Source organism: Suncus etruscus, chromosome X (genome assembly GCF_024139225.1).
Source record: "Suncus etruscus isolate mSunEtr1 chromosome X, mSunEtr1.pri.cur, whole genome shotgun sequence".
In the NCBI taxonomy this organism is placed as follows: domain Eukaryota; kingdom Metazoa; phylum Chordata; class Mammalia; order Eulipotyphla; family Soricidae; genus Suncus; species Suncus etruscus.
Genome location: NC_064868.1, coordinates 94,611,944 through 94,713,805, shown reverse-complemented (window position 1 = coordinate 94,713,805; position 101,862 = coordinate 94,611,944). Strand labels below are relative to the sequence as shown.

The 101,862-nt window shown below is 52.8% G+C and overlaps 5 protein-coding genes and 1 non-coding gene across 8 annotated transcripts; 2 read left to right on the top strand and 4 right to left on the bottom strand.

Moving 5' to 3' along the window:
• Positions 1–1,405: 1,405 nt before the first annotated feature.
• On the top strand, positions 1,406–11,671 carry DNASE1L1 (deoxyribonuclease 1 like 1). Its single transcript, XM_049767059.1, has 8 exons — positions 1,406–1,447; positions 9,618–9,826; positions 9,954–10,042; positions 10,131–10,217; positions 10,841–10,941; positions 11,020–11,132; positions 11,205–11,453; positions 11,533–11,671. The coding sequence occupies exons 2-8, from the start codon at positions 9,692–9,694 to the stop codon at positions 11,659–11,661; spliced, it is 903 nt and encodes a 300-aa protein (XP_049623016.1). The 5' UTR covers positions 1,406–1,447; positions 9,618–9,691; the 3' UTR covers positions 11,662–11,671.
• Positions 11,672–12,724: 1,053 nt separating this feature from the next.
• On the bottom strand, positions 12,725–14,731 carry RPL10 (ribosomal protein L10). Of its 2 annotated transcripts, XM_049767068.1 has the most exons (6): positions 14,656–14,731; positions 13,981–14,039; positions 13,795–13,902; positions 13,524–13,662; positions 12,999–13,161; positions 12,725–12,912 (listed from the first exon to the last, which is right to left on the bottom strand). In XM_049767068.1, the coding sequence occupies exons 1-6, from the start codon at positions 14,676–14,678 to the stop codon at positions 12,760–12,762; spliced, it is 645 nt and encodes a 214-aa protein (XP_049623025.1). In that variant the 5' UTR covers positions 14,679–14,731; the 3' UTR covers positions 12,725–12,759. The 2 variants fall into 2 exon arrangements, with proteins under 2 accessions (XP_049623025.1, XP_049623026.1); XM_049767069.1 differs by lacking the exon at positions 12,725–12,912 and having other exon boundaries at positions 13,042–13,150.
• LOC125999646 (small nucleolar RNA SNORA70) lies at positions 13,205–13,346 on the bottom strand. Its single transcript, XR_007492150.1, has one exon. It is a non-coding gene; the product is annotated as a small nucleolar RNA SNORA70 (small nucleolar RNA).
• Positions 14,732–33,991: 19,260 nt separating the features above from the next.
• Positions 33,992–52,601, bottom strand: FLNA (filamin A). 2 transcript variants are annotated; one of them, XM_049767043.1, is made up of 47 exons: positions 52,139–52,601; positions 49,420–49,668; positions 49,240–49,337; positions 49,012–49,159; positions 48,616–48,734; positions 48,458–48,535; positions 48,214–48,376; positions 47,934–48,134; positions 47,509–47,646; positions 47,294–47,417; positions 47,057–47,193; positions 46,773–46,966; positions 46,570–46,683; positions 46,359–46,502; positions 45,248–45,371; positions 45,008–45,168; positions 44,834–44,924; positions 44,582–44,751; positions 44,374–44,491; positions 44,026–44,288; positions 43,228–43,825; positions 42,972–43,145; positions 42,739–42,901; positions 42,502–42,662; positions 42,240–42,410; positions 41,971–42,094; positions 41,735–41,891; positions 41,387–41,576; positions 41,219–41,242; positions 39,153–39,400; positions 38,966–39,061; positions 38,725–38,827; positions 38,499–38,639; positions 38,293–38,421; positions 38,015–38,188; positions 37,769–37,930; positions 37,487–37,690; positions 37,260–37,412; positions 37,043–37,165; positions 36,694–36,960; positions 36,452–36,589; positions 36,210–36,325; positions 35,612–35,744; positions 35,070–35,246; positions 34,778–34,996; positions 34,503–34,703; positions 33,992–34,430 (listed from the first exon to the last, which is right to left on the bottom strand). In XM_049767043.1, the coding sequence occupies exons 1-47, from the start codon at positions 52,503–52,505 to the stop codon at positions 34,243–34,245; spliced, it is 7,935 nt and encodes a 2,644-aa protein (XP_049623000.1). In that variant the 5' UTR covers positions 52,506–52,601; the 3' UTR covers positions 33,992–34,242. The 2 variants fall into 2 exon arrangements, with proteins under 2 accessions (XP_049623000.1, XP_049623002.1); XM_049767045.1 differs by lacking the exon at positions 41,219–41,242.
• A 7,005-nt stretch (positions 52,602–59,606) lies between these two features.
• EMD (emerin) lies at positions 59,607–61,545 on the top strand. Its single transcript, XM_049767063.1, has 6 exons — positions 59,607–59,888; positions 59,961–60,068; positions 60,231–60,296; positions 60,414–60,547; positions 60,790–60,833; positions 60,914–61,545. The coding sequence occupies exons 1-6, from the start codon at positions 59,807–59,809 to the stop codon at positions 61,227–61,229; spliced, it is 750 nt and encodes a 249-aa protein (XP_049623020.1). The 5' UTR covers positions 59,607–59,806; the 3' UTR covers positions 61,230–61,545.
• A 15,560-nt stretch (positions 61,546–77,105) lies between these two features.
• Positions 77,106–96,459, bottom strand: TKTL1 (transketolase like 1). The gene is given in 15 exon segments (XM_049766973.1): positions 77,106–77,426; positions 78,001–78,030; positions 78,033–78,110; positions 78,208–78,304; positions 79,402–79,485; positions 79,634–79,764; positions 80,475–80,631; positions 83,709–83,873; positions 86,353–86,360; positions 86,453–86,635; positions 87,611–87,738; positions 87,816–88,007; positions 88,801–88,898; positions 91,070–91,187; positions 96,311–96,459. Coding segments are annotated over 15 exon segments (1,794 nt in total). The 3' UTR covers positions 77,106–77,250.
• Positions 96,460–101,862: the final 5,403 nt, after the last annotated feature.

Below are 101,862 nucleotides of genomic sequence, written 5' to 3'. Positions count from 1 at the left end.
GCGTGCTGTGGGAATGTGATGTAACCTGAAACCCAGCACCGTTTCCTGTCTCAGTGCTGCCACCTGCTGTTCAATGCCCCACACATGTTCCGCAGGAAACGAAGACCCTGGACCAGCGCGCGTTTGTGTTTGTTTGGGCCACACCCAGTGGTTACCCAGGCTTACTCCTGGCTCTGAGGCTTGGGGAACCAAATGGATCGAACCTGGGTCTGCCATGTGCCACGAAACAACTGCCTCACACGGTGCTATGCTCCAGCCCCCATGTATCTATCTGCACTTTCAAAGCTGACTTTCATTCACTTGGCAAAGACCTCTTTCCTGAGCCTGGATGGAGCTCAGTGTCTAAATAGCCTCAGTCTTTGTATGTTCGAGGTACTGGGCTTGATCCTCAGCACCGAAGGAAAATAACATACTTATTTTGATGTTTAAGCCACACCCAGGGGCACTTAGAGGTTACTCCTGGCTCTGTACTCAGAAATCACTCCTGGTGCTCTGGGAGACTGACCATGTGGGATGCTAGGGATCGAATCTGCGTTCGCATGTACAAAGCAAACGCCTTTCCCACTGTGCTAACGCTCTGGCCCCCAAAATTAAACATAATTTTCTTCTACCTTCTACACATGTCGTCCCCCCAAGTCCAAATAAAGGTGCTGCCAACCGATAGTGTGGGGTAGGAAAACTTGACAGCTATGCAGGGATCCCCTGCTCAGTACCCCTAAGTGTCTCAACAGCAACTCCCCAGGACGCTAAGTCCCCTTCTCTTAGAGCCTATTCCTTTTGTTTTTTGTTTGTTTTGGTCCACACCGGGAGGTGCTCTGGGGTTACTCCTGGCTCTGTGCTCAGAAAACGCTGCTGGCAGACTCGGGGGACCAAATGGGATGCAGGGAATCAAACCTGGGTCCGTCCCGGGTCAGCTGCGTGCAAGGCAAACGCCCTACCGCTGTGCTATAACTCCGGCCCAGAGAGCCCATTCCTTGGAACACTCGATGGCGATGGCCCTAGCTTAGGGTCCCCTGGGCGCTGCCCTTGCGCTTGCCCCAGGCAAGGGGGGCGGAGTGAGAGGGGAGCTGCATTCGCAGCTTGGGGCGCCAGCTCCCCCGTAGCACCCACAACCACTCATTTAAGGCTTTGCCGCCAGCCAGTCGGTGACTCACAGCCTGGCCTCCCTGGAAGCCTCGGGTTGGGGGGGGGGTAGTCGGGAGGGGGTGGCAGGAGGGCGGAGTCGGGGATAATGGTGGGCGGGCAGGGCAGGGCAGCCCCTTTCCAAACGGGGCGTCCAGTCTAGGTCCCCAGGAGGGAAGGCTGCGTTGCCAGCTTGGGCGGGACTGCAGTCGGGAGACAGCCTCTTCCTCTTTCCTCCGCTCAGCTCCGGTCCGATTCTTGGGAGTGCTTCGATCCGCTTAAAGCCCAGGTCAGCTCGGAGACCAGCTTGGATTGGTCTGCTCAGGTATGGGTGCCTTGGGGACAGAGGGGGAAAGCTGAAGAGGGGCAGGGAACTTCCGACCAACCGGGCTTTGGGGAACCCATGCTAGATCCTGGGGTGAGGAAGGTAACATTCACTGGCTAGTTTTTCTAACACTTAGCCCAGTTGCTGGGATCAAGGGCTGGTCCTGGAGCCTCAAGTTCTGCCCTTGACTGCCCAGAGCTGCCCCCCAAACATCTAAGAATAGACTTGAGGCTGGAGTGAGTGACAGGGCAGCTGGAAAGGAGTGACCGCTGGGATGGAGATTGCTGGAGAAAGACAGGCAGGAAGTCACAGCAAAGCAGAAACTGGCCCAAGAAGGAAGGTGACAGAGCCAGCAGCAGCAGAAGTGGAAGGGACAAGAAGTGGGGTATGGAACTGAGCCCCAGAGTCGAGTCGGACAAGAAGGTACCCCGAGATATACCCCGAGGTGGCTGTGGAGGCATGGGAAAGATCCAAGAGCGACTCCGAAGTTGGAGATACCATCTCTTAGGTGCCGAGACACACAGCAGACAAGTACTCCTGAGGGTTAATGACAGTGAAAAACGGTGATCACCACCAGGGCTGAACCCCTTATTTACCACACACAGCAATGTTGGGATTCAGCATCTTTCCTTATCTGAGGGGCCCCACCCAGGCATGTAAACGTATGCAGTAGCCCTTTTAGAGTACCCCTTGCCCCTTCTGGGGAACAGGATGACAGGTCCTCAAGCTCTTATCAACACAACTTCTAGTGCAGGACACATTAAAGAGGAGCCGGAAGAGGGGTTGACAGCCTACCCGTTTACATTGTAGCCAGGAGGAGGGTACACCCTTGGGGCTCCAGACTGTGAGTAGCTAAGACAGTGTGTCATGAAAGGTCCGGAAGTCCTAATTTAGTTACCCGGCGCAGAGAAATGAAGAGGCTGATGAGTTCCAGCAGATACTTTGAAAAGTGCTTTAATACTGACCAGTCAAATGGCCAGGGTCAAAGTTCCCCCAGAATAGAAAGGGGACCAAAGACCTCGTGGGTCCCTCGTCACCCCCTTATATAGGATGGGAAGTGGGAGGGGAAGAAGAGTCCTTGAGGGCTGGACTTCCGCTAAGATAACACCAATGATTCGTGAGGTAGGGGTAGAGGTGGGGCCGAGGCAGTGACACTTCCTTAAGGGTGGGGCCAAAGCAGTGACAACTTCCCTAAAGGGCGGGGCACCCGCCAAGGTTGGTGGGGGGGGGGCTGATTTCCCTTTTCAATCCCCACTTCTTGTACTGGAGGCTTCTAATCCTAGAAGCCAATGTGATTTGGGGCCTTTACTTTCTGATATTACTGGTCATAATTATTTGCATGAGCTAACCCTGCATGGGCCAATGGCTACCAGAAGTAAAAAGGCTTAGGAGGGGCCCCAGTAGGAGTATTAGATAGGGGAGAATTCCATTCCATAAAGACCATAAGGGACCATTTAATAGCTTTGTATCTTGGCCAGCTACTCTTGATGGTGCTTGATTCTGTTTTACACATTTGAAATTAACTTTTGTGAGAGTTTGTTATTTCTGTTTAGCCCTGCTAGTTCTGCTTTTCCAGTTACCAATTTTCCTGCAACTTCTGAGCCCTACCAGTAGAGTGCTCAGACCTAGGAGTGCCTAAGAAATGTATGCTAGGCAGAGGGATGGGCTCTGTTCCTGGGATGATGTTAATGTTGGGGAGCACTAATGCTGGGATGCATAAGCCAAATTTTTACCACATATTTATACCCGTTTCGGAGGTAAATACCCTGGGCTAGAGGGAGCAGGCAGGACTTTTGAGCACTGAGTACCTTCTACCTGACCCAGGTTTACAGATTTGGTGCTGTTATGAATAGCAAACAGAAGATTTAAAGCTAAACGGGATTACCTTTTGACATAAGTACAGCTAGAAGAAGCAAAGGTTAGATTACCTAGTGAGACAGGGACAGCCAGAGGCCAATTTCCCCCACCCCCAAAAGGGAGTTAAAGGCTGAGGTTTTGCTTTACACACCCATTCCGGCTCCCCCAAACACACACATGGGAAGTAGAGGACCGGAGGTAAGCAGTTCGAGCCCTTCCTTAGCAAGTGCCAGGAAGAGCATTTTCAGAGTTAGTGAGTGCATTAGGGCTGAAGTGTGCCCGCCGGACCCGTATCTTGAGAGGATCCTCAGTGTGCTTCACTTTTCAGGTTTTAGATGGAAGGCGTGAACCCAGGAAGCATGCAGTTCACCTTGACAGCAGTTCTTTTCACATAGGCTGTGAATTCCACAACGAAAATAAGGAGGTTTCTGCTTTTTTTTTCATTTCTGCAACTTAAACAGCTGTTGGGGTAGAGAGCCCTAAACTTCAGTTGCCTTTCCTGCACCTAGAAGTTATTAGAGGGAACGTGGTCGGAGATCAATCTTCTGTAGCTACTTCAGGCTGACAGGGGACTGCAGTTTCAATCTCTAGATAGGGTGAAATCTCATATTTTCCTAAAGGAGCAGTTAACTGGTTCACTTTTGCAGTTTTAACACCTGAAAAGGATTAGATTAATTATACAGGGGAATATTACTTAACCCACTCAGGCCTTGGAGCAGTAAATAGCACAACTTGAATGGCACAGCTGTTCTTATTGTCTGTAATGATAGCACAAATTAATCAACAGAAAACAAAGCATTATAGCATTATGAATAAACACAGTTTTGAGTTACTTCAGTTAGACTAACATTTGCATTTACAATTTATGATCTGGTTTAATACAACTAGTAAGAGCATTTTTACATAAGTTACTTCAAAGAAGTGGGTTTTAAATTAGGCCCACTAGAATTTTAATTAGCTACCAAAAATGGTTTTTCTCTCCACCTTTACCTTGTACCTTACCCGGTATTTGAATAACTTGGCTTTTTCCTTTGCACATATACAGCACTGTTGGAGAAATCTCCATTTGGGGCACCCCCATTACTTACAGAGCTTTTTGAGGATAGGTTGTAGACACAGCAAGCAGGGTTGGTTGTCACGTTACAGTCACTTAGGTTTGGCTGATGAGATGGTCGGTTCAGCATGAGGATTTTCTGGTTGGGCATCTCACCCTCTGCAGGAATTTTAGAGGTGACTTGTCTGTTCCACTCCTCTCCAGGTTTGGAAGAGACTGACCTCGAATTCTCTTCTCCTGAGATAGAGGGGGAGAGCAGGGCCCACAGGCTGTGATGATCTTCTAGGAAAATCTTCAATTTCCTTACTCAGGCCATTTATTTCAGTCTCTCGCCGGTGCCTGCTTGTCACACCGCCTTAACTCCAATTATTCCTCTGAAAGAGGGCTTTGGGGTTCCCTTACTAATTTTTTTGATTTTCTGTTTGCATGAGGACTACTCCTCATGCAGAGAGAAAAGCCATTTGCTTGTATTCTGTGCAAAGCAACATGATGCCATGACATAAATGGTACTAAAAGGTTCTGGGAGAAGAGAAAAAGCAAATATTACTTAAATTACTTAGATAATTTTAGAATTTTTTTCTGCAATGAAACATTTTATACATTTTTAAATAAAACCATGACCAATTTTATAAAACCTCCTGTGATACAAATATTAATGTTCTTGGTAACATATAATGAAAAATTGCAAAATAATATTTTAATTATGCTTAATTCTAAATATAGAAATTCACTTAGTTTTCTAAACAGAAAACACCAGGAATTTACGTTACACAAATTAATGTTGAAAACCAGAAAGAATGAATGCTTACTACTTTTGGTAGAACATGCTTAAAAACATTTACATTTTTTTTAACCTAGAGACATATTAATAATTATTTAGATTGATTATACACATTTTTTATTACACATTTTTAATTTTTTTACACCACTTTCCTTTTTGCATGCAAGGCAAACGCCCTACCATTCGGCTCCTTCTCTTTTTCCTCCCTTTTTTTTTTTTAAGCTTCGCCACTCATTCTTTTGCAGTGGTTCCGCTGCTAAAAATTTTCACGTGCACCGAAAAACAAACAAAAATAACAACAGTAATTTGCAACATTTTCTTATTAATTTTTTTAAGAAACCTTTAAGTTAGAAATTTAAATGCTTAAAAAAATTTTTTTTCTGACTTCCAAACCATTTGCTAGATTTTTCTTTGATATGCAAATGACCTACATTCCCCAGCCAGGTGAGGCTGGGAGGACAATAGTTTGCCCTGGGGCGTGGTGAATTTCTTCACCACGTGGTGAGTTTAAAAAGCATTTTTTTTTTTCGGCTAGAAAAAAAACGGCCAGTTGCTCTTTTTGGCCTGAACGCATGGCAGGATAGTTGGGGAATTGCAAAGTTCAGAAATTCTCCAGGAAAATTTATTCCCGATGGCCATTTGAGAAATCTGGGATTTGCAATTTCCAACACCCCCCGCCAAGTCCCTAGCGTGGACCTTGCACGCGCCCGCTTCCTGGTTGGGGGGGGGAACGGGTTTCGGGCGCCCTGTTGTCGCGCCGCGGGCGGCGGGGATCGCGCGTTCTGCTGCTGGGACGACTGACGGGCGAGGGAGACGCGGGCTCACCGGCGGTCGGCCCCTTTCCCCAGGGGTCGGCCCGCGAGAGGGGGCGCGTCCCGTGGTTAGACCAAAGAAAAAAACATAGAACACACAGACAAAAACAAACAAACAGACAAACAGTGGCGCCACACGGAAAACAACCCAAACGAATGTGTTCAAGTAATCTTTTCCCAAAGTTCTAGTGTCAGAGTAAGTGGGGTGGATTGAATTTGTCTCATCAAACTTGTAGAATTGCCAGGAAGGCGGACAGGCAAAGGAGGCAGTCAGAGGGGAGTCAAATGAACATCCAGAGACACAACTGTAAAATTCACAGATTCCTAGACAGACGGCTATGCTAATAACAACCAAGTTTTTGAGCTCCACAAATCACAGGCAGACAACCTCCTAGCAGCAGCGGGAACGTCTTCCCGCCGCTCTTACTGAACCCCTGGGGTACCACCAGGGTCGTGACCTAAGCAGCCAAAGTTCGTCAACCTCTTGCCCACCTGGTATACGCATCAGATGGGGAACCACACACACCTGGAAACGCATCAGGTGGAAGATTCCTTAGTCACCCGGGGGGACTCTGACCCCCCTCCGGGGGGACTCTAACCCCCCTATGAAACAAAGTCTGCTTCTACTCGGTTTCCACATCGAGCAAAGAGCTCATAACATTAGCCAAACCACCACAAAGTCAGCTTCCCGCTGGTCACAGACACGAAGCAAAACGCGCGCTCTCACACACACACATACACATCAGAACTCACCAGACACCTGTTCATAACTCCATGCCGGGAATGAGGACTCCTGGCTGGCTCGCCAAAATGAAAGGTCCGGAAGTCCTAATTTAGTTACCCGGCGCAGAGAAATGAAGAGGCTGATGAGTTCCAGCAGATACTTTGAAAAGTGCTTTAATACTGACCAGTCAAATGGCCAGGGTCAAAGTTCCCCCAGAATAGAAAGGGGACCAAAGACCTCGTGGGTCCCTCGTCACCCCCTTATATAGGATGGGAAGTGGGAGGGGAAGAAGAGTCCTTGAGGGCTGGACTTCCGCTACGATAACACCAATGATTCGTGAGGTAGGGGTAGAGGTGGGGCCGAGGCAGTGACACTTCCTTAAGGGTGGGGCCAAAGTAGTGACAACTTCCCTAAAGGGCGGGGCACCCGCCAAGGTTGGTGGGGGGGGGCTGATTTCCCTTTTCAATGGAACTGAGCCCCAGAGTCGAGTCGGACAAGAAGGTACCCCGAGATATACCCCGAGGTGGCTGTGGAGGCATGGGAAAGATCCAAGAGCGACTCCGAAGTTGGAGATACCATCTCTTAGGTGCCGAGACACACAGCAGACAAGTACTCCTGAGGGTTAATGACAGTGAAAACCGGTGATCACCACCAGGGCTGAACCCCTTATTTACCACACACAGCAATGTTGGGATTCAGCATCTTTCCTTATCTGAGGGGCCCCACCCAGGCATGTAAACGTATGCAGTAGCCCTTTTAGAGTACCCCTTGCCCCTTCTGGGGAACAGGATGACAGGTCCTCAAGCTCTTATCAACACAACTTCTAGTGCAGGACACATTAAAGAGGAGCCGGAAGAGGGGTTGACAGCCTACCCGTTTACATTGTAGCCAGGAGGAGGGTACACCCTTGGGGCTCCAGACTGTGAGTAGCTAAGACAGTGTGTCACATGAGCCCGGAGAGATAGCACAGCGGCGTTTGCCTTGCAAGCAGCCGATCCAGGACCAAAGGTGGTTGGTTCAAATCCCGGTGCCCCGTATGGTCCCCTGTGCCTGCCAGGAGCTATTTCTGAGCAGAGAGCCAGGAGTAACCCCTGAGCACCGCTGGGTGTGGCCCAAAAACAAACAAACAAAAAAAAGACAGTGTGTCACATGCACCCACACACTACAGGTGGCCTCACCTTCTAGATGGGGAGGGAAATCTGCCCAGTGGCACCAGGATGAGGGTCTGACACTGGGAGACCACCTGGCTCTTTGCGGAGCTCCCTGGATCTGTTCAAGGTAGAGGCAGCTGGGAGGTGCTGGAGAGTGTGGCAGGAACACGGTAGTCAAGGTTTCCAGGTAGAAATCCATGGGAGACCATGCCAGGTTCTGGGCATGACTGGTGGCCACAACACTGCTGAGTGCCCAGAACTTGATGCCATAAATGGTGCTGCTGACCTGCATGTCATCTGCATACAACCATGATTAGAAGCTATAAGGGGCAGAGAGTACTAGAGCAGGAAGGGCACTGTCCTTGCATGGAGCCAAACTGGGGTTGATCCCTGGAATTCCATATAGTTCCCTGAGCCCCCCAGGAGTGATTCCTGATTGCAGAGCCAGGAGAAAAGAAAAGGAAGGAAGGAAGGAAGGAAGGAAGGAAGGAAGGAAGGAAGGAAGGAAGGAAGGAAGGAAGGAAGGAATAGCACAGTGGGTAGGGCATTTAACTTGCATGTAGCTGATTGCAGAGCCAGGAGAAAAGAAAAGGAAGGAAGGAAGGAAGGAAGGAAAGAAGGAAGGAAGGAAGGAAGGAAGGAAGGAAGGAAGGAAGGAAGGAATAGCACAGTGGGTAGGGCATTTAACTTGCATGTAGCTGACCCAGGTTTGATTCCCAAAAGGAAGGAAGGAAGGAAGGAAGGAAGGAAGGAAGGAAGGAAGGAAGGAAGGAAGGAAGAAGGAAGGAAGGAAGGAATAGCACAGTGGGTAGGGCATTTAACTTGCATGTAGCTGACCCAGGTTTGATTCCCAAAAGGAAGGAAGGAAGGAAGGAAGGAAGGAAGGAAGGAAGGAAGGAAGGAAGGAAGGAAGGAAGGAAGGAAGGAAGGAATAGCACAGTGGGTAGGGCATTTAACTTGCATGTAGCTGACCCAGGTTTGATTCCCAGCATCCGACATGCCAGGAATGATTTGAGTGCAGAGCCAGGAGTAAACCCTTGAAAGCCACCAGGTATGACCCCCGAAAAACAAAAATAAATAAATAAATAAAATAGGGATTAAAGAGATAGCACAGCGGTAGGGTGTTTGCCTTGCATGCAGATGACCCAGGATGGACCTGACTTTGATTCCCTGCATCCTATATGGTCCCGCAAGCCTGTCAAGAGTGATTTCTTTTTTTGTTTGTTTTTTGGGTCACATCCAGCAGCACTCAGGTGTTACTCCTGGCTCTACGCTCAGAAATCACCCCCAGCAGACTCAGGGATGCCAGGATTAGAACCACTGTCCTGCATGCAAGGCTAATGCTTTACCGCTGTGCCATCTCTCCACCTCCCCCCTTTTTTGGATGTCAGGAGTGATTTCTGAGCACAGAATCAGAAGTAACTCCTGAGTGTCACTGGGTTGGGGCCAAAAACCAAAATAAATAAATAAAAATAAAAAGGGAAGAAAGAAGAAAGAAAAAACAAAAGTCTATGACGGCCAGAGTGATATAGTACAGGGGAAGCCTTGCAAGTTGCTGAACCTGGTTTAGTCCTCAGTGCCACTCATAGCCCCATGAGACATGGCCAGGAGAGATCTCTGAGCATAAAGCTAGGAGAAGTCCCCAACCACCCAAAGTTGTAATCCAACTCCATCCCCCAGAGTATGAGGTCCAGGTTGGGGTTGTGGCTCCATGGTAGGGAACCTGCCTTGTGTATATGAGGTCCTGAGCACAAAACTTAGCACCATGCGATGCTTTCTCTGTTTTTCCAGAACTAAGGCCAGTGAGGACCACCTCCTGGGCCGACCTGGATTCCTCCCACGTGACACGACACTGCAGTCCAGTGATGCGCTCCCCTGTTGCTCTCTTCCTCCTCCTTCTCCTCGTGGCCTCAGGGACTGAAGCCTTTCGGATCTGTGCCTTCAATACCCAGCGGCTGACCCTCACCAAGGTGGCCAAAGTGCTGGACACCCTTGTTCCGGTAGGTGGGCACTTTGCCACCCTCAGGACCATGGCTGAGTCCTGGCCCATGGAAAAGGGGGGGGGCAATGGCCACCGTGCCCTCTGCTCTGGGTGTACCATGCCACTGAGCAGGCCTTGTCGTGCAGATTGTGGCTCGCTGTGACATCATGGTGCTGCAGGAAGTAGTGGACTCTTCGGGCAGTGCCATCAGCCTCCTGCTTCGAGAACTCAATCGGTGAGGAAAATCTGGGGGACCTGCCTCGTGGAGGAGTGCCCTGGCCTCAGGCCCCTGACCACAGTGTCACTCTTTGCCGTCCTGGCAGCTATGGTGACTCGGGGCCCTATGAAGCCGTGAGCAGCCCTCTGCTGGGGCGCAGCTCGTACATGGAGAAGTACGTGTATATCTACCGGTAAGCATGGCCAGGACAGCTTCCTTTCCCCGGGCCTACTGACCGGGCTTCCCAGGACTGCCTTTGGTGAGAGTGGAGAGGGCCAGGGAGTCAGGAAAGGAAGCATTTTCCTGCCAATGACAAGAGGCACAGAATATCACTCACTGCAACACCAGTGAGGTGCCTGGTGGCCCCAGCTGAGCACACTAGCTCCTCCACCTGCTAGTGCAGCAATGGTGGCATGCATGAGCCTAAGTGAAACCTGGGTGTGGACTGCCTGCATGCCTGCATGCCTACAGCACTTGGTGGCTTCCCAGGAACCTTCTGTAAAGGGCAACTCTCTGGGGCTGAGAAAAGCAGCTGTCTATCTTTGGGGCAGGGAAGGGAGATGGCAAAGTCCTGAGGTTGATGCGGGGCTGGAGACGTCCTTAGCAATACCCATACTCTGCCCACTCTGCTCTGCCACAGGTAGCTTGGGGCATTGTTGCTTGAGCAGCTAAAGCTTGGATGGAGGGTGGTAGCCAGGAGCCACTGGTTACTGGAGGGGGTTGCTGGCGACAGTCCCTTCCCTGACTCTCAGCTCTGAGGGTCCTTGCCAACACAATTCAGTAACATAGAGGCCTGCTCCCCACCTGCTGCCCCAGGAAACTCAAGACTAAGATCCTGAATCATTATGTGTACAATGACAAAGATGACCTCTTCGCCCGAGAGCCCTTTGTGGCCCAGTTCACACTACCCAGCAAGGGTAGGACAGCTGAGGGTTGGGAGGTAGGTGGGAGGCAGTGGAGTGGAGCAGGTGGGAGCACAAGGCCTGCTCTTGTAGTGCTCCCCAGCCTGGTGCTTGTGCCACTACACACCACTCCCAAGGCGGTGGAGAAGGAGCTGAACGCACTGTATGACGTTTTCCTGGATGTCACTCAGCACTGGCAGACTGAGGTAGGGCTGGAGAATGGTGTGGAGTGGGTGGGGTTGCAGGGGCAGCAGAGCTGAGACACCCCACTCCCTCAGGAAGTCATTCTCCTTGGGGACTTCAACGCTGACTGCGCTTCGCTGAGCAGAAAGCGCCTGAATGAGCTGGTGCTGCGGACTGAGGCGGGTTTCCAGTGGGCTATCGGTGATGATGAAGACACCACAGTGCGGGCCAGCACGCATTGTGCCTATGACCGCATTGTGGTGCATGGCCAGCACTGTCAGAGCCTGCTGCGGGCTGCCAAGGCCTTCTCGTTCCCCAGCAGCTTTGGGCTCACGGAGGCAGAGGTAAACAGGTTGCCCAGGGTGGCTTTGGGAGGGTATTTAAGCTGCCCACAGATTTGGCATCCACTCCTTCACTCCCCAGGCCCTGAACATCAGTGACCACTACCCAGTGGAGGTGGAGCTGAGTGGGACAGCCACCAAGCCACAGTCCCTGGGCCTGGCAATGCTGCTGCTGCCACTCGTTTCCTTGCGGCTGAACCCAGTGGCCTAATGCTGCCCACACATGCCAGAATGACAGGACTTTTGGGACTGCCTGATAGCATATGTAAGGGAAGGGCCCTGATGCTTGCCCCAGGGTTATGGGGGGATATGGGAAGCAGGTGCAGGGAATGGATTTTAGGTAATGGCAGGGCTAGGAAATGGGGAAACACAGGATTCTACCGGAGCGTCAAGTTTAACTGGGAACAGCCTACTCACTAGTGTAGGCTGGAAAAGAAGCAAATTCTTGGGAGTGGGGATGGGGAGGACGCCGCTTTCAGGAAGCCCTGACTCAGTCCCCAGATAAGGAAAGGTGGGTGCAACTAAGGGGAGACATTCTAAAAAAGGAATATTCTGCATGTCCAGGTACTTGTCCTGCTTTAAGCTACTTCCAGCCCCAAGCATCATCCCCTTAGTACAGAGCTAGGTGTGGCTCCAACACCCTCACCTTGCAAAAAAGAAACACTGGGCTGGAAATTATTACCTGTATGGCTGAAGGATCCAGAGGAATTAGCAGGAAGTGGTCAAAAGTGAGCAACATGCCTTTTTTTCCCATTAACAGCCCAGGCCATACCATTATGCCAGCTTGTTCTTAGCCAGCCCAGGTGTCTGTGGGTCCCAGCAAGGGCAAGGACTAATTACCATGGTTCAAGGAGCAGAGATCACCTGGACAAGTTACCTTGTAACCTGTACTCACTAGTGTCACCCTTCGGTGCTCTATGAAACACTTTTGGGCTACGCAAGCCAATAGCTTCAAGTTCTAACAATAAAACCAATTGTAAACATCAGCTTTGATTGTAAATGAGGTGGGGAGTCAGGTGGGTTTGAAGGCATGAGTGATGCCCTTTCCTTGGGGGACTGGTTCCACAGGACAGACATCCTTATTGTTTCCATTGGTTTCCCAAGGGCTATGGTACTTTGCAATGTTGGGAGTATGACCTTTAACATCTCATTGCCTTCTAATTCACCCTCTTCCTGGGTATTTCCCATCCCATCCCAATGGCCGTTTATAGCCCACAGATGCAGACAAGAGATGGTTAAAGTAGCCAAGATTTATTGTGGTGGGTAGGATGGGATGGTGAGCAGAGATCAGGAGCCCACACCGAGGCACTCAGGAGTGCAGTGCACGCCATTTGTCCAGAGGCCCACGATTTGGGATGTACTTGACCCCACAGCCATCTGGGATGAGGCGCTTCTCAGCCACCATGTCCTCAAACTCATCTGCATTAAACTTGGTAAACCCCCACTTCTTGGAGATATGGATCTGTGGGAGGAAAATAATCCTTTAGAATTCAGAAGCTGGAGAGCTTGGGCCAGAAAAAGCAGGTCAGAGGCAAAAGTGCCACTTACCTTCTGGCGACCAGGAAACTTGAACTTGGCCCGACGCAGAGCCTCAATCACATGTTCCTTGTTCTGCAGTTTGGTGCGGATGGACATGATGACTTGTCCTATGTGGACTCTGGCTACAGTGCCCTGGGGCTTTCCAAAGGCTCCCCGCATACCTGTTTGGAGCCTGAAATTGGGGCCAATGAGAACCCATAGGAACTTTCAATAAAGACTGTCTCCAAGGTCCCTTATTACAGCCCATACAGGCCACAGGCTGCGTACACTACCAAGGAGGCTGCTTGCTTGCTGTCGGCAACCATTGCACACCGGGTCCCACAGGGCAGAGAGCACGGTCGGCTTAATTGGCTGCACCAGAGAACCCACATTCCAAATATAGTCCTTGGGGACCAAAGGACTGCCAGTACCCCACCTAGCCTCAAGGCCTAAGGGGAACATGTCCACAGCAGGCCAGTGGCTACAGCTTTCAGCCCCCAATGAACCCAGACACCTCAAGTTCCTGAAAACCAGGTGAACAGTACCCAAGCTCACCTGTCAGCCCCAGCACACGACAGCATTTTGTTGATACGGATGACATGGAAGGGATGGAGTCGCACTCGGATATGAAACCCGTCCTTGCCACAGCTTTTCACCATGTACTTGTTGGCACAGATCCTGGCAGCCTCCAGAGCTGGAGAGGGGATGGTGGCAGCAAGACAACCATGGCTGAGTTGGGTTTGGGTGCCCATAACCAAGACTGGTTATTCTGGGTGGCACCATCCCAGAAGGGGACCATGACTAATCACCAACTGAGCAGACTCACCTTCCGAAGAGAGCTGTTCATACTCATCAGACACCATGTGGCCACAGAGTGGGAATTCGTCCACTTTGGCCTTCTTCCGTCCCAGGTCAAAGATGCGGATTTTAGCATCTGAAAAAAATGCAAGTATGGTTAAGTGAGAGGCCACAGGGTTGCCAACTGGGTGGGAGGCATTCCTTCACAACTTACCTGGGACACCGCGACAGAAACGAGACTTCGGGTATGGCTTATTCTTACAGTACCGGTAACTGTGAGAAAAAAAATATAACAACCTGGAGGCTTGGAAATGAGGGGAAAGGTGGCTGGAGAGAAAAACAAGAGGACCCTCAAACTGTACAAAAGTGTCTTACGGCTTTCCCACCCCAACAAGACATAAGCACTCAGTTCCAAGACCACCACCAGCACCGCACCAGGCCGGCTATGTACAAGTGCCCCAGCTCAGGCCACCCAGCTCTAGTTCTACACTACTGGGCACGTGGTAGCAAACTAATCCCAGCACGTGAGCAACCAGTTGCCCGATCTGGGTCTGTCGCCCCCTGCCGGGCTGAGGCCGCTCCCGACCGTCCTTGGCGTCTGCGGTGGCTAGAATGCACTGCTCGCTGCCTGGAAACCCAGTCGGGCCGCACACAAAGCGCACAGCTCTTCCTGTGGCGGTTCGACCCTTCCCCCAACGAAAGGGATCGTTCTAGGCTGAAATTTTGACGAGCGCTCACAGCAAACGAGTAATCGAGGGCTAGTAGGAGCTAGCGGGGCTGCCTCCTAAGCAGGGAAATAGCGCTAAAACCCCCACCCTACGACTACTTTCCGCGGCCTAACACGAACTCCATTTACCAAACTAAGAAATTCCGTGAACTTGGAACTCACCATCGGGCGGGTCGGCGGCCCATGGCGACACCAGGATGGATCTTCAGTGGCTGCAATGAAGTGGACAGAATCGGATAAGAAGGCAAAGGCCACTTTTAAATAAGGGGACCGACCACATAAAAAGAGACCACGAGTAACAGAGAAGCAACACTACTCACCGCGCCGACGGGAAAGAGGCGATCTGACGCCCGCGCATGCCTTTTATAGACGGCCTATCTTCACGCTGAAGAACCATAGAGACTACCTAAAGGCAAGAGGACGCTCTATGAGATTTCCTGACCATAGATGCAATCCTGCTCAACGCCTACGTGTAGGCGTGGTTCAGCACATGCGCAGAGTAGGAATGAAGCTGGGCACCCGCCCCGAGTTGGCTTATTGACGAATGGGGCTCCGCCACATCAACGTGAAGGCCATGCCTCCGGCTGGCCATCTTGGGTGTGGAGCTTGCCCTCCTATGGTTTTGTAATAGCTAAGGACGTGTTTCTAAACTTGAAAGAAATTGTCATTGAATAAGGCATCCGATGCCCTGGGGCATTGAGGGGCCCGGTAGCTCGCCAGTCCTTCGCGCGGCTTCGTAGCCGAGCTGGCACGAGCAAAGTGGCAGCCCTACTCGCGTTCCTTTGTCGGTGTAGCGGTCCCCGAATCCCAGGTCCTAACCAAAGCGTTCTTACCACGATTAACTGTGAACCCCAAGGTCCGGGAAGGGCCTTTGCCAGCTCGGGAAGATCTGACGCGGCCACCGGAGAAAGTCCTCCGAGAAACCTCCCCAAGAACCCGGGACCGGGGAGTCAGCCCATTCTGACCCGGCAGGGGGCCCCCGAGAAGCGGGATGGCAGGGCGGGAGGAACGAGACGAAGCCCGCCCTGAAAGCCGACCTGCAGCCCTCCAGCCACATCCCACTCAGGGCTTTTCCCAGCGCCTTTGCTAGCCTTCCCGGGAGCTTCCACCCTATGTGTACACACACCCCTTGGCCCTTTGCCGTTCCGTCTGGTTTCAGCACCTCGTGAGTGTCTTAGATGGCTCAAAAGAAAGTGGATTTCCCGTTTCCCCCTCCCGGCAGAGTCCAGAGAAGGAGACTGAAGGAGTCAGAGTTGAGGAACAACAGCGTTCTATTCCAGCTTCCACAGGAGATAACGCCCCCAGGAGGCGAGGTCTGTTCCCACCCAGACACCCCGCCCCTTTCTGTCCTGAGCTCTGGAAACTGGGTCACTGGGACTTGCCACCGGACCAACTCCTCAGGTTTTGGCTCCCAGAGGTGGAGAGGACGTGTGGGATTCTCTTCAGCCAGCAGCAGCCACTTCAGTTCCTCTGCCCACAGCCACACATTCTGATCGCTGGCATCCCTGCTGCCCCCATTCCTTACAGCTACCTCTTCTCTCACCGTAGAAACCGCGAGTTCTGCTCAGTGAGGCCAAACAGGGCTCCTCAACACAGTTGCTGCAGACCAGGCCTAATAGCCTGTTTTGTTTGGGGCCACACCTGGTGTTGCTCAGCGCGGACTCCAGGCTCTGCCCTCAGGAATCACTCCTGGTAGGGCTCAAAGGAACATGGTGGGGGGGATAGCTGCCTGTGTGGTTGGCTGCATGTAAAGCAAGTTTCCTGTTGCTGTAGCCCTGTGTGCTATGCCCTATTCCTCTGCCCCCCACCTTCCTCAATCTTTTAGTGAAGAGGAGGGTTGGGCCACACATAGGATATCAGGTCCGAATATAGTCCACAAGCCTCACTCCTTACTCTTTGTCTTCCAGTACCTACCTCCTCCAAGGTTTAAAACTAACTGTACCAGGGCCCGGAGAGAGCAAAGTCGCGTTTGCCTTGCAAGCAGCCGATCCAGGACCAAAGGTGGTTGGTTCGAATCCCAGTGTCCCATATGGTCCCCCGTGCCTGCCAGGAGCTATTTCTGAGCAGACAGCCAGGAGTAACCCCTGAGCACCGCCGGGTGTGGCCCAAAAACCAAAAAAAAAAAAAACTAACTGTACTAGTGAGTCCACTCAGCAAACTGCAGTCTGGCCCTCAATTACACAATAAGTGGAACTTCCAGTGAATATACCCCTGAAACAGAATTCTGCTGTGTGCTGGCTTTCCCTATCACTCATCATGACTCTGTAGCCTGACAACTAGCAACAAATGTCTGATTTGTCAGGAAGAGAGGAGACTCAAGGGGCTACAGATATTCATGTGTGAGCCACTTACCACAGCATTCCCGATCAGGTCCACCACTTCCAAGTCAATTCAAAGATCCACTTCCCCAGTCACTGCCAGGAGAACCCTACCCCCACCTTGCAGCTTAGCCAGGTGCCCTCACACCATCCACCCTCCCTCCAGTCCTGCCAGCCTGTCACTCAATGTGCAATTCCAGTTTCCTCAACTCTTGGGTCCAGTGGCCTATGGGAATGACAGCTCCACTGTGGGGGCTACCACCCGCTGCTGATGAGGACCCCTTGACAAGGAGGAGGGTTGCCCTCATCCAAACCTGGAAGTGGCCCTCCATGGCCTAGAGTCCCATCTGCAGGCAGCAGAGAAGTGCAGTGAGAAGTGAGAAGGCAGCAGAGAAGTGCAGTGCCGGTATCAGGAGAAACCCCAGCCTCGGGTCGAGAGGAGGGTGAGCTGGACTCAGCCTGGGTGCCCAAATTCTTTATTATTATTATTATTATTATTATATTTATTATATTATATTTTATATTTTTGGTTTTTGGGACACCAAACGGTGCTCAGGAGTTACTCCTGCCTCTACACTCAGAAATCACTCCTGTATCAGGGGACCATATGGGATACTGGGGATCGAACCTGTGACAGTCCTGGGTCAGCCCTGTGCAAGGCAAATGCCCTACCACTTTGTTACCACTCCAGCCCTATTATTATTTTAGTGTTGGGGCCGCACCCAATGGTGCTCAGATGTTACTCCTGGCTCTGCTCTCAGAAATAACTCCTGGTGACCGGTGAGGTGGCGCTAGAGGTAAGGTGTCTGTCTTGCAAGTGCTAGCCAAGGAAGAACTGCGGTTCGATCCCCCCGCATCTCATATGGTCCCCCCCAAGCCAGGGGCAATTTCTGAGTGCTTAGCCAGGAGTAACCCCTGAGCATCAAACGGGTGTGGCGCAAAAAAAAAAAAAGAAATAACTCCTGGCAGACTCAGGGAATCCTGTGGGATGCCGAGGACTGAACTCGGGTCAGCAGTGTGCAAGGCAAATGTCCTCCTCACTGTGCTATCACTCAGGTCGCTTGGTCCCTGGATTCTTCTTTGTATCCATATCTGCTCTAAGCATGCATCCACAGCTGGGGGGGGGGTACTGGGGCACAACCGGCTCACCCACATGTAAATCCCATACTCAGCACTTTACCCCCACCATGTGCCCCCTGAGGTTCCTATGGGAGTGACTGTTTCCCACTTTTTTTTGGTTTTTGGCCCACAACTGGCGGCACTCAGGGGTTACTCCTGGCTCTGTGCTCAGAAATCAGTCCTGGCAGGCATGGGGGACCATTTTGGATGCCGGGATTCAAACCAACGTCAGTCCTGGGTCGGTTGCTTGCAAGGCAAATGCCCTACCACTGTGCTATCTTTCTAGACCCGTTTCCCACTTCTTTTTTAGTTAGTTTGTTTTGGGGTCACACCCGGCAGCGCTCAGGGGTTACTCCTGGCTCTATGCTCAGAAATCTCTCCTGACAGGCTCAGGGGACGATATGGTATGTCGGGATTCAAACCACCGACCTTCTGCATGCAAGGTAAACACCTTACCTCCATGCTATCTCTCAGGACCCCCCCCCCCCGTTTCCCACTTCTTTTTTTTTTTTGTTTTTGGGCCACACCCAGCATTGCTCAGGGGTTACTCCTGGCTGTCTGCTCAGAAATAGCTCCTGGCAGGCACGGGGAACCATATGGGACACCGGGATTCGAACCAACCACCTTTGGTCCTGGATCGGCTGCTTGCAAGGCAAACACCACTGTGCTATCTCTCCGGGCCCCCGTTTCCCACTTCTAAAGGGCTGCCTCAGATTCACCAGGGCTCACAAATCCTGTCAGACCTCCAGGACCTTTGCTTTCACTATTCCTTGTGTTGGGCCCTGGAGACAAATGAACATGGAAGAGGGAGACAGCAGAGGAACTTTTATTAGCCAGAGGATCAGCCTTTGCAAAGATCCACAGATCTGAGTTCCGAACTCACAAGGTTCAGAGAAACACTCAGACTGCACAAATGGGGAGATACGAGAGGGTAAGGGGCTCTCCTTACATGTGGCCAGCCATGGTTCTTTCCTGACATGCATATGAAACCAAGTACTACCAACGATGGCTCATGAACACATTTGCAAATGCCTTCCAGCCCCCTGAAACACTAGAACATCATAGTACAGCAGGTAGGGTGCTTGCCTTGCACGTGATCAGCCTGGGTCCAATCCCTGGTATCCCATATGATCTCCTAAGTCTGCCAGGAGTGATTCCTGAGAGCAAAGCCAGGATAAATCCCTGAGCCCTGCCTGATGTGGCTTTGAAGCAAAACAAGGTACAGTAGGAATCAAAAACACCATATGTTTCTTCTCCATCCCCTTCTCCTTTCGATTCTTCTTCTACTCCTCTTTCTCCTTCCCTTCCCCCTCCTTCTCCCCCTCTTCTTTCTACTTCCATTTCCTTTCCTTCTCCCCCTCCTTTCCCTCAATCTTCCTTTTCTCTTCCCATTTTTCTCTTTTCCTTCTTCTTTTTCCCCCTCTTCCTCCTTTTCCCTTCCCCTTCATATCATTTTCTTTTTTTTTTTTTGCCCACACCCGGCAGTGCTCAGGGGTTACTCCTGGCTGTCTGCTCAGAAATAGCTCCTGGCAGGCACGGGGGACCATATGGGACACTGGGATTCGAACCAACTACCTTAGGTCCTGGATCAGCTGCTTGCAAGGCAAACACCGCTGTGCTATCTCTCCGGGCCCTTCATATCATTTTCTTCTGCTTCTTGCCCTCCTCTTCTCTTTCACATCCACCTCCCCCTTATTTTATTTCTAGTTTTGGGGCCTCAGCCCTTACTCGTGTATGGGCACTCCACAACAGGTAGTAATCAGGGGAGCATGTGTGATGCCAAGGATTGAATCACGGTTGGCTATGTACTGGTACTATTGAAATGCCCACTCTTGGGGCTGAAGTGATATCATAGCAGTAGGGTGTTTGCTTTGAATGCAGCCAACCTGGGACCTACCTGGGTTCAATCTCTGCATCCCATATTGTCCCCCAAGCCTGCCAGGAGCAATTTCTGAATGCAGAGCCAGGAGTAACCACTGAGTGCCACTCGGTATGCCCCCAACACCCCTCAACAAAACCAAACAACAAACAACGAAATGCCAAATCTCCTATTCCTCTTCTCATTCTTCCTTTTCTTCTCCTTCATATACTCCTCCCTCCTCCTTCTTCCCCTTCTTCAGGTCACAACCTGTCTACACCTGGGCTGTTTATGACTTTGTGCTGGAGGTAACTCAAGGCCTGGCTCAAGATTTTTTTTTGGTTTTTGGGCCACACCCAGCAGTGCTCAGGGGTTACTCCTAGCTATCTGCTGAGAAATAGCTCCTGGCAGGCATGGGGACCATATGGGACACCGGGATTTGAACCAACCACCTTAGGTCCTGGATCGGCTGCTTGCAAGGCAAACAATGCTGTGCTATCTCTCCGGCCCTGGCTCAAGATTTTTTAATTAATAAAACTACATGTCAGGGCCGGAGGGATAGCATGGAGGTAAAGTATTTGCCTTACATGCAGAAGGACGGTGGTTCGAATCCCGGCATTCAATATGGTCCCCCGTGCCTGCCAGGGGCGATTTCTAAGCGTAGAGCCAGGAATAACCCCTGAGCGCTGCTAGATGTGACCCAAAAACCAAAAGAAAAGATGTTTCTCCTACAAGACAGGGCCAAATTTGAAGTAGTTCTTTGGAGGGGAAACTGGAAACTTTTGAATTCCTTGATGGAAACTGCTTTATGTTTGAGGTTATTCACCTAGAGGAGGGATAATGTTCCAGTCATTTATGAGGGAATGTGGTGGGTATTTGATGCAATTCTCTTAGACGGGAACTGACCCATGTTTGATGTGATTCTCCTCAGGAAACATCAGACAGCCACACAGATCCATGTTCAAGACAGTTTACCTAGAGAGAGTATGGTCCATGTTGAAGAAAATTCTCTGGCATGGACAGTTAATTAGCTTAGAAGTAATTGTGATAGTGAGGAATAATCCTAAAGTGATCCATGTTCAAGGAAATTCTCCTAGAAGGGACGAACTCATGTTGGAATCAATTTCCCAGATGGAAACTTGCCCGTATTCAAGGCATTGATTCCTGAACATATGGAATACATGAGTCAATTCTCCTAGAAGGAAACTGGCCTGGGTTTGAGTTAATTCTCCTTAAGAGGGCTGGAGAGATGGCATGGGGGTAAGGCCTTTGCCTTGCATGCAGAACGAATGTGGTTCAAATCCCGGCATCCCATATGGTTCCCCGAGCCTGCCGGGGGTGATTTCTGAGCATAGAGCCAGGAGTAACCCCTGAGTACTGCCGGGTGTTACCCCAAAACAAACAAAAAAATAATTAAAGCAGGTGGGCTTTTACATAACAAAAGAGGAGATTTAGGAAAAAGTAAATTAGGGAACACCTTTGTTTAGGGCTGTTAATATCCCCTTACACTAGGGCAATGGAGGCTCCTTGCGTATATAATAACAAATGTATTTGAGTATAATAATATGCAGCACACTGTTACCTGAACTCATATGACTTGATTTCTCAACTGAGCAAAATAGTAAGGAGAGAATTGTTGTAGGTTGCATACAGATTTGCAGCATCAGCATCAACTCATCACACAAAAATAAATAAGGCACGGGGCCGGAGAGATAGCATGGAGGTAAGGCGTTTGCCTTGCATGCAGAAGGTCGGTGGTTCGAATCTCGGTATCCCATATGGTCCCCCTGAGCATTACCAAGAATGATTCCTGAGTGTAGAACCTGGAGTAACTTCAGAGCACTGCTGAACAACCAAAAAGGTACAGTCTGGCCTAAAAAATGTACCACTTGTATAGCATGCCCCCCCCAAAAACAAAGTGTACAAACACAAGGTGCTTGTTCTGCTGTAGAACATGTGTCACCCCAAAAAATAACCCTGCACCCCTTCATCATAATCCGCTACTCATGCTGCCAGCCCTGCACCCTCTGTCTAGCATGCTTGGGACTTTCTTGTGAATTGGAAGCATATGTGCCACCTGGATGCCTGACTACCTGGTGCCTCCGAGGATCCACACACTGGAGCGGGCTGGCTCCAGGGTGTTTTCCTGATCTGGCAGGCCTCCATGGTGCACACCACAAAGTTCATTTTCACCACTGAGGGGGTGGATACAGTTTAAGGACTTCATACCCCCTTGTGTGTGTGTGAGTGTGTGTTAAGCACACAGAGTCCTGGAAGGAGGATGACTGCGTGAGGCACTTTAGCCCTGTGGACTGGAAACCGAGTCCTGGTCAGGTTCTGGTGCCATATCTGCCACATGGAGTGCCAAGTACAAGTCTCCTTCCAAGGCTTAGTTAAGGCCCCGAGAAACTGCCCAGTGGTGCCCTCACAGATGCAATGAGCTGAGAGGGAGGCCAGGCAGCCTGTGGAGATGGAGTGGGGCTCTTACTCTGGTCCCACTGCCCTGGTTATTGACTCCTATCCAAGGAGGCAGGCACCTGGGTTCCTTCTCTCCTGCCTCGACCTCTGCCCTCCCCCCTCAACCCCCCCCCCGGCACCCGAACGGCCAATCGCCGCCCTCTCCTGCCCTGCCCGGCACGCTCCGACCCACCATTGGCCACAGTCCCACGCCGGTCCTCAAGCCCGACCCGCCCTACTGGCCCTCTACCCGCCCTCCGCATCTCCATGGCAACATGCTCGCGCTGGGTCGCGAAACGTCATTAGGTTTTGTCCTGTCATTCACTAGTTTCAGCCAATCAGCATCACCTGAGCTCTAGCGGGATCCGACCCCAAAGTCTGGCACCATACACTCTGAACCCCTCAGGCTGTGAGGTACAGGGAAGGCATGAAACCCTGGAATGGGCTGAGACTATAGAGGATGGAGGTAGGGCTGGCTGAGAAAAAGGGTATCAGTGGGTTGGGTTGTGGGGTGGTAACGCGGGGTGGCGGAGACCAAGGGCAGAAGGATCGGGTGTGTGGGGTGCAGCCCAGGTAGCCCCGAGTGTGCAGAGGAGGAAGGCGACACTTCTGACCATAATCCAAGGAGGGGCTGCTGTTGGCGGCTCAGCATTCAGCACCTTCCTCAGAAATGAGAAGGGACCACTCATAGCACTGCAGGCCAGGAGGGGTTCTCAAAGGCAGGCTAGAGGGATGACCACCGTTTGCCATGCATGCGGACATCCTGGTTTCAATTCTAGCCACATCCCATAAAGTCCCCCGAGCCCACCAGGAATGACCTGAATACAGAGTCAGGAGTAACCCCTGAACACTGATGGGTATGGCCCCAAAACAAAACAAACAAAAAACCTGGGCAGGAGAGATAGCACAGCGGTAGGGTGTTTGCCTTGCATGCAGAAGGACGGTGGTTCGAATCCCGGCATCCCATATGGTCCTCCGAGCCTGCCGGGGGCGGGGGGGGGGCTATTCTAAGCCTAGAGCCAGGAGTAGCCCCTGAGCCCTACCGGGTGTGACCCAAAAACCAAACAAACCTTAGAACACCACATGAATGAAAACACCAAATGTCTCTTTTTTTTTTCTTTTTGGGCCACACCCGGTGACGCTCAAGGTTACTCCTGGATATGCGCTCAGAAATCGCTCCTGGTCTGGGGGTCCATATGGGATGCCGGGGGATCAAGCTGTGATCCATCGTAGGTTAGCACGTGCAAGGCAAAAGCCCTACTGCTTGCGCCACCGCTCCGGCCCCTTCTTTTCCTCTTTCTACTTCTCCTTTCCCTTCTCCTTGTCATTCTCCCCCTCTTCTTCCCCTCCTCCTCTTTCTCATTCTTCTCCTCCTCCTGTTCCTCCTGCTCTTTCTTTACCTTCTATTTCTCCTCCTTTCTCTTAGTCCTCATTCTCCATTTCCTCTTCCTTCTCTTTCCCCTTCTCCTCCTATTCTTCCCTCTTCTCTTCCTCCTTCTGCTTCTCCTCCTCTTTCTACTCTGCCTCCACATCCTCCTCCTTTGCTTTCTCCTCCTCCTCATTCTCCTCCTCCTTTCCTTTTTCTTTCTCCTCCTCCTATACTTCCCCCTCTTCCTCCTCTCCTCCTGCTTCTCCTCTTCCTCTTTCTCCTTTTCTGCACCTCCTCCCCTTCCACATCCTTCACTTCCTTTTTCTCCTTCCCCTTCTCTACTTCCTTCTCCTTCTCTTTCTACTCCTGCTATCCTCCTCCCTTTCTTTCTTCCCCTCCTCCTCTTTCTGCTTCTGCTCCTCTTCCTCCTCCTATTCTACTTCACATCCTCCTCTTCCTCTCCTCTTCCTCCTTTTCCTCTTTCTTGTTCTCCTCTTTTACTACTTCCCCTTCTCCAACTCCTTTGCCTTTTCCTTCCCTATGTCCTCCTCCTGTTTTTATTTATTTATAAATACATTATTTACTTGAATCACCATGAGGTACACAATTACAAAGTCATTTGTTCATGATTGACTTTCAGTAATAATGTCCAAAACCCTCCACCAATCAGTGCACATTTCCAGCCACCAAAGTCCCCAGTTTCCCTCTCGCCCTCCAAACTGCCCTCTCCCCTACTTGCTCTGGGGCATACATTTTCTTCTCTCTCTTCTTTTTTTCCCTTTAAGTCACTGTGATTTGCAATATTGCTATAGAAGGGATATTTTACCTATCACTTTATCCCCTTTCAGCACCCAGTTCTTGTCCAGAATGATAATTTCCAACTCTCATTGTCATAGTGGTCCCTTCTCTACCCTATCTGCACTCTCCTGCTCTTTGTGAGAAGCTTCCTACCATGGACTGGTCCTCCTGGCCCTTTTCTCTGTTGTCTCTAAATATTATTACTTATCATACTGTCTTTATTTTAGATCCCACAAATGAGTGCAATCATTCTATGTCTATTCCTCTCCCTCTGACTCATTTCGCTCAGCATAATACTCTCCATATCCACCCATGAATAAGCAAATTTCATAACTTCATTATCCTAACAACTACATAGTATTCCTTTGTGTAGATGTACCACAGTTTCTTTAGCCACTCACTTGTTCTCATGCACTTGGATTGTTTCCAGGTTCTGGCTATTGTAAATAATGCTGCAATGAACATAAGAGTCAGAGGGCTTATATCTCTGGTGTTTTGGGGTTTCTAAGATATATATTTCTATGAGGTGTTTCTGGGTCATATGGAAGTTCAACTTCTATTTTTTTGAGGAATATCCATATTGTTTTCCAAAAAGGCTGGACCAGTCTGCATTCCCACCAGCAGTGAGAGTCCCTTTCTCCCTGCATCCACGCCAGCACTGGTTGTTCTTACTCTTTGTGATGTGTGCCCGTCTGTGTGGTCAGAGGTGATATCTCCTTATTTTGATTGTCACCTCCCTGATGATTAACGATATGGAACTTTTTTGGTTTGCGGGGGGGGGGGTTATACACATTAGTGCCAGGGGTTACTCTTGTCTCTGTGCTCAGGAGTCACTTCTGGTGGGCTTGAGGGATCATATGGGATGCCAGGAATAGAACCCAGATTGACCGCATTCAAGGCAAATATCCTCCCCACTGTGCTATCACTCTGATCCCTGGTGCGAAGCATTTTTACGTGTCTTTTGTCCATCTGTATTTCTTCTTTGAGGAAGTTTCTGCTCTCCCTCTATTTTGTGATGGGGCTAGATGTTTTCTTTTTATTAAGCTCTAACAGTCCCTCATTTATCTTAGATATTAACCCCTTATTAGATCTCCTTTTTCTTCTCCTCCTCCTTCTGCTCTACCCCACATCCTTCTCCTCTTCCTCCTCCCCCTCCTCCTCTGGCTCCTCCTCTGTTCCCTCCTTCTCTTCTTCCTCTTCCTCCTTCTCCTTTTACTCCTTCCCCTTCTGCAGTTCTTCCTCCTTCTTTACCTTTATCCTCTTTCTTCTTCTACTCTTCTTCCTCCTCTTTCTCTTTCTCTTCCTTTTTCTCCTTCATCCCCCTTTCCTCCTCCTTCCCATTTTCTTCCTCTTCCTCCTCCTCCACCACCTTTCCTTTTCTCCTCCTCCTTTTCTCATATTCCTCATTCCCTTTTGTCTCCTTTCTCCTCCTTCACCCTCATCTCCTCTTTCTCCTTCCCTTCTCTTTCTACTTCTCCCTCTATCCCACTCCCCTCTTCTTTGGATTACACCTTGTTATAGGGTTGTTCTTGATGCTGTGTTGAGGGTCCCCCTACTGTATGCTCTGGGCCTCCAAGCCTCTTGCATGCAAAGCCCTAAAGGCAAATGAGTTCTCTCACAACTCCCCTGCCAGTCAGCACCCTCAGGACATCTGGCCTATCTCCAGGACAACCTGGTACTCTCTCCATGAGGAGGCTAGGCTGGCCATTCCATGGCACCCTGAAATGGGGCTTGGGCTGGGGAGCCCCAGTATGAGGTACACAGCCTGCTCTGGCCACATCTAGTCAGCTGCTACTCAATGTTCTTTGAGGTGAGCCCCTTCTTTTTGTTTTTTTTTTTTGTTGTTGTTTGTTTTTGTTTGATTGTTTGTTTGTTTGGGGCCACACCCAGCAGTTCTCATGGTTTACTTCCATCTCTGTGCTCAGAAATCACTCCTGGAAGGCTCAGGGGACCATATGGGATGCTGGGGATCAAACCCAGGTCCATCCCTGGTCTGCCACGTGCAAGACAAACACTCTACTGCTGTGGTATCTCACCAGTCCCCAGATCTTTTCCCTTTTTTCAGACCTTTTCTTGTTTGGGTAGCAGGGGTCACTTGGTCACATCCCCTGAGTGGCAGTGAGGATGGGTTATGAGCACCAGTGGAAAGGTCTGGCTCCACCTTTCACTGATAAGTATCAAGTCTGGGGTCCACAGGACACCCCAGGCCTGGAAGAGCTGGGCTCTGCAGGTTCCAGGAGGCTTGGGTCTCAAAACTTGGACTGAGGAAGTGGCTCAGCTACTCAGAGGGACCAGCAGAAGCAGGAACAGGCCCACAGGCAGGTACCTCTGCTGCCTCCTGCCCCAGAGGGAATGCTCTCATTCCAGGTCATTCTATGAGAGGAATGTTCATTCACCTTTTGGGGAGCGCAAACAGCTGTGGTCAAGGCTTACTCCTGGCTCTATGCTTAGGGATCACTTCTGGCAGGCTCGGGAGACTATGTGGTTCAGGAATCTAACCAGGCTTGGTGGCATACAAATGGCCTACTCCATTCACTTCCATACTCATTCCTCAGAGGGAGACAGATGTGCACTTGAGCTCATTCTCCCAGGTGGACTCATCCAGTTCGAGGTTATTCTCCTATGGGAGAATAGAAGATTGAACCACATTCAAGATAATTCTCGGTGGGGCCAGAGAGATAGTATAGCGTTAGGGCATTTACCTTGCACGCAGCCGATCCAGGATGGATGGTGGTTCGAATCCCAGCATCCTATATGGTCCCCAGTGCCTACCAGGGGCGATTTCTGAGCGCAGAGCGAGGAGTAACCCCTGAGCGCTGCTGGGTGTGACACAAAAACCAAATAATAATCAAATAATAATAATAATAATAAATAATTCTCAAAGCCGGAGAGATAGTACAGCGGTACGGCTTTTGCTTGCATGTGGCTGACCCAGGACAGACCCAGGTTCGGTCTCTGGACTCCCATATGGTCCCCCGAGCCTGCCAGGAGCGATTTATGAACGCAGAGCCAGGAGGAACCCCTGAATTCCACCAGGTGTGGCAAAAAAGATAATTCGGGGCCGGAGAGATAGCATGGAGGTAAGGCGTTTGCCTTTCATGCAGGAGGTCATCGGTTCGAATCCCGGCGCCCCATATGGTCCCCTGTGCCTGCCAGGAGCAATTTCTGAGCCTGGACCCAGGAATAACCCCTGAGCACTGCCAGGTGTGACCCAAAAACCAAAAAAAAAAAAAAAAAAAAAAGATAATTCTTCTAAAGGAAGGCTGATCCTAGAAAAAGAGCCTTGTTTGAGGTAATGGGGCTGGTCCCTCTTTGCGATAGGGACACTGTCCCAAATTCAATGTGATGCCACTAGAGGGAAACTGTGTCGCATTCAAGGAGGCTGGGCCACATTCAAGATGTTTCAAGATGTTTCTCCTAGGGGCCCGAGAGATAGCATGGAGGTAAGGCGTTTGCCTTGCATGCAGAAGGTCGGTGGTTCCAATCCCGGCATCCCATATGGTCCCCCGTGCCTGCCAGGGGCGATTTCTGAGCACAGAGCCAGGAGGGACCCCTGAGCGCTGCCGGGTGTGACCCAAAAACAAAAACAAAATTCTCCTTAAGAGAGTCAGCTTCACATTGACACTAATGTTCTTGAGGCCTAGTGATCCCCATTTGATGGACACACCTCCAGGAAGACTGTTCCTTATGACGGTGTTCTTGAAAGGAGCACCGCTCTATGCTAGTGGTAGTTCTCGAGAGAGATTGATGCATGGCAAGGTCAAAGCTTTGACTGTACTGAAGCCAGTGGGGGCCCTTGGGTGACTTATGTGACATGGGGAGGAGAGAGATGGCTGCCTGGAGGAGAGAATCTGCCATTTTCTCTCTCCCTACCTATGCCACAGTGGGAATTGCTGAGAAATCTAAGACTGATAAAGTCTGCCGTGAATGAACCTTTTCACAGCACAGATCTCACATCCCAACAGTCCCGCTGGGCCGCTGTCAAGCCACCCTTGTTCTGGCCAGCATGGGAGTCAATCTCCACCATACCATTTCTCAGGGAACTGTGGACTCAGCTGGAGTGAGGAGTTGCTCTTTGCAGGAAAAGAAAATCAGTCCTAGATCTTACATAGGCCTTTCAAGTCCATTGTCTTTCTCTCAGAAATAAATTCAGGAGATGAGTGGTGAGTAAAAACGGTTTTATTTAAAAAAAATAAACGGAGGGTTTTATTTAGAAATTCTGCAGAAGGTGGGCTGGACCCATAGCACAGCAGTAAGGCATTTGCTTTGCACTCGGCTGACCTGGGACGGACCCGAGTTCAATTCCCAGTATCCCATATAGTCCCCCGAGCCTGCCAGAAGCTATTTCTGAGCTCAGAGCCAGGAGTAACTCCTGGGACCACCAAGTGTGGCCCAAAAACCAAAACAAACAAAAAAGAAATTCTGGGGAAGGGGAGGTTAAGATAAGATAGAGTGTAACTGGCTCAGGACAGAGTGTAGGCTTCTCCAAAGGCGGACAGAGTACACAGCCCAGAGATCAAGTATAAAAGTCCACACCTCAACAGGGGAAGATGTGGGCCACATGTGCATATGGGGTGCATATACATGGGCCAGCAACATGCCTACATATTCTTGCTTTGTTCCAAGTGGGATTTTATAGGGATTCTCCCAACTGGCCCCATGTGGGCCTTTCTCTCTAGTCCATTGCTAGGGTGGTTATGGGGGGTGGGGGTGGGAGAGAAGAGTTGGGGTAATTGATGTCTTCTTTGACATTTCATTCCTAGCATTCATTTGTGCTGCGCTTCTCTCCAGTGTATGTGGGGGTTGTCTCTGCTTTCTCTGGGCTACAGAGGCTTCAGGTAAATATCTTCTCAGTGACAAATTCCTCCAAGTCTCATCTCTTAGTTTTATTACAATCAAGAACTTTTATTACGGTGTGGGGAGCCCTTCCCTACCTGCCTGCTTCCTCAGTACCAGAAAAAGGGATGGAGAGAAAATTCAGAAGGTAAGGCCCTTTCTTTGCACAAGGCTAATGCACTTCGATCTCTGGCATCCCATATTGTTCCCCCTTGAACCATCAGGAGAAATTCCTGAGCCAGGTTACTGCTGAACATCGCTGGATGTGCCCCCCCCCAAATGTGCTAACCGCCATCATGGGGACTTTTGATATATTCTGAGGCCATAAATTCTCTCAAACAGCAGGTACCTAAGAAACTAGGGGTTTGGCTCAGAAATGGAGCTCATGCCTGGCATTATGGGGCTCTGGATTACTTCCTCCATATTACATACACACACAAATAAACTCACGTGCAAGCAGATTAAATGAGATAACTTTACCATACTGGCATGAGGAATGTAGTGTAACATATACTGTGAGCTTCCAAAAAGCAAAGCAAATAGATTTCATTAATGTTTGCACCTTTGGCGAGGGTGTTTGCTTTTCTTACAAGTGGCCGACCTGGGGTGAATGCATGACACCCCATATTGTCCCCTTAGCCCAACCAGGAGTGATTCCTGAGCACGGAGCCAGAAGTAAACTGTAAGAAACACCGGGTGTATCTAAATAAATAAATAAATAAATGAATATACATTGTTATTAATTCCTTAGGAAAGACAAACGTTCACAAGCTATCATAGTCTTGTTTAAGATTCATACATGATTTTCCTACTACTTCTTCTAAAACTAGGCACCATGCTGAAGAAAGGGGCATTACCACCTATGGGCTATTTAGAAGTTTTGATTTTGATTTTGATTTTGGGGCCACGCCAGAAGTGCTCGGGACTTACTTCAGTCTGTGTTCAGGAATCACTCTTGGCAGGGCTTGGAGTACCGTCTAGAATGACAAGGATAAAATCCACAGGACAGGTGCCACACTTGCTGTACTATCTCTCCAGTCCACTATTTTCACTTTTCTTTATGGGGGCTTGGCCTAAAGCGGAATGCTCAGGGAGAGAACTACAGTAGAACACAGGTAAAGCAAGTGCTTAACTCTTTGCTATCTCTGCAGCCGCTTGAATATTTGTTGGCTATTTCCTTTCATTTTTAAGGGGGCAAGTGTTGAGTAGGGGCACACTAGGTTGTGCTCTGGGCTTATTTTGGAACTGCACTCCGGATCTCTCCTGGAAGTGTCTGAGGACCATCATATATAATGCCGCAAGCAAGGGAAGAGACTTAACTCCAGTACTATCACACCAGACTAGCAGTTCCTTTTTTTTTAGGCTAGTGAAGTGAAGCAGTGGGAGTGGAGAAGGAACAAAGAAATCTGTAACTGGCTGTGATCAATTAACTGTAAACACCAGCTTTTGAGCTAAATGTCCAACAGGGCGTGCGCCATGGGCACCAGCGAGGCCGGGGAGGACCGGAGACGGGCACCGGGCCGCAGCACCAGCAGGCCGGGCAGCACCGGGCCTCTCCCAGCCCTCCCGCCGCACCGCCCACCGCCCAGACTCCGGGGAGCCGGGCCGGGGCCGCCAGGGTCGCACGCCACGGATGGCGCTGATTGGGCCGAGGACGCGTCCGTCGAGGCGGCAAGGCGGAGACATGCGACTCAGCGTCCCGCTTGGCCTAGCCGCCTTTCGGGAGCACGCACGCAAGCAGCTGGCGGTGATTGGGCAGAGGACGTGTCGGTCAGGGCAGAAAGGCGGTCTCCGGGTCCCTCGCGCCCATTGGCTTAGCCGCTTCTGACCCCGCGTCACGCCCGCTCATTGGCTGAGTCGCCTTTCCAGGCGGGCGGAGCCTCCGGCGTGCAGCCTGAGTGAACAGAGAGGGCCATCTGCTGGTGTCGGGCGCGGTCCTTGCGCCTCAGTCCCACCGTCGCGTGGCTCGGGGCTCGCGCCTGTCTCGGCCTAAGTCTGGCTGCCCCGCGGTCCATGACCCTTCCCGGAGAGCCCGAGCGAGCCTCGCTCTCCCGTCGGAGAGCAGCGCCTCTGTGGGCACCGCGGCCGGGACTCCCCAGACCAGCAAAAGGGCGCCCCCTCGCTGACCCGCCTTCCCTAACGCGCGCCCTGTTCTGCGGCCCGCACAGGGCCCCCAGCCCCCGGCCCCGGAGCTTACCCTCGACCCCTCACCCGTGCCTCCCGTTCGCCCCACCGGGCCCTCGGCTCCTCATGCTCTTTTCCTTACACGCCACATCGGGCCTTCAGCCCCGGACTTTTCGCCCCACTCGTGCCTGCCCCACACTTTCCTCAGCCCCTCGCCCTCGCCTCCCCATTCGCCCCACGGGCCTATGGCCCCTCACCCTCGCCTCCCTTGAGCCCCATGGTTCCCTCGTGCCCTCATCCTCCCGTCCCTCTGTGCCCCACGGGCCCCGGGCCCCTCAGCTCCTCAGTCGCACCTCCCTGTGGGCCCCACCATGCCCTCAGCCGGCCTTCAGCCCCTCACCCTCGCCTCTGCATGCACCCCACCTTTCCCTCGGCCCCTCATCCTCGGCTCCCCATGCGCCCCACCTTTCGCCCATCGCACTCACCCTCGCCTCCCCGTGCCATCAGCCCCCCTGAAACTCGCCTTGCTGTGTGCCCCAGGGACCCTCGGCCCCCTCATCCTGGGCTCCTCATGGGACGGGATGAGCTGCCTTGAGTTAGTTGCTCAGAAGTCTGCTCAGCATCAGGCATCACCTTCACCTTCTGGACTCCCGATCAGGGGAGCAGAGGACAGTGGAGGGAGCAATCCAGCCTTTTGAGACCCAGGCCAGTGGCGCTGTGGTCTTGCAGATGGAGACACACTGGCCTGCAGTGTGGGCCGAGGCAGCTTCCCTGCACCCCGAGTCTGTGGGCGCTGCGCCCCTGCCCTGGACTCCCACATTCCCAGCCATGAGCAGTGCCCCCATCGTCGCCGCCACAAGGAAGCTTCGGGGATGAGTTGGGCGTCTGTCTCCCTAGAGCAGAAGCAGGAGAGGGGCGCCCGTTTCCTAGGCTTCCCTCATCAGGCCTAGACTGTTCTGGGGAACCCTCTGGCCAGGAGGTTGCTTCGTCCAGGGGCCCCCTTGGTAGCGGGCCTGCTGCAGCCTGGGGACCCTCGGCCTCTGGCTCTCGGTGGCTGAGGGCCCGCCTTCCCCCTGGCACCTGCGACCCAGCACCGGCTGGGCTGTGGTGCCGGCTGAGCTGGACCACACCATGGAGGGCAGGGTGGGAGCTCTCCTGGGGCTCACAGACACCTTCTCCTGCCCCCAACCCCTGCCCGGTCTTCCTGAACCCCCTCCTGCTCACCTGGAGCCTCTGACCCGGCCTCGTGTCCATTGCCCCGTCCTGACCTGTGCCCATGTTTTGGACACCTGTTGGAGAGCGTGGGACACTCGTCTTTCCTGTGCGCTGTGGGCCAGGGCAGGGACGGGGGTTGGTGGCGGGGGGTGGGGGCCGGCGTGGGAATGCTGTAGCTTAGCTGGCTCCTGTGGGACCTGGGCACAGGCAGCTCTGCAGGGGTGCTTCCCTGGACAGGGCTTGGCTCCATCTGTCCCTTCACTGAGCAGTCTAGAAGCTTCCAGATGTGGCCCCCTCTTTCAGGCTGAAATGGCAGAACCCACTGGCTGTACCTAGTTGGACTGGGATGCTAGTTTCATCGGGGGGCGTCTGACCTCTGGGGCAGTCCTGGGTGGCTACCATGCCCTTCCTGCTTGCTTGCCCAGTCTCAGCAATGCAGACTCAGAGGGCCATGCTGGATGCAGCCAGGCTGGTCACACACCTCAGCCGCTAATGTGCTCTCTGTGGGTCACTATTGCTTGGTGCTCAGTATGTTCTGGGCTCAGTATTTTCTCCCATAGGGACACCTCTGTCAGAGCTGTTGCTTGTCAGACTCAGAAACCAGACCAAATGGTCTGGGAGACCCATTACTGTAAAGGTCCCCACAACCCAAGGGAGCACCTGTGGCATGGGCTGGCATGCAGACATTGGATATGTGTAGAGGGATTTGATGTGGGGGCCTTGAGCTCCAGTTTTATTTTGCTCTTTGGGTGACAGCGGTTTATACTGGGAGTGATGCCAAGCCTGGTGGTCTGAGAGCTATGTTGTACCATTGCTGAATCCACAGCTCCTGCACGAACCACCTTGCTTTACCCAGTTGTGCTGCTCAGCCCTCGGGCAGTGTGAGGAGGGGACAGAGGGCCAGTGTGGAAAGGCCATGCTCAGAGCTTCATGGCAGCTCTATTTTTATTTTGGGCCACATCTGGCTGTGCTCAGGGGTTACTCCTGGCTCTACATTCGCTCCTGGCACGCTGTGGGGGACCACATAGAATGCTGGGGATTCTGAACCCAGTTCAGCGCTTTGCAAGACAAACACTCTCCAAGTTGTGCTATTGCTCCAGTCCCATTGGTGGCAGCTCTCCTAGGCTTAAGGACAATGTTGACCCTCTGCAGATTTGGGCAGGACTGTGCACTGGCTCTCCCTCCTAGCACCTCACGCTACAGCACAGCCTGTGGCATGGTTTCTGTATCATGGGCACCCAAGTCCCATGTCCCCTTGGTCATTCATACCCATGGTTTGGCCCCAATTTCATGTCTGGGAGGCAGGAACAGCTGATGGCCTCCTGGGCCAAGGGATGGTGGTGGGTGTGCCAAGGTCCCTGGTTCAGCCGCTTTGTCATATACTTGTAAAAAAATCTATAAAGCTCTCAGGACAATGGAAGCAGAACTTTATTCCTTTTGGCTAGGGAATGGGTGGGGGGATAGGGCCCCCCCAGCTTTCACCCCTACAACCAAAGAAGACATCTGCTCGCCTCTCTCCTTTGCCCTATGGAGGCAGGTGAGCGCAGCACGGGGCAGGGGCGGCTGCAGTGATGGGTCGGTCAGCTGGCCGGGACTCCAGGGCAGAGGATGAGGGGGTTGCGAGGGGGCGCGGGGGCGCTGCTCATTCCAGGGGCTCAGGGCACCAGCACACGGTAAGGACTTCCGGGGATGTGCTGGTCACCCCACTTGACCACTAGTGTGTACTCGCCCTTGTCCTTGAGCAGGTAGGACACACTGTAGAGCCGGCTGCCCATGTGCTTCACCAGTATCTCCTCGCAGGGCGTTCGAGGGCCGTGTACCCCCACCAGCAGCATGTTGTTCCCTGGGGGACAAAGAGCTTCAATTGCTGCTCTGGTTCCCACCCAGCCTCACTCTGCTCCACTCCTTTACCCACCTGCTTTGCTGCAATCCACTGTGAAGCTGCTTTTCTGTCCCACATACGCCTTGCTCAGCCCCAGGCCCTTGGCCAGCACCTTGCTAGCATCGGCTCCACCTGCTGGGAGCCCATGCTGCGGGATGCTGGCTAATTTATTCAGGGAGTCCACAAACACAGATGAGGTTTCATGCAGGCTGTGGTTGCTGACGAGGCGGGGGCCTGCAGGGCAAGCGAGAAGCTGAGTAGAGCACAGATGGTATGGCAGGCACATCGGGCACAGGACCAAGACTCACCTGTGACCTTGGCCTTGAAGGGGCTGCCCCCAATGTGGTAGGGGCCACCGTACTTGATGGAGATGAGGTAGCTGCCTGGGGCCATGGGGGTGTAGGTAACACGGTAGCCCTCGGGGCACTCTTGGCAATCCATCTTCACTTTGGAGGGCCCGTCAATGGTTACTGACAGGGCACCGGCACCAGCATTACTTGTGTTCACGATAAACTCACAGGGGTTCCCTAAGACACAAGAAGGTGGACTGAGCAGCAGTCCTTGCAGAGCCTTGTCACCTTGTCATAGCTAAGTACTAACCTGTGATGCCACCTTCCAGGCCTGCTCCATAGGCTGAAACCAGGCCTGGGTCCCCTCCATGTCCAGGCTCCCCAACTCGGATCTTGAAGGGGCTTCCAGGGATGTGGGTGCCATTGAACTTGACATCAATCAGGTAGACACCATTCTCCCGTGGGATAAAGCGCACAGCATATTTATCTAAGGGGCAGAGGGAACCCTGTAAGTCAGGGTCTTGCCTCATTTGGGACTTGAGTGGCAGTACTTGCCCACCCCATCTACATGGCCTGTTCTGCCTCCACTGAGCCCCACCGCCCACAGCAGACCAGCACCTAAGTGGTCTGTAGCCCCAGTGGATGCTATCAGGGACTGAGATGCCAGATCCTGCCTGTCTGTCTCCTTCAAGAGCAGGGAGACTCAGCACCTGGGGCTGCCAGCTCCCCTACCCAGAGCAATATTGATTCTCAGAACCAGAGTCCCCAGTGGGAAGGGGTTCCCTGGCAGCAGCATAAATCCCTTTTGTAGCCTCAGCTGTTGCCTGCCAGCTGGCCAGCCCTGCCTCTCACCTTGGTCAATCTCTGTGACATAGCACTCCTCCAGGGCTCCTGAGGGGCTGTGCACCTTGGCATCGATCACCCCCTTGGCCCCATTCAGGCTGACTGCAAAAGAGGCTGGCTGGTTGACCTTTAGCCCTGACTCCTGGAAGCACAGCAAATGTGGTTAGACGAAGGCTATGTGGGGTGTGGGACAGGAGCAGGGCCCCACAAGCCAGAGGCCTGCAGGGTGGCACTTACCCATTTGGCGTCCAACTTGGTTTAAAGAGGGAGAGCCATGGATCTGAGGCACAGGGAAGCTCTAGGCCCTGCCCCACACCCCCGCAACAGGAAGGGAGGGCAGCACCCAGCCCTGGCAGGCTGTCCCTCTTTAAACCTCAGGCCAGTGCTCAAGGGGCACAGGCTTCTGTTCAAAGCCTTTAGACCTGAGACACGAGAAAAACTCAACGCGGTGGGCAGGGCTGCTTCCTGCCAAGCCCCTGCGTGGGCTGTACCCGGCCCGAGCAGAGGCCATGGCCTGAGCAGAGTTGCATAGAGCATACTCGGGACATGGTGGCTCTGGTCGTGCCGGGTCCAGAAGCCCTGTGGGTGGTTTCTCTCAGTGCCTCACCTGAAGACTAGAAACAGTAAGGCGGCGGGCGTCGCCAGACGGAGAGGCCACAGGCACCACGAATGGGCTGTCAGGAATATGCTCCTCATTGAACTTGATGGAGACCTCATAGTCACCTGCACAGAGCACAAAGCCATGTGGAAAGGCCTGACTGATCAGTATCCAAGACTGCCTTCCACCCCTGGCTGCAGTGGCCCTGAGATGTCCACATTGAAACCCTGTAGGTAACAGAGTCTCTATACCTGGCTCCTGGACCACATAGGCCACACCGCAAGAGCCATCCTTGCGATCTTCAAAGGAAATCTCGGCCTTGCTGGGCCCCTCGACTGCGATGGCCAGGCCGCCAGCCCCAGCTTCACGGGTCCAGATGCTGAATTCAGCTGTGAGACGAGGAGTGAACATAAGAGATGAGGGTAATGTCCTGAGCGCCTCAGTGCCCCCACTGATTAAGTATGTCCTGCTGGGGGAAGGGAAACCAGCCTACCTGGCACTCCAGCTTCAGCTCTCTCTAGGCCAGGACCCCCAGCACGGACCTTATGGGCGCCCCCTTCTCCCAGGGGCCCCACGGTGAACTGGAAGGGGCTCCCAGGCACGTGCTGGCCCTTGTACTTGACGCTGACTGTGTGCATGCCCATCTCAGCAGGCACGAAGCGGATACAGTAGGTATGGTTCTCCCCTTCCACAATCTCTGCCTCGTGGGTTTTGCCTGATGGGCTTGTCACCTGGGCCATCATGTCCTGGATGCTAATTTCTGTAGGGAGAGAGTGTGGTAAGCAGGAGACCCAGAACTCAGCTTTTGCTTGGGCCACTCAGGCACTCCCCCATGGTCCTACCCGGGATCTTTAGGCTGAGGTCACAATGACTGCCAACATTGGCCACAGAAGGAGCTCTGCGCCTGCGTGTGATACTCTCCTTCACACGTCCCTCACCAGTCACCTTCACAGAGAATGGGCTGCCTGTGGAAAGGAAGCATAGGCCCAGCCACTAGTGACCCTCTGCAGGTGGGCCCAGGCTGTAGCCACAAGGGGCTAAGCCAGGTGTCCCACTCACCGGGCACATGCTGGTCAGCAAACTTGATATTAATGATGTAGTTTCCAGGCTCTGTGGGGCAGTAGGTGACCCTGCATGTACCATCCTCCAGGTCCTCTGTGTTGATGTCCACCTTGCTAGGGCCCTCAATGGATAGACTTAATCCACCATAGCCTGCAAAGGGAGAGCTCTGAGCTGGGGTACCATGGATGTAGGTCTCTGTTGAATGGGCCAGCCCCCCTGCCTACCTGCATCACGGGTGTCAATGATAAACTCAGCGGGCTCAAAGGTATGGCCTTCATGCAAGCCCTGGCCCGATACCCGCACACGACTGGCATCCCCAATCTCGGACTGGTTGATCACCACGGGGATGGGGCTACTTGCCACATGCTGGCCATTCTTCTTCACATGTACCAGGTGTTCCCCAGTCTCTTTGGGCACGAAGGAGATTCCTGGGCACAAGGGCAGGGTCAGCTAATGAAGGGACTCCCACCCCTTTCCTCCCCAAATACCTTATCCCCACCTCTTACCTACGTGGCCATTGCGCAGCCGCTTTAGCAGGCACGGCTCCTCCCGACCTGATGGTGGTACCACAGTGGCCGTGAGCAGGCTGAGGTCTGTCTCAGAGATGTTGATGGGGATGTCCGCTGCAGAACCCACCTTCAGGTGGGACATGCGCATTGAGTCGTCCCCTGTGCAGGTGGGAGCAGTGCTGAGTGAGTGTTGAGGCAGCCCCCACCTGCTCCCAGGCCTGTGGTGCCCGGCGCCTGGCCCACCTGTGACCCGGGCTGTGAAGGGGCTTCCCGGGATGTGCTGCTCATTGTACTTGACCAGGATGCTATAATCTCCAGGCAGTACCGGTAGGTAGGAGACACTGCATGTGCCATCCTGGTTGTCAGTGCAACTAATCTCTGCTTTCGATGGGCCTTCAATAGCCAGAGACAATCCCCCTAGAGAGAATAGTAGGTCAGAGGGAGCAGCAGCCCCAGAGGTAAGCAAGGACCTGAGGCAAGGGGAGTTCCTGGAGTCAAGCACCTAGCTGAAAGCCACTCACCTTCTCCTGCATCTTTGGTGTTGACAGTGAAGATGGCAGGCTTGTTCACAACCCCATGTGTGAGTCCAGGCCCATAGGCTGTGACGTGACCACAGTTGACATAATCCACATAAAACTGCAGGGGGCTTCCTGCAGTTGGAAGAGAAGTGGTGACAGGGTGCCCTGGTGTGCCCTTAGGGTCTCCCCACCCCAGAGATGTGGTTCACCTGGAATGTGCATGTTGTCGTATCGGATATCCATCTCGTGCAGGCCGGCCTCACTGGGAGCATAGCGCACAGTCACGGTGCCATCCTTGTTGTCAGTGATGGCAGGTTGTGCCACCTTGCCTGAGGGCATCCGCACCTCCCCTATAGGGCAACAACCATGCAGGGTTAAGGGCAGCCTGGTAACAGCCCTGGCCCCTGTGCCCTGTTCCTACCAGTCATTACTCACCAGTGATCTCACCCTTCTTTATGGTAAAGGGGATAACAAGGTCGAAGGGTCGCAGGCTGGTCACATCTAGTCCATTGACTCCTACAAGGGGCCTTTCTGGGGCCTGTAGGGGACACAAGGCCCTAATGAGGGGCGCAGAAACTGGGTACTCTAAACATGTGGCAGAACAAGGCCTCACAGCATCCTTGTAGGCCCACTCTCAAGGTCCCCTGGGGGCTAGCCAAGGGGAGCCAGGCCATACCCAGGTCTGCTGGCCACCCTGAGCGTAGGTATATGGTGAAGCCAGCTGCTGAGGCCGCAGTGCAGGCTGTGTTGTGGGCTGGTCTCCAGCCAGAGCCTGTGGAACAAGGAACAAGAACAGAAAATTCCTGAGGAGGCCCCAAGGAATTGGCCCCACCTACAGCCCTTGGTCCCTAACTGCTCCTCACCGTCACTTGGAAGGGGCTGTTGGGCACATGCTCGCCCCCAAAGCGCACACAGATGACATATTTGCCTGGCTGGGGTGCTGTGTAGAAGATGTCAAACGTGCCATCGTCGTTCTCCACCACATCCACATCCACCTCTGAGCCATCAGGTGTGCAGACAGTGCAAGTCACCTTGCCTTTGCCCGCTGCCTTGGCATCCACAGTGATCACTGTCTCTTCCCCAATCTGTATGGTGGGGCCAATGCCAGCACCTGGGGGCAGGACAGGTCCCCAAAAGGGGTGCAATGTGTGAGCTGGGGGTCATACCATGCCAGGCTTTTTGTTGCCGCCACTTGGCAGCTGGCATTCCCAAGCTGGGCCAGTGAGTCATTTCTCAGAAGGCAGGAAAGGTTCCCCTGAGCCCCCCGAACCCAGGAATTAAGTCTGGGGCCCCTACTGGATGGCACCTGGTGTCTGAAAGAATGAAGGGCAAGAGTGGGTCTGTGTGCCACTGCCGCCTCCCTGCTTGCCCAGCACCAGTGCTCAGGCTGTGCCCAGAGCTCCTTGTTCCCTGTGGCCTGGCCCCAGTGCTGAGTGCAGGCGTGCTGAGGTGAGCTCCTGCTGCAGCGTGGGGCTTGTGACACTTGCCTCCCACCCCCAGGCCTGAAGAGCAAACTGGAGTTTCCTGACAACTGAGAACACTCGCTTGCCAGCCAGCGGCTGGCTGTGAGGGGTCAGTGCGGTCTGGTGCAGGCAGGGAGTAGGGAATGGAGAGGCAGAGGGTTAGCATGGAGCAGCTCAGCACAACAGGCAGGGCAGTGCCCAGGGAGGGCAGTGGGGGCCCAAGCACAGCAGTGAGTTGCAAGGGCCCATAGCAGAGCAACCTCTAGGGCCCCAGAGTGCTGGAGGAAAGGGGAGGGACAGTGACGTTATGGCCTGCACTCAGCCACAGAGGCTCAGGCAGGGGCTGTGAGGCTAGCAGCCAGTGCTTCTTGCAGTCCAGGCCCCATCAGGGAAGCAGCTAGGAGCTCCAAATCCACTTAAGCATGAGCTCCAGTAGCACCCATCCAACCCTAGCTCGAGCTCAGACAGTGGCCAGGGGATCTGTGCTGATTGCTACCTGGCCTGCACACCTCACCTAAGTCCCCCAGGTTGGTCCCATTAATTGGCTAGGGGCTCAGGACTCCAGTTTGGTAAACCCCAACTCTAAGCCAGCAACCCTACACTACTCCATCACTGAAGCCCACACATAAAAAAATTGGCTTGTTCCAGGCTGTCTGCTAGCTGGCCCCAAAGCTGAATGCTTGGCCTTCTATTTTGCTCTCGTGGACAGACACTCCCTGAGCTAAGGTCTGTCCTGGCCCTGGTCCCCAAGGCCTGTCATCTCAGCCCTCCCAAGTTCTTAAGCCTCAGGCCCCACCCCCCTCAGTAGCTGTCATCTGGCTGGGTCTGGCTCCCCCCACACCAGATCAGGGGGGCCCTGTGAATAACGTCACTGCCGGGGGAAGGGGATGGGAAGGAGGCGAGGAGGGTGGCCCATAACCAAGGGCACTTTGGGGCTCTGAGACCACGCCAGGTCCTGCCATGCTGGCCACCCAAGCAGCCAGCCCACCCACTCATGCAGTCTATGCCTCCCCCATCGGGCTGGGATGCAGCAGCCCCAGGGAGATGGGGATGGGGGGTTCTGTGGATCTAGCCAGGGCTGGGTACTCCCACTAGTCAGGGGAGACCCCTTGTCCACTTGGCTCACACAGGAGCCCTTGCAACAGAAGAAGCAAGAAGAAAGGGCTGGCTGCCTGGCCTCAGATCCCCAGATCCCAAAGGCCCCATTGAGGTGTGTCTCAGGACACACCCCACCCCAAAGCTCTCAGCTGCAACCCCACTTCTCAGGAAACACTGAGGCCCAGAGGAGTGGGGCTAGAGCACACATGCTCAGCTCGAGGCCTCCCTAGGCCTGACCATTCAGCCTCCCCTAGGTCCCTGTCCCGAGCTGCAGCTGGAGCGGCCTGGGAGGCAGCACCAAGGCGGGGGAGGGGTAGCTACCCCCTGCGCAGGAGGGGCATTGGGAGTGGCCCCAGCAAGCAGCTTACCTAGCCCGTGACCTCCGATTGACACTGAGGTGAGAGGGCAGAGAGCAAGGAGAAAGGTCAGGTGAGTACCTCGGGGGGCGGCCCCCACTCCCACTCGCCACACCAAGCTGTGAGCCCTAGCACACAGGCATGCCTCAGCCCACCACGGTGCCACCACCAGCCACTTACCTGTCACTGTGCACTTGCTGGCATCCCCGGTGGGCACAGCACGTACGCGGTACGGGGAGAAGGGGATCTCGTCACCACCATACTTGACCAGGATGGTGTAGCGGCCTGTCACATCAGGCACGTAGGCCACAGTATAGGTGCCATCGTGGTTGTCCTGGATGTGGGTCTTCTTGGGCTTGCCTTCTGGGTCCTGCAGCCATATCCAGGAGGTGATCAGCCACTGCCCTGCTGATGGGCACCGTGGAGACCACATCCGGTACTGCTCATCCTCTGCTTCTCCCTAACCCTGAACTCAGCCCCATCTTGAATTCAGGATAAGGAAAAGCAGAGGCCTGGACTGGCTCTCACCGTGATCTGAACAGCAAGCAGGCCCTCCCCAGCATCCTTGGCATCGATGGTAAACTCCACAGGCAGACTGGCAGGCACACCGCTGGTATTCAATCCAGGGCCACTGGCCTTCACTTTGCTGGCATCGTGAGTAGGCAGCACTTTGACCTTGAAGGGGCTAACAGGCTGGGCTGTGAGTGGCCTCCAGACACTCCAGACACTATTCTTGCCCCACCCCAGGCAGGGCCCCCCCTTACCTTCTGGGCACCTCCTCGTCCCCGTACAGCACTGAGATACTGTAAGGCCCTTCCCGGCTAGGCACATACTTGACAGTTTGGGTGCCATCAGCGTTGTCCACCACATCCACTGGCTCCACCAGACCTGGCCCCGACCCAGAGCCAGAGCCTCAGTTAGTCCCCAGGCCCCTCCCTCTGTGCTCCCCACCTCCAGATACTCCCTCGCAGCCTTTGCTTTGATGGCCCCCAACCTGGCCTCTCCATGTGCACATCCCACAACTCTCACTCACCTTTGGGCCCCTGCACTTTGACCTGGAGTGGGGCCACACCAGCTTTGCTCGTGTCCACCTGGAAAGACTGAGGGAGGTTGGCACGAACCACACCTGGGCTCAGGCCAGGCCCGGAGCACTTAACTTTGGTGGCATCCGTCATGTCATGCACAGGGACCTTGAAAGGACTGCCTGGGGAAAGGGCAGAAGGGCAGCAGTTGGGTGCAAGTGCCTGGAGATGAGCAGGGGCCGCAGGTATGACTTGTCCAGCGGGCACCCTCACCTGGCACTTGGTGGCCACCATAGGTGATGTTCAGGCTGTACGTGCCGGCCTCATAAGGGATGTACTCAACCAAGCAGCTGCCATCCTTGTTATCCATGCATGACATCTTGGCCTCGGATGGGCCCTCCACCGCCAGGCCCAGGCCTCCAGTGCCGGCGCCCCTGGTCCAAGCAGACAGCCAGTGACTTGGGTTCCCAGGACTCATGCTGCACTGCCAGCCCCTGGGAGCCCACTCACCTGGTCTCCACAGTGAACTTGTTGGGCTTGTTGGTGGTGCCACTCTGGATGCCCGGCCCATGTACCCGCACGCGGGAGGGGTCACAGCCCTCAGTGACAGGTACGTGGAAGGGGCTGCTGGGCACAGGACTGCCATCATAGGTGACATCCACAGAGTGAAGACCTGGGGAAGGGCAGCAATGGTGAGGGGTGCCCATGGCCTGGACCCCAAAACCCACAGTGACAGCACGTACCCTCTTCATACGGCGTATACTCTACTTTGTATGTGCCATCCCCATGGTCCTGCACGAAGGTCTCGGTCAGGCTGCCCGAGGGGTTGGCCACACGGGCCTTGACATGGGGGCCTCCAGTCTGCGTGAGGGCCCGGGCATCTACACTGAACTCTGTGGTGGCCTCTCGAAAGACACCTGCAGGGCAGCATGGGAGGAAGCATGGGGCTCCAGAGCACTCAGATGCCCACAGCCCCCATCTCACAGAGGGGCCTCTCACCTTGGCTCTCTATCCCAGGACCATAGCACTGGACACCTGACGTATCCACAGCAGGCTCCACTTGCAGCTTGCTGGGGAAGTTGGGCACAGGCTGGCCGCCGTACTTGATGGTGACTGTGTAGGCGCCAGGGCAGAGCGGGATGTAGGTGATGGTGTGTGTGCCGTCGCCGTGGTCCTGAATGTGCACCTCGGCGGGCAGCCCCGCTTCTGAGCAGATCTCAATGGTCAACTCGGCACTGCCGGCGCTGGAGCAGTCCACGTGGAACTGGCCTGCTTCGCCAGCGGTGGCCCGCTCCAGCCCTGGGCCCGAGCACTTGACCTTGGAGGCATCAAAGCAGGGAAGCACGTGGGCCTTGAATGGGGAGCCAGGGATGTGGGTGTCAGCAAAAAGAAGGTTGATGCTGTACTCCCCCGGCTCGGTGGGTACATAGGACACAGAGCATGTCCCGTCCCCGTTGTCCACGCACTCGAGCTGGGCCTCGCAGGGGCCCTCCACCGTCACGCCCAGGCCACCTGTGCCGGCCCCCTTGGTGTCGATGGTGAAGCGGGCTGGGGAGCCTGCACTGCCCCCCTGCAGCCCTGGCCCATAGGCCTTCACCTGAGGGAGGAGGGGCACATCAGGCCAGGCCCCGCCCTACCTCCTGCCCTAACTGACCTTCCAGCTACCTCCTCTCATGCGGGCTCCCCTCCCCACCGCACAGGGGCAGGCACAAGGTGGCCTGGGCTGGGCCATGAATGAAGACAAAAATGAGAAAGAGCATAGCAAATCTGAAGTGGGGGCCCCTGAACCCAGGTTACCTTGTTTGGCTTGGTGGGGGCCACAGCTTCCACTGGGAAAGGGCTGCCAGGCACTGGCACGCCATCGTAGGTCACCTCCACCTCGTATGGCCCCTCCTCTCGGGGCACAAAGCGGACCACGCTGTTGTCGGCGCCCAAGCCGGGCTCCACCTTACAGGGGACAGCAGCGCCGGAGGGGCCCACGACCTTGGAGGCCACTTTGCCTTGGCCCCCTGCACCCTTCGACTTGACTGTGAATTCCTGGTCTTTGCCCACATCCACTTCTGTGAAGACAATGGAAGAACCATGACAAGCCAAAGTAACAGGTAGTCCTGGTTGCCCCCAACCTGGCCATGGGCCCCTACTTACTCTCTCCCAGGCCGGACACCTTGATCTTGCTGAGGTCCAAGCTTGGGGACACCCCCACTGAGAAGGGGCTCTTGGGGATAGGGTCTCCTCCATAGGTGATGCTGACACCCACTGGGCCCTGGAGAATTCCAAGGGTATGGGTAGTCAGAGTGATGCCCTATAGGGAGACCAAGGGCTGGGGGGCAGCCTGAGGGCTCCAGGGACTCACCTGCTGCACAGGTGTGTACTTGACTGTGTAGGTGTTGTCATGGTTGTCAATGACATCCACATCCTTCACTGAATCCCCCTTACTCAGCCCTGAAAACTGGACATCCAGCTTGCCTTTGCCAGCACTCTTGGCATTAACCGTGAAGTGAGTGGGCTTGCCCAGCTCAACCCCTGTGGAGACAGGATGGTGTCAGGGTCCCTGGTGCCAAGCTCCACAAAGGCCTTCTGACCTGTCCAAAGGTCCCATACTCACCGGTGCGATTGAGGCCAGGACCCTCGGCTTTCACCTTGCTGGCATCATGTGATGGCTCCACCTTGACCCGGATGGGACTAGTGGGTGTGGCCTGCAGGAAGAGGGGCACAGGGCTCAGAGGAAAGCTGGCTGAATCCTGAGTGGGGGATCAGGGTTGCAGGTGGCAGCACCCACCTGGTCAGCAAAGAGGACCATGATGGTGTAGCTGCCTGCCCCACGTGGTGTGTACTTGACGGTGAAGGTGTCGTTATCATTGCGGATGATGTCGAAGTCAATGTCAGCCTCAGCAGGGCCCACAACACCAGGGGCACATTTGATGCCAATGCTGACATCACCTGTACAGGACAGGGAGCAGAGGTTGGGGGTCTAGTGGGGTACTCCCATCTGGCCCATGCACCCCAAAATGCGCCTTACCCTGGCCAGCCTCTGTGCAGTCGACAGTGAAGTAGGTCGGCTCATGTGCCTTAAGCCCTGTCTTAGCCACTCCTGGACCATACACCTTGACTTTATTGGGGTGGCTACCAGCTCCCACATTCACCTGCAGGGCAGAGAATAAATGCAGGTGTGATCCAGCTGGGAGGTGGGAGGAGTGGGGAATCTTAGGGTGCATCTGTTAACTTTTCAACTGTTATTTGCTTTGGGGGTCATACCCAGAAGCTTTACTTAGCTTACTCCTGGCTGTGTTCAAGAATCAACCCCAGAGAAACTTGGGGACGCTATGGACTATCAGGGATGGAATTCAGGTTGGTCATATGCAAGTCAAAAGATTCTTCCTTGCTGGCGTGATAGCACAGTGGTAAGGCGCCTTGCACACAGCCAACACAGAAGGGACCACAGTTTGAATCCTGACATCCCATATGGTCCCCTGAGCCTTCCAGGAGTGACTTCTGAATACAGAGCCAGGAGTAACCCCTGTGTGCTGCCGGGTGTGACCCCCCAAAAAAGGGTGTCTTTCTTGCTGGATTACTACCCTGGCCCCAATTTGTTTCAGTTTCAGAGCCAACTCTCAGCAGTACTTGGGGACCACATGGGACTGGGAGTGGGTCCTTTTCAGATAAGGAACCAAAAAGTGGCTGCCCTGCTGCCACCACCCATGGTCAAGGATTTCTTTCTTGAACTCCAAAGGTCAGCCCCTCAAAGGCTCATAGCCCAACTTTATTTATCCATCTGTATTTTTTGTTTTGGGAACCACACCCAGCTGTGCTGAAGACTATGATGAGCTCAGGGATCACTCCTGGTGGGGCTGGGGGCAGTATGTGGTACCCGAGATTGGAACCTGTATCCTGCCTGCTATGCTATCAGTCCAGGCCCTGGCACCCCAGTTTAGAGCAGAACTGTTCATCATGGCCTGGGCACAGACCACTCTGCTATTACTAGTCCAGTGGCAGGCAAGGAACATATCTGACTCCAAAGCCAAAGTGTGGCTGAAGGTGGAGAGTGGGCAGAGTGAGAGCTGTGCTTGTAGGGTGCAGGTGGAAGAGCTCTGCACACTGCCTGGCTTTGATGCCATCTCAGGGACACTTACCCGGAAGGGGCTGTTGGGGATGCTCACGCCCCCCCAAGACACCATGGCCGTGTGCTTCACTGGTTTCCTGGGCACATAGGAGCAGCTATATGTGCCGTTGCCATTGTCCTTGATAGACGTCTCCACGGGGCAGCCCTCATTGTCCTAGAAAGCAGCTGAGGTCAGTGTCAACTCATCCCAGCCCTCACCCTTCACCCCCCATGATACTCACCTGCACTTGAACCCGCAGAGGTGCCTTCCCACCAAGCTTGGCATCTACTGTGAATTCGGCCGGCCTGTTGACCGCCACGCCTGTCTTCTCCAGCCCAGGCCCTCTGGCCTTCACCTGTAGGGGGGGCCTTCACACCTCAAGGCCTGAGCAAGACACCCTGCTAGGCCCAGCCCCTGCTCATCCGGCCCAGTTGCACACCGTACCCTGTCTGGGTGGAAGTCGGGGGGTGCATCACGGATGTCAGCCATGAACGGGCTGAGGCGGATGTCCTCGCTATTACACAGCACGTGCACTGCATACTCGCCTGGCTCCTGAGGCCAGTAGCGTACGTCACAAGAGCCGTCACCTTTGTCATCACACTCTATCTTGGCTTGTGATGGGCCCTCCACGGAGAAGCCTGATGACAACCACCAGCTCAGTCAGCCATCCAGGATGGGGAGGAGGCCCCCTCCCTTGGCCAGGCACCCCTATATGAACACCCACTCACCCAGTGTGCCCACATCATCCCCAATGGCCTCCACCACGAAGTCCGCTGACTTGCCCACCACGCCGCCTTCCAGCCCCGGGCCCCAGGCGCGCACCTTCTGATTACCACACTCAGTGCCCACCTTCACCTCGAAGGGGCTGCGATAGGAACAAGGAGAGGCAATGTTGAGGGGACTACTCTGAGGGGAACCCAGGTGGGCACCCCACATAGGTCAGGCTGCTTGAGCTGGGGCCTTACCTACGTCCAATGTTCTGGCCACCCCACATGATGGTGACAATGTAGGTGCCAGGGGACGTGGGGTAGTACTCGAAGCCATACACACCATCTCCCAGGTCTTTCTGCTTCACGCGCTCCTCACCCTCTGCAGAGAAGGGAGAAGGGAGTGTCCCACAGGTGGACCCAGCAGCACCACACAGGCTGCCCACCCCCTGGGCCAGCCCCAGTTTACTCACTGGGTCCCTTGACAGTGACCTTCAGCTCCCCGCTGCCAGCGCCCTTGGTATACACCTTGAAGTCAGCTGTCTCCTTTACCCGCACACCCTTGGGCTGCAGGCCCCGGCCCACGGCTCGGCAGGCACTTGGGTTACAGGCTGCGGGCAGAACATGGCTGAGTATGGATGCCCATGCCAGGTCCCCCTGCCCACCATCCCCCAGGGTACAGCCCTGAGAACCAAGGAACACACAGGAAGGGAGAGCCCCCCAACCCAACAGAAGGCAGATTAGAGTACCGTAGGCCTGTGGGCAGAGCAGACAGCAGCAGGGCTCCAGACAGCCAGAGTGAGTCCTCCAGAGGTGAAAGCACGGGGAGAGGCGAGAGGAGAGGGGAGAGAGCACCCCGACAGTGGAAGCAGGGACCCGGGCTGCAGCGCCCGTCTACCTTGGCCCACGGTGACTGTGTAGGGGCTGCGCGGGATGGGCACGCCAGCAAAGGTGACGTACACCGTGTGTGTGCCCTCCATGCTCGGTTGGTAGCTGCAGCGGTATGTGCTGTCGCCACGGGCTTCCAGCTGAGGCTCAACCGTGCCCTTATTGCCGGTGGGGTCCTGGATCACCACCTCCACCTCACCGGTGCCAGCTCCTGCCACGAGATGTCCTACCCTGAGCTCCCAGAGCCTCTGCAGCTGGATAGGACCCTGGTGCTCCCCCGACCCACTCACCTGCAGTGAAGATCTCAAAGTAGGTGGTCTTGTTGGCAATGTTGCCACTGGGCTCCAGGCCAGGGCCCTGTGCAGTCACTTTGCTGGCATCACCCTGAGACTTGTCCACATAGACCTCAAAGGGGCTCTTGGCAATGTGCTGGCCTGCGAAGAGCACGGTGACCTGCACCCCAGAAGGAGGGACACTTGGTGACAAGGGTCAGGCCCTGGGCCAGTTCCCATCTCCCTTGGGTTGATATCTCACCTTGTGAGTCCCTGTCACCTCGGGAACATACCAGACGGAGAAGGTCCGGTTCTTGTCATTGTTGGCTGTCACCTTGGCCTATAGGGGGTGGTGGGAGCCATAAGCCATAAGCCATAAGCCTGGGTGGCAGCACCCAGGCCCGCTACTGAGTTACCTACCTCCTCTTGGTGTCCAGCTGGGTCCTCCACATACACCAGCACCTCCCCCTGGCCAGCACTTCTGGTCTCCACTGTGAACTCTGCCCGCTTTTTCACCATATTGCCAGTGGGCTCGATGCCTGTGGGGTGCCAGGACCTGTCAGCACTGCACCCCTACTCCTAGGTACCAGTCAGGCCTCCTGAGCTGGGTGTGGTGGCAGCAGGACAGGTCCAGGCCTGTCCCCCAGAATGTTCTGTTGGCTTCTGCTGAGGCTCAGCACAAACTTGGACCCCAGTTATAATGACTTGGTTGTGTCTGGACCAGCAGAACTTATCAATGAGCACCTCTGAAGGCAACTCGCCAGACCTTCCAGCATGGAGGGGACTCGCATGCAGAGGGTGGCTGGTCTCCCTCACCTGGCCCGTAGGCACGAGCTTTCTTCGGGTTCAGTTTGGGGCGCAGGGGAGCTCCTGGCTTGAGCTTGGCCTTGGGGAACTGGGACAGGTACGTCATGACCGAGTGCTCATCCACGTTGGGGTCGACAATCTCCTCAGGGGTGATGACCTAGGCCCATGAAGGACACTGCTCAGCTGGTGCCCTGGGAAGCATCCCCTCCTCGGGCTGGGAGGCTGGCAGTGACCTACCTGTGGGATACCTAGCCAGTCGTCAGCTTGCTGCATGGCTTCACGGGCATTATTCACAGGCTTGCTGGCATCCCAGGAGTCCCAGTCAGGACACAGACCTGCAGACAGGGAAGCTGTGAACCAGGGCTCCTGGGACCCTCAGCAAGCCATCCCCTCCCTCTCTGTCCCCACAACCCTCACCAGGGGCACAGCTATCAACCAGGGCGCCTAGAGCCCTGCCGCTCTGCCAGTCCCGGCTGAAGTTGGTGATGGGCAGCTGTGGCAGTTTGTTCTGTATCCAGCCCAGCAACCTCTGCTTTGGGGTCTGCTTCTTGGCCTCTTCATCCTCCTCCTCATCCCACATGGGCATGGAGATGGAGTAGTGCAGGATCAGAGTCCAGATGAGGCCTAGGATCAGCTTCAGGTTCCCATCCACGATAGCCTTGCTGTCTGTGAGGGAACAGGGTCAGCAGTGGGTGGGCTGGGAGATTCAGAGACAGATTACAACTATCGGGATTAAAAGTGACTCATACACAATGAGTGGTCAGTGCTTAGGTGGGGGACCCAGAAAACAGTGAGGCAGAGTCAGGCTACAGAAGGAGTCGGACCTCCCCAACCTTCCCAATGATGATGTGACTCGGCCAGTAGGCGGGATGAAGCCTATCAGGGTCTCAGGGAAGCCAGGCAGGGCAGGGCTGGAAAGGGGCTGGGTGCATGCGGAAGAGGAAGGCCCGCAGTATGCCACTTAAGCAAAAACACTGGATACCCATATGGGGGTACAAGGCAGGGGAAGTGGAGGCGTTGGGCAAGGCCCCTTTGGGTGGAGACTGTGGGCCCCACCCACCCCCACTTCCTCAGTGTCCCCCAACTCCCTGGAGCACCAAGTTGGTGCATCAAGTTGGCAGAGGTGGGTAGGGTGGGTCATTCAAAGGAAGAGGGCAGGGGGGATAGCCTTGACTCAGGCCTTGGGGACTGCCTGCCTGGAATAAGATAATGAAAGGCCAGTCACCCACTCAGTTCAGAGGTTGAGGTTGGGTTCCTGAGCCTTGGCAGCCCCAGAACCAGCCATCCAACACCAACTGGGCTCACCGCAGGGGAAGTGGTTAGGGCAGGCCCTGGCGCCCCTCTGTGGGCCACACCCAGGGTGCCCTATGGGGCTGGGCTGCAACTGCCATCTAGGGGGCCCATGTCTCATTCTCTCACTGATCTGGAGTACTGAGTCAGTTGGGGGGCTCCAAAGACCCCCCACCCGTCAACTGCTGAGTCCTGCCCCATGGCCTGGAACTGTGCCCAGCCTGGAGTACCCAGTGTGGAAAGGGGCTTCATGCTGGGGCAAGTGGAAGTTTGGAAGACCCAGGGCAGGGGATGGGCTGGAGTGTCCCACTCCAGAGTTCTGGGTCCAGGATGGTAGCCCTGGAGAGGGAAGAACAGCAGGGAGAGGGAAGGACCCAGGGGTTGAGACACAGCCCGGTGGGGTGGCCCCGCCCCAGCCCACCCCCTTTCCCCAGTCCACGGCCAGCCCCTTCCCTCCCCTAATCACTGCTGCTTTCCAACATTTTTTTGCCTTATATGGCAAAGCTCTGGGAAGTAGGCCTGGTTGAGCTAGCTCACAAGAGGAGGAGGAGGGAGGAGACCCTCCCCCAGATAGCTGGGGTGTGGCTCACCTCCCCACATCCGGTTGCCCCCCCAGACTTAGATGACTCAGCTAGGCTAGACAGAGGCTTGGAGTGGGGGTGGGTCATAGCCTGGACCAGGCACCAGAAGACTTCCAGAGCAGCTGCCCAGTGGGCGCGTGGTGCAAGGCTTGATCCCTGGCTTGGTCTGCTTGATGTGGACCATGCCAGGGCTCAAGGTCCCAGAGCCCAGCCATTCGCTTTGGAGGCAAAGGAGCATCTACTCTTTTGTCCCAATGCTGACTGTGCCCTTAGTGGTCCCCATCTGGAGGAGAACCTGAGATACTGCTGCCGCCAATCAGTGCCAGCCTCACCAGCATGGTGACATGGACACTTGGATGGTATAGTGCCCGGTACATGCTGGAGAGACTCCACCCTGCTGGAGCCCCAGAGCAGCAGGTCCACGTGTGGGAGGGAGGTGGTGGCCAAGTTCATTCCAACCAGTGTTTCACAGCCTACTGCTGGCGGGGGCTGTCTATGACTCCGAAAAGGGGTATATCAACTGGGGAATTTCTGAACTGGGGTAGGAGTCATCTTCCGTGCCAGAAAAATAAAATAGCACCCTTGGGGCTGGAGTGATAGTCAGGGGGGGGCGCGAGCATTTTCCTTGAACGAAGCCAACCAGAGTCTGAGCTCCAGCACCAAATATGGTCCCAGGAACCCAGCAGGAGTGAGCCCTGAGTGCAGAAACCCTGAGCAGAGCCGGGTGTGACCAAAAAAATAAAGAAAAAGAGTAGGAAAGAAAAGAAAGAAAGAAGCAAAAGGATAAACGAAAGAAAGAAAAGAAAGCTAAAGGATAAACGGAAAGCCATGGACAATGGGTCCTGCCCGCCTAGCCTGGAGACAGGCAAGCCAAGTGTTCTGAGGGTCTGGAGCGCTCTTAAAACTGCGGCAGGGGGCGGGGATCCGGGCCTCCCTCTCTGCAGGGCCTGGGCGTCGGGCGCCGAGCCAGAGCCTGGATAGTGTCCGTCCCCTCCCCCCAGACCCTCTCCCACCGCAGCGCAGGGGCAGGGGGCGCGGCCGGCGGAGGATGTGAGCTCAGACTGGGCGCGGGCCAGCCGGGCGCGGCGGGCGGGGGCGCATAGCGGTCCACACGCTCGACCCGCTGACACGCGCCTTTGTTCTCGAGGCCACTGCGGGATCGGGCCGCCTAGGGAGTTGAGTTTGGGGACCGACTAGTAGATTTGGGCCGAGGCAGTACCCCCACCGTGGTCCTCCCAGCCCCTCGGGGTGGCCCCTGCCCTTACCAATGGATACGAGCTTGATGCTCTCCCGGTCCAGGAACTCAAGCGCCACCGACACGTTTTCCAGCTGCATCTGGCGGAAGGTGGGCCTCTGGTTGTGTTTGCGGTGCATCTTCTTTTGGCTGAGCACCTCGAGCAGTGCGATGAGCCGCAGCCCATCGCTGAGGTCTGTCTGCAGGTTGGCGATGCGCTTGCTCACGCACTTGAGGTGCTCGTTGCACCAGCGCGTGAAGGTGTTCTGCTGGATCTTCTTCCACGGCGCGTCCTCCGCCAGGTCCTTCTCGGTAGCCGGCATCTCGGCGTCTCGCGTCTCGGTGCTCGGAGCCGCGCCCGCCGCGCTCTGGCCCGCCCGGGAGTGGGAGCTACTCATTTTGAGGCGCGAGGAACCGAGGGGCGGTGCTGGAGCCGAGGCGAGGGGACGGCCTTTTTAATTAAAGTCGCAGGCACCTAGGCACGCGAGGGATGAAGCAGACAGCGGCGGTTGAGCTGCAGGGAGAGCGCGAGCCCTTTAAATGCGGGAAGGGGGCGGGGCCAAGGGCGGGGCTCTGGTGGGGTGGAGACGCAGGGTGGAGCTTCTCGGCCCCTCCCCGCCCCTCCCGTTGGAATGCCCCCTGGGGCCACCCCCCAGCCTACTCTTGGACTCGACCCCCGCTCTCCCTGCAGATTGTCGTGGGGCCCTGAATGGGGGGCTGTGATTCGCCCAGTCATCGCGTCGCGCTGCAGCCCGGCAAGACGCACTGCAGCGAAGAAAGACCGAGGCGCGCCTGGTGCTGAACCGCTGGGCGCCTTCCTCCCGCGTGCTCGCCTTACAAGGGACTTTCCTTGCCTAGGGCCTTGCAAGGGATGTCGAAGCTCATGAGCCCCGCCTCAAAGCGTTCCACCCCGTGCCTGACGCCCCCGCAACTCCCCTGCCCTGGCAGCCAGGGCCTGGGCCCCACTCGCCCTCCTGAATAGCAGCGGCAAGAGGCCCGACCCAACCAAGAACCCAGGCCTGGCACTGCCAGGCTCAGCGCTCTGTGTGAGGGAAGCACCTCCCAAGGACCACCCCTAGACTTTCCACACCCCAGGCCCCTTGCCCTGGCCCTGCTGGGCTCCAGAGCCTGCCTCCTGCCTTTCCTCCTTCTCACCCCATCCAGAGGAAATGGGGGCACTGGGCCAGGAGGTTAGTCGCTCTCCAGGAGCAAGCTGCCTTGCAAGGGGCTGAGCATGCCAATGGGCACTGGCAGAGGGCTCTGAGGGTGGCCCAGACAGAGGGAGGGAGCCCAGTGGCCTCAATGCCCCCAGCAGGCCGTCCAGCTGGGACACTGGGCAGCAGAAGGCTCCTTTCGAAACTGCCAGGAGCCCCGTTATGACCCAGGAGGCGGGGTCGTGCACAAGTAGGATAAGGACTTCCAGAGAAGGGTACCCCAGGACAGTCTCCTGTGGCAGGATCCGTCACTATTGAACTTATCTCTGGGCAGTGGAAGCTGGCGTTGGAAATGAACCGATGGGTACATAACTGGGGGCACAAGGAAAGCAAAGCAGGGAAACCAAGGTGGGCACACTGTCCCCGCTGCAGCCCCTACATGGACACCCCTGTCTCATCCAGCTGCTCCCTTCATTCCAACTTCCCCCAGAAGATCACTTTCTGTGCCTTTCTCTGTCCCTCCTGCTCAGTTCCTTGGCAGGGCAACAGGCCACTTGGAGTGGAGCAAGTTAAGGCCAGCGCCAGGGAGCTCATAAGTGGGCACACACACATGCCCAAATATGGCTGCTTCTCGCATGGCCCCAATTTCGGCATTACCCAGATCTGCAGCCCAGTGGGCATCTCCTGTCATGTAGTGCGCTCACCAACGGTCGTGGCAGGGCTCAGCCTCCTGCACAGGCCCCAGTGGCGACCACTTCTACACCCCTGCACGAAACTGTGTTTCCGCGTGTGAGAGTCAGAGTAGGGTAGCAGGGAGCTCTCTAGACAAGCATGCTCTCTGCCAGGCCCCGCTTTCAAGCCAGTTCCCGAGCACGTCTATGGGTGATCGCCTGAGCCCTGGAGAGCAGGGGAAGTGGGCATCGGTTGGGATGGTGTTGACGTTCTTGCCATCCTGCTCTAGGCTGTCCCTTTGTGGGGAAAATGGGGTAGGTGGGGTTCATGGTCCAGTTGGGGAGGAAAAAGCGTCTCTCACCAGCAGATGGCGCCTCAGCATGAAGACCCCACAGCAGGCAGTACGGGGGAGACCAAATCCCTCACTTTCATATTTTCCCTTATTTGGGGATTCTTGGATGTTAGTGACACCCGGTCCCACCCCACCCCCAGCCCTCATGCCCGAGACCAGGCCATCCCATTGGGTGCGTCAGCTGGTCAAAGCACAGTAGGGTGCTATGTAGAGCTTCAGGCTGGTGAGGCAATCCTGGGAGCAGGTGCTACCATCACTTCCTGAGTAAAATGCCCACCTGCTGTGCAGCAGGTGGCTGTCTCTGCCGCCGTTTTGCAGACATGGTGGCATGCATAGGACACTGGGAGCTAAACTGTGCCAGGTCCTGTCAAGAGGGCCCCTGCTGTGTATCTAGCTGCGCCCTTCTAAGGACTCCACTCTTGTGACCTAGGTAGCCAGTGCCCTGGGGCACACTAACCCAGAATCCTGCCAAGTGGTACTCACTCAAAGCTGTGCCCGCACAATGCCCAGTTCTCCAGCGCTTTCATGTCAGTCCTGGTGAAGGTAGCTCATGGGCACCCACAGTGAGCATAGCTCATGTCATGCACCCGGGCCGCCTTTCCCCCAGAGCCCTCCTGGCTACCCCGCTGATTTGCCCACCAGCTTCTCGCGCAGCGCCAGGACTCTCTCTCCCGGTTCCAGGGCACCCTCCACAGCTTCTGAACAGAGCCACGCCCGCTCGCTCCCCGGCCATCTCCACCTGCCTTGCCCACGCAAGTTGTCCACAAGCAACGCGGTGACCGCTGAGCGGCGCTCGCCGAGCCCTCACCTGCCGATGTGCGGGGCCCGCGACCGGGGGGTGGCGCCTGGTTGCAGGGCCCCGCTGCTGTGCCTGCGCAGCCACGCGAATGCGCCCGCAGCCTCCTTCTTGTTAAACGCACCCCCCCCCCAGCGCACCGCCCCACGCCTGGCTCGGCCCGGCCCGACCCGGCGAGGAAAGCCTTAATTGGTAAAACCACGCAGGAGCTGGGGGGCGGGGGCGCCGTGTAGCCAGCGCCTGGACCTCTGGGCGACCCGCCCTTCAGGGATGAGCTCATCACCCCACAGGGCCACCGAAGGCAGGGTGGAGGGCGCGACATGACGCCCCCAGCCCCTTCCACTCAGTAGAGGGCCTTGCTGAGCCAGGTGTGGGCGCCTTTCCCATACCACTGAGCCAGGCAGCAGAAACCTACAGTTCTGGGGAGTACAGGGTCAATGATCCACAGTCTGGAGGTGCACAGCACAGTGCAGAGCCCAGAGACTGTGAATTGGATGGGCGCGGCCACACCCTTGCACTGCCAGGCGTGCCCTCTTCCTCTTCTGTGTGCCCATTTCCTGGTAGCTTCAGATTTAGCTCAAATGTCACTTCCCCAGGCGTGGGTGTCACTTGAAGCCCCTAGAAGTCTCTCATTGCATTCAGCACTCTCACACATTTGGCACCCAGATCTTTCCCTGAGACCAAGGTTGCCCAGAAACTTTCTACTTGCTGGTTCATCTCCTCACCACGGAGGGAAGAGTGGGAAGAAAGAGAAAGAGAAGGGGTTGCTCACCTTGCTCAATGCATTTGAGGCCCCCAGATTTGCACACAAGTCGCCTGCCCCAAGTGCCGCCTTCACCAGTTCTGCTGAACCTGCCCTTCCATCTTGACCCACTGTAGGATGTCCTGGCAATTCCTAAGGCTCCCTGACTGCTTCCTGGGCAGGGTGTCACCTATTGGCACTTGAGGATGAGCAGGCTGAGATGAAAGGCAGATGGTACAGGTAGGGCGGGGATTCATCAGTACAGGGGATGGGGGAGGGTTCACGGAGCTGGCTGGCATCTTGGGTCCCTATCTATAGTTGAGTCCTCGCTTCTTCCCTGGCATGCATGCATACATACATACATACATACATACATACATACATACATAACATACACACAGAGAGCACTGACTTTCCAGGGAAGTGCTTTCATGGAAGAAGTCCTGCAAACCTCTCATGTATGCTCTCTGCTATGACACTGCCAGCACACCAGCAACAACCAGCTGTGCTAGAGTATAGTGCAGCCATTTCTTCAGAGAGGTGGTGACCAGCTAAGCCATCTGCTGTCTGTGGATCCTTCAGCACGTTCTCATGATAACATCATCTTGTAACTCCAGTTACTCTTTGAGCCATGTTTCAAAGCACGTCCCTGCCAGTTCCTTTTGTTGGATTGCTCCATGTTATGGGTATACCTAGCGGTATTCAGTGGCTAGTCCCAGCTGTGTGGTAATGTAGACCATGTGGTTCCAGGAACAGATCAAACTGGGTATTGTCTGTTTATTATCTTTCAAACCCCTGAAGTATCTTTTGTATGTTGTTTTAGGGAACACACCTTCTTGTGTTCAGGTCTATGCTCCTATCCCTGTGTTCATGGATCACTCCCAGCAGGGCTCAGGGGATTCTCTATGGTGCTGAGGATGGAACCAGGTTGACTGAGTGTAAAACTTACCCTGTACTATTTCCTATTTCTCTGACCCCTCCAAAGGATCTTTAACACCATTGAAAAGTTGTATATAGGGCTGGAGAAAGCACAGCTGTAGGGCATTTGCCTTGCATGCTGCTGGTCCAGGATGGAAGGTGGGTCAAATCCCAGCATCCCATATGGTCCCCTGTACCTACCAGAAGCAATTTCTGAACTCAGAGCCAGGAGTAACCCTGAGTGCTGCCAGGTGTGACCAAAAAAAAAAAAAAAGTTGTATATTGGGGCTGGAGCGATAGCACAACAGTAGGGCATTTGCCTTGCTTGCTGCCAGCCCGGGACAGATCCGGATTCAATTCTTAGCATCATATGTTCCCCAAGGCGGCCAGGAGTAATTTCTGAGCACAGAGCCATTGGTAACCTTTGAGTGTTGCTGGGTATGGACTCCCCAAAAAAGTTTATATCATATAACAATTACCATTTTGAGCTTGTGTTTGGCCCACACCCAGTAGTGCTCAAGCTTACCTCTGGTTCTGTACTCAAGAATTACTCCTGGTAGGCTCAAGAGATAACATGAGGTGCTCAGGATAGGAACAGGGTCATCTGCAGATAAGGCAAGGCTCCTCCGCACTGTGCTACCGCTTCACTCCCTAAGTGATGTCAATTCTGACCCAAGGGCTGGAGCTGAAGCTCAGTGGTGGAGCACACTCTCGATAAGTGCCTAGGCTTTCTTTTCCATAGAAAAAGAAAAAAATGGATTGTTATTTGGGGGTCACACTCCAAGCTGCTAAGGGGTCATTCCCAGTGGGCCACTCCCAGCCATGCAGTACCAGACACTGAACTGATGGTTCTCCTATGAAGCCTTTTGAACTGTTTCCCCAGGACATTCTGGTTTCCTTCCTTCCTTCCTTTCTTCCTTTCTTCCTTTCTTCCTTTCTTCCTTTCTTCCTTTCTTCCTTTCTTCCTTCCTTCCTTCCTTCCTTCCTTCCTTCCTTCCTTCCTTCCTTCCTCCTTCCTTCCTATTTGACCATACCCGGTGACGCTCAGGGGTTACTCCTGGCTATGCGCTCAGAAATTGCTCCTGGATTGGGGGCCATATGGGACGCCAGGGGATCGAACAGCGGTCCATCCTAGGCTAGCTTGCACAAGGCAGACAGCTTACTGCTTGCGCCACTGCTCTGGCCCCCACATGTTTCTTGAAGCAGAGAAATGCATCCTTGCCCGCAGGACTTTTCTTTCCAAAGTTCCCCGTACTCCTCTCAAAGAAGCAGCTCCTTGAGTCAGCAGTTCCAGAGAAACGTCTGCTCCTGTCTGTCAACTCTTCCTAAGGAACTCTGCCCTGGTCTGGGTCCCAATTCCTCTGGACAGCCTACGACAGCCCTATGCCCCACTGGCTGGGGTCCTTCATGAATGCCTCAAGGCACCCAGGACACCTGGGTGTGTCTCCATTCTTCTTGAATGCCCAGATCATCTCTATGACAAGGAGGTACCTAGGACCTCTAGGGCCAAGGGCTTGCTGGCTTTCTGGGGTGGTTGGGAGGGATTAGTGGGGGCACTGAGGTGTCAGGTGCTTACGGGGTGGGCATGGGAAACGTCACCATTCTGTTGCACCTGTTGGGAGCTCACAGGTGGTTAGGATGGTGAGGAGACATAAAAGGCAGAGTGCCCCCCACCAAAAGGCAGAACACTGAGACAGGTGCCAGGATGGGAAGAAGGCAAGTTGGAATTCCTTGACCTCATAAGGAAACAGCTTGGATCTGTATGGGAGGGAGGAGTGGCATGAGAAGGACCAAGCCTCCAGGACAGGGGCCAACACTGCAGAAGAAAGCCTTGGAGAGAGACTGGGGACTCGGATCCTGCCCAATTACATAGTCCCATGAGGCTGCCTCTGTCTGAGCAGACCAGGGGCCCAGCATGTCTGTTATGCTCAGGAGGGAGGGGCAGGGATGCTGACAGGCTGGAGACTAGAGCCTCAGAGTGAGGGACAGACCCCAACTGCCCTCCTGACACCTAGAGACCTGCATTTTCATTGTTGGCTGGGCCTATACATGCAGGGTTCCAGGTAGGCCTGCATCCCACTCGCTAGATTAGAACTGGTGCTTGCCACCTCTTCTTCTCTAAGGGACAGTTCTATAGTACATGGTCCTGCCTCAGGCAGCCAGGGCATCGGGGCTCAGTGGGCCCCTGTCCTGGGGTGCCCTTGTCTGAGAAGTCCTTATTCTACTCTTGGATGTGCACGGCCCCGCCTCTGGGGTCATAGCGGGGCTCCAGTGGTTTCGAAAGAAAGCTCTTTGCTGTCCAGTATTCCAGCTGGACGGCCTGCTGGGGGCATTGAGGCCACCGGGCTCCCTCCCTCTGTCTGGGCCACCCTCAGAGCCCTCTGCCAGTGCCCATTGGCGTGCTCAGCTCCTTGCAAGGCAGCTTGCTCCTGGAGAGTGACTAACTTCCTGGCCAAGTGCCCCATTTCCTCTGGATAGGGTGAGAAAGAGGAAAGATGGGAGGTAGGCGCTGGAGCTTGCTAGGGCAGGGGACCCGGAGTGTGTGTGGGGGTCAAGGGGTGGCCCTTGGGAGGTGTTTCCCTCACGCAGATTGCTGGCGGCAGGGCAGTGCCAGGGCCCCGGCTCTTGGTTGGATCAGGCCCCTTGCTGCTGCTGTTTAGGAGGGCAAGTGAGGCCCAGATACTGGCTGCCTGGGCAGGGAGCTGCGAAGGCCTCAGGAACGGGGCGGGGCGCGCGAACTCCGACCACCGTAGCCCCGCCCCGCTGGCAGGTCCCGGCCTGTGTCCCACGTTCACGGGCTGGAGAGCCCGCGGGTGGGGAACGGTCCCGCCCCGCCCCTCTGCGCATGCACCTCGTGCCGACACCGCCCCGGCCTTGAGCACGCCCCGCCCCGCTCCCACGGCCTGACCGGTCTGAGCCGGCTGCTCTGTCCGCCTAGGCCCGCCTCGGGCCGCGCGCGCAGCTCTCGGGCCCGCGGCCGTGACGCCGTTGTGACGGGACCGTGACGCGGGCTCAGCCGCTCCCGAGCCGCACAGGCAGCTCTCCCGGCCCCTGGCAGCCTCGCCATGGACGACTACGCTGTGCTGTCCGATGCCGAGCTGGCCGCCGTGCTTCGCCAGTACAACATCCCTCACGGGCCTGTCGTAGGTATGCAGCGGCGGTGGCGGGCCGCCCTTCCCCGCGCCGCCCCCACCCACGACCCATGTCGTGTCCCCGCAGGCTCCACTCGCAAGCTGTATGAGAAGAAGATTTTTGAGTACGAGACGCAGAGGCGGCGGCTCTCGCCCCCCAGCGCCTCAGGGGCTTCATACTCCTACCGCCTCTCGGGTGAGGCCCCCCGGCCCAGCCCCCCCTCCCGAGACCGCCATGGGGGAGGGCGGGGTAGCGGGTGGGGGGAACGGTGGGCGGGGTGGGCGGCCTGAGAGGGAGGCGGGGCCCTGGGTCACAGAGCCGAGCAGGTTGCCCCCCCCCATTGGAACCTTCACTCAGCCTCGGACGACTCGGACATGTATGATCTACCCAAGAAAGAGGATGCATTACTCTACCAGAGCAAAGGTAGGGGCCCTATGGTTCCCCCGTCCCCCGCCTTGGTGGGTACACCTTGGGACTGGCAACGGCATAGTGGGGGTGGCTCTGGGGGGGGCCACCACGCTGCACCTCCCTCTTCTCTAGGTTACAACGATGATTACTATGAGGAGAGTTACCTGAGCACCAGGACCTACGGAGAGCCCGAGAGTGTGGGCACCGTCAAGGGCTTCCGCCAGCCCTGCGCCTCCATGGCAGATCCCGACTCATTCAACTGCCAGGTCTGTATGGGCAGACAAGCGGGTGTGCAGAAAATGGGACCACGCCCACCTGCCCAGCCAGCCCCCTCCTTAGGGACTGGGATGGGATCTGGATGGAGCACGCCTGACAGTCCTGGAGCAAAAAAGAGGAGGTGGCAGGGCCCAGACTCTGCATCAGCTACTGTTAGGGTTGGGTTTGGGTTTGAGCAGGGCCTGTTCCTGTCCAAGCTACCCTCATCAGCCTTGCCCCCATTGTTCTGCAGGTGCGCGAGGACAGCCTCTTTTCTTTTGAGGACGGCAAGGACAGGTGAGTGGCCGGCAGGGCCAGGGGCCAAGCAAGCATGTTCTTGGGCCTCTTGGCCCTATGAGCTGCCCTCTTTGTCCTAGGGAACGCCAACTGTTCGGCCGTGACAGCCCCTACCAGAGCATCGCACATTACCGCCCAGTGTCCAGCATTTCCAGAGGCTTGTCCTATTTCCCATCTTCCCCCAGCTCCCCAGTATCATCATCCTCAGCAACCCCTTCATGGCTCGCCCGCCGCGCTATCCGGCCTGAAAAGCAGAGCCCAGGGGCTGGGCTGGGTCCAGGCCAGGTCCCACTGTGGGGCCAGTTGCTCCTGTTCATGGTCTTTGCTGCCTTCCTGCTCTTTGTCTACTACTCCATGCAGGCCGAGGATGGGAACCCCTTCTGGACGGAGCCCTGAGGGCCTGGCTGTATGGCGCACTGCCTTAGCTGTGTCGGTGGGGTGGGGGTGGGGGCTTTTCTGTGTGTTCTAGCTTGGGGGCGCTGAGCCCCCTGCCTTGTTCTGCTTGTCGTGCCTGGAAGGCCACAGACCCAGGCCCTGCCCCTCTGGAGCCTTCCCTGCTTGCCGCTACCGCTCAGGCCCAGGAGGGCAGTCCCTTCTGAGAGGAGCACGTGGTTGTCCTGCATGCCTCCTGTGTGGTCACTCGTCGGGGGCTTCACCAGAGGCCACCCTGACTTTGTGTTTGTGGACACAATAAAAAGACCGTTTATTTTTAGCCTCTGGGCTCTTTCTGCCTTTTGGCCCTGGTGGTGGGCAGGGCTCATGACTACCTCTAAACACAGGCGTGCTTGGCTTCTGGGGCTCACTTGCTGGCTCCCCGAGCATGCTCGACACTACCTCCAAGGCCAGCATGGTGGCTGGGGCATGGAAGTGCAGACCTGGCTTCCCTGAGCACACATTTCAGAGGGTGGAGGCACCAGGAAAGGCACCCACCCCTTACCTGCCTGTCTTCTTGCTCACCTCCAGGGGTATTTTGTAATCATCCAAGTTTACATGTGTTTCTCAAAGCGGTGCTAAGGAAACCCAGGACAGAGTGCCACCTGCAGCCAGCATCCTAGTCCCAGCTTCCAGCGGCGGCAGGAAAGCATGGAGGGCTGGCACAGTTCCTGGAAGCCAGGACACAGCTAGGGTGCTGGCTTCAGCCAGTTTCTGCTCCACTGGGCTCCTAGCTATAGGGGCAGGGTTCAGCTGGATCTCTCCTGGCACAGCATCCACAGGCTCCCAGGCTGCATGGCAAGTTTTTGTGGGTCACTGGGCTGTGCCTGTTCTTGCCAGCTGGGGGTCCATTCTGCTTGCCGGTTGTTTCCTATAAAAGTCACGAGGGCTTTGTGTTGCCAATACACTGGGAGAAGGAAAGATGCCATGATGTTTAGTGTCTGGACTTTGTGCCTTTCCCAGTGTGAGGGCTTCCTATGGTGGCCAGAGTGGGTATAGTGGCAGCTCCTTCCAGCAGTGATCCTAAGGAACTGCTGTGGGATATCCCTTGCCTGGGTTGTACATAGCATCAGAAGCTGGCATAGGAAAGGCCGTGACAGCAGGGGAAAATTAGGAGTCCTCACATGGAAAGGGGGGCTTGGCAGGCAGAACAACCACAGTGCTATCAAGCCTGAGAAGCAAGTAAGGAGGAAATGGCGATCTTCTGCCACAGCACTGTCTCCACTCAATGTAGGCCAGATGGAGGGTTCCTAGGGCTTCCCCGACAGCTGAACTCCCACCGGGGCTATGACTTGCCACCACCAGGCTCCCAAGAGTTCCCCAGGGCCCTTTTCAGATCCAGGACTCCCTGGCACTGGACCCCACTCACTTGGATGCACCTAATGACTGTATCACCTCACTCCTTGCCCCCAACTGAGTGCTCCCCAGTGCCAAAACAGGCTACCAGGGCTCCAAGGATTCCTGGGGACACTCAGCCACCAAGGGACTTGAAGGGTTCAGTCAGCAACTTGAAAGCTCTCCAAATTCCCAGTTTGCCCTCTGCCCTTGACCTATCCTCCCGAGGTGGCAGCAGTAGACGGGAGCTGCATGGATGCTCTAAAACTACCTTCTGGGTGGGAACAGACAAGCGGGGCAGTAGCTGGGTGGCTGGGCTGGGTAAGACTTCCACCCAGGACTGCCCCAGAGGTCAGACGCCCCCCGATGAAACTAGCATCCCAGTCCAACTAGGTACAGCCAGTGGGTTCTGCCATTTCAGCCTGAAAGAGGGGGCCACATCTGGAAGCTTCTAGACTGCTCAGTGAAGGGACAGATGGAGCCAAGCCCTGTCCAGGGAAGCACCCCTGCAGAGCTGCCTGTGCCCAGGTCCCACAGGAGCCAGCTAAGCTACAGCATTCCCACGCCGGCCCCCACCCCCCGCCACCAACCCCCGTCCCTGCCCTGGCCCACAGCGCACAGGAAAGACGAGTGTCCCACGCTCTCCAACAGGTGTCCAAAACATGGGCACAGGTCAGGACGGGGCAATGGACACGAGGCCGGGTCAGAGGCTCCAGGTGAGCAGGAGGGGGTTCAGGAAGACCGGGCAGGGGTTGGGGGCAGGAGAAGGTGTCTGTGAGCCCCAGGAGAGCTCCCACCCTGCCCTCCATGGTGTGGTCCAGCTCAGCCGGCACCACAGCCCAGCCGGTGCTGGGTCGCAGGTGCCAGGGGGAAGGCGGGCCCTCAGCCACCGAGAGCCAGAGGCCGAGGGTCCCCAGGCTGCAGCAGGCCCGCTACCAAGGGGGCCCCTGGACGAAGCAACCTCCTGGCCAGAGGGTTCCCCAGAACAGTCTAGGCCTGATGAGGGAAGCCTAGGAAACGGGCGCCCCTCTCCTGCTTCTGCTCTAGGGAGACAGACGCCCAACTCATCCCCGAAGCTTCCTTGTGGCGGCGACGATGGGGGCACTGCTCATGGCTGGGAATGTGGGAGTCCAGGGCAGGGGCGCAGCGCCCACAGACTCGGGGTGCAGGGAAGCTGCCTCGGCCCACACTGCAGGCCAGTGTGTCTCCATCTGCAAGACCACAGCGCCACTGGCCTGGGTCTCAAAAGGCTGGATTGCTCCCTCCACTGTCCTCTGCTCCCCTGATCGGGAGTCCAGAAGGTGAAGGTGATGCCTGATGCTGAGCAGACTTCTGAGCAACTAACTCAAGGCAGCTCATCCCGTCCCATGAGGAGCCCAGGATGAGGGGGCCGAGGGTCCCTGGGGCACACAGCAAGGCGAGTTTCAGGGGGGCTGATGGCACGGGGAGGCGAGGGTGAGTGCGATGGGCGAAAGGTGGGGCGCATGGGGAGCCGAGGATGAGGGGCCGAGGGAAAGGTGGGGTGCATGCAGAGGCGAGGGTGAGGGGCTGAAGGCCGGCTGAGGGCATGGTGGGGCCCACAGGGAGGTGCGACTGAGGAGCTGAGGGGCCCGGGGCCCGTGGGGCACAGAGGGACGGGAGGATGAGGGCACGAGGGAACCATGGGGCTCAAGGGAGGCGAGGGTGAGGGGCCATAGGCCCGTGGGGCGAATGGGGAGGCGAGGGCGAGGGGCTGAGGAAAGTGTGGGGCAGGCACGAGTGGGGCGAAAAGTCCGGGGCTGAAGGCCCGATGTGGCGTGTAAGGAAAAGAGCATGAGGAGCCGAGGGCCCGGTGGGGCGAACGGGAGGCACGGGTGAGGGGTCGAGGGTAAGCTCCGGGGCCGGGGGCTGGGGGCCCTGTGCGGGCCGCAGAACAGGGCGCGCGTTAGGGAAGGCGGGTCAGCGAGGGGGCGCCCTTTTGCTGGTCTGGGGAGTCCCGGCCGCGGTGCCCACAGAGGCGCTGCTCTCCGACGGGAGAGCGAGGCTCGCTCGGGCTCTCCGGGAAGGGTCATGGACCGCGGGGCAGCCAGACTTAGGCCGAGACAGGCGCGAGCCCCGAGCCACGCGACGGTGGGACTGAGGCGCAAGGACCGCGCCCGACACCAGCAGATGGCCCTCTCTGTTCACTCAGGCTGCACGCCGGAGGCTCCGCCCGCCTGGAAAGGCGACTCAGCCAATGAGCGGGCGTGACGCGGGGTCAGAAGCGGCTAAGCCAATGGGCGCGAGGGACCCGGAGACCGCCTTTCTGCCCTGACCGACACGTCCTCTGCCCAATCACCGCCAGCTGCTTGCGTGCGTGCTCCCGAAAGGCGGCTAGGCCAAGCGGGACGCTGAGTCGCATGTCTCCGCCTTGCCGCCTCGACGGACGCGTCCTCGGCCCAATCAGCGCCATCCGTGGCGTGCGACCCTGGCGGCCCCGGCCCGGCTCCCCGGAGTCTGGGCGGTGGGCGGTGCGGCGGGAGGGCTGGGAGAGGCCCGGTGCTGCCCGGCCTGCTGGTGCTGCGGCCCGGTGCCCGTCTCCGGTCCTCCCCGGCCTCGCTGGTGCCCATGGCGCACGCCCTGTTGGACATTTAGCTCAAAAGCTGGTGTTTACAGTTAATTGATCACAGCCAGTTACAGATTTCTTTGTTCCTTCTCCACTCCCACTGCTTCACTTCACTAGCCTAAAAAAAAAGGAACTGCTAGTCTGGTGTGATAGTACTGGAGTTAAGTCTCTTCCCTTGCTTGCGGCATTATATATGATGGTCCTCAGACACTTCCAGGAGAGATCCGGAGTGCAGTTCCAAAATAAGCCCAGAGCACAACCTAGTGTGCCCCTACTCAACACTTGCCCCCTTAAAAATGAAAGGAAATAGCCAACAAATATTCAAGCGGCTGCAGAGATAGCAAAGAGTTAAGCACTTGCTTTACCTGTGTTCTACTGTAGTTCTCTCCCTGAGCATTCCGCTTTAGGCCAAGCCCCCATAAAGAAAAGTGAAAATAGTGGACTGGAGAGATAGTACAGCAAGTGTGGCACCTGTCCTGTGGATTTTATCCTTGTCATTCTAGACGGTACTCCAAGCCCTGCCAAGAGTGATTCCTGAACACAGACTGAAGTAAGTCCCGAGCACTTCTGGCGTGGCCCCAAAATCAAAATCAAAATCAAAACTTCTAAATAGCCCATAGGTGGTAATGCCCCTTTCTTCAGCATGGTGCCTAGTTTTAGAAGAAGTAGTAGGAAAATCATGTATGAATCTTAAACAAGACTATGATAGCTTGTGAACGTTTGTCTTTCCTAAGGAATTAATAACAATGTATATTCATTTATTTATTTATTTATTTAGATACACCCGGTGTTTCTTACAGTTTACTTCTGGCTCCGTGCTCAGGAATCACTCCTGGTTGGGCTAAGGGGACAATATGGGGTGTCATGCATTCACCCCAGGTCGGCCACTTGTAAGAAAAGCAAACACCCTCGCCAAAGGTGCAAACATTAATGAAATCTATTTGCTTTGCTTTTTGGAAGCTCACAGTATATGTTACACTACATTCCTCATGCCAGTATGGTAAAGTTATCTCATTTAATCTGCTTGCACGTGAGTTTATTTGTGTGTGTATGTAATATGGAGGAAGTAATCCAGAGCCCCATAATGCCAGGCATGAGCTCCATTTCTGAGCCAAACCCCTAGTTTCTTAGGTACCTGCTGTTTGAGAGAATTTATGGCCTCAGAATATATCAAAAGTCCCCATGATGGCGGTTAGCACATTTGGGGGGGGGCACATCCAGCGATGTTCAGCAGTAACCTGGCTCAGGAATTTCTCCTGATGGTTCAAGGGGGAACAATATGGGATGCCAGAGATCGAAGTGCATTAGCCTTGTGCAAAGAAAGGGCCTTACCTTCTGAATTTTCTCTCCATCCCTTTTTCTGGTACTGAGGAAGCAGGCAGGTAGGGAAGGGCTCCCCACACCGTAATAAAAGTTCTTGATTGTAATAAAACTAAGAGATGAGACTTGGAGGAATTTGTCACTGAGAAGATATTTACCTGAAGCCTCTGTAGCCCAGAGAAAGCAGAGACAACCCCCACATACACTGGAGAGAAGCGCAGCACAAATGAATGCTAGGAATGAAATGTCAAAGAAGACATCAATTACCCCAACTCTTCTCTCCCACCCCCACCCCCCATAACCACCCTAGCAATGGACTAGAGAGAAAGGCCCACATGGGGCCAGTTGGGAGAATCCCTATAAAATCCCACTTGGAACAAAGCAAGAATATGTAGGCATGTTGCTGGCCCATGTATATGCACCCCATATGCACATGTGGCCCACATCTTCCCCTGTTGAGGTGTGGACTTTTATACTTGATCTCTGGGCTGTGTACTCTGTCCGCCTTTGGAGAAGCCTACACTCTGTCCTGAGCCAGTTACACTCTATCTTATCTTAACCTCCCCTTCCCCAGAATTTCTTTTTTGTTTGTTTTGGTTTTTGGGCCACACTTGGTGGTCCCAGGAGTTACTCCTGGCTCTGAGCTCAGAAATAGCTTCTGGCAGGCTCGGGGGACTATATGGGATACTGGGAATTGAACTCGGGTCCGTCCCAGGTCAGCCGAGTGCAAAGCAAATGCCTTACTGCTGTGCTATGGGTCCAGCCCACCTTCTGCAGAATTTCTAAATAAAACCCTCCGTTTATTTTTTTTAAATAAAACCGTTTTTACTCACCACTCATCTCCTGAATTTATTTCTGAGAGAAAGACAATGGACTTGAAAGGCCTATGTAAGATCTAGGACTGATTTTCTTTTCCTGCAAAGAGCAACTCCTCACTCCAGCTGAGTCCACAGTTCCCTGAGAAATGGTATGGTGGAGATTGACTCCCATGCTGGCCAGAACAAGGGTGGCTTGACAGCGGCCCAGCGGGACTGTTGGGATGTGAGATCTGTGCTGTGAAAAGGTTCATTCACGGCAGACTTTATCAGTCTTAGATTTCTCAGCAATTCCCACTGTGGCATAGGTAGGGAGAGAGAAAATGGCAGATTCTCTCCTCCAGGCAGCCATCTCTCTCCTCCCCATGTCACATAAGTCACCCAAGGGCCCCCACTGGCTTCAGTACAGTCAAAGCTTTGACCTTGCCATGCATCAATCTCTCTCGAGAACTACCACTAGCATAGAGCGGTGCTCCTTTCAAGAACACCGTCATAAGGAACAGTCTTCCTGGAGGTGTGTCCATCAAATGGGGATCACTAGGCCTCAAGAACATTAGTGTCAATGTGAAGCTGACTCTCTTAAGGAGAATTTTGTTTTTGTTTTTGGGTCACACCCGGCAGCGCTCAGGGGTCCCTCCTGGCTCTGTGCTCAGAAATCGCCCCTGGCAGGCACGGGGGACCATATGGGATGCCGGGATTGGAACCACCGACCTTCTGCATGCAAGGCAAACGCCTTACCTCCATGCTATCTCTCGGGCCCCTAGGAGAAACATCTTGAAACATCTTGAATGTGGCCCAGCCTCCTTGAATGCGACACAGTTTCCCTCTAGTGGCATCACATTGAATTTGGGACAGTGTCCCTATCGCAAAGAGGGACCAGCCCCATTACCTCAAACAAGGCTCTTTTTCTAGGATCAGCCTTCCTTTAGAAGAATTATCTTTTTTTTTTTTTTTTTTTTTGGTTTTTGGGTCACACCTGGCAGTGCTCAGGGGTTATTCCTGGGTCCAGGCTCAGAAATTGCTCCTGGCAGGCACAGGGGACCATATGGGGCGCCGGGATTCGAACCGATGACCTCCTGCATGAAAGGCAAACGCCTTACCTCCATGCTATCTCTCCGGCCCCGAATTATCTTTTTTGCCACACCTGGTGGAATTCAGGGGTTCCTCCTGGCTCTGCGTTCATAAATCGCTCCTGGCAGGCTCGGGGGACCATATGGGAGTCCAGAGACCGAACCTGGGTCTGTCCTGGGTCAGCCACATGCAAGCAAAAGCCGTACCGCTGTACTATCTCTCCGGCTTTGAGAATTATTTATTATTATTATTATTTGATTATTATTTGGTTTTTGTGTCACACCCAGCAGCGCTCAGGGGTTACTCCTCGCTCTGCGCTCAGAAATCGCCCCTGGTAGGCACTGGGGACCATATAGGATGCTGGGATTCGAACCACCATCCATCCTGGATCGGCTGCGTGCAAGGTAAATGCCCTAACGCTATACTATCTCTCTGGCCCCACCGAGAATTATCTTGAATGTGGTTCAATCTTCTATTCTCCCATAGGAGAATAACCTCGAACTGGATGAGTCCACCTGGGAGAATGAGCTCAAGTGCACATCTGTCTCCCTCTGAGGAATGAGTATGGAAGTGAATGGAGTAGGCCATTTGTATGCCACCAAGCCTGGTTAGATTCCTGAACCACATAGTCTCCCGAGCCTGCCAGAAGTGATCCCTAAGCATAGAGCCAGGAGTAAGCCTTGACCACAGCTGTTTGCGCTCCCCAAAAGGTGAATGAACATTCCTCTCATAGAATGACCTGGAATGAGAGCATTCCCTCTGGGGCAGGAGGCAGCAGAGGTACCTGCCTGTGGGCCTGTTCCTGCTTCTGCTGGTCCCTCTGAGTAGCTGAGCCACTTCCTCAGTCCAAGTTTTGAGACCCAAGCCTCCTGGAACCTGCAGAGCCCAGCTCTTCCAGGCCTGGGGTGTCCTGTGGACCCCAGACTTGATACTTATCAGTGAAAGGTGGAGCCAGACCTTTCCACTGGTGCTCATAACCCATCCTCACTGCCACTCAGGGGATGTGACCAAGTGACCCCTGCTACCCAAACAAGAAAAGGTCTGAAAAAAGGGAAAAGATCTGGGGACTGGTGAGATACCACAGCAGTAGAGTGTTTGTCTTGCACGTGGCAGACCAGGGATGGACCTGGGTTTGATCCCCAGCATCCCATATGGTCCCCTGAGCCTTCCAGGAGTGATTTCTGAGCACAGAGATGGAAGTAAACCATGAGAACTGCTGGGTGTGGCCCCAAACAAACAAACAATCAAACAAAAACAAACAACAACAAAAAAAAAAAAACAAAAAGAAGGGGCTCACCTCAAAGAACATTGAGTAGCAGCTGACTAGATGTGGCCAGAGCAGGCTGTGTACCTCATACTGGGGCTCCCCAGCCCAAGCCCCATTTCAGGGTGCCATGGAATGGCCAGCCTAGCCTCCTCATGGAGAGAGTACCAGGTTGTCCTGGAGATAGGCCAGATGTCCTGAGGGTGCTGACTGGCAGGGGAGTTGTGAGAGAACTCATTTGCCTTTAGGGCTTTGCATGCAAGAGGCTTGGAGGCCCAGAGCATACAGTAGGGGGACCCTCAACACAGCATCAAGAACAACCCTATAACAAGGTGTAATCCAAAGAAGAGGGGAGTGGGATAGAGGGAGAAGTAGAAAGAGAAGGGAAGGAGAAAGAGGAGATGAGGGTGAAGGAGGAGAAAGGAGACAAAAGGGAATGAGGAATATGAGAAAAGGAGGAGGAGAAAAGGAAAGGTGGTGGAGGAGGAGGAAGAGGAAGAAAATGGGAAGGAGGAGGAAAGGGGGATGAAGGAGAAAAAGGAAGAGAAAGAGAAAGAGGAGGAAGAAGAGTAGAAGAAGAAAGAGGATAAAGGTAAAGAAGGAGGAAGAACTGCAGAAGGGGAAGGAGTAAAAGGAGAAGGAGGAAGAGGAAGAAGAGAAGGAGGGAACAGAGGAGGAGCCAGAGGAGGAGGGGGAGGAGGAAGAGGAGAAGGATGTGGGGTAGAGCAGAAGGAGGAGGAGAAGAAAAAGGAGATCTAATAAGGGGTTAATATCTAAGATAAATGAGGGACTGTTAGAGCTTAATAAAAAGAAAACATCTAGCCCCATCACAAAATAGAGGGAGAGCAGAAACTTCCTCAAAGAAGAAATACAGATGGACAAAAGACACGTAAAAATGCTTCGCACCAGGGATCAGAGTGATAGCACAGTGGGGAGGATATTTGCCTTGAATGCGGTCAATCTGGGTTCTATTCCTGGCATCCCATATGATCCCTCAAGCCCACCAGAAGTGACTCCTGAGCACAGAGACAAGAGTAACCCCTGGCACTAATGTGTATAACCCCCCCCCCCGCAAACCAAAAAAGTTCCATATCGTTAATCATCAGGGAGGTGACAATCAAAATAAGGAGATATCACCTCTGACCACACAGACGGGCACACATCACAAAGAGTAAGAACAACCAGTGCTGGCGTGGATGCAGGGAGAAAGGGACTCTCACTGCTGGTGGGAATGCAGACTGGTCCAGCCTTTTTGGAAAACAATATGGATATTCCTCAAAAAAATAGAAGTTGAACTTCCATATGACCCAGAAACACCTCATAGAAATATATATCTTAGAAACCCCAAAACACCAGAGATATAAGCCCTCTGACTCTTATGTTCATTGCAGCATTATTTACAATAGCCAGAACCTGGAAACAATCCAAGTGCATGAGAACAAGTGAGTGGCTAAAGAAACTGTGGTACATCTACACAAAGGAATACTATGTAGTTGTTAGGATAATGAAGTTATGAAATTTGCTTATTCATGGGTGGATATGGAGAGTATTATGCTGAGCGAAATGAGTCAGAGGGAGAGGAATAGACATAGAATGATTGCACTCATTTGTGGGATCTAAAATAAAGACAGTATGATAAGTAATAATATTTAGAGACAACAGAGAAAAGGGCCAGGAGGACCAGTCCATGGTAGGAAGCTTCTCACAAAGAGCAGGAGAGTGCAGATAGGGTAGAGAAGGGACCACTATGACAATGAGAGTTGGAAATTATCATTCTGGACAAGAACTGGGTGCTGAAAGGGGATAAAGTGATAGGTAAAATATCCCTTCTATAGCAATATTGCAAATCACAGTGACTTAAAGGGAAAAAAAGAAGAGAGAGAAGAAAATGTATGCCCCAGAGCAAGTAGGGGAGAGGGCAGTTTGGAGGGCGAGAGGGAAACTGGGGACTTTGGTGGCTGGAAATGTGCACTGATTGGTGGAGGGTTTTGGACATTATTACTGAAAGTCAATCATGAACAAATGACTTTGTAATTGTGTACCTCATGGTGATTCAAGTAAATAATGTATTTATAAATAAATAAAAACAGGAGGAGGACATAGGGAAGGAAAAGGCAAAGGAGTTGGAGAAGGGGAAGTAGTAAAAGAGGAGAACAAGAAAGAGGAAAAGGAGGAAGAGGAGAGGAAGAGGAGGATGTGAAGTAGAATAGGAGGAGGAAGAGGAGCAGAAGCAGAAAGAGGAGGAGGGGAAGAAAGAAAGGGAGGAGGATAGCAGGAGTAGAAAGAGAAGGAGAAGGAAGTAGAGAAGGGGAAGGAGAAAAAGGAAGTGAAGGATGTGGAAGGGGAGGAGGTGCAGAAAAGGAGAAAGAGGAAGAGGAGAAGCAGGAGGAGAGGAGGAAGAGGGGGAAGTATAGGAGGAGGAGAAAGAAAAAGGAAAGGAGGAGGAGAATGAGAAGGAGGAGAAAGCAAAGGAGGAGGATGTGGAGGCAGAGTAGAAAGAGGAGGAGAAGCAGAAGGAGGAAGAGAAGAGGGAAGAATAGGAGGAGAAGGGGAAAGAGAAGGAAGAGGAAATGGAGAATGAGGACTAAGAGAAAGGAGGAGAAATAGAAGGTAAAGAAAGAGCAGGAGGAACAGGAGGAGGAGAAGAATGAGAAAGAGGAGGAGGGGAAGAAGAGGGGGAGAATGACAAGGAGAAGGGAAAGGAGAAGTAGAAAGAGGAAAAGAAGGGGCCGGAGCGGTGGCGCAAGCAGTAGGGCTTTTGCCTTGCACGTGCTAACCTACGATGGATCACAGCTTGATCCCCCGGCATCCCATATGGACCCCCAGACCAGGAGCGATTTCTGAGCGCATATCCAGGAGTAACCTTGAGCGTCACCGGGTGTGGCCCAAAAAGAAAAAAAAAAGAGACATTTGGTGTTTTCATTCATGTGGTGTTCTAAGGTTTGTTTGGTTTTTGGGTCACACCCGGTAGGGCTCAGGGGCTACTCCTGGCTCTAGGCTTAGAATAGCCCCCCCCCCCGCCCCCGGCAGGCTCGGAGGACCATATGGGATGCCGGGATTCGAACCACCGTCCTTCTGCATGCAAGGCAAACACCCTACCGCTGTGCTATCTCTCCTGCCCAGGTTTTTTGTTTGTTTTGTTTTGGGGCCATACCCATCAGTGTTCAGGGGTTACTCCTGACTCTGTATTCAGGTCATTCCTGGTGGGCTCGGGGGACTTTATGGGATGTGGCTAGAATTGAAACCAGGATGTCCGCATGCATGGCAAACGGTGGTCATCCCTCTAGCCTGCCTTTGAGAACCCCTCCTGGCCTGCAGTGCTATGAGTGGTCCCTTCTCATTTCTGAGGAAGGTGCTGAATGCTGAGCCGCCAACAGCAGCCCCTCCTTGGATTATGGTCAGAAGTGTCGCCTTCCTCCTCTGCACACTCGGGGCTACCTGGGCTGCACCCCACACACCCGATCCTTCTGCCCTTGGTCTCCGCCACCCCGCGTTACCACCCCACAACCCAACCCACTGATACCCTTTTTCTCAGCCAGCCCTACCTCCATCCTCTATAGTCTCAGCCCATTCCAGGGTTTCATGCCTTCCCTGTACCTCACAGCCTGAGGGGTTCAGAGTGTATGGTGCCAGACTTTGGGGTCGGATCCCGCTAGAGCTCAGGTGATGCTGATTGGCTGAAACTAGTGAATGACAGGACAAAACCTAATGACGTTTCGCGACCCAGCGCGAGCATGTTGCCATGGAGATGCGGAGGGCGGGTAGAGGGCCAGTAGGGCGGGTCGGGCTTGAGGACCGGCGTGGGACTGTGGCCAATGGTGGGTCGGAGCGTGCCGGGCAGGGCAGGAGAGGGCGGCGATTGGCCGTTCGGGTGCCGGGGGGGGGTTGAGGGGGGAGGGCAGAGGTCGAGGCAGGAGAGAAGGAACCCAGGTGCCTGCCTCCTTGGATAGGAGTCAATAACCAGGGCAGTGGGACCAGAGTAAGAGCCCCACTCCATCTCCACAGGCTGCCTGGCCTCCCTCTCAGCTCATTGCATCTGTGAGGGCACCACTGGGCAGTTTCTCGGGGCCTTAACTAAGCCTTGGAAGGAGACTTGTACTTGGCACTCCATGTGGCAGATATGGCACCAGAACCTGACCAGGACTCGGTTTCCAGTCCACAGGGCTAAAGTGCCTCACGCAGTCATCCTCCTTCCAGGACTCTGTGTGCTTAACACACACTCACACACACACAAGGGGGTATGAAGTCCTTAAACTGTATCCACCCCCTCAGTGGTGAAAATGAACTTTGTGGTGTGCACCATGGAGGCCTGCCAGATCAGGAAAACACCCTGGAGCCAGCCCGCTCCAGTGTGTGGATCCTCGGAGGCACCAGGTAGTCAGGCATCCAGGTGGCACATATGCTTCCAATTCACAAGAAAGTCCCAAGCATGCTAGACAGAGGGTGCAGGGCTGGCAGCATGAGTAGCGGATTATGATGAAGGGGTGCAGGGTTATTTTTTGGGGTGACACATGTTCTACAGCAGAACAAGCACCTTGTGTTTGTACACTTTGTTTTTTGGGGGGGCATGCTATACAAGTGGTACATTTTTTAGGCCAGACTGTACCTTTTTGGTTGTTCAGCAGTGCTCTGAATCATTCGTGGTAATGCTCAGGGGGACCATATGGGATACAGGGGATTGAACCCAGCACTCCATATGGTCATGTATATAGGGCAAGCTCCCCACACTCTGTATAATCTCTCCAACCTCTGAACTGTTTTGTTTTGTGGCCACACCTGGTGGTGCTTAGGGTTTACTCCTGGTTCTATGCTCAGACCTGGGGGACCATAAGTGGTTCCAGGTAGCTGTGTGCAAGGTAAGTGCCTTCCCCTCTGGACTATGGCTCTGGCCCCCTAAACTGTATATTTTAAAAAGATGCATTACTGTTTGGATGTGTGAGGGCACTTACATGATTTGTTTATTTCCATTTTAGTGTGAAATGGAAGTTTGAGGGTAGATACTAATTCTGAGGAAGACAGAGGGAGGGAGGGAGGGAAGAGGGGAAGGAGGGAGGGAGGGAGGAAGACTCATGAAGGAAGGCAAATCACACATTTGGAGCTGGATGCTATTCCAGAACATGAATTCTAGATAATACCTCTGAACCAACTGCTTGCTGATGAGGAGAAAATAAGCAGTGATGTGTTTACTCTCAGTAATGTTCAGTGCTGCCCAGGAAGAACACCAGCTTCTAGGGTAAGGCCTGGTCCCTGGCACATACACATTAGAGAGAAGCAACCTGGAGCAAGCAGTTCCTGAGGGCAGGGGAGGACCAGAACCATGCAGGCCCTTGTCAGTTCTGCTGGCTAGGAGTAAGGAAACAACTTGGTGCCAAGTCCTTCAGTCAGTGAAGGAGTCCCTAAAGGTATTTTCATATTGTGACCTATATCATTAAACTTTTGACTTGTACCCCTACTTTTTTGTTGTTTTGGGCTATACCTGGCAGTGCTCAGTTACTCCTGATTGTTTTCAGACATCACTCCTGGCAGGCGCGGGGGAACAATGTGGGATGCTGGGAATTAAACCTGGGTGGCTGTGTACAAGGCAAATGCCCTACCCACTGTGATATTGCTCAGGCCGCAATTTGTACCCCTATTTTTTGGCTATACTCAGTGATGCTCAGGGGTTACTACTAGCTATGTACTCAGAAATCACTCTTGGTTTGGGGGACCATATGAGATGGCAGGGGATTGAACCACAGTCAGTCCTATTTTATCGCATGTAGGACAAACTCTACCACTTGCACCACTGCTCTGGCCCCTGTATTTCTATTTTATTTAAATTTTAATTGCTTTATTTAAGCACCATGGTTATAAAATTGTTTATTGTTGTTTCATTCATAGAATGTACACCACCCTTTACCATGCACCCCTCCCACCACTGATGTCTCCTGTTGGCCCCCCTCCTATCTGTCTCTCAGGTAGGCAATTAATTTGCTTTTTTGTCTTTCTCCCTTTCCTTTTTGACACTATGATTTGACTATTGTTAGTGGTGGGGTGCCCAGCATGTCACTTTCTTCCATTTCATCACTAAATTCTTGTCTAGAGTGAGCAGTTCCAACTATCGTCATAGACCATTCTTTACCTGGCACTCTTTGTGGCAAGCTTTCTACCCTGGACTGAACCTCCTCACCCTTATTTATTGTCTTTGGATATTGTTACCATACTATCTCATTCTTATATCCCTCTGACTCATTTTACTCAGCATAAAAATCTTCATGTCCATCCATGTATAAGCAAACTTCATGTCTTAATTATTCCTACTGGCTGCATGGTATTCCATTATGTAGATATACCAGTTTCTTCATTCATCTGTTGTCGGGCACCTGGGTTGTTTCCAGGTTCTGGCTACTGTAAATAGTGCCGTGCTGAACATAGGAGTTCAGAGGGCATTTTTGTGTTGTATTTTTGTGTTCCTGGGGTATATACCTAGGAGTGGTATTGCTGGATCTTATGGAAGCCCAATTTATAGCCTTCTGAGGAATGTCCATATTGATTTCCAAAAAAGGCTAGACCAGTCTGCATTCCCACCAGCAATGAATAAGAGTCCCTTTCTCCCGCCATCACTGAATCTGCCCCTAACTTAAATACCCCAGGTCACACCATTTCTTGGGCCAATGGAGGTTGCCCATGGAAAAGGTATAAGCAGCCTGAAGGTTGGGCTGGTACTTCAGGCCACCCAGTGGTTCTTCTTCTGTTCAGCACCCTTTCCCAGGATCATTTTGGGGCTCCCAGCTATAGTCTCTTCCCCAAGGGAAGGAGCATCTATACAGGGGAAAGCCAGAGAGAGGAAGGCAACTGCTTTGGAAAAGCTTTATTAATGAGGACTGAACAGGGTCTGGAATGAGGTGTGCGAGCATTAATAGTGTCGCTCACTGGGCAAAGGACATGCTGTAGAAGCCTGTGATAGTGTGGAGGGGGGCTTGAACAGCACATCTCTCTATAGGCTAGTGACTGAATGCTCAGAATACCCTGCTGCTGCCCAGCCAGACTGCAGAGGGAAGATGCAAGTGACCACCAGAGACAAGCCAGTGTGGTGACATGACACCTGGGAATCTGCAGGTAGGAGGGTAGTGGGAGTGTTGGAACAGGGAGCCACATTGCCCAGCCTCTGTGGGCCCTAATTCCATGTACGTGGCTTTTACGTGCAGAAGCGCATTTACCAAACTCTTCCCAAGCACAGCCCAGTGAGCTCAAATCTCACTCTGGTATTATTTAAGATGTTATGCCCAGGGCCCGGAGAGATAGCACAGCGGCGTTTGCCTTGTAAGCAGCCGATCCAGGACCAAAGGTGGTTGGTTCGAATCCCAGTGTCCCACATGGTCCCCCGTGCCTGCCAGGAGCTATTTCTGAGCAGACAGCCAGGAGTAACCCCTGAGCACTGCCGGGTGTGACCAAAAAAAAAAAAAAGATGTTACGCCCAACATTGTAGCCCAACAGGGATAATGAAGCCCATCTCCAGAGATGTGGCTAACAGGAATAGGAAGGGAACAAAATTGATTTTCTATGAGAACAATGAAGATCAACAACATAGGTTTGAAGGTCAGAAGGCAGCCTGCTTCACTGGAGCTTCAGAAGATGCTCCACAGCTTTGACAATATACTTGGCGCTGTTTCCGTACTTGTCTAGCAGCTCACTCTCCCTTCTACTCTGGGGCACCCCAAACACTGCCATCTGATGGATGATGATGTCAGGCTCCATGCAGATGGCCGAAGACACAGCCTCTCCAATGCCACCTGGGGATGCAGAAAACAGCTTGGACCTTTGAGTAGCCGGTTGGCCTTGGAGTCCCAGGAAAAATGTTCTTATCCCTCACTCACTCATGTGAATGCGAAAATGACCACTGGAAAATTGGTGGTCTTCAAATGGCCCCCCTATCTATAGCCAGGGCTTGCCACTGGTCCCCCCAAATAGGGTAGGGTATGTGGTGCACCAGTGTCATAGCTCTCAGACCCAGGTGATCCATTCCCATCCACCCATGAATCTCCCTAATGGGCCCGAGGCCTGAGATGTGCAGCCTTCCCAGTGAGACTGGCCTAGACTGCAGGCACTGTGGGGAACTTTCTGGACAAGCACGTTGTTCCCTACAATGCCATTGCTCCCTGTCAACCTGCTCTTTTGCATTTTCTCTGGATTCTTTGTACAGATCCACCTTTGGGGATATCAATCCAAATATCAACCACACAAAAGGCAAGGACATTGTGATACGTTTACTGAGCCTTCCATCAGTGTGCCCACAGAAGGGAAGATGTGGGCTGTATAGCATGTGTTGTGGGATGTCAGCATGGCTGGGGACATGTTGGGCTTTACCTTCAAAGTGGTGGTCCTCCACAGTGATGACCTGGCACCGGTGGCCCTGGCATTGGTGATGACTGACATGGTATCCAGGGGCTTCACAGTGATGACACGGATAAAAATCCCTACACAATAGTCCACACACCAGTAAAGAAGATGAAGCCAACAGTAGCAAAAAACTTGGAGGTATCCCAAGCATGAGCCTCAGCCACTCCCACTGACCTTTTTTATGGAGGATGTCAGCAGCCACCAAGGCTTCGTGAAGGGTCACTCCAGCTCCAATAACAGTGACTTTGTCCTCCTTACTATGGCGCACGACCTGGCAGGTTTCCACAAAGCACAAGTGCCTGGTCAGTCCCATGACCATCATCTCAGAGAGGAAGGTATTTTGTGACATTGCTTGTCACCATTCCCCTTTCTGAGTTCACTATCAGAAGGACAGTCTTTCCGGATAAGCCCCATTTCACAGTTATTTTACAAATCCCAACCATTTCTCATGATTTACACCAGGGGCACTGCTCCAGTGACCAAGCCCTGGCTCAGGGGCCAAACCTCTCAACAAAGAATGCCAACTTCTGGTGGGGGCTTTTTACTGGCATTTGAACCACTCTGGGCTGGGTGCAAGGTCCCTCAGTCCTGCTGTGGTGACCTGGGTGCCCTTAGCACTGCTGGGCAGCACTAGGAGAGGTTCCCCCAGATTAAAGAAAAAAAGGAACCATTGCTATAGAAAAGAAAAGTAGCAAGGCTATAGGCCCTCTGATCAGTGTGGAAACATAAGTTTTTAGGGACTTTCAGAAAGCCAGCCCTCAAATTCTCCACACTCTTGATTATTAGAATAGGGCCAATTGCATGACTTTGTCCCTCCTCACAACACAGGCCCTGTGTGGAGCTAGGGAAGTGCAGGGGACAACTAAGTCTGAAACTTGACTGCTTGAGAGGTGGTCCTGAGGCTGCTCTGGGCACCTGGGAGCCTGAGGTCTAGCCAGGTAGACTCTCACTTCACAGCACAACACAGCAGTTGCTTCAGGCAACTTAAGACAGCAGAGACAAGAGCAGGGCCCAGACCTATCCTGTACAGGGCACTCTCACGGAGGAGACTAACTTGGGCTGGGGAGGTTAGGGAAGTTAGTTTACATGTAATCTCTGTGAAGGGAGCATATGGAGTTGGGGCTCTAACTAGGGTTTGTTACAGTCAAGGCAAACCTTAGACTCTAGATGCTGACCTGCCATTTCCAGGATTTTGTTTAGTCAAATTGAAGCTGTGTTGTTTCAGCCACAAAACTCAAGGTCCTGCAAGTTACTTCTCAGGAAAACTCTGCTGGGAAAGGACCAAGCCATGTCCCAGCTGCTGCCCTATGAGAGCCAGATAGCTGTCCTGGCAGAAGCCCAGTCACACAGACGAACAGGGAGCCTCACCTTGGCCTGCCCAACTTTGAAGTTCTCCTGCGGATTGTAGATGACATCCATATCAGGGCGGCTGATTCAGATGTAGCAGATCCCCTAGGGCACAAGCAGGGTGTCAGAAAGTGAGAGCGCTCAGGTTGCTCCCTCCACAGAGGAGAGAGGCACTTGCCAGGCTGAGTGCCTTTCCTGAACCTGCAGAACCCAATCTCAGGGCAAGTGCAGCAAGCAATGCCCCTAAATGTACCTTGGTAATGGCTGCCAGGAACACGGCATACTCAGTAGAGACAGCATCGCTCGGGTAAAAGGTAGTGCAGTTAGGAATGTTCCGGAATATGGCCAGGTCCTCCAGCGCCATTTGGGAGGGACCATCTTCCCCTGAAGAAGCAAAGTCACACTCAAACAAGACATATGCCCCCACACAGAGTCCTCTCTAACCTGTCTCACCAACCCCATATGCCAATCCTTCCTTCACTCCTGCATTCTTGCAAACACACACTAGTCCTGCACTCTGGACCAACTGGTAGCTCTCTTCCTTGCACAGGTGGACAGTGGGCTGCACGTGCCCTGCCTGCTTGACCTAGCAGACACTGGGTCCATTTCCTATGAGTCCTAGTTGCTTCTCAGAGTTTTCTTCCAAGTAGTCCCCTTGGGGCCCCTGGGGGTGCTGTTCTTAGTAAGAAAGCCTAAACCTGTTTCAGAGTGTGAACTTCACAGGCACAGAGAAGCCTAGCTGCTCTCTAAAAAGGGACATACCATGCCCCACCCTCATCTGGTCTGGGTCCAACGACTAAGCCAGAGGCCACTCCAAGGAGCAGACCTGGAGCTCTCTGTGTGCTCTGCATTGAATGCTCTGCCCATGTCAGGTGCCAAGCTCTCTGATCTGTCAGACCCTAAAACTCTGTTTCCATCAGGTTCCCCAGAACACTTGATTTACTCTTGTAAACCTGATCTTCAGGTTCGGGGTTCAATCTACCACTTGAGCTCGGTTCGGGGTTCAATCTACCACTTGAGCTCAACCCAGCCTCACATTCTAGTCAAGTGCTCTGACATTCTATCCTGGTGAAAGAAAGGGAGTGGCAGCATACCCCCGGACACTCCTAAGTGAGAGCCCATGATGTTGACATCAGAGTTGCAGATGGCCCCCGTGCAGACTTGATCAAATGCATGGGTCATAAAGGCAGAGAAGGAGCAGGCAAAGGCAATGGTTCTACCACGTGTGGCACAGCCCAGAGCCACGCTCACCTGCAATGGAGAAGGAATGAGAACACTCTCGGGTCATGGTTTCATCTTCCTTCAGGGCAGATCATGTGGTTCCCCAAAGGACCCCTTCCATACCCTTCCTGCCTTACATTCCTGGGCCTCAACCAAGCAAGCCTATAATGCACAGAAGCTACTGCCCAGAAAGTAGAACTCTTCCTGCTGAATGGCTGGCACTCAACCTTGCCTGGACACTACAGATGGAGCAGTGCCCTCCTGCTCTTGGGCTATTCTGACACCAAGTCCGTCCTGGTCCTCCTGCCAAAGGCTGTGCTTCTGGCTTACCACCTGACCAGTGGAAGAACACCAGGTCTTCATCTGAGATAGCCATGCAGCCACAGTGGGCATCAGGCTCTTCCTCCTTATCTGACCTGGCTGGGATGTCCTTGCACCATGCTGGGTCATAATTAGGGCTGCTGGAGCTGGCTTGAGCTGGGATTTGGGATCTGCACTAAGACATTGCCTCCACTCAAGACAAGCAGGCTTCCTGAAATCTTCATCCGTCTTAGGGAAGAGAGGTGTCTCCTCCAACCCTTCCAGCAGCCACTGGACAGAGGGCCCCATTCTGGCAATAAAAGCCCCAAGACACTTTGGCATCATCACAGAAAGGGAAGCACATTCTTAGCCAGGTGTTTTTCTAGGCTTGCTTTGTAAAAATGGCGAGAACTCAGTGAACTTAACTTTTCCAGGGACACATTCCTAAACAAGCTAAAAAGAGACTGTCACATGACTGCTCCTTGTAAGTAGGAAGGAATTTTAAGAATTGAATGACATCCCTACAGCAAAACTCCTTCCTTTCCCATCTACTCATGGATGTGAACAAGTTTCCGAGCACTGACGTCAGTGACAAAGAATGGGCCTGCTTCTCATTCTTGGCTTACCGAGCTGTGAGCTTTCATGAACAAACAGTTCATGGCTCGAACCATGGGGCTAAGACAGTGCAGCAGGGAGGGCACTTGCCTTATACAAGGTCAACCTGGGTTCGATCGTTGGCACCCCACAAGGGAGTCTCAAGTCCCACCAGGAGTGATTCCTGAGCACAGAACCAGTAATCAACCCTGAGCACTTTTGGGTGTAGCCCCCAAACCCCTCCAAAAAAGTAACTAGAACCAAATCTCTATCCAGAAGCAAAATGCAATGTTCACAGGTAAATGGAGTCAGAATACATTTTAAAACTATCAATACTGGTGTGTTTTTATTGCAGGGTCAATAAAAGGCTTTCGTGCATAATATATGTTGAGGAAATAAGAACCCAGGTAGAAAAGGGGATAGAATTTCTTAAAATTAAAGAGTGGCATCTTTATATAATCATATGATCAGAGTATGTGAACTGATTAAAAATCCAGATCCTAACTTAAAACAAGGCAGGAAAAGAGGAGTAAAACCAAATAAATAGGGGCAGAATTCAGAGCTCAGAATAATAATGACAAGTTGGGGATGTGGCTCAATGGTAGATGCTTCACAAGCATGAGAGCAGGGCTCAACCCCAACCCAACCAGGAAAGCTCTACAACCTCCAGTGCATGGTGAGAGCAAACACATCAAGAGAAATGATTCAACAGGCCTGTCATTCTGTCCAACCTATCCAACCTGTCCTCTGGGAGCTTTACCCACACCATAGGGCCCAGCAGTACTCTTGGGTGGATGCTCAACTCCTCTCTATTCTTGTCAAGCAGAAGCACACTGCACCCAGGGACTTTAGCCCCACCCTCATGCCAAGCTATCTTCCTGCCTTGACCCCAGTCCAGAGTGTGAGGGACCTGAAGAGCCATGTGCTCCAAAGTTGTCTGTGCCACTACTCTTAACAGGCATCCCTCCCCATTCTCTGCCACTCCTACCTCAACTGCAGTGGTACCTCTTTTGCCTGCCCTAACTGCACTCCCACCACAGCCCCAGCCAATCTTGGGACCCACGCACCAGGAAGCTAGAGCCCTGGGGGTGCTGACCACAGGCACTGAGGAGGAGTGGTTTGAGGGAAGCTGAGATCAGAAAACAAAGTTGGGAAAGGATATCGTTCAGTGAGCCCATGGGGCAACAGTCCCCTCATGGTGGGGATGCCCTGCTCTACTGATCAGTTCTGACTGGGCACAAGTCCATGGCCAGTTGACTGTGGCTGCCCTGGAACTGAGTCTAAAGAACTGACCAGGGCCCGGAGAGATAGCACAGCGGCGTTTGCCTTGCAAGCAGCCGATCCAGGACCAAAGGTGGTTGGTTCAAATCCCGGTGTCCCATATGGTCCCCCGTGCCTGTCAGGAGCTATTTCTGAGCAGACAGCCAGGAGTAACCCCTGAGCACCACTGGGTGTGGCCCAAAAAAACAAAACAAAACAAAAAGAACTGACCAAAGCTCTCCTTGTTTCAAATGAGTCTACTCTAGGGCCGGAAGCTCTGGTACCCTATGTCTGAAAGAGTGAGGAGTTCTGTCTGTGCTAGTTGAGCTCAGGTAGTGAACAAAGGCCACCTGACCTGATGGATGAGTTCTCAGAGATGTGTGCACAGGACTGATCCCAGCCCCACTCCCAGAGCTCTGTGGGCCACAGTCTCATGGAGTGGTCAGAAAGCACCATCCCTGCAGCTTTCAAACTACTGGACTCTCAGCTGGCAGAAGGGGCTGGGTGCTGAGCAGAACCAAGAGGACCACGCAGAGATACCAGTGGGATTGGGATGCTTCTGCCTGAATCTGCAGCCTGCTGTCTTAAGTCTCCCCCGAGAGGGGCCAGGCAGCTGCTTCAGAAGCAGCCTTTCACATCGCTTTCTCCCTGCATCCCTGCATTCAGGCTCTCTGGCTCCTGCACCTGGCTTTTGGCATGAAAGGAAATGAGGGGCAGGCTACCAATGCCCATGAGCCCACAATACACCTACCATGTTTTTTTGTTTTGGGGGGTTTGGGCCACACTTGGTGGTGTTCAGGGGTTACTCCTCGCTCTGCATTCAGAAATCGTTCCTGGCTGGCTCGGGGGACCACCATGTGGGATGCTGGGGATCGAACCTGGGTCCATCCTGGATTAACTGTGTGCAAGGTAAACACCCTAATACTGTGCTATTACTCCAGCCCCACACCTACCATGCTCTGCTCGGCAATGGAACAATCAATGAAGCACTCCTGGTGCTCATTTTTGAAGAGCTCTGAGAAGGTGGAGTTCTTGCTGTCACCATTTAGTACAACAACACGGTCATTGATGTGACCCAGTTTAGCCAGAGTGAGCCCGAAAGCCTTTCGAGTAGATACCTGTAGAAGGCAGGACGCTGTTCAGAAGGGGCACTGGAACAATTCAGACCCACTCGCTGTATGCAGAAAGCCAGTGTGACTCCTTACCTTTCCACAGGGCCATTAAACAGACTGCTAGTCTCAAATCTGTATTTGGTAAATGGGGCTCAATTGAGCTCTGCCCTGTTCCTCTGATCAAACTTTTTCAAATGTCCAAAATGCAAACACCTCTGGGACTTTTACACTGTGAAAGTCAATTTCACTTCAAACATTACAATGTATAACTACACTTTTGGGGCGTCATACCCAGCGGTGCTCAGGGGTTACTTACTCCTGGTTCTGCACTCAGAAATCACTCCTGGCTCTGCGCTCAGAAATCACTCCTGGCAGGTACTGGGGACATATGGGATGTTGGGATTCAAACCACCGATCGTCCTGGGTCAGCTGTGTGCAAGGCAAATGCCCTACCGCTGTGCTATCTCTCCGGCCTCTACAACTACATTTTTCAGGACTGGGGAGGAAACCCAGAGCATCACACATGCAAGACAAGTGCTGGACTGAATTTTAGAAATAGCTTTATAAAGATCCTGCACAGTCTGAGTAATTATTTTCACTTTATTACTATTATAAGAAAGGACAGCTTTCCATTCTGTCAATAGAAAAACAGAATTAAAACTGGTAGTTAGTCTTTCTCCAAGCTAACTCTCTCTGCAAACTCTTATTTCTAACCACTTTGGCTGATTCTTGTGGCTCTGCATTTCCAGAGCTGCTCTGCCACTGCCTTCTTCAAGCCAGCTCACAGCTTTAATTTCCTCAGCACTTCCTAGGTGGGATAGACTCAGCAGATGCAACTTAGCCTTGAGGTTTAGGGCATTACATTTTGAAGCATCCTCTCTCTAGATCTTTGTATCTCACCAAGCCCATTTTTTGTACTGAGGTTTGAAAAAGTAGGAGTGCTGAATTTTCTAAATGCTTTCGTTTCATGTGTAGGAAAATGCTACTCCTCACCCTGCCTTGTATTACTAGTCTGTACTTCACTGATGAGAGCAGCTTGTGAATGTACTTGTGGTTCTGAGATCAGTCACTGTTTTCTCAGAACTTGTACGGTAATGTTCCTAGAGAACTTAGTCAGATCTGGTTTTTTTGTTAGCCTGGTTCTCGTTTGGAATTCACGAATGAACTGGAATGATGCTTTTGTTTATCTCCATATTTGGGAAGATTTGAAACAGTCTAGATTAACCTATTCTTTTTTTTTGGGGGGGGGTTCTGGGCTATAGCAGGCAGTCCTCAAAGGATCATATATTGTGCCAAGGCCGAAGTCAGGTCAGCCACAAGGCAAGCACCTTAATTCTTATTCTTTCTCTCTAGCCCCTAATCCATTTCTTGAATATTAAAAAAACTGTATTTTGATGAAGATAGTTGGTGCTTGGAGGCCTCACTCTGGGTTATTCTCTTTTTTCTATGGTTGTTAATCTACCAAGTTTGTCTTGTTTTTAAAGTCAATAATGGTATTTTATTAATTCCTTAAAAAAGGTCCATCCTGGATTTCGGTATCAAAAATAAATAATAAATAAATAAATAAAAGTTCCATCTTTGGGCTTTCGATGTTATAGAGCTTCAAATTTTACCCAGAATTCTCAGACTCTAGGAATATTCTCTTCAACTGTGCTTCTCTCTTCTAATAACTAATGCATTTATTTATTTGAGATTTTGGGCTATACCCAGTGACATTCAGGGGTTACTCTGGCCATGTGCTCAGAAATCTCTCCTGGCTTGGGGACCATATGGGACGCTAGAGGATTGAACCGCGGTCCGTCCTAGGTTAGCCACGTGCAAGGCAAATGCCCTACCACTACGCCATCGCGCTGGCCCCTAACTAATGAATTTATAATAAGTGGTTTCCCTTCTGCTTTGGCTCGCATCTGGCTGTGTTCAGGGATCACTCCTGGTGGGGCTCCGGGGACCATGTGGACAGGCATGAGGCAAGCATATTATCCCCTGTACTACATCTCTGACCTAACTAATTTTCCCTAAAAAATACATTATTTGCTCCTTTGCTATTTTAATTTTTTTCTTTTTTGGGAGGCACACCCAGTGATGCTCAGGGGTTACTCCTGGCTATGAGCTTAGAAATCGCTCCTAGCTTGGGGGACCATATGTGACGCCGGGGGATAAACTGTGGTCCATCCTAGGTTAGCGCACACAAGGCATGCACCTATTTTTGTGTTTATTGTCATATGCCAGAATGCAGGATATAAATGTGTTCATAAAAAACAGAAATGACTGATTTGTTTCCTTCTTGTAAGACTGGTCTTTGGCAAATTGGCTTGTTTCCTTCTGCAATTCAGGAGTTTTCTCCAAGACCAATCCAGTCGGGCCCCAGTCTTTGCAATCAAAGCAGACTCCTGAGTGTGGGATGGTCTGTGACCACAAAAATGTGTGATCCATGTGAAGAGGCCAGGTATTAGTAAAGGAAAGGTGATCATCCATACTACTCAACCTTCCACCCTCCAGTCACAGGGGAGTCAGAGCACAGCAAAGGTACTTAGGAAGGAGAAGAACAGGAATAAACTTGGCCCACTGTCCACCTTTCTGCTTACCAACAGTGTAAAAAGGGTGAGAGGTCATTTCAACATCTGAAATGTTGACTTCTGGGGAATCTTCAATAGGAGCTTTGGGCTCAAGACGCCTGTTGGTTTGTATCTGGCTCTCAATCACCTTGATAATTGCATCTGCTCTCTCCTTTGGCATTGGCTTTCCATGCCAACTTTCTGCATCAATACCTGCAACACACCAGACTCAAGACTTATGCCATACATAGTACTCAAACACTGTTAGACAAGCCAAAAGACATTTCGAGGAAGAGCTGTTGGCCAAGAGCTCCCTGGCTTGGAGAGCCTGCAGTGGGAGCACTAGCCTAGGATAGTCTGGACAAAGGCCCAGAGGTTCAGGAGACATCAATGGCCCAGGTGTTGGTGAACTAGGGGATTGGTGGGTAAAGCATGGAGACCCCAGAGGGGGCACAAAGTTTTGGAGTTCTGCTTAAACCAAGCTAGAAATACACTGAAGGTTTTGGTGAGGTTTTGGTGAGGTGACCCGAAAGATCCATGCAAGATCAGGCAAGACCCACATGGCAGCCCCATGGAGACTGACCCGTAAGAAGGATGGTATGGCGATGACCAGAGAGCCTTAGTGGGGATAAGGACAGAGAATGGCTAGAAGAAGTGGGAGACCTACAGCTGGGGCAGAACCAGTTAAAATTAATTCCAATTGAACTCAGGAGAGGAAATTGGGGGGAGGGGCAGGTCGACTGAGATTTCACCAACTTGCAGAGAGTTCAACTGCCATTACTAAACTGGAGGTTAAACTAAAGGTGCTTTATGACTTTGCTCTCTAACTTACAAAGATACCAGAGGTCAAATACCCCCTTTAGGACTATGCATGCTTGATGGGGCTGGAGAGAGAATTACAGGAGTTCAGGTGTTTGCCTTTGTATGCAGATCTCAAATTCAATCCCTGGCACTGTATATGGTCCCCTGAGCATAACAAGGAGTCATCTCTGAGCACAGAACCAGAAGTAAGCCCTGATCACTGCTGAGCATGGTCCCAAAACAAACAAAACTGTTCACACGAAAGATGAATGATCTACAAATGACCATTCAAACTTTATGTTCTCCTTTGCTGTAGACTGGCCTGTGTGGAGTCCCTGGTGACCCAGCTGCTGCCATCTCCTGAGACCAGCAACCAAGCATACTCACTTGAGGTCCCGTAGCCCTTGAAGGTCTTGGCAACCACAGCTGTGGGCTTGTTTTTCACTTGAGCCGCCTGCCAGAACACTTCGCACAGTGCATCCACCTCACAGCCATCCACCACGTAAGTGTTCCATCTGTAATATAAAGGGAGTCAGGACACAAGACAAGGGAGGAGGGAACTGCCAGGCATGCTAACACAGAACACAGTTACCCAAAGTTTTCGCAGCGCTTCTGGTAGGTGTCAATGCAAAGCTCTAAGGATATGCCAGTGCTGTGGCTCAGGTGGTTCACATCGAAGATTGCCACAAGATTATCCAGATTGTAGTAGGACCCGAAGGCCAAAGCCTCCCAGACAGAGCCCTTGGCGGACTCCATATCTCCCAGGAGGCAGTACACGCGATAGCTGTCACAAACAAGTCAAGAGAGGTGAGGGCCCCAGTAAGGAGCTTCCTGAGAGAAGACCAGGACCAACAGAGGCAGCTACAAAATGCCAAGTCTCCTCAGACTATAGCCAGCAAGGCACTGAGGCAGCCTCCTCTGTGGCTTCCCTTCAGTAAGGCAGCTCGTTCACAAGTTTAAGGGAACCTAGAGGGGCTGCTGTCATTTCTCAAGGCTCTACGAATAGGAGAGGAAGCAAGGAGAGGAGAAAAAGTACCCCAATGTTTATGTACAGTTTCTGGGTTAGCGACTTCCAGCACAGCAATCTGCGTTTGAACTCACGGATACTTACACCAATCCTCAGAGAACTTGCCACTGCATAACACAGATCTTGGAATGACCAAGCCACTGAAAACATCCAGAGCCTACAGAAAGGCTCAGCTGGTGGGAGGGCCATGACCACAGGACAGGGATTGAGAGACACAATTATCAGAGATGAGAAATGGAGCACCAGGTAGCTTAGCTGGGGGCCTCAGCCTCAGGCTCCTTGTGGGAAGATAAGCACCCACCCCCAACAAAGTGGACAGATCCCAAATGAACCCTGTGAATGTCCTATGTAGGGCAGGCCTCTCCAATAACGGCTCCTGGTGAAAGGGTGTTAGCCTTGTGGAGCTTCAAGTCCTCACAATAACATTTGAAATCCAACCAGAGGCCAAAGCAGTTTCCAGAAAGAGATTCTCCACTACCAAAGCCACAGTAACCTGAATTTTCTGTGTTTCCAAAGCACCCAGGCAGGTATAATGACAGGGAAGCCTTACCTGGCTTTGTCAAAGTACTTGCCAGTGTATGCCATTCCACAGGCAGCCCCCAGACCCTTTCCAAGCCACTTGGTCACCATATCAAGCAGAGATAGTCTCTGTAAGAAAAGAGCCCCAATGAACCCAGGCATCCCCTCCCAGACTGTTGGAGGAATTCTTCTTTGCTGAGCCCGTGTGTGGCCCAAGTCTTGGATCAACACTGCACAAAGGATCAACCTTTTAGTTCTCGAGTTTAGTTTTGGGGCCACACCCAGTGGTATTCAGGGCTTACACCAGGCTCTGCACTCAGGTACCACTCTTGTTGGAGCTCAAAAGACCTTAGGGAGGTGCCCAGGAATGAACCCAGCTGGCTTAGTGCAAGACAAACAAGCTACCTTCTGTATTATCTATCCCACCCAATGGTCAAATTTTATGATGAACATGGGCTCTTTAAACAGAATTCAGAAGAACAGGATTTGGAGAACTGACTCAAAAGGCTTTCCACGTTGGGACCCTGGGTTTAATACCTGGCACCCCAAAACACTGCTGAAAATGATCCTGAGCACATCAATTGTGACTCAAAGAAACAAATAACCCCCAGAAACACCTATGATATGGGGCGCCCCTGGCATGTACACGAGATTTTAGAAGTGCACATAGGAGCAAGAAGTGTACATCTGCATCCTATCAGGCAAGGCCTCCATCTTCTACAGACACAAGGAAGCCCTGAGGCCACGAGGCGATGCCATCTTACCCAAGTTTCCAAAAATTCACTGCATTGCTTTACTCAATGGAGACTTTTGCAACACACCATCCCCCCTGCTACCTATTCCTTTTCCTCCTTCACTTCCAATCAGGGCCACCAGGGAGTGCCCTCCAGAAACCTAAGCCTGTAAGTGCAGTCAAGCCAAGCCGGGCACCATCCTGCCCACTGAGCCCTGCCCACTCTGAGCCCTGCCACTCCTTGCCCAGAGAGCTCGTGGCCCCTCCCCCAGGGCACCACCTGCCTGGTTCATCTCTTTCAACCCCTTCCATGTCCCCGGAGCAAGATACACTGTGGCCTTGGACATGGCAGCCATTGACAGTGCTAGAGCTTTTCCCTCCTTCACCCCATCAGCTCCATTCAAGCAGACATGGGTGCTCACTTCTACAGGGGATGAACAGCACTGCTGGGTTTTAGACTCCTCACTCGTTTGCCTTCTGCTCCTCCTGGGGGGCATCTTGTCCAGATTTCTCCTCCAATTTGATTTCGCATCACTCAGCAGTCTTAAACCTCATCTTTCCCTCCCTCAAATCCTAACTGGCTCCTGAAATGAGCTCTGGGCCCTAAGGTGGAGAAGCATGATCAGGCGCTGCAGAGGCAGCCCCCTGAAAGCAAAAGTGTTTCAAGCAGCATGGACATGAAAAAAAAAATGGAAAGTCCACTCCAGTTTTCTCTGACAAAAAGACCAAGACAAGGATTGAGAAAGCCCTGAGCGTGCTTCCTGGCTGTGAGCACTGACACACATGATCTGCATGCAGGAGCCCCAAGTCTCATGTCCAGAACCTCAAGGTCTTTAAGCACTGCTGGCAGTGGCCCCAAAATGAAACCCAAGTAGATCGGGAAAAGGACTCAGGGCACCTCAGATAGGTCCACATAATAAGTGGCCTGCCACATCTGAGAGCACACACTTTAGCCATATGAGGCCCCTGAGCTTGCCTTTGCCCCACTGTCTCCACTGTCACCGTCCCCACTGAGGGGAGAGCAGGGTGGAACATGAGTCTGCGCCTCGACTTGGCTATGCTAACACTGCAGGTGGGCACAATGGCTGGGCATGCTGTCCACCATATAAGCTTCGTTAGCACATCCACCATGCCTGTCATAAATGCTCTGCTTTAATGTAGATCTCGGCCCATCCCAATCTCTCCATTTGTTGAAACTTAGTGTCCATGGCAACGGGGATGAGTGGGGCTCTTTGGTGACACCAGGTGATGCTCAGAAATTGCTCCTGGCTTGGGGAACCATTTGGGATGTCGGGGATTGAACCCAGGTCTGTCCTGGGTCAGCCACGTGCAAGGTAAACGCCCTACCACTGAGCTATCACTCTGGTCCCTAGGGGCCGCCTTTCTTATTAGCAGCCCCAGAGACACCACTCTTTTTTTTTAGAAGACACCACTCTTGTCTTGATAAGTCAGAGTGCAAGGAGAGGTTGTGCACAGGAAGACAGCCCCGGCTTGAACAGGATTCAGAAGGAGCCTGGATCTAGGTATGCCCAACCTGCAGGTTTGATCAGCTCCTGTGCTAGCTTACCTTGGAGAGGATGAATCGGTCATTGTATGGGCTCTCGGGATCTGAATGCTTGTACTTCATGACATGGAAGAAGAGCACAGACAAAATCTCGGCGGCACTGCTGCAGGATGTGGGGTGGCTGGAAGGAAGACATGACACTTGTCGTCTCTCAGAGCCAGGCATTCACCAGGGACCATCATGGGAGATGACCTTTTGGCACTCTCTTTCTTCAGATGGGGGCAACTCCACGACTGCAGCAGAGCGCAAATGGAGTGCACAGTGTGCAAGGGCATTTGAAAGCCCAGTAATCACATCACTTGCCTCTTTTCGAGGACCAGAATTCTTCAGCCCTTTCTAGGAGCACACCTGGATTCTCAGAGCAAGGTCACCTGGGGGCTCATGAGCACATCAGTGTTCTTATGCTGCTTTAAAATCACTTGGGCTATCGTTAATCACAAGTCATTTGGCAAAAATAAACCAGCATGTGTTGTCAAGTTGACTAATACTTGACAAGGGCCTCCAAGCATTCAATTTAGCACAAAGCATTTTTAATAAAGAGGGATACAGAAATTGGAGATTTCCACATAAAAGAAAGAGACTAGGGGCCAAAATGATAGCAGAGAGATAAGGGCCTTGTGTTGTATGAGGTCGACCTGGGTTTGATCCCCAGCATCCAATATGGGCCCCAAAGACCAACCAGGAGTAATCCCTGAGCACAGAGCCAGGAATAAATCCTGGGCACAGTCAGGTGTGTCCCCTACCAATAAGACAAAATAAATGAGATACCATTCCCTATCTTTCACTGGGCACAAAAATTAATTCAAATGAGATGGAAGACTGGAAAGCATTAACTGCCTAGAAGAAAACAGAAATATACTCCTGGTCTTAGGAATGACATTTTGGAGACAGCACCTCAAGCATAAGCAACGCAACACAAAAGCGTCATGACAAAGGCACAAGTAGGCACTGTAAAGGAAATGGATGAAAGGAGATATCTTATAGAAAGGGAATAAGACACACAAACCTAGTGGAGCACAAACCAAATGGAGTGAGTTGGTGAAGTGGTAAAGCACATGCTTTTCTGCTGTTTGGGGGCACACCTTCTGTTGCTCAGGGGGGGCATATGGGGTGCCAGGGATAGAACCCAGGATGGCCACACTCAAGGCAAGTATCTTACCAACTGCACTCTCTCCAGCTCTGTAAACACATGCTACATGTGCAAGAACTTGAGTTCAAGACCTGAGACCACCAGGCTGATGTGATTTCATAGAGTTAAAGGCCAAAAAGGCCCGTTTAAGGAAACACTTATCAGGGAGATGATTCAAAGGGCTAGAAAGCAGGCTTTGCATGCATAATCCTGGGTTTGACCACAGATATTGCATGGTCCCAGGATAACTGTTAGTTGTAGCAAAGCAATTCTGAATAAAACAAACAAGATGGAAAAAGGTATGTAAGAAGTTACTCAATGTTAGGGCCAGAGTATTAGTATTGCAGGTAAGGTGCTTGGCTTGCATGCAACCAAACCAGATTTGATCATCAGCACCCCAATAGTCCCCTGAGTATCGCCATGAGTAATTCCCTAGTACAGAGCCAGGAGTAAGCTCTGAACATTGCCAGGTGTGTTCCCCAAACCAATAAAGTCATCACCATGAGAAAAACTCCATTGCAAAATCTCTATGAGATTGTAGGTTCTAACTGAACCTATTGTAATGCTTCATATACTAACTCAAATCACTATCTGCATACCATAAACTTATATAGCACTACCATCCAGGTCTTAAACTTGAAAAATAAGCATATATTTTTGATAAAAGGAAGAACAGGATCATGCTTTGGAAAATGAATTGTGAGACAAATTCCTCATGGTGCGGTTTATTCAAGACCTTTGTTGAATTCTGAATACTGCATGGGAGAGCAGCCAGTCAGTATGTGTGGGGGCCAGGGTAGGATGGAACATCATCTGCCTAGAGTCCAGTCCTAATTCTCAGAATAAGACTTTTGGACCAAATTCTGAGTATCTGGAGGCCAGAGAGATAGTGCAGCAGGTAGGCACTTGTCTTCCAAGTATCTATCTGGGGTTTGATTCCTGGTTTACATATAATACCCAAATCCCTGCCAAGAGTGCTCCCGGAGTGCAGAGCCAAAAGTAAACCTTAAGCACTGATGGTGTGGCCCAAAAGTCAAACAAAACCAAAAATCAACTAAAAAAAACCCAAATTAACCAGCCCCCATGTAGTAAATGCCTTTCAAGTTTCACAATGTAAAAGAAAACTTAAAAGCACTCACTTGTCTTGTAAGTAGAGACCCTGAAATAATAATTGGAATTGAACAAGTATCATATCTACAGCCCTGAACTTTTACTGACATAGCCCAGGATGGGGTACAAAAAATTAGAAGATGCAAGGTATTTTACCTGATCAGACAGAATGAAGTTAGAATAACATAAGAAAAAAAGGAGAACATATACAAATCAGTGGAAGTAAACAAATTTTTTAAGTAACAAGTGACTCAAAGAGGAAACCATAAAGCTGGAGAGAGCAGAGCAGGGCAAGCAGCTGATGCACGCTGGTGGCCTAAGATCTATTGCCGGCACTATATCTGGTTCTCTATGCCTTTCCAGGAGTGAAATACACTAAAAACACACTAAAAAGTAAAATATTTAAACCCAAACTCCACAGAAATAAAGATCAAAGCAAAAAAATGAGACTAGGGACACAGTGGGGGCAGTACTACCGACTATTGCAAACTATGCAACACATATACGATTGAATGCCAACTGGTAATCTAGAAGAAATTTCTAGAAACAGGAAATCCAAGATGACTTTGTCATGAAGAAACAAAATATGAACTAATCCATATCTAAGATACACATAGTTAAAAATGTCCTAGACAAAAACAAGCCTGAACCTGACAGTGTTACTGGTGAATCTCAGCAAGCATTTAAGTCCTTAACACTCCTGAAAGGCAGCATGAAAATAAGAAATGGGGAATAAATGTACATGGTCATTTGGAGACAATCAATACAGCCTAATCTCCCAAAGGCTAGTACACCTCCTTTGCACCCCAGAGGCTCTAATTCGTCGGAAAATACGCCATCCAATGTGGGTTTGCCCACCCCAATCCAACAACTAAGAAGTTAGGGATAGTCTATAAAATAAGGCATTGCTGACACCAATTCCATCCCTGAAAAAACCTCTTGGCACCACCAGTTGTAACCCTAAAGCCCTCCACTCCAAACCTACCAAGAAAGTCTCCTCAAGATAGAGACTGCATACAGTCTTTTCTGTATAGATAACAGATCCCAGAGGGGTACTGGGACCACCCAACAGTGCACACCACCCTCAGTCATGATAATTTGCAAACACCCCTGCTGGAGGCCCCTCTTAGATGGAAAGCCAAGGCCCTACTTTGGTTACTGAGTCAGTTTGGGGCTTTTATTTATTGTTGGTTCTGGCATGCAAACATTATTTTACTTGGTTGATTGCAGTTCCTTTCTGGGTCTATGCTCACACCCACTTTATGTACCTGAACACGCAATCTGCCCACACCACTCACTTCTCTCTTCCCCTTGTGGCCCCCTGCCTGCACCACTCATAATTCTCTCCCTACTGCAACTCTGGCTGTACCCCAAGCCTCCTGCCCAGACCATTAGAAACTTCTTCTGAGCTCCCAGTGATCACCAGTTTGTGCCACTCTTGTTTCCACGGCGGCTATTCCCACCTTCTTCCTTCATGACCTTCAAAGCAGTAGTCTTCTTTTTCTCACGCCCCCTCTCTGCCCAGATAAGTCCTTGGTTTTGCCCATGCATCAGCTCTCCCACGTGATCTGCCTACAAATTCGCTCCATCAACGATCTACCCAGGCTGGTGCTTTAGGTCCCTTGTGACCTCCATGGCTCTGCCCCTATACCCAACCCCTTCCACGGCCCCCTAAGGGGTCTGACCCTTTAGGACTCGCCGTTTTGTCCTCACACTTCCTCTTAAAGTCTTGAGGCTCTGCCCCTACACGCTGATCCTCCAGACTGCCATTTTTTTTTGGGCCACACCCAGCAGTGCTCAGGGGTTACTCCTGGCTGTCTGCTCAGAAATAGCTCCTGGCAGGCACGGGGGACCATATGGGACACCGGGATTTGAACCAACCACCTTTGGTCCTGGATCGGCTGTTTGCAAGGCAAATGCCGCTGTGCTATCTCTCCGGGCCCCAGACTGCCATTTTGTCTGTACACTCCTCCTGCATCATTCTAGGCTCTTTCTGGATGCCCTGATCCCCAAGATGTGCCTTTTTTTTGGAGGGGGGTCACACCCGGCAGCACTCAGAGGTTACTACTGGCTGTACGCTCAGAAATCGCCCCTGGCAAGCTCGGGGGACCATATGGATTTGAACCGTCGTCCTTCTAAATGCAAGGCAAATGCCCTACCTCCATGCTATCTCTCCGGCCCAGGATGTGCAATTTTGTCCCCAAGCTCCCCCTTCGACTTTTGAGTATCTGCCTCCATGTCTGGTTCTCTAGGACACTCCATTTTGCCTCCATGACCCCCTCGTGACCCTTTAGATTTTGCTTTGATCTCTGGATCCTCCAGGGCATTTTGTTCCCATGCTCCTCCGTGAATTTGCCCCATGTCAGAACCCCCAAGACATGCCATTTCCCCCCTCAATTCCCCCGCGACCCTTGCGGCTCTGTCCCAATACCCAGATTCCCCAGGACATGCCATTTTGTCACCACGCTTCCACCCCGTGACTCTGCCTCGTGCCTGGATCCCCCAGAACACTATATTTTGTCGCAACACTCCCCCGCTAACCTCTCAGCTCTGATGACCCCCTAACATGCCCACATTGTCCCCATGATACCCCCAGGACCCTCGAGGCTTTCCCCCAACATCCGTATTCCCCAGGACATGCCATTCCCCCCCCTACTCTCTACCCCCATGCCTCTATCCCCCAGAACATTCCATTTTGTCCCACGATCCTCTTGCGGCTTTTCCCCCAATGCCCCAATCCCCCAGAGTGTGCCATTTTGTCCAAACGCTATGCCTCGAAGCTCTGCCCCATGATGGCGTCTGCCCACTCGTACTCTGAGAGGTCTGGGATTCCCTTGGGCCAACCCATGGAATATCAAGAGGCCAGTGTGGGGAGGAAGGGTCGAGGTATTGGGCCAGGAGCAGACAACCCTATGGGGCAAGCCCCCAGCAGACATGGGCTAGTGGGGCCTCACTTCACCCTCCCTCAGTCCAGTTGCCTTCGATGGGGTCAATGGTTGCCTTACCCATAGCTCAAGGCACATGTGTCCTGGATGGATCGGATGTGCAAGTGGTTGGCCAGGTCCTGCAGCACCTGAAGGATCATTGAGTCAGGTTTGGATTCGTCAACCATTATGGCCTCAATTTCTTCCATGGCTGCCATCTTGTCATCCATGTTGATGTCCACGGAGTAACTGAATTTAAAGAGTTCTCCAACGTGCTTTTCCGTGCAAACTGTCCTGTGGATCCCTCTGCGTGGTTAATGGAATCCCTCCATGGGCTGTAGATTCCCAACGCATGGCTATGGATTCCCTCTGCGTGGCTCCTTCAGTTTTCGGTGGTTCCTTCTGGGGCTCCTTTGGTGTTCGGTGGCTCCTTCGGTGTGTCCTTCCGTGGCTCTTTCTGCGGCTCCTTCTGTGGATTCTTCTGCATGCTCTGTTAGAAAGCCTGGGATTTGGAACATCCCACATTGCTACATAGCAAAAGGTCTCAAACCACTGTTCTCAGATTCTCACATTCAACACAATTATGCCAAAGAATTGTTCTTCTGATCATGTCCATGTCTTCTGTTTAGAGAGAAAAAAGTTCTGGGCCTATGGACATGGAGCTGGCCTTATGCGGATAATGTAGCACAATAAGTTTCATGCTTTAAAGTAGATCCAAGGAGAAGTTTACGACTTTATCACTTTATCACGCTCTACCAAAAATCTTTTTCTTTTGCTCTTTGGGCCACACCTGGCAGTGCTCAGGGGTTATTTCTGGCTCTGCGCTCAGAATTCGCTCCTGGCAGGCACAGGGGACCATATGGGATGCTGGGAATAGAACACAGGTCTATCCTGGGTCTGCAGTGTGCAAGGCAAACACCCTACCGCTGTGCTTTCTCTCCGGCCCCCAAAAATCATGTTTTATAGTGATACATTGTTTTGGGCTACTGTCCACCGCCATGCCTACAGAAGTATTTTTTCATCAGACAAATTAGAATTAGTGACCCGAGACACTATAGCCCTCTGCACTTCCCTTTGTCTTTCTGGAACTTTCTGAAGACAAGTCACATGAGCCCTGGTTGATCCTTGCTTGGTATGTTGTGGGCATGGGAGGTGCCGCCAATCCACTGAGAGTGGTGTTAGCTCAAGGCTGGCATGCATGTTGGCTCACTTGAAGTATTCCCATTAATCTTCCATTAGTGTCTGCATCCAAGTCTCTAGTGTAATTCTCAGTTTTTCTGATTTTGGGGTAAGCATCCCAGACCAGTTGACTCCCTGTGGTGCTATCTCCCTACTACTACACCCCAGTTTCACCACTGGGGTTCCAAATTTCTATGCTATCGAGAGGCCCTGGGATCCCTGAATGTAGCTGGGTTCTGTGGTTCTGGCTGAGTTCAGACATGGATCAACATTTGTCATCAGTTCCATTTACTTGATTGCTCATCAAAACTCTGCTTGCAAGCCAGCTCACAGAATATGTGTTCTAGTATGTCCCATTCTGCTGTAAGAGAAAATCGTATATAATCTTTGCTTTGATATAAATTTTCCTGAATTCCTTGATGTTACACATCTTGCATGCAGGTATTGATTGCTTTTTGTTTTTGTTTTTTTGTTTTTTGTTGTTTTTTGTTTTGGTCACACCCTGCAGCGCTCAGGAGTTACTCCTGGCTATCTACTCAGAAATAGCTCCTGGCAGGCACAGGGGACCATATGGAACGCCACGATTCGAACCAACCACCTTAGGTCCTGGATTGGCTGCTTGCAAGGCAAACACCACTGTGCTATCTCTTCAGGCCCTGATTGCTTTTTGTGCTTATTCTGGTAAATTATCTATCTTACCCTTAACTCAGGGGTCTCAAACTCAATTTACCTGGGGGCCGCAGGAGGCAAAGTCGGGGTGAGGCAGGTCCGCATAAGGGATTTCGCTTACTGAATATTCGCAATAAAAAATAGCATTAGTAAGAAAAAAATCGCAAAAATCGCATTAAACATTTGCATACCTCGAACGAAACTGCTCGGTGTATGTGAATGTTTAATGCGATTTTTTCTTACTAATGCGATTTTTATTGCTATTATTCGGTAACTGAATAATCGCGAATACTACAATATTTGAAGGCCAGCCGAGGGCCACAAAATGTTGTATGGAGGGCAGCAAATGGCCCGGGGCCAAGTGAGACCCCTGCCTTAACTGCTTTTTGTTGTTGTTGTTGTTGTTGTTTTTGTTGTTGTTTGGGCTAGTCCCAGCTCAGTGCTGGTATCACTTTCAGTGGTGTTGGGGGATGGGGATTGAACTTGATGCTCTTCCATGCAAAGACTGTGCCCTTGAGTCATCTTCATGGCTCCCTTTGCCCAGGAGAAGGGGTCTAGGTTATATCCTGCAGTTCTCAGGAGCTGCTTTTGGCTTGGAGTGTTGCAGGTACTGGAGATCACCAGGGTTACCAGCGTTTTGGGGAAGGCAGTGTCAGAGATCAAGCTCTCACCTGGGTAGCTGTTTTTGCTCATCCTTTTTTAGTTTATGTTGGAACATTTGTTTTGAATCTCTCTCCTCATGGTTATTTCTAGATTATCTAGAACCTGTTATCTATTGAAAATATTATTATCATTTTTTCCAAATTCACTACTTTCCAAAAATGCTAGGGCCTGAGAGAGAGTGCAGAGGACAGTTAGCATAGCTGTGCACGGGATAACCCAGTCCTCTGAGGGCTGCCAGAAAGAGCCAGCAGTAAGCCCTGAGCACTGCCAGGTGTCCAAAATAAATAAATAAGTGAATGAATAAACAAATAAATAAAATGCTGAGCTTGGGGCTGGAGCTGTGGCAAGGAGTGGTAAGGTGTCTGCCTTGCCGGGTCTATCCTAGGACAAACCATGATTCAAAACCCCCCCGCCCCCCCCCCAGCCAGTAGCGATTTCTGAGCGCTTAGCCAGGAGTAACCCCTGAGGTGTCACCGGGTGTGGCCGAAAAACCAAAAATAAAATGCTGAGTTTGTTTTTTCAGAAATGCAAGTGCTTGACTTAATGCTTAAGTTCTCTTTGTTAGCCATCTGCATCTCTATCCATGAGAGTTTTAAGAATTAGGTGGTAATTTAAACATTTTAAAATATTTTCGGGGCCGGGCGGTGGCGCTGGAGGTAAGGTGCCTGCGCTAACCTAGGACGGACCTCGGTTCGATCCCCCGGCGTCCCATATGGTCCCCCAAGCCAGGAGCGACTTCTGAGCGCATAGCCAGGAGTAACCCCTGAGCGTCACCGGGTGTGGCCCAAAAACCAAAAAAAAAAAAAATATTTTCCTTTTCTGGCATTTGGTTTGAATCCTGTTTAGCAAGATTTTCTTACAAAGATAGTACTTTTATTTATTTATTTAGTTATTCATTTATTTATTTGGTTTTTGGGCCACCCCGGCATTGCTCAGGGGTTACTCCTGGCTGTCTGCTCAGAAATAGCTCCTGGCAGCCACGGGGGACCATGTGGGACACCGGGATTTGAACCAACCACCTTTGGTCCTGGATTGGCTGCTTGCAAGGCAAATGCCGCTGTGCTATTTCTCCGGGCCCAAAGATAGTAGTTTTAATGCTTCATTTTTATACTTAGTTTTCTATAGTCTTGACTTTACTATGATATATTCATCAATGTGCATTCTAATTAATTTTGTTTGATTTTGATTTTTAGGTGGTGTTTTTTAGTTGCTCCTGGCTTGTGTTCTGGAGTTTGGGATTGCCCTTCCTGGGAAACCAGGATGGAACCTGTGACTCCAGCATGTAAAGTCTGAGAGCTCCAGTCCTTGAGCCATCTTCCTTTTCCCCCTATTGTTTTCTGGGAGGTGTTTGATCACACCAGCTGTGCTCAGGGCTTAATCCTAATCTCTGCTCAGGGATCATACCTAGAGGTGCTTGGGGGACACTGTGTGGTGGTAGGGAATGAAATAGGAATGCATACGAGCAGGTATATTAATCTATGTCCTATCTCTCCATTTTGTTCTTTCCACTCTCCTTTCCTATCCTTTTTTGTTTGTTTTTTTGTTTGTTTTGTTTTGTTTTTTGGGGCCACACCCATTTGATGCTCAGGGGTTACTCCTGGCTAAGCGCTCAAAAATTGCCCCTGGCTTAGGGGGCCATATGGGACGCCAGGGGATTGAACCGTGGTCCTTCCTTGGCTAGCACTTGCAAGGCAGACACCTTACCTCTAGTGCCACATCACCGGCCCCTCCTTTCTGACCTTAAACATTATTTGTCTCTCCGTACTATTTCCCCTTTTCTTCCCTTTTTGTTGTGCAATGTTTGTGCATGTTCCCTGTGAAGAGCCAGAGAGGAATTAATTCTGTCTCAGGGGCCAGGAGGGCTATTGCAGGTGCCTTGTGTGGCACCAGAGAAGCCATTGCCAGTGGCATCACTTGTTTGTAGTCACTATCATTGGGCTTGAAGCTCATTTTCACAGGGCCATGCAGGAAGCATTCTTGTGGTTTTTCCAACCATTTAACAATGTCATCTACATTATAACTAGCCTACATTGGCAAAGCCCTGGTTCAGAGAGTGAACTGGCTGTACCAGGCTTCTTGCAAACTCTGTGGTCCCAGGCCTACAAGGGCCCCAGTCCTCTACTCCTTATACCCACCCTCTTCAGATTTCCCATACATACTCAGGCATTTCCCTCCTATTCCCACCTACTGCTGCTTCTTTCTACTTGTATTTTACCACTTATTAATTGCCTTCTCACTTGGAAAGATGGTGTAGCTTTCCTCTACCTGCAATGCTGGGGGGGTTCTGGTGGGTCATGTTCCCCCAAATTAAGAGATGATGTTGGGGATGGAAGATAGACTAGATGGTAGTGCATTTACCTTGCATGCTGGCAACCCAACTTTGATTTCTGTCACCATATAGGGTTCCTGAGCCCCCAGGAGTGGCCTCTGCGCAAAGGGACAAGAGTAAACCCAGAGAACTACAACGTATGCTTCTCAGAAAAAAATGATGTAGCCTCTGGGATGCTACTCAATTCCTTGATTGACATCATTCTTAGGTGTTGAGATACATATTAATTATTGAGTCCTGGATGATTGTGGATGATGGTGAGATGGAGGCGTGGGGCCTTTCTTTGCTGGCCTGGGCCATGCGCTTGCAACCCCTTCCTGCCGGCAGGTCTACGTATTCAGGGTGGCGGAGAGGAAATGATCCACATGCAGTCAGGTTTCAGGAGACATGAAACTTTATTAATAATACACCCTAGCCACCTAGGCTTACCTTTTAAGCAGCCTCTCTCCAGCTGCCCTGCCATCTCCACCTGTTTCCTAATCCTCCATCCTGCCAACCTCCCCTGCTCCTTCTCCCTGAATCTCTCTCAATCCCCCTTTTACATCCCTGAGGCAATTCTTCTGTTACATTCCAAAGATCCCTCCCAGAAATGGCCTGGTCTTACCATCAGGTTAGGTTACACAGGAAGATGGGGGATGGAATGACACTTAGGTATTCACTGTCAAGCCCACAGAAGTGCATCACCATCAGCTAAATGCTCCTTTCTTCCCAATCTTTTGTTTGCATTCCACGTGGACACTTGCCACCCGTTGGCCATCGGTTCACTGATTATTAGAGTAGATCAGTGCTTCTC

What these genes read in the sequence shown, in the direction of transcription:
- DNASE1L1 (XM_049767059.1), top strand. Translation starts at nt 9,692, where the DNA reads ATGCGCTCCCCTGTTGCTCTCTTCCTCCTCCTTCTCCTCGTGGCCTCA. An exon ending in TGCTGGACACCCTTGTTCCG is followed by an intron (nt 9,827 to 9,953) that starts GTAGGTGGGCAC and finishes CTTGTCGTGCAG; the next exon opens with ATTGTGGCTCGCTGTGACAT. An exon ending in AAGTACGTGTATATCTACCG is followed by an intron (nt 10,218 to 10,840) that starts GTAAGCATGGCC and finishes CTGCTGCCCCAG; the next exon opens with GAAACTCAAGACTAAGATCC.
- RPL10 (XM_049767068.1), bottom strand. Translation starts at nt 14,678, where the DNA reads ATGGGCCGCCGACCCGCCCGATG. An exon ending in GGCCGCCGACCCGCCCGATG is followed by an intron (nt 14,040 to 14,655) that starts GTGAGTTCCAAG and finishes TTTTTCTCACAG; the next exon opens with TTACCGGTACTGTAAGAATA. An exon ending in TGAACAGCTCTCTTCGGAAG is followed by an intron (nt 13,663 to 13,794) that starts GTGAGTCTGCTC and finishes TCCCCTCTCCAG; the next exon opens with CTCTGGAGGCTGCCAGGATC.
- FLNA (XM_049767043.1), bottom strand. Translation starts at nt 52,505, where the DNA reads ATGAGTAGCTCCCACTCCCGGGCGGGCCAGAGCGCGGCGGGCGCGGCT. An exon ending in TGGTCCTCTTTGCTGACCAG is followed by an intron (nt 44,925 to 45,007) that starts GTGGGTGCTGCC and finishes CTCTTCCTGCAG; the next exon opens with GCCACACCCACTAGTCCCAT. An exon ending in CTTCAAGGCCAAGGTCACAG is followed by an intron (nt 34,704 to 34,777) that starts GTGAGTCTTGGT and finishes CTTGCCCTGCAG; the next exon opens with GCCCCCGCCTCGTCAGCAAC.
- EMD (XM_049767063.1), top strand. Translation starts at nt 59,807, where the DNA reads ATGGACGACTACGCTGTGCTGTCCGATGCCGAGCTGGCCGCCGTGCTT. An exon ending in ATTACTCTACCAGAGCAAAG is followed by an intron (nt 60,297 to 60,413) that starts GTAGGGGCCCTA and finishes CCTCTTCTCTAG; the next exon opens with GTTACAACGATGATTACTAT. An exon ending in CCGACTCATTCAACTGCCAG is followed by an intron (nt 60,548 to 60,789) that starts GTCTGTATGGGC and finishes ATTGTTCTGCAG; the next exon opens with GTGCGCGAGGACAGCCTCTT.